Genomic DNA, 144179 nt, shown 5'->3' with positions numbered 1-144179 from the left:
TATAGGGTTGTATGGAAGGGCCCTCAGTTCAAAGCAGATATTGTGGATTATTATCTGCCTTGATATTCTGAGTTATATGGCTATGTGGAAGATCCCTTAAATGAAGACAGATGGTTCCCATCTTCCACATTTCTTATCATTATGTCAGTTGCAATGCTTTCAAATGAGTTTAGCGAGAGCTCTGCTAGAATTAAAACTCATTAGTGGAACATACAGGAAGGGGTTGCTTTTGTATGTAGCACATGGTTGTAAATGAAAGGAATGATTTTTTGCTCACAGGTGCTTCTTTCACATCTTGTAACTGAGGGTGGCACATTTTATTTAATGCACACTTTCATGAGTGGTTTGTATGACAACGGTGTAAACTGCCATACTCAACCTTTAAAGAACATGAGACTTTTGAAGCCTTTGCTAGTGTGAATGAGAGCCATGAACTACAGAGCAGTCCTCTGAACTATAGCAGAGCAGGTGTCTGTGAGACAGTATCCAAGTACTCCACCAGATTACACAACAAGATTCTGTGAAACGAAGCCATGGCAGTTAAAACTATATTAAACAAATCTGACTTGCAATCAGCAAGAAAAGACATTTACTAATACACTCCAAGAGCAGATCCAAGAGAGATAATGATGTTGAGGATCCTGAGTGGAGGTCCGTAGTAGGCTAGGACTGGGGCAGAAGCAACATAGAAGAGGTGACAACGCAATAGTCCTTCTTAATCTGGGCAATAACCCTGGATTGAGCATATAAATCCTTAATCCAGTGCTACACCAGAACAGATTTATGCCAGGCTAATCCGCCTGGTGTACATGCCCCAGGGCACCCTGAAATGTCTAAATTTTTGTCTCAATTTGTCTTCACTTTAGCCCAGTGGTTCTCCACCTGTGGGTCCCCAGGTGCTTTGGCCTACAACTCCCAGAAATCCCAGCCAGTTTAGTAGCTGCTAGGATTTCTGGGAGTTGAAGGCCAAAACATCTGGGGACCCACAGGATGAGAACCACTGTGATGTTTGGCTTGACTTCTACACTAAAATAGTAGAAAACTGAAGGTATGATTATGATGATGATGATAATAATAATAATAATAATACAACTTTATACCCCACCACTATCTCCCCAACGGGGACTGGGGGCGGCTTACATGAGGCCAAGCCCAACAACACAATACAATAAATAAAATCCGAACATAAACAACATAATCAATTACATAAAACACAAACTATAAGAATACTAGCTGTACCCGCCACGCGTTGCTGTGGCAAACCTTCCCTCCCTCTTTCTCCTCCTTCTTTTTCTCTCTCCTTCCTTCCCTCCCTCTTTCCTTCTTTTCCTCTTTTTCTTTCTCTTCTACTTTCTTCCTTCTCTACCTGTTTCTTTTCTCGCTTCCTTTGCTGTTTGGTTTCATCCTTCCTTGTCTCCTTCCTTCCTTCCCTCTTTCGTTCCTTCTCTCCTTCCTTCCTTCTTTCACTTTTTTATTTCCTCCTCTCTTTCCTTCCTTCTCTATCTTCCTTCCTTTCTTTCCTTCCCTCCTTCTTTCCCTCTTTCTCTCCCTCCTTTCTTCTCTATCTTTCTTTCTTTCCTTCTTTCTCTCCTTCCCTCCTTCTTTCCCTCTTTCTCTCCCTCCTGTTTTGTGTCATTTTAGTTGCCCTCAGCAGCCCCCCGCAGCTCCCATGTCCTCCCCGAGCATGAGTGCTTACATCGGTCTGGTGGGCTTTCTCAGGCTGGACTTGTGTAGAGGCAGATGGCAGTGCGCATGCGGAGGGAGATTTGAGCGCGGGGGAAGCTGGGAAATGAAGTCCTTCCTCATCGTTTTCCTCCCGAGGCCTCTGCGCATGCTCCGTGTTTTTCGGGTATTGTGCATTTGTGTTGTTGCGTATTGGTGTTTTAAGGGTTGTTGGTCATACCTTGGGGGAAGAGGTATTAGTAGGGCAAATGTGGTGAGATTTCGTCTAATGGTTTAGCCGTTTTTGACCGCCTAATTACGACCTTAAGGTTCTTATATATATAGATTACAACCAATTTTTAAAATTGCAATAAAATCATTCATAACACAAAACAGTGAGCGGGCTATATGTATAGAATAAAATACTAAAGGTAAAAACGGGGTGAGATAGCAGAGGAGCGGATTATTTGTGAGGGAGGAACTCTTCCGAAATGGGGTCAAAAAAGGGACCTTCATACAGGGAGGAGGTGTGCACTAAAAATAAATATTGAGGGTTACTGGCGATATGAGATTATATGGTTAATCTCCAAAAGCACAGCGGAAGAGCCAGGTTTTCAGATTCTTTTTAAAACTTTCTAAAGTGGGGGCTCGCCTAATCTCACAAGGCAATGTATTGCATAGATGGGGGGCCACTGCGGAAAAGGCTCTTTCCCTTGTTCCCACAAGGTGGGACTGAGATAATGATAGGGGTGAAAGGAGATCATTTGCACAGCCCTTCCACTTCAAACCTATTGCTTCAAATCATTTCTCACAAGAGACTGAAGACTAATACAAATAATTCAATCTCTAATCTTCTCTTAAGAAATAATATATCCCATCAGTGGGACTATAGAATGTTATACTGAATCAGCCTGGACAATGACAGTCTGTGCCAATTCAATATCTTGGTATTGACTGTAATAGAATAACATGTACTATTGTACTCTTGGTTACAATAGCACATGTTTTAAAATGTGATTTTAAATTGTCTTCTAATCTACTTTTAAATAACTGCTTCAATGAGGAATTGTCCTTCCCCTCCCAGGGCACTTGTGCCCCGTTTTCTGCTGGTCAGTGACCATAATAAAGTTTTGTACTTGTACTTGTAATAGAATAGACATCATACAACTCCTCTAGATGTACCTGGAGCTCTCAGCATTCTTTGACATTGGCTACAATATGTTGAGTTGTGAGGATCTGCAGTTCAACCCACTACCCACTGGCTTGCATTGGCTCCCAAATCTTGGCACTCTTGGGGACTTTTCCCACACCCACCTTGGAGATGCCAGGAACTTGGGTTACTAGATTGACAGTCCTGTCTCTTTAATAGGGATATAGACTTATAGACGGTATTGCTTGTCATGCAACAGGCAACACCAGCTGAAATTCTGACTTCCACACAACCATTAAAAGGCCATGAACATCTTTATTCTGGCAACCCTACCAGGGATTGAAGCCTGGTTTGTACTAGAGCCACGGCTTTTTCACATTAATATTTGATATATTAACTAGGATTGGTTAATATATACTCATATGATGTTAGCCATAATCTATATCAACAGTCTTTTCTGTCACCTTTGGAACAAGGTGTTGGGTTAATGGACAATGAGTAAAATACAAGCAGAGAATGAATTCTCTTATCACATGTCAAATAAACATGAATATATTCCATCCTTCAGGTCATAACCAATTATATTCATCATCTGGGATTCAGTTAGTCTTGTAACAAAGCAGTTGTGTTTCTTGCTAATCAGAGACAAAAAGACTGAGAGAATTTGCCTATAATTGGCTTTAAATAATCAGGATTTTGTGATGTTAATGCCAGTATCACAGGACATTAGCTTCACAGGGGGAGAAGTGCATTCTTCAGACACATTGCTTCTGCTTTGCGATTTAGCTTTGCAGGAATCCTATTATACTCACATGACTGTCTTTACTCAGTCCTATTACAATTAGTTAATAAATCTCCTTTTACTGGAAGCTAGGGCATGTTAACAAAGCTACTGCACGTCACCTTAAAAACAAAACAAAACAAAACAAAAAGCAAACAACTAAACAAGCACAATCAATATTCTTCATTAGCACTCACAGATTAAGCAATATTGGGGAGATGGTAGATGTAGTTTCCTTCTTACCTGTGAGGGACAGTTACGTGAGAAATTTGGCAAGGAGCGGATAGAAATAGACCAAGGGCCTTTCCAGACAGGCCCTATATTCCAGGATGCAGGCATGTAGCCGGGGGGGGGGGGGGGGGGGGGGGTTGAGCCCCCCCCCCAAATTCTCATGGTGGTTCACGAAAAGGCCTTACTGGTGCATTATTTAAACTGTTATGTTTATTAATATCATGATCTGATCACCATACTCAATATATCCCATATGCATGGGGGTATTGGGGTAACGATACAAAAGGTTTGCTAGGCTAGACCCTCTTTCACTCAGACTCAGCCCCCCCCCCCCCCCTGGAATCGAAATCCTGGCTACGGGCCTGCCAGGATGTGATCCTGGGTTTTCTGCTTTAAAAGTGGATTATATGAGTCTGCACTGCCAGATAATCTGGGATAAACAGAAAACCTGGGATCGGATCCTGGGACATAGGGCCTGTCTGGAAGGGCCACATGACCTTTGCATTGATGTCAAGATTATTCACTCCCCTCCACTGGGATTTTCCACAATTAGGAACATAGGCTCTTTCACACTACACAATTTTTGCGCTATGATTTTAGACTTACTTACTTAGGCAATCCCTTGTTGGCTGAGTAGGATAGTCTTCCAGGATCAGTATTCTTGTGGGTCCGTAGGTGACTGTGGAGCCCTATTCTTGATCTGCATCTTCTTCCACAGTGAGGGCACTGGTTTCCAGGTGGAAGGCAGTCTCGGTCGGGGTCGTTTTTCTCTTTCACCCTCCATTTGTGCCTCTTCAAATTGTGCAGCACTGCTGGTCACAGCTGACCTCCAGCTGGAGCGCTCAAGGGCCAGGGCTTCCCAGTTCTATGATTCTAGAACATCTACCTTAATCCCATTCTAATGAATCTTGGGATCTGTAGTGTAAGGAGAGGCATTTAAAATTCTCAGCCTTATGTATCAAGCTAGATGTCCAAAGCTTCCATAGTTAAAATGGAGACATACTGCTGCTACTGCGGCACAGTGTGAAAGAGTCCAGTGTCAATTACACTGGGTGAATGGACCTCTTCGCATGGGCTGAAATTTGGCGGGGGCAATGGGTTTTCTCCGATCACACACTGGAAAAGTACTTCTGTGGTGGCTCTGTGGCTGAACTGTTGCAAAAACCCTGTGATGAGGAAGGGGGAAGCCAGGACAGAGTGGGGCAACATGTCCCCATGCCCCTTAGGTGGACGCCACTGGAATTTCCATAAGCCATGGCGATACTCGGCAATTCTGGCGGCGTGTGTAAAGAGGTCCAGTGACAAGTTAGAAAGTCTTGCAGGCAGCTCTCCTCAAGGGATATGATGGTGTAATTTTCAACATGCAATTTTGGAAGTATTTATAAGTTAGATGTACGAAACAAAAAAAAAACGCAGACAAACTCTTTGACAGTTCACAAAATATTCAAGCATATGCCCTGCTTCATGGCAAGAAGTGGGAGGTGAGGTCAGCTGGCTCATGAGCAGAGAAAGTGATCTTTGCTCCCCTATTTACGGCTCACAAGGAAAGTTGCATTCATGTTCCTGAAGTGTTGTTCTCAGCATGCTCACCCCTGCCTCCCCAACCTGTCATACTATTCCTGGAGTCTCCATCCTACCCCCACTCCCACTTTTCTGTGTGCTACTAAGGAAAGTGCTTGTATTTTTGAGAGGAGGATCACCCAAGGTTTTCCAATAAAGGGACAGGACAGCAGGATCTGTGTAGGTGAGCAACCTTTGGATTCTGGTTACCTGGTTGCTCTAAGGGCCTTTCCACACAGCCCTATATCCCAAAACATCAAGGCAGAAAATCTCACATTATCTGAGTGTGGACTCAGATAACCCAGTTCAAAGCAGTAAATCCCACAATATTTGCTCTGAACTTGGTTATCTGAATACACACTCCAATAATGTGGGATTTTCTGCCTTGGTATTGTGGGATATAGGACTGTGTGGAAGGGGGCTGAGATAGGCATTTTGGGCCTCCAGTTTGTACAAGCCCTAGACATCTTGTCCAATTGTCAGGAGCCAAAGTCCAAAACACTTGGAGGGCCACATTGCAAGAGTCTGTGGCTTCTTCTATACTGCCATATAATCCAGATTTTCAAGACAGATAATCCATATTATCTGATTTAAACTGGATAATGTTTGATTAAAGATTTGCTCACTTGTGGTTTTATTGGGGGCGCAACTGGGTTTTTCCCCCCTATGTCAGGAGCAACTTGAGAAACTGCAAGTCGCTTCTGGTGTACGAGAATTCACCGTCTGCAAGGACATTGCTCAGGGGACACCTGGATGTTTTGATGTTTTACCATTCTTGTGGGAGGCTTCTCTCATGTCCCGCATGGGGAGCTGGAGCTGACAGAGGGAGCTCATCCATGCTATCCCCGGATTTGAACCTCCAATCTGTTGGTCTTCAGTCCTGCCGACATAAGGTTTAACCCATTGCTCCACAGGGCGAAACTGGTGAAGAAACAGGAAACATCCTACCTCACCCACCTTCCCAGCAGAAAACAACTGGCTAGAAGCATTGTGCTCATATACCTTCTGCTGCCTGGGTATTACATAATACTGGGTGGAGGGTGTTTGGACACTATAGGACTTCTAATTTCTGAGGTCTCGTTTATTATTTACTCATTTCGTTTATATCCCACCATTCTCCAAATATGAAACCCAAAGTCGCTTACAACATAAGCTGACACAATAAATGATTAAAATAATTTATTAAAAAAACTCCTATAAAACATTGTTAAAACAGTTAACAACATAGTGAAAGCTAGAACACACATTCTTCTGCCCCATCCAGTCAAAACCTAAATGCCTGTTTAAATAAAAAGTATTTGCAGGTTGGTGAAGAGAACAGAGAGGCCAACTAAGCCTCCCCTTAAAAAAGAAAATCTGTAGCCACCATAACGAAAGCTCTCTCCCATGTCTTTGCCAGACAAGCCTGTGAAAGTGGTGGGGCCAAGAGAAAGCCCTGCCCCGAATATTGTAAGACTCAGGCTGAGTCATAATTGGGAATGGCTTTTTAAAAAGACTATCAAAAAGTGTCTTTGCCTTGGAGACTACGCAGTGTAAAGTTTTGTTTAGATCCATTCTTGGCATTCTCACATGTAAGCATTTCTCTCTCCTTTGGGAGAAGCATTGGGGAATTGCAATCTTGGACAGAGCACTCACATCTCTTCCAGAAATGCAGTGATCTTGCCTGGTTGTGGAGGCATGCTCCTGGGGAAGGGCCGCACTTACAGAACATATTCTTGATCAAAACACATCAGGATGATGGAGAAGGAACCCTATGGGATGCCATGTCGGACTGATCACCAACAGGAAACTGAAGCATGCTCATGCTAGTCCTTAAAAAGAAACCACTCACCTTTAGAGAATGTGAGCCCCTTGACTGGGTAGAAGTATTGAAGACAATATAGTGCTGGCAGTGCAGGATATTTAACACTTTGTCACAGCACTGTCTACACTGCCATATAAAATTCAGATTATTGTATCTGCTTTGAAATGACAACCTTCTTCAAGCCTTCTCTAGTAATGTTTAACTATGATTCTGTTGCTGTTGCACCTCAGAGTAGCTTCACCATGCTGAAATCACTAGAACTGCACACAGACTAAAGTTTTTGTAGTTTATTAAAAAATAAAAGATGAAAAGTTTAAAAAGCAAGTAATGTTCCAAAGATCAATAAAACATAGCACTATAAAGCAGGATTCCAAGAGGCACCAATGAAACAAAGTCCCATGAGAACATGACAAAATCCCAAGACCATGGACACAAGAACAGTAAGATAATCCAGACAAGCGAGCACAAGCTGCTTGGTTGAGTGAGAAGTTGCTCTGACAAAGGTTTTGTTTTCAAACACACTGTTTAATACCCTGTTTCTTTGGCCTCTGATCTCCTTCTTGTTGGCTAGTCTCACACTCCTTCGAACTCTGAATTCCAAATGGTCAGCCCAATCTGTGACGGCACGAGTGGCGCCACCTATATGTAGAACTGTAAATTGCAGGATTTGAACTGTTGTATCACGCTTGATTTTGCCTTTTTACCCTGAAAATATATAGTTGGATTGATTGGTTTTTATAGCTGTCAATCAATGTTGTTTGCACCAGTTGAATTGTTCCCCCTGCTCAATTGTTTGACCCCATCTCTTCCTAAAGAGCAGGACAGTGTTTCCTTTTCCATTCCACCATCAAACTTTTTATCAGATGGATGTGTGAGAGAGACTTGGCTCTGAAGCCCTTGATTAAGTTACCTCTCAGCACCAATTCTGAGGTTCTTACCCTTGAGACTTATGCTTCATGTTCAGATCAACCTGGATGACGTTGAGAAGTCTCAAGCGCCTTCAAACCAGTCCTTTGGCACCAGAGGAAGGCTTTGCGCCTTCAAAATATAAGCCATTGGAATTGGGGTTGTGATTATTCCGATATTCACAGCCATTGAGAAAGAGGGACCTAGAAAAGCTTCTCAGCTGCAAAACTCCTTGGACCCAAGACAACCAGAGACTGTAATGTATATTGTCCTTTACCCTTTGAAATTTCCAGCTTATTGCCTAAAAGGGATAACTCTTTGTGAACAATAAAACCTATTTTGAGTTATCTACAGCGTTTTGGTCCTTGAGAGTTCAAATTTTCTAAAGGAGGGCAAGAAGCAATCCCCTGGGGAGAGATATCACGTACATGTGTCTTTCACTAAGAGTTATAGACCCCAGGCACAACGGCACACAATCTAAGATTCCCGTTTCATCAAGAACAGGTTGCTTGTTAGTGTCAGCCTGGTTGCCTTCCTGCCTACTATCAGGCTGAGAACTGTCCTCCTTTTCTGAGTCAATTTGCACCTGGCTAGTTTCAGTATCAAAAACATCATTCCCTGCTGTGGGAAACTGAACTTGTACACCGTGTTCCTCATTGTCTACAACAGGAACATTTTCAATCTAATTGTGAACCTGAATCTCATCATCCTCTTCAGAGTCACCCTGAAACCCCATCTGAGTCACAACACTATCAGTCTGTGTCTGTGGTTCCAGCTGAGTCACAACACTTGCTTACTGTTTCCTGTATGTATGTTCTGGTATGCAGCTTCCTTTACTCTATGGTTCCTGAGAAGTTATAAAAGGGGCTGCAGACAACAAATTTGCTCACACCAGAAGCGACTTGCAGTTTCTCAAGTCGCTCCTGACACGGAAAAAAATTGTGAACCCTTTCCAGATAAAATGTGGGGCAAGAAATAGTTGTGATTGGCCCGTGCCTATATTGACAACTGCCCAGTGTGCAAATATGACAAACATGATGATGTTCATTTGGTGCAAAATCAGAGAGGAATCAGGAATGGAACCAGTAAAATGGTTCTCTCTTTGAGGCATCTCTCCCTTTGCCTGGCTGGGGAAATAATAGAGAAAATTCTTTTCATCCCTTGAGCGAAGTAGCTTTGAGTGAGAGCATAATATTGGCAAATACGTGAGATGGCTGGCTGTGAGCATGTTCCGTTCTTAGAATGAATATCTACCAAGACACATTGTTCTTCCGCGAAGCTCTCTAGGGCTGGTCTGTTTTATTTTACAGACAAAGCCCTGGTGTTCTGCCTCATGACAGTCCTCGAGACACAGAGCATCTTCCAGTCTTAACAAGATAATTGCATCACATTAATGGAATTAAAATAGCACAAATAGGATGCTCCTGTACATTGAGCATAATGGTCTGGGTTTTTTTTCTGAGGGTTTCACTTCTGGAAACTTTTGAAAGGTTGTTCCATTATGACAGTTTTGTGGTGATGGGGATGACCTGGAAAAACCAGAAAACGGTTGTCAGTCACACTTTCACTAGAACTCTCTTACCTTTTCTTTCTTTCTTTCTTTTAGTGTGTGTAAGATCAACTTTTTAAAATCTGTGGGCAGCTCCTTTTTCCAACAGGTAATAAAGTAGATTAGAGATAGATAGAAAACTCTTTTAAACCAGGACAGGGAACTACCAACCTTCTGTCCCTCTTTCTCTCCTTTCTTTCTCTCCTTCCTTCCTTCCCTCCCTCTTTCCTTCCCTCCCTCTTTTTTTCCTTTCTTCATTCACTTCTTCTTCCTTCCTTCTCTACCTGTTTCTTTCCTTGCTTCCTTTGCTCTTTGGTTCCATCTTACCTAGTATCTTTCCTTCTTTTCTTCCCTCCTTCTTTCTCCCTTTTATTCCTTCTCTCCTCCCTTCCCTCTCTCTTTCCTTCCTTCTTTCACTTTTTTATTTCCTTCTTTCCTTCCTTCTCTACCTTTATCTGTTTCTTTCCTTCCTTCTCTCCTTCCCTCTTTGTCTCCCTCCTTCACTCCTTCTCTCCTTCCTTCCCCCTTTCTGTGTATATGTGTTTTGTGTGCATATATGTCTGTATATATTTGTGTATATGTGTATAATATATGTGTGCTTGTGTATATATGTGGTTTTGCTCATGAGTTGTGATGTATATTTTTGTTTTTTGCCTTTTTAAGTCTCTTCTGTGCTTTTCAGTGTTTTGTATGAGTGGTGGTCACTCATTGGCCTGAGAGGTGACTTGTGTTGACTTGTGTCCGAATTTGGTGTCAATTCATCCAGTGGTTTTTGAGTTATGTTAATCCTACATACGAACATTACATTTTTATTTATATAGATGGTTTAGAGACATTTTCACCCATCTATCCAAAAAAGAAAAGAAAAAAAAGGGGGAAACCCACAAGCCTGTGAACCATTTCAGCAGAAAAGAGGAAACCATGAAATGAACACAATCTGGTTAACAGTAAAAAACACCAGAATTAAGAGAGTAAATAAGAAAACTCCAGAAAGCAAACAATCAAATTGTCAGTTAACACCTCCCAAACAGATAATGCCTTCAGGTAGTCCATGCTCTGGTTACATCCCATATAGACTACTGCAACGCGCTCTACATGGGGCTGCCTTTGAAGACTGTTCGGAAGCTTCAAATGGTCCAATAGGCAGCAGCCAGGTTACTAACAGGAGTGGCTCTCAGGGAACACACAACTCCTCTGTTGTGCCAGCTCCACTGGTTGCCAATTTGCTACCAGGCACAATTCAAAGCCCTAAACCAGTGGTTCCCAAACTTATTTGGCCTACCCCCTGGAAATCAATTTTTTTTAATCTTCTCTTCTTTCTTTTATGCTTTCACCACCCCTTTACAGTTATTCATCACCCCCAAATACACCTGTGGCCATTACTACCCCCGCCCTGCATCGCTGCAGTGCCCACGGGGGGTGGGGGGGTGGGTGGGTAACGGCCACTTTGGGAATCACTGCCCTAAACAGTTCCGGCCCAGGTTATCTGTCCGAACATATCTATGAATCAGCTAGGAGCTTAAGATCGTCTGGGGAGGCCCTGCTCTCGGTTCAGCCTTCTTCGCAGATGCGATTGGTGGGAATGAGAGATAGGGCCTTCTCAGCGGTGGCCCCTCAGCTATGGAATGCCCTCCCTAGGGATATCAGATTGACACTCTCATCCTAACATTTCGAAAAAGAGTTAAAACCTTGCTCTTAGAGCAAGCATTTGCAAATGCAGTGTAACAGACTAATCTAGATCTATGGAATGATTGAACGATGCGACGGGAAAATGATTTTAGTAATGAGATGCTGAGGACTTGTGTTTTATGTTTTTTATTGTTTCTACTGCTTTCATATGGTCTATATTATATATTTTTATGTTGTTGGTGGCATTGATTGCTGATTGTAAACCGCCTCGAGTCGCTTTTGGGAGAGGCGGTATATAAATATGGTAAAATAATAATAATAAAATAATAAATAACAGCCAGGCTACCTCAATGCAGATACCTTCACTGACTGACTTTGCAGCTTCATGGTTACTCAATGGTATTCAAGCTTGCTAATTGCATCATTCACATTGCTTTAAACAGGAAATTCCACAGATAGATAGATAGATAGATAGATAGATAGATAGATAGATAGATAGATGCACACTACACTTGCATCACCTCCAACAAAACTCTGAAGATGCCAGTCACAGATGCAGGCAAAATGTCAGGAGAGAATGCTACTGGAACATGGCCATACAAACCAAAAAACTCACAGCAACCCAGTGATTCTGGCCATAAAATCCTTCGACAACACCTCCAAAAATTAGCACTATTTTCAAGCCACTCAACCTCTACCAATTGGAAATGAAGCAGATTCAATCTATAGATGCAGGTGAAATGTCAGGAGAGAATGCTTCTAGAACATGGCCATATAGCTCGAAAAACCTACAACAACTCAATCTAAACTGGTTCAGGTCTTTTATAATATAGATAAGACTTGGAGCAAAAAAAAAAGTCAAAGTTTGATGAATGGCTTGAGGAGGGGAGGAAACACTTTTTAAAAAATTCTGATTAATGAAGTCTAATAAGAATAGAGACACAAAGCTACCCTGACATTAAGTTGCCCAAGGGCCTTTCCATGTCACACTGCATAGCACAACAGTTATGCAATTCATTATTTTGTGGTACAAGGCAAAACTGCCCAGCTTCTCTCAGGGAAGTGCTTGCATTTCAAGAATGCTTCATTCTCTTAGCCCGCTGTGTTGCTTCCTGGTAAAATATGTTTATTTTCCCAGTCAGCAGGGATACCTTGTTTTGGAGATCTGCTTCAAATTGCACTGAATAGGAACACTCCCCTTCTATGGAGTGCTTGAGGCATGCCTGATGGCAAGTGTCAGAGCTCCCATCCTTCGGTGTCAATGTCACATTGTGATTCTAAAAAGAGTGCTGAGCCTGCTGGGAGCGAATAGGCATTGGATCAGAAATGCACACAGCTCAAGGCACCATGGGACCACATCACCAGGATATTTAACTGTGTACACATATTGCTCACGTACAGGCCATTTTTCCATGCTGAAACGGGGGCACATTGCACTTTTAGCCCCTGCCCCAGATAGTATGTCTCTTTCTACTTCTGCACTGTTGCATAAAAAGGTATCCTGATCATACACAGTTCCTACAGTTAGTTTTATTTAGCAACATCATACATTGTAGCTATGAAAAGAGATGGAACATAAGGATTTTGGAAAATGGCATTCATAACCTTTTGGAAAATGCCTTTTAGAGAAGAGCCAAGGCTCTTTAGAGGAGAATCTTCTCTTGTGTTATGCAACCAGATATAATTATGCAAAGGCAATGGTTTCAGTTGTTAGACTGAATAACCTTTTATCGCTGATCTGTTAGGAAAACAGAAATTTGCCAGTACATAAAAAAACAGCAGAGCTTTAGACGTGTTTTTCGGTTGCCCTATACACACACACACACACACATTCTCTCTTATAAAACAACTTGTTTTATATCATGTGCTCAAGAGACAAAAATTAAGTAGACTTTGGTTTTAAAATGACATATTTGGTTTACTCACAACCTTCATGTGCTCAGCATATACAGGTACAAAGCTTATTAGTCCAGTTTCAGATACGTTTGAGATAATAATATCTGCCATCTGGCCAGGGAATCTTTCTTATCAACAGGTCACACAATCAAAAGGAGAGAGAGGGGAGGGGGAAGCATGTGGTCTGCAGCCCCTCCTACAACTTTTCAGGAACCATAGAGTAAAGGAAGCTGCATACCAGAACATATATATAGGAAACAGTAAGTAACAGGATCATAGATAAACATTATTATTTATTATTATTTATTTAAAGCCGAGGGGCAATTACTGAGAAGGCCCTGTCTCTCATCCCTGCCAAACACGCCTGTGATGGTGGTGGGACCGATAGCAGGGCCTCCCCAGAATATCTTAATCTTCACAGTGGTTCATAGGGGGAGAAATTGGGCCGGGGCCGTTTAGGGCTATATAGGCCAAAGCCAGCACTTTGAATTGTGCCCGGTACCAAACTGGCACATTACTACAGAAGGCTTGAAGAAGGCTGTCATTTCCAACAGCCCTTCTCAAATATTCAAGCAGATCACTAGCACCATCTTGACACGTAGGTCTTCAAAAATATCTGTTGGTAGAGGCTTTGTCAGTATATATGATATCATGTTTTTGCTTGGTCAATAGGTCATCTTAATCATTTTCTCTTCCACTAGTTTGCGTATATTGTGGTATTTGATCCAGATGTGCTTTGTTCATAACATCATCCTTTTGCTTTCACTGAATTTCATACAGCTCTGATTATCTTCATAAACTTTAATTGGTTTTTATTCATCATTCAGTAGCTGGTCAATCCATATCAACTCTTTGTGTGTGTGTGATGCTGCAATATATTCTGCTTCTGCAGTAAATTGCGCCACTATTTCTTGGTTTCAAATTGCCCATAAAATAGATCCATTTACACATAAAAACAGGAAACCACTGACAGATTGGGAGTCACTTTCATCATTTGCCCAATCTGCATCAGTGTTACAAATCAACTTTGGATCACTATTTGCTGGTAGTCATAATTTTAAGCCTATGGTCTTCCTTGGATATCTGGCAATTCGTTTTAATGCAGTCCAATCCTTTTAGGCCAGGGCATCTCTCTTAAAACAGCTATCAAAAGGTCACATAGTCAAAGGGGGGAGAGAGAGAAAAAGAGCATGTGGTCTGCAGCCCCTTTTATAACTTCTCAGGAACCATAGAGTAAAGGAAGCTGCATTCCAGAACATGCATACAGGAAACAGTAAGCAACAGGATCATAGTTAAACATTACTAGAGAAGGCTTGAAGAAGGTTGTCATTTCCAACAAAGGGAAAGGCCAAAAATCATGGGCCAACTTCAGTGTACAAACATCCTACCAAGATATGGGTATCGGGCTTTTAATGTTTGATTAATGATTTTCTCACTTCTGGTTTTATTGGATGGCAAAACTGTTTTTTTCCCTCCATGTCAGGAGCGACTTGAGAAACTTCGTCACTTCTGGTGTGAAAGAATTGGCCGTCTGCAAGGACGTTTCCCAGAGAACGCCCAGATGTTTGATGTTTTGTCGTCCTGTGGGAGACTTCTCTCTTGTCTCCGCATGGGAAGCTAGAGCTAACAGACCGGAGCTCATCTCGCTCCTCAGATTTGAACTGCCAACCTTTCTCTCAGCAGTTCAGCCAGCACAAGGGTTTAACCCATTGCACCACCGGGGGCTCCTATCAACAATAAATAAAAGCAAGGCTATTTTTGCCTGTGAACTTGCAATCTAAAAGGAGTAACACTAAGGGGAAAAGGGATGGGGAGAGGGGAGGGAAAGCGAAAAAATCGGGCACAAGGCAAATGGAGAGGGCCCTTTTGCCAGGCTCTTGCCAGGATGGCCAAGAGTTCGTGACAGTAGATGGTGTGACAGTAGATGGTGAGGGTGATGGAGATGATTTCCATATAGGGAAAGAGAACTGCCTGACTTCCTGTATGTCCCTCGTACAGTTTGATGAGTTTGCTTTACATATAGACAGGAAGCTAACCCACAGCTCTGCTTCCTGCCTAGGTTTCCTCAAACCCGTGTCTGTTTGATTGAAAGAAAACACAGAGAGGCTGTGGGAGTGGAGAGCTCAGCTCCTGGCAACTTGGTCTGGTTCACAGGCAAATTAGCACTCAGTGTGCTGGTGGCTGTCATGTTTCCTAGGCAGTGCCCCGTGTTTACTAGAAATGCAAGAGGGCAGTATGGCTCCTCCACTATCAAATATATTGGACTAGTTTGCTGGACATACTCCTCTATACTGCATCTTATGAGGGGTGGATGACAATCTTGAACCTACTTGTGATATGGTCATCTGATAGTGATGAAAGTTCACGATCGTTCCTCCTCTTCGACACTTTTCCCACGTGTGCTCCAGGTTAGTCAACCCTTGGAAAAAATTGGTTGCTGTGAGTTTTTTGGGCTGCATGGCCGTGTTCTAGTAGCATTCTCTCCTGACATTATGGCAGGCATCCTCAGAGGTTTGTTCAGAGGTCTGTTGGAAAACTCACAGCAACCCAGTGATTCCAGCCATGACAAGACCTTGGAAAAAATGTTTTCTCCTGGTCATTCAAGGCATCCATGACACTGTCGTCTGATAGGAAATGCTTTCCTTTCAGCTTTTTTTGTCATGGATAGCAGCATGCACATGTTCATTTGAAATTTCCAGCTCATCAGTTTTGAATCACAGTGTAACTCGATGGTCCTGCATGACCATACTGTGCACACATACCACATTCCCACACAAGCTGCAACACAGTACTCACTACAGGGAATCACCATTTTCCTGATGTTTCTCCTGTCATTAGAGAGCAACGCTTTGCATGCAAGTGAAACTTAGTGGGAAGATAAAGAGTTGATCTTCCCTAGAAAATATTTTAGTCATGCATACAACCCCCCCCCATGTCAGCTCCACTGGCTGCCAGTCTGCTACCGAGCGCAATTCAGAGTGTTGGCTTAAGGCTATAAAACCCAAATGGTTCTGGCCTAGTTTACCTGCCCAAACATATCCTCCCCTATGAACCAGCTCAGAGGTTAAGGTCATCCGGGGAGGCCCTGCTTTCGGTCCCACCTCCTTCACAGGCACGACTGGTGGGAACGAGAGACAGGGCCTTCTCAGTGGTGGGCCCTTGGCTATGAAACCCCAGTGACATTAGATCAGCCTCTGCCTCCTATCCTTCAGAAGAAAGGTAAAAACTTGGCTGTTGGAGAATAGTGCAGTGCAATTAACAGATTTGGAATATATTGAATGACTATGGAATGGGTTGGACTACAACTATGGATGGCGTGATTTTAATATGGAATGGGATGTTTTTAAATGTTTAATATGTTTTACTTTTAATTTATTTTTATTTTTTTTTTGGAATTGTATGTGTTTTAAGGCATTGAATAATTGCCTCTAAGTAAGCTGCCTATTTAAGGCAGGGTATAAATAGAGTAAATAAATAAATAATAGTGGCTCCTTAACAGATAGGCTCAAGACTTTTGATCCATCCCTCATAACTTGCCTTACACATTACATTTTTGAGTTATGGTGACCATAAAATAAACCAATTATGAAGGTTTTTTGGGGGTGGGGAAGAACTGATCAGGGACAGAGGTGGTGGGAGATACCCTTGCCATCCTCTGAGGTTGTGCAAGTATGACTTATCCAAGTGGGTTTTCATGGCTGACTGGAGATTGAACTTCTAGTCTTCAGTGTGATAGCTCCAACCACTATACCATACTGGCTAGTTCCATTCAGGCATAATTTTCAATTTTACACAAAGAGAAGTAAATCAGGACCATTAACATATTTAGACCCGAGGAGTACTATGCATGTTTTTAGTTCTAACTACCAACAGAGTAGTGTAGATTACACTATAAATGGAGAAATATGTGGACACCAAATGTTTCTGCATTTTAGGGCCAACACTCTCATTGAACCCAAAAATGGTAAGTGTGGCTACGTTTCCTCTTTAGCATCTTGTACTACTTCCCTACAGCATTGCCCTGCATCACATAATTCACATTTTCCCATCCTTTGCCAGTTGAAGCCAATAATAAGATATGTGAGAGTGGGGGGATGCACATTGCGTTGTGAGGATGTATCACATGTATAAGCCATTATAAAAGGGAATTTAAAAGCATAGTTGTCATTGGGCTGACAGAACACAGATACATTACATTTAGTGGAGCTAACAAGGCTTTGAAACTTACAACTGTTAACATCGGCTTATAGAAGACATCAGGCATGTAGCCGGGGGGGGGGGGGGGGGGCTGAGGGGCTTCAGCGCCCCCTGAAATTCTGATGGTGGTTCGCGAAAAGGCCTTACTGGTGCATTATTTAAACTGTTATGTTTATTCATATCATGATCTGATCACCATACTCAATATATCCCATATGCATGGGGGTATTGGGATAACAATACAAAAGGTTTGCTAGGGTAGACCCTCTTTCACTCAGACTCAGCCCCCCCCAACCCCCCTGAAAAAAATTCAGCCCCCCCCCCCCGAAACAAAATCCTGGCTACGGGCCTGGAAGACATAATGCCTTGTTGCATCTCCTCTGAAAAAGAGCTGAGTAGGATTGGTTCGCATCTGTGTGCATGTGTTTTGGGAGGGACGATACATGGTCAACCTATCCTTTCAAGAAACTGCCCCGACTTCCCCGAAGGAAGTTTGTGACAAAGAAGCACAAGGTAATGTGACCGCAGGGGAAAAAAAGTACTAACCGCAAAATTAATTAAGATTTTTTTCCGCTTAGAAGAAAAAAAAGTTCTGTTCTGGGAGGAGAAATGAAAGTAACTGGAGGAAGCATCTTTAATTAAGTCACAGTGAGATTGGGGAATCGAAACTAAAAATGGACCAGCAGAGAATCAGTCTTGAAGAAAGAACAAGCGTGCCTCTTTAACAGGACTAAAGAAGTCGATGATGTTTCTAGAAAGGTCTAAAATTAAATGCTTTCCCCCAGTTATGGCTTCATATTACAACAATCTGAAGTTTCAGCATGTGATGTTCTCCTCTTCCCCTCTGCATGGGGCAGATGGTAAGGGATGAAGGGTAGCTATTTATTTATCATTGTTATTGCACCATGGCACCCCCCTCCCCAAAAGATTGAGAACAATGAGACTTCAAACAAAAAATATGATTTTTTTCTTTGTTTTTAAAACATTTTCCGCAGTTTCAAAGTTTCAAAATGTGGAAGCTGCTAGAGGCTCCAAAAGGACCTTGCAGGAGCTGTATCCTAAACTCTATCTGTTCTGGTACAGCTGTACCAGGAGCTCCAACTTCTTTTTCTTCTTTGAGTGTTTGTATTCCAAGGTTCCATGCATTTTGCAATAAGGTGGTTTCCCTTGATTTGCAATTATAGGGCCAATGACCCATCATTCATCATTAGGTTCTTTAGTTCTGCCCCTTTTTCTGGGTTTAGGAGGGAAACAGGGGACCTCTAGTTCAGTTCACACAGAGAAGCCTTTCGTACAGGACGTGAGTAAGTTCCATCTGTAGAAAGCTTCGTCTTTTACAGCTTTTGCTGGGGGAATTTAGTCCCACAGCTCTACAGAGAACTATAGCTCTTTTGCTGGGGCATTCAGTCCCACAGTTTTACAGCCAGCCTTCGCTGGGAATTGAAGACCTTCTTTCCTGGAAATCTACAAAAGGACTCTGTTTGGTAAGGACCACTTGCGGCAGCCATAATGCAATTTGGATCGGGTGTAGGGGCCCACGCCAGCAGAGCCTAAGACAGATTGCCCAGGTAGAGGTCAAGGATTTCCCTGATAGTAAAGAAACAGTTCATGAAGATAGTTGCCTGTCCCTTGTGGACAAGATTAAGAAAGCCACCACTTGATTCAAAGCCTTGAAGTATTTGTTTGATTTATTGAAGACCTAAGCACTAATAAAGAAACGACTTGAAAGCATACAACAACAACAACAACAACAACAATCCTATCTCATCAGCCAAAAGCAGGCCCACACTTCCAATTGAAATACTAATGTTTATATTGGTTAAAATTGTTCTTCGTTTTAATTATTGTATTGTTTGTAAGTGTTTGTTTTGCACTACAAATAAGATATGCACACACTGCCCATACTTTAGTTGTAATGCAAAAACTCATGAAAGGAGAATACAATATTAAGAAGAACAATTTTAACCAACATAAACTTACCAGTATTTCAATTGGAAGTGTGGGGCTGCTTTGAGCTGATGACATAGTCAAGTTAATTGTTGTTGTTGTGTGCTTTCAAGTCATTCAAGACTTTGGATGACTCTAAGTTTAAGTTTAAGCTGGTTGCCAGGTTAATAACTTTGGAGGGCCACATTCAGTGCACGGATCTTTGTTTGGGGACCCCTGGTCTAGATATTATTGGATGTATTGTAGAAGGCTTTCTTGGCTGGAATCACTGGGTTGCTGTGAGTTTTCTGGGCTGTATGTCCATGTTCCAGAAGCATTCTCTCCTGATGTTTCATCTGCATCTATGACAGGCATCATCAGAGGTTGTGAAATCTGTGATGTACAAATGTACAAGACAGTTGTGAAGATGGCCTCACCCAGAAAGGGTAAGTTATCTCCTGTGCCCAGGCCAAATAGGAGTCTTGCCTGCAAATGTGTTGTTCATAGTTAACAAGCATTGGTGGGCTATGCCGATAGGCAGAAAGGTCTTTCCTCAAGCCCATGGAGTGTGAGGTGGGAGGGAAGACACTGTCTCGTGAGTTTCTGTACATACCTGTTCCTCTCCTGGGCAGGGACATCCTGTGTAAGATCAGGGGCCAGGTGACCTTTGGGCCAGAGAAAATCATCTTAGCAGTCCCTGAGGAGGAAGGGTGGAGGGCACAAGCATTCCTGCTCTACCAACCTGATGAGGCAGCTGACCCGATTCCCTTGGCCATCCTGCAGAAGGTGGATTCCCCAGGTGTGGGCAGATGGGGTCCCGGGGAGGGCCAGGAATGTTGCCCCACTTTCCATCACACTCAAGACTGACAGGTCACAGGTTCGAATCCGGGGAGAGCATGGATGAGCTCCTTCTGTCAGCTCCAGCTCCTCATGCGGGGACATGAGAGAGGCCTCCCACAAGGATGGTAAAACATCAAAACATCCGGGCGTCCCCTGGGCAACGTCCTTGCAGACGAACAGTTCTCTCACACCAGAAGCAACTTGCAGTTTTTCAAGTTGCTCCTGACACAACAAAAAAACAGATTTCTATGGCATTCTGAGGCACAATTGAAAGGATGGGGTCAAAGGATGGGGTCAAAGTGAAAAAGTTGTTTATGAGTAGAATTTGGCAAAATTGCCATGAAATGTTTCGATTTATATGCTGAATTAAGAAAAACCTGAAAATGCTGTCAGTGTGTGTGAGTCTGTGCATAAGCAGCATGGCTTACAATAAATAGTATATTCTTATATGGCACACTAGCCGTACCCTGCCATGCGTTGCTGTGGCCCAGTCTGGTGATCTGGAAAATAAGGTACCATAATGAGAAAGTGTTGGTTTCTAATATACGTAATTTCTGTATGCTTGTGGGGAAACAGTATTTCTTGTTGTTTCTTTGTCAGCGTAATGTCTGGTTTGCCTACTTGTGGACATGCAACAAAACTATGATACTATATCTCTCTCTGTACGTGTATCTATATCTATGGCTGGATGGTTCTTTGTCAGGGGGGCTTTGATAACATTTTCTTGCCCTGGTGAATGTAGTTGGACTAGATGGCCTTAACTATTTTCTGTTGGTCATGGGGGTTCAGTATGGGAAGTTTGCCTCAATTCTATCGTTCGTGGGGTTCAGAATACTCTTTTATTGTAGGTGAACTATAAATCCCAGTAACTACAACTCCCAAATGTCAAGGTCTATTTCCCCCAAACTCCATCTGTGTTCATATTTGGACATATTGAGTATTCGTGTCAAGTTGGTCCAGACCCATCAGTGCTCTCTGGATGTAGGGGAACTACTACTCCCAAACTCAAGGTCAATGCCACCAAACCCTTCTAATGTTTTCTGTTGGTTATGGGAGTCCTGTGTGCCATATCTGGTTCAATTCCATCATTGGTGGCGTTTAGAATGCTCTTTGATTGTAGCTGAACTATAAATCCCAGCAACTACAACTCCCAAATGACTACATTAATTTTTTGAGTGATGGTCACTCCTTGGGTTAGTAGGTGTCTTGTGTCCCAATTTGGTGTCACTTCATCCAGTAGTTTTTGAGTTCTGTTAATCCCACAAACGAACATTACATTTTTATTTATATAGATTATTGAAAAACCAAACTGCTTTTACCAGACACGGCTGAAATTGGCAGTTTTCTCTCAATATCATGAGCCGTGCCGGAGCTTTGTGTTCAATGCCCATTATGTATCATCTTACATAACTATGGCCTCTCAGTCCCACTACTTAACAGTACTTTTGATTACGGAAGAAAAATGCTATCAACCTCAACAGAGGAAGGCAGTATTAGCAGGCTCTGAATCCTGAAGATTGATAAAAGCACATAATGTCTTTAGGTTTGAGGAAACCATGAAAAAGCAAAAGTGGAGGGCCAAATGTACTGCGTTTTCTTGGAATTTCTATTCATTTTGGCAGACAATAATTTGCTTAGCAAAAGTTAAGAAGCAAAAGGTGTACTGTTTTAATCTTTTGGTAATAGGCATGACACAGGATTTTCAAACCAGCTAACCTGTTCCTCCATAATTCCCATAGTTTCAGGGTCAAATGCAGAGAAGATACATTTATGACCCAGTAACTATTGCACTTAAGATTATGAGGAGCATTTCAAAGAAATGATACGTGGATCAGTCAGGGCCTGGAAAATGCGTATTAGAGTGGAGAAGCATTGTAAAGAGAAGAGTACGGGAATGAAACCATCAACATTTCCTTTTAAGTATTTCCCCACTGTTTTGTGATTAGCTCAGTTTTTCTTTCTTTCACAGTGTGCCAAAGAAAAGCTTTCCAGAAAACAGCAGTCCACCATTATGTAACTCAATTATATGATGTACTTGCTTTTGATTCAAGATAGGAGCAGCACGGACAATCAGCAATGATATCCGAGAGAGAAGTAGAAAAGGCTTTCCGGGGAGGCATTTAGCTCTAAGGGGCCAGGCTTTGTGAAGGAACTTAATGAGCCCCGGATGCTCCTAGTTCTCCCCAAGTTGCGGAGGTGAAGCTTTTAGCATTGCTGCTATTCTAAAATCTGATTAGAAAGGTGGTATTGTTTCACTAGCCATCCCCTGCCACATGTTGCTGTGGCCCAGTCTGGCGATCTGGAAAATAAAGTAATGAGAAAGTGTTGGTTTCTAATATGTGGAATTTCTTTCTGCTTGCGGGTAAACAGTATTTCTTGTTGTTTCTTTGTCAGTGTTGATGTGAAGATTGTCTAGTTTGCCTACTCTGGAACATGCAACATATAATTGTCCTTCTTTAGGGGTCCCTTTTAAATCTAGGGTACTATATCTCTCTCTCTGTGTGAATTATATATATCTGTCTATATCTATGACTGGATGGCTTTGTCAGGAGGGCTTTGATTACTTTTTCTTGCCCTGGTGAAGGGTGTTGGACTGGATGGCCTTAAGTATTTTCTGTTGGTCATGGGGGTTCTGTATGGGAAGTTTGCCCCAATTCTGTCATTGGTGGGGTTCAGAATGCTCTTTTATTGTAGGTGAACTGTAAATCCCAGTCAGGGACGGCCCCAGGTAATTTTCGGGGGTAAGCGAACAGAATTTTGGTGCCCCCCTCCCCAACCAATCATTGAAAAATTATTTACACACACACACACTCCTTTGAGGTATGAATAGGGCCTCAGCGGCGGCAGCTTCCCCCTCTACTGTTCCGTGCTCCTTCTTCACCAGGCTGGAAGGGAAACTTTAAGGCATGGAGCAACTGAGAGGCAAGGAGGACAGCGCTTCTGAAGAAGGCTTCAGCAGCTTCCCCCTTGCCCCTCCGCTGCTCTGTGCACTTTCCTCGCCAGGCTGGGTGCCAGGCTTGGGAGCCCAGCCTGGCAAGGAAGGCATGCTCCCTGCATGAGGCCTCTTTTCCTGAGCGCCCGGCAACACTGGTGCGTGTCCCTCTCCTGGTGTTAGGAAGTGCACATCCTGCATCACCCCTGCTTCCCTGCGCACTTACTAACGCAGATGCATGCCGCCCCCCGAGACGTGTGCTTTACGCAAAAGCATAATTTACGTACCGCCTTTAGCCGCCCCTGATCCCAGTAACTACAACTCCCAAATGTCAAGGTCTATTTCCCCCAAATTCCATCTGAGTTCATATTTGTGTCAAGTTTGGTCCAAATCCATCATTGTTTGAGTCCACAGTGATCTCTGGATGTAGGTGAACTACAACTCCAAAACTCAAGGTCATGCTCACTAAACCCTTCTAGTGTTTTCTGTTGGTCATGGGAGTCCTGTATGCCATGTTTGGTTCAATTCCATCGTTGGTGGAGTTCAGAATGCTCTTTGATTGTAGGTGAACTATAAATCCCAGTAACTACAACTTCCAAATGACAAAATCATTTTTTTGAGTGATGGTCACTCATTGGAGAACCAAATTGACAAAGAAAAAACATGGCTGTGGCTCACAAATGGAACTCTGAACTCTGAAAAAGGAGACGGAGGGCCTGATTCTGGCAGCCCAAGAACAAGCCATTTGAACCAATTCCATCAGAGCCAGAACTGCAAAACCGACGACAGATCCCAAATGTAGACTCGACAAGGAAGCAGATGAAACAATAGATCACATCCTCAGATGCTGCAAGAAGATTGCACGGACAGACTACAAGCAGAGGCACAACACCATTGCTTAGATAATTCATTGGAACTTGTGCCACAAATACCATCTATCTGTGACAAAGAACTGGTGGGATAACAAGCCGGAAAAAGGGACAGATAATGAACATGTCAAGCTACTCTGGGACATCCGAATTCAGACAAATAGAGCTTTGGAGCATAATACTCCTGACCCAGGCCCGTAGCCAGGATTTTGATTCGGGAGGGGGGGGGCTGAGTTTGGTTCGGGGGGGGGGGGGCTGAGTCTGAGTGAAAGAGGGTCTACCCTAGCAAACCTTTTGTATCATTACCCCAATACCCCTATGCATATGGGATATATTGAGCATGGTGATCAGATCATGATATGAATAAACGTAACAGTTTAAATAATGTACCAGTAAGGCCTTTTTGCAGACCACCATGAGAATTTCGGGGGGGGGGGGGGTTGGAGCCCCCCAAGCCCCCCCCCCCAGCTACATGCCTGTCCTGACCTCACGATCGTGTTAAAAAACCAAGTATGGATCATCGATGTTGCAATCCCAGGTGACAGCAGTATTGCAGAGAAACAACAGGAAACCTGACACGATATGTGGATTTAAAGATCGAACTGCAAAGACTCTGGTACAAGCCAGTAAAGGTGGTCCCAGTGGTGATCGGCATACTGGGTGCAGTGCCTAAAGAACTTGGCCAGCACTTAAACACAATAGGTGCTGACAAATTACCATCTGCCAGCTCCAGAAGGCCACCTTACTGGGATCTGCATGCATTATTTGCTGATACATCACACAGTCCTAGACACTTGGGAAGGGTCTGATGTGTGATCCAATTCAGCAATCAGCAGAGTGTCTGCTGTGGACTCATCTTGTTGTGTTTCAAATAATAATAATAATAATAATAATAATAATAATAATAATAATAATAGAATTTAAAGTGGAACAGCACTCTTTTGAACTGCTTTTGAACTGTGGTGTTGGAGGAAAGTTCTGAGAGTGCCTTGGACTGCGAGAAGATCCAACCAGTCCATCCTCCAGGAAATAAAGCCCGACTGCTCATTGGAGGGAAGGATACTAGAGACAAAGTTGAAGTACTTTGGCCACATCATGAGGAGACAGCAAAGCCTAGAGAAGACAATTATGCTGGGGAAAGTGGAAGGCAAAAGGAAGAGGGGCCGACCAAGGGCAAGATGGATGGATGGCATCCTTGAAGTGACTGGACTGACCTTGAAGGAGCTGGGGGTGGTGACGGCCGACAGGGAGCTCTGGCGTGGGCTGGTCCATGAGGTCACGAAGAGCCGGAGACGACTGAACGAATGAACAACAACAACAAGCACTCTTTAACAGTGTAGTGTGATAATCTCTTTAGGATTACTTTTGTATATTTCTCAAAAATCCTTTCCACATTGCGTTTTCAGGACCACCTTGAAACTTCCCTAGTAACGTTCTAATAGCAAGGTCTATTAGAATCGGTTCTATCCTCCAGCAGATTGCTGGGATATGAGTTATGGGGACTTGCTATTGGCATATAAAATCTCCTTAAAAGGCGCGCTCTATAAATGCCCATAACTCTCCTTAGCTAAACTAAGCTATCCTTGCTAAATATTTAAAACAGAGGGACTTATAAAAATGCTGGAAAGAAAAAGAAAGACATGTTCGGGAGAGAAGCATGTGGAAACTTGGGAAACTGTATTAGTATCATCTGTCAAAATGAAATACTTCCCACATTTCCTATTGGTAATCCAAGAGGCATTCAGATATCTTTGTTTTCACCAAGCAATTTTAAAAATAACCCAGTTTAAATCACTTATTCAAGTGCAATGGTGATAGCTGTGTTATTTAAAATACACTCTAATTACTCATAACTTTTTAATTACCATACCCTACTAGAAAAAAAATTATCCACAGAAAACTGAGAATGTATGTTTCATAAAATGAAAAAAAATGTGTGAGCTGTCGAAGGCTTTCATGACTGGAATCACAGGGTTGTTGTAGGTTTTTTCGGGCTGTATGGCCATGTTCTGGAGGCATTCTCTCCTGACATTTCACCTGCATCTATGGCAAGCATCCTCAGAGGTAGTGAGGTCTGTTGGAACTAGGAAAATGGGTTTATATATCTGTGGAAAGACCAGGGTGGGACAAAGGACTCCTGTCTGCTGGAGCTAGGTGTGAATGTTTCAACTGACCACCTTGAATAGCATTTGATAGCCTGGAAGTGCCTGGAGCAATCTTTTGTTGAGAAGTGATTAGATGTCCCTGATTGTTTTCCTCTGCTCTTTTGCTGTTTTAATTTTAGGGTTTTTTTTAATACTGGTAGCCAGATTTTGTTTATTTTCATGGTTTCCTCCTTTCTGTTGAATTGGCCACATGCTTGTGGATTTCAACAAAATATGGCTCCTAGGTCAGGGGTCTACAAACTTTTTATACAGAGGGCCAGGTCATAGTCCCTCAAACTGTTGGAGGGCCAGATTATAATTTGAAAAAAAATATGAATGATTTCCTATGCACAGTGTATGTATCTTATTTGTAGTGCAAAAACACTTTAGAACAACACAATAATTAAAATGAAGAACAATTTTAACAAATATAAGCTTACTAGTATCTCAATGGGAAGTGTGGGCCTGCTTTTTGCTGATGAGATAGGATTGTTGTTGTTGTTGTGTGCTTTCAAGTCATTTCAGACTTAGGTTGATCCTGAGCGAGGGCCGGGTAAACGACCTTGGAGGGCCGTATTCGGCCCCCGGGCCGTAGTTTGAGGACCCCTGCTCTAGGAGCTATTACTGCCTATTACAGGAAAAACTAGCTGATCCCTAATTCATCTAAAACACAGACATGTGCCTTTCACCTTAAGAACAGACAAACATCTCGAGCTCTGAGGATCACCTGGGAAGGAATCCCACTTGAGCATTGCAACACACCCAAATACCTGGGAGTCACTTTGGACCGTGCCCTGACCTACAAGAAGCATTGCCTGAACATCAAGCAAAATGTGGGTGCTAGAAACAATATCATATGAAAGCTGACTGGCACAACCTGGGGATCACAACCAGACACAGGGAAGACATCCGCCCTTGCGCTATGCTTCTCTGCTGCTGAGTACGCATGCCCAGTGTGGAACACATCTCACCACACTAAAACAGTGGATGTGGCTCTTAATGAGACATGCCGCATTATCACAGCGTGTCTGTGCCCTACACCACTGGAGAAATTACACTGTCTAGCCGGTATCGCACCATTTTCCTAGTTCCAACAGACCTCACTATCTTTGAGGATGCTCGCCATAGATGCAGGCGAAACGTCAGGAGAGAATGTCTCTAGAACAGTGGTTCTCAACCTGGGGTCCCCAGATGTTTTTGGCCTTCAACTCCCAGAAATCCTAACAGCTGGTAAACTGGCTGGGATTTCTGGGAGTTGTAGGCCAAAAACATCTGGGGACCCCAGGTTGAGAACCACTGCTCTAGAACATGGCCATATAGCCCGAAAAAACCTACAACAACCCAATGTATGAGCTAATTGCATAGGAAACAAAAATGTCTATCTTACAGAGAAAAAAAGAACCAAAACAGTAGGTAGTATTTCACTGCTTCACCACCATCTCTATTGTTATTAAGATTGTAGGCAAAGAAACCAAGCAATCACTGGAAAAATGATTTCTGTTTTATGCCTGCGAAATCCATAGAAGGATGGTGGACATGTCCATAGAGCCAAAATCACCACCTGAAATAAAGTTGTTCCAAGAGCATTTTTGTGGCGAATGTGTTAGGAACAAGAAGGGGTAAAGCAGCAGTCAGCTGGAAGCAATCCAGGGAGATATGCTTCAGTGAGTGGATGAATAAACCATGGGATGATTTTGGTCATGGAAAAGCTGACATGCTTTCGAAAGAACAAAGCTGAAGATTACAGGGAGGTTTTGGCTGCGATTTTTAAGCTTCAGACAAACAAATGGAAATAAAATTAAGCACACATCTCTCAGCACACAAGCTATGCAGCAAAAAGAGGTCGCTTTGACTTTTAAACTATTAGCTTTGACCCATATCTAGATAAATCAGAAGTAAATCAATGTATTTAATATATCCGCCATTGAAAATAGAGTTGTTGTTGATGTGCACCTTCTAGTCATTTCTGATTTATGGAGAGTATAAAGCAGGGGTGAGGAATGTCTGACATAGGCCATATAAAGTCCCTGGAATTATTTGGTCTCGCTCTGTGACATCTGTAGCATTTACTCAGTCTCTCTTTCTCTCTCTCTGCCCAGAGGAATCCTAAGTCCATCATCACAGCACTATAAGGGCCGGGGTTAGCACAGCGGGTTAAATTGCCAGCTGCAGAAAATCTTGCCAATTGAAGGTTGGCAGTCCAATCCTAGGTTGGGTTGAGCTCCCGCCATCAGCCCAGCTTCTGCTTACCTAGCAGTTTGAAAACAGCAATGTAAGTAGATAAATAGGTACCGCCCTGGCGGGGACAGGCATGTAGCTGGGGGGGGGGGGCTTGAGGGGCTTAACCCCCCCCCCCCCCCGAAATTCTCATGGTGGTTCGCGAGAAGGCCTTACTGGTACATTATGTTTATTCATATCATGATCTGATCACCATGCTTTATATATCCCATATGCATGGGGTATTAGGGCAACGATACAAAAGGTTTGCTAGGGTAGACCCTCTTTCACTCAGACTCAACCCCCCCCCCCCCAAAACAAACTCAGCCCCTCCCAAATCAAAATCCTGGCTACAGGCCTGGGCGGAGAGTTTTGCCCATTTCCTTTGTAGTCTCAATCAGCATGCAATGTACTGGTGGTGATTGGTATCACCACTATCATAATTGTATTGTAGAAGGCTTTCATTGGGTTCTTGTAGGTTTTTTCGGGCTATATGGCCATGGTCTAGAGGCATTTTCTCCTGACGTTTCGCCTGCATCTATGGCATGCATCCTCAGAGGTAGTGAGGTCCGTTGGAACTAGGAAAAGGGGTTTTTATATCTGTGGAATGACTAGGGTGAGACAAAGGACTCTTGTCTGCTGGAGCTAGGTGTGAATGTTTCAACTGACCACCTTGATTAGCATATAATGGCTTGACAGTGCCTAGAGCAAACTTTTGTTGAGAGGTGATTCCGGCCATGAAAGCCTTCGACAATACGTTATACAGAAAGTTCTTGCTAGAAGATGTGGAGCACTTAAATCTTGGATTTGTGCTCCACATCTTCTAGGAAGAACTCAAAACATTCCACAACAGTTGCAGGTGACTACTGAGCTCCTTCACCGCTCATTTTAGCATAATTAAGTGGAAATTAAGGAAAGAATGGAACGGAAATCTGGGACTCCCCCACCAAACACTGATGCAAGTACTCTTGTATGTCTCACCTGTGTGCGGAGCTCCAGTATGCTGAGCTGCTGTGTGCTGAGCCCCCAGGAATTGGTGGTGTGTATGTGATTTCGTGTATGTGTGTGTGTGTATAGAGAGATAGTGACAATTAGCCCCTTCCCAACCAGCCTTTGACCTACTTCCTCTGGCCTACTTCATCTATGCAGATGCCTCTCCCTCCTGAGAGTAGTTGCTTAGGCGGCTGACCTGAGGCTATTTACACCAGAACAGAACTCCCATAAGCAAGGAAGCAAGCCTCTACTCGACACACAAAGAAAGAGACTTACCCCAAACTTAGCTCAACAAACTCTCCCAATAAACACTATCTGTGAATGTAGAGGTTTGTCCCAAGAGACACAATCTCACTTTGTGCTGTCATCCACCATACCCACTCAAACAGCTTTGCTCCAAGAATGGGTGCTGTAGATGCATAGAGAGCCAGTGGCAATTAGCAGAATTCCCCCACCCTATCAAACGCTATCACTTCTTTAATCCCTAATCTTCGCAGTCTGCATCTCAGCTATTTGGTAGATTGTGGAATATGCAGTTGTCATTGGGAGAGTGCTGCATGGGAATAATCCACCCTGCATCATCATACTCCCACCAACCCCCAAAGGTGTTGATTGACATCATTTGTCTGCTTGCAGTCTAGTTGGCAGCCTCATTAGTAGTAATCCTGTAGTTTTGGAAAGGGGCAGATTCCCCACCTCTATTCTAAAGGCCCCTGATGTAATTTTATGTAGCACCAGAGCTATTAAAATACTCCCCAGCACTCAGTGTGCCACTGCCATCCCATGTTTGCTTCAGCAAGGTAAGACATTGTAATTCTATGCCTTGCCTAAAGGTATCCAGCTGCTCCTTGTTTCTTAGGCCACAGCAAATAGCATGCAAGCTATTTCCAAAATAATCAGGAACAGAATAGTATATGAGGACAGGAACACTTCCCCTCTTGGGCCTTGAGACAGCAAATGCAAAAGTGAAGCCAAACACTTGGCATGCCCTAGCTCAGTGTTTCTCAACCTGGGGGTCGGGACCTCTGGGCAGTGTCAGAGAGGTCACCAAAACCATTAGAAAACACAGTATTTTACATTGGTCATGGGGGTTCTGAGTGGGAAGTTTGGCCCAATTCGATCACTGGTGAGGTTGAGAATTGTAGGTGAACTCTAAATCCTTTCATTGTAGGTGAACTCTAAATCCAACCAACTACAACTCCCAAATGTCGAGGTCTATTTTCTCCAAACTCCACCAGTGTTCACATTTGGGCATATTGGGTATTTGTGCCAAGTTTGGTCCAGATCCATCACTGTTTAAGTCCACATTGCTCTCTGGATGTAGGTGAACCACAACTCCAAAACTCAAACTCAATGTTCACCAAACCCTTCCAGTATTTTCTGTTGGTCATGGGAGTTCTGTGTGCCAAATCTGGTTAAATTCCATCGTTGGTGGAGTTCAGAATATTCTTTGATTGTAGGTGAACTATAAATCCCATGAACTACAACTCCCAAATGACAAAATTAACACACACACACCCACCCCACTAGTTTTCAATTTTGGCCATATCAGGTATTTGTGTCAAATTTGGTACAGTGAATGAAAATACATCCTGCATATCAAATATTTGCATTATGATTCATAATAGGATAAAAAATACAGTATTTGTGCCAAGTTTGCTCCAGATCCATCATTGTTTGAGTCCACAGTGCTCTCTGGATGTAGATGAACTACAACTCCAAAACTCAAAGTCCATGCTCACCAAACTTTTCCATTATTTTCTGCGGATCATGGGAGTTCTGAGTGGCAACTTTGGTTCAATTCCATCGTTGATGAAGTTCAGAATGCTCTTTGATTGTAGGTGAACTATAAACCCCAGCAACTACAACTCCCAAATGACAAAAATCAAAACTACTACCACTACCACCACCTCCCCACCCCACTAGTTTTCAAATTTGGCCATATCAGGTATTTGTGCCAAATTTGGTCCAGTAAACGAAAATACATCCTGCATATCAGATATTTACATTATGATTCACAACAGTAGCAACATTACAGTTATGAAGTAGCAACGAAAATAATATTATGGTTCGAGGTCACCACCACATGAGGAAACGTATTAAGGGCTTGCTGCATTAGGAAGGTTGAGAAACACTGCTCTAGCTAAAATGTTTAAGATGCTCAAGGAAAAGGTGAGAAGAGGCAACCCAATTTTTTTAATTTAAAAAACCAGGAACAAATCCTGGTTCAGAAAGTAAGCAACAATACCACAATCATCAAGGATCTCTGGAGTTCATTTGCTTGCAACTTTTAAATTATTTTTTCACATACACCGTTTTCCCGAAAATAAGACATACCGATAAAATAAGCAGTAGCAGGAGGTTTAAGCATTTGAGCAAAATAAGCCATACCCCAAAAATAAGACTTGGTGATAGGCATGGCTATGCAGCATACAAGGTCGGCTCTCCGTCAGTTCCTGGGTCCTTCTGTGTGTGTGGCAAGGTGAGGCATAGAGCAGTGTTTCTCAACCTTCCTAATGCCGTGACCCCTTAATACAGTTCCTCATGTTGTGGTGACCCCACCAACCATAAAATTGTTTTAGTTGCTAACTGTAATTTTACTACTGTTATGCATCGTATTATAAATATGTGATATGCAGGATATATTTTCATTCACTGGACCAAATTTGGCACAAATACTCACTTCGCCCAAATTTGAATACTGTTGGGGTTTGGAGGGGATTTATTTTTGTCATTTGGGAGTTGTAGTTGCTGGTTTTAGAGTGCACCTACAATCAAATAGCATTCTGAACTCCACCAATGATGGAATTGACCCAAACTTGGCACACAGAACCAAGAGAAATTACTGGGAGGGTTTGGTGGGCACTAACCTTGAGTTTTGGAGTTGTAGTTCACCTATATCCAGAGAGCACTGTGGACTCAAACAATGATGGATATGGACCAAGCTTGGCACGAATCCTCAGTATACCCAAATGTGAACACTGGTGGAGTTTGGGGACAATAGATCATAACATTTGGGAGTTGTAATTTCTAGGATTCATAGTTCACCTACAATCAAAGAGCATTGTGAACCCCACCAATGATAGAATTGGGCCATACTTCCACACAGAACCCTCATGAACAACAGAAAATACTGTGTTTTCTGATGGTCTTTGGCAACCCCTTTGACAATCTCTCGCAACTCCCCCAGGGGTCTCGACCCCCCAGGTTGAGAAATGCTGGCATAGAAACATAAAAAGTGAAAGAAAAAGTCCCCTCAGTGAAGTAAGGAGCAAGAAGTAAGGAGCTTTAGGTATTGTGTGTCCTCAGGGGGAAGAAGTAAAGTTGTGGTTGCTGTTTTACTCAGCACTGTGGGTCTCTCTCCCCCAGCACCAACCAGCAACAGTCTGGAGGGCTCTCTCCCCACAAACACTAGTAAAGCCACTGCTCCCCAGCACTGACCATCAACAGTCTGTGGGTCTCTTTCACTCCACACAAACACCCCAGGGGATAGGGAAAAAGTTTCAGAAAGCTACTGAGCCCAGAGAGATCCTCCCATAAATGCAGATTGTTGTACCATACTTCATAAAAATAAGGTATCCCCTGAAAATAAGTCATAGTGCAGTGGTTCTCAACCTTCCTAATGCCGTGACCCCTTAATACAGTTCCTCATGTTGTGGTGACCCCCAACCATAACCCTAACATTATGAATCGCCATGTAAATAATGATCTGCAGGATGTATTTTCCTTCACTGGACCAAATTTGGCAGAAACAAATGTCCAAATTTGAATACTGGTGGGGTTGGCGGGGGAATTGATTTTGTCATTTGGGAGTTGTAGTTGCTGGGATTTATAGTTAACATGTAAACAAAGAGCATTCTGAACCCCGCCAACAATGGAATTGAATCAAAGTTGGCAAAGAGAACTCCCATGATCAACAGAAAATACTGGAAGGGTTTGGTGGGCACTGACCTTGAGTTTGGGAGTTGTAGTTCGCCTACATCCAGAGAGCACATTTGGGAGTTGTAGATACTGGGATTTATAGTTCACGTACAATCAAGGAGCGTTCTGAACCCCACCAATGATAGCATTGGGTCAAACTTCCCACACAGAACCCCCATGACCAACAGAAAATACTGTGTTTTCTGATGGTCTTTGGCGACCCCTCTGACATCCCTTAGCGACCCCCTCAGGGGTCCCGACCTCCAGGTTGAGAAACACTGCCATAGTGTATCTTCTTGAGGAAAAATAAATAGAAGACACTGTCTTATTTTCGGGGAAACACGGTACATATATTTTCTGTAAGACCTGCAATATCTAATTATTCTGAGATTGGAGTAGTTCATGATGAACATTCTGATGTTCCTTTGAACTTGATCTGAATTAAATCTATTAGTCTGGAGAATTATTTTTAGCGTGAAATTCTGAACAGTGCACATGAAGTGACAAAATACAGATGTTTTATTTCCCTGATTCTGCCTCGCTGTCTGACAAGAAAATCCCAAGAGTGGTGGATTCACAAAACACATTTATTTGGAATGTAAAAGGAAAGGGAAGAAGTTATGATGAGGTTCACTAACTTGAACCGACAAGTTATTTTTTTGTCTGCATTATCTGGATTTTGGCATAACAGAAAGAAGATACAAAATACTGTTGGAACAAATGTCAAAACAATCAATAGGTATGAACTTTTTCAATGTTATTCTGAGTGAGAAAGTAATTAATTAAAAAAAACTAGGATGCTTGAGTTAAAGATGTAATGCTGTCTTCGATTCTGGAAAGCTTCTTCATCATTTGATTCAACTTTGCTTCATCAAATTCTAGGGTCAAAAATTCAGATTCCTGAAATGAAAGGAGAAGGTGAGCTTTTAGAGGAGTTGTTCACAACATCAACAAAACTATCACTGCGATCCCTACTATGACCTTCATTATTTTATTTATTTATTTATTTCGGGTATCTCTACCCTGCCCTTTTCTACCCCCGGGAGGGGGGGGGGGAACTCAGGGCGGCTTCAGGCCGGCACATATTCTATGCTTACAAGCAACACAACAAAAGGAGCCCCCGGTAGCGCAGTGGGTTAAACCTCTGTGCCGGCAGGACTGAAGACCAATAGGTCGCAGGTTTGAATCCGGGGAGAGGCAGATGAGCTCCCTCTGTCAGCTCCAGCTCCCCAAGCGGGGACATGAGAGAAGCCTCCCACAAGGATGATAAAAAAAAACAACATCAAATCATCCGGGCATCCCCTGGGCAACGTCCTTGCAGACAGCCAATTCTCTCACACCAGAAGCGACTTGCAGTTTCTCAAGTCGCTCCTGACACGACAAAAAAAAATACAACAAAACACACATTAAAACCAATAATTATAAATAGTTAAAACATTAGGTTAATACAATAAAATCTGTTAAAAAGAAAGCCACTCTGGTGGCCATTGTTCCGTTGAGTTCTGTAATTGAAGGCCCCATTAAGCTTGTCCATAAACCGTTTCCATAGCCATTGTCGTCATCAAGTCTGCAAGATTACCCAAAGGCCTGGTCCCACATCCATGTTTTTAATTTCCTTCTAAAGGAGAGGAGGGATGACGATGACCTAATTTCCCCGGGGAGTGAATTCCACAGGTGGGGGGCCACCACCGAGAAGGTCCTGTCTCTCGTCCCCGCCAACTGTGTTCATTACAGGGAGACTGAGAATCATTGTTGAGATAATAATATTTTGAAGATTTGTTTCAGTTCTTTTTGGTTTAGAATAACGTCTTTGAAAGAATGATCAGAGTTGTTGTTTTTTTCCTCTGACAGTTTTCTACTTCTAATTTTTCTAAGTTATGTTAGCCCCTCACCATTTCCATTCCCAGAAAAAAGAAATAGCAATCTTGTAAGACTTTAACAGACAACCAAGTTTGTCAGTGGCTTATCATATGCTGGCACACTTTTCGTCTAGTTTTCTTGTCTTATCATAAATTCTGAGAAAGCTTCTTGCATATTTTGCAAGGCAACATTTCTATATAGCAAATGCATTTTTTAAACTGCTTACATTCTGATGATTGTTTTATACTTGTGTTTGCCTATTGAAGAATGCCTGGACATTTGCATTACATACTGCAGAAGGTATAGTGATCCATGGATCCTTAGGAAGTAGTTTAGTAAATGCACTATTGGCTTGGCCTCTTGAACGATCTTTTTGACTGAGATATTGGTGTTACACCCCAAACAATCTTAACATTTTCTTGTAAGGATTGTATATGAAAATGGACAAGCCATCAATCAGGGAGCTGTATCCACCTTTGTTGGAGCCCCCAATGGTGCAATGTACACTATCCTGAGATCTTTTGATACAGGACAGGATATAAATATTACGATAAATAAACAAACCAGAGCATATAAAGGCACACAGATAAAATATTTACGTAGAACTACAAGCATATGATTTTTTTTAATGGAAGCTTGCAATAAAAGCCTTGTTTCACAGCCCAGCCTCTAGGGCCGGAGACTAGAAAATGTGAAAGCTATTTTAGTCACTCCTGTCAACTCTGCTTTCCAAGATTGATAAGTGCAGTCTACTTTAGTACGGTGAAGTGTGTTTCTTATCAAACCCTTCAAAATGGATCTTCCCTTTTCTTGCCAAGTTTCCTAGCCTCCTGCATTTTCCCAGTGACATCTGACATTTCTTTGAAAGGACACAGACGTGCTTTGCAAAATAATATTTTAGGCACCTAGAACTCTACAAAGCCGTAGCTCTATACTCTTCACCTCATACTTAGAAGACCAAGAGATTCTCCATTGTAAAGGAGTGTCGGTGGTACTCACATTTTATTGTTGGTTAACAAACCAAACATGGACAATTATAATAAGTTAGAAGAATAAGGTGTCCTGAATTGGTTTGAGAGGCAACAGCTATATAATTGGAAAAAGGACTGGCTAAGTAAAAATCCCAGATGTAGACCGTTGAATAAATACAAAGAATGGCTAAGTAAACTTAAAAAACAAGAAATAACGGAGAAAGGATTAATTGGCAAATACTCCTGTAAAGGATCACTGCCTTGGCGAGGCACTGGAGCTTGAGCACCTCAATGATGCCATGAGCAAAACCGTGAAGGGACACCCAAGGTCATGGCAGAGAGGTCAGACCAAATGCAATCCCTGGGGAAGGTAATGGCAACCCACCCTAGTATTCTTGCCAAGAAAACTAAATAGATCAGTACAACCAGAGATATGTCGGTATGCCATTGGAAGATGGGACTTCCCAAGTTGGAAGATACTGGGGAGGAGCAGAGGATAAGTTCAACTAGCCCCAGATGTGATGACGCAGCTAGCTCAAAGCCGAAAGGAAGTCTAGCAGCCGATGGTGCTGGAGGTGAATGACGAAGATCTACATCATTAAAGCCCCGTAGTAACCTATGGATGTGAGAGCTGGACCATAAGCTCTCCTGAGCAAAGGAAGACTAAGCAAATGAAGGTAGATGATTTTGAACTGTGGTGTTGGAGAAAAATTCTGAGAGTGCCTTGGACCACCAAAAGATCCAACCAGTCCATACTTCAGGAAGTAAAGCCTGGCTGCTCATTGGAAGGATGGATACTAGAGGCAAAGATGAAGTACACAACAGCAAAACAACAGAGAGGAATCAATCAGGGACATCTAATCACCTTTCAACAAAAGATTGCCTCAGGCACTAACAAGCCACACCAAACAACTGGCAGGCCCCCAAATGCTAATCAAGGTGGTCAGTTGGAATGTTCACACCTAGCCCCAACAGACAAGAGTTCTTTGTCCCATCCTGGTCATTCCACAGATATATAAACTCATTTTCTTAGTTCCAACAGACCTCACTACCTATGAGGATGCTTGCCATAGATGCAGGCGAAATGTCAGGAGAAAATGCCTCTAGAACATGGCTATATAGCCCAAAAAAAACTACAACAACCCAGTGATTTCGGCCATGAAAGCCTTCGACAATACAAAGATAAAGTACTGAGAAGACAGGAAAGTTTAGAGAAGACAATGATGCTTGGGAAAATGGAAAGGAAAAGGAAGAGAGGCTGACCAAGTGCAAGATGGATGGATAGTATCCTTGAAATGACTGGCTTGACCTTAAAGGAGCTGGGGATGGTGACGGCCAACAGGGCTCTCTGGCGTGGGCTGGTCCATGAGGTCACGAAGAATCAGAAATGACTGGACGAATACACAACAACAAAAATTGGCGAAGAAATAGGGCTGAAGCTGTTAGAAAAGGTATGGGGACCTAGGGCCTCTGACAGATTTTGATTGGAAAAGGGTTCTGAAGTGGAGAGTGGTTAAGAATCTATTAACAAGAATAAAAGAAAATGTGTGCAAAGTTATATGGAGATGGTATACCACACCGGTTAAACAACATCAGATAGAGAGCAAGCAAAGCAACCTCTGCTGGAGATGTGGCATGCACAAAGGGACATATTTTCATTTATGGTGGGAATTCCCCCAACTGAAGAGTTTTTGGAATGATATATTTATCGAAATAGGTAATATTATAGGATTAATATTACTCCGGATGCCAGGTTAACATTACTAACGAATGTCACAAACTTGAATTTAGAAATGGAAAAGAAAGAATTGGTGATTATTTTACTCACAGTGGCAAGAATTAGAATTGGAAAATAGTGGGTTGTTGTAGATTTTTTTCGGGCTATATGGCCATGTTCTAGAGGCATTCTCTTCTGACATTTCGCCTGCATCTATGGCAAGCATCCTCAGAGGTAGTGAGGTAGACCTCACTACCTTTGAGGATGCTTACCATAGATTCAGGCGAAATGTCAGGAGAGAATGCCTCTAGAACATGGACATATAGCCCGAAAAAACCTACAACAATGCAGTGATTCTGGCCATGAAAGCCTTCGACATTAAATTGGAAAATAGTAACTAATCTTACACTGGAAGCATGGTACGGGGAGGTATGGAATGTAGCCTTAAATGATAAATTAACAATGGAAATGAGGGTATTCAGGGGGGAAACTAACAGATCAGATTTTGATGCATACTGGTCGGTTTTTATTAAATATGCTTTAGAGAGCAAAAATGGAAAACAGTATAACCTTGTTGGTTAGGAATTTTGGATTTGACATTTGATTAATGATTGATTTATAAATATGTGGCAAAGGAAAGGATACTTGTTCCGGCCTTGGTGGTGGGGTTATGTGTTTGGCAAATGTTCACTGTTTTGTGTTCTGCTTACACTGTAAGTTGTTAATGTATGTAAATAATAATAATAATACAAACCAAACATGTGAAAAATGTCCAGGGTGCATGTTTCTGTGTATAGTTTTTCCTTTTCAATTTTCCGAAAACTGCTAATGTTGAAAAATAACAATTACCTCAGCAAGCGTTATTTTTCCAAGCTTTGCTCCAAAGTTGCCTGATGCAGTCTATTTTGCTTCCGGCTTAATTTTAAAAGATATTTTAGTTCATTATTCACAGTGTAAAATTGCTTCAGTATGCCAATGTTTACAGCTATTGTGCCTGTGAAAAAACAACTGAATTTAAGAGCTCTGGGGCACAATTCCAGGCATTAAAATCCTTCCTAAACTGGGACTTTGGTCTGGAGTTTGCGTTTCTCCCAGGGAAGGCATGGGCACTCCAGAAAAGTACCACCATCTAATATTGGTGTGTGAGTCTTTTGGACTGTGTCGACTCTACTGAGTCCTTCTGAGGAGATAAGGCGGCATATAAATAAAGTTTCATTATTTTATTATTACTCATTAAATATAAAAGGTTTCACATTTGGATCACCTCTGAGATCAATAGTGTCCATGGGCCTTTGGCTTGTCAGGATGCTGAAACAACATACCTGGCATTTGGAAGAGAGAAAAACTGCCTGGAAGGCTCATTTCAGGATAATGATAAATGAATAGGGCTGGGTATTCAAGCCACCCATATTCCCAATGAAAATATTGTATATACTCGAGTATAAGCCTAGTTTTCAGCCTCTTTTTTTAGGCTGAAAAAGCTCCCCTCGGCGTATACCTGAGCCAAGGTTATAATAATAATAATAATAATAATAATAATAATAATAATAATAATGCTTTATTTGTGCTACCATCTCCCGAAGGACTTGGTGCGGCTTATAAGAAGCCGAGCCCAAATAACAATAAAAACAGCAGCAACAACAGCAACACAATAACTCAAAAAAACAAAGCAATGACAATTAACAACACCCAATGACGCAATTAAAAACAATGGTTATTTATTATTTTACTCTGTTATTAGTATTATTTTTATTATATTTATGTTATTACTCTATTATTATTTTTATTACATTTATTATTTACTCTATTATTATTGATATTATTACATTTACATTATTTTACTCTATTATTTTTATTACATTTATTATTTTCCTCTATTTATTATGGTTATTAAATGTATTATTTTGCTCTCTTTATTATTATTGGAAGTATATGTAAGCACATTTACACTGAAGGAGGCTAGAATAATGGTCTCATCAGAGCTGGACAGTCTTACATTACAGTTTTATGTAAATATTCAAAAACATTTAACCTACTGGTACCTCAATTAATGTAATTTTATGGGTATCTAGTTTTATTTTGAAATTGACCAGTAGCTGCTGCATTTCCCACTCTCGACTTATATTCAAGTCAATACATTTTCCCAGTTTTTGTAGTAAAATTAGGTGCCTCATCTTATATTCGGGTCGGCTTATACTCGAGTATATACAGTAAGATGTATTTTCAACCCCAGCAGGATTGAAAAAACCATAAATTCCTGTTTCTCTCCAAAAATTTATCTACAGCACAGATAGGATTGATTTTTTTTTTAAAAAAATGTAATCCCATATACAAAAAATTCGGTCTTGTGCCTTGAAATCCAAATCCCCCTAGTTCTAAAATTTAATAACATATAGCAATGACTGCTTTTAGAGGAATCAGAAGTGAGACTAAAAATCTCATCCCAAAAGGGGCTGGAAAGTGGGGAAAAGCAGAAGGAACTGTCCAGCCAGCTATCCCACATGTTTACCGGGTCCCCCCTCCCACTTTTTCCCACTTTCTGTCATTTGGAAGTTGGATAACATCTAACTCCTGAAGACAGCTGCTAGGCTTTGTTTCCATCTGCTTCAAAAATGTAGCCCTGCTGAGTCTCACTGGAAGTGCCCTTATGTGATGGTGTCCGTGGGTCTCCCGTGCAGCTCCATTTTCTCAGTGCATGGAAACAGAGCCTAGCAACTATCTGATGAAATGCTTTACAAAGTTTAGCTTTTGTCCTTTACCGGTGGCATATCTACAGCAGAATGATCATGTCTGAGTCAACAGTTTTTGAATCACATGGCCCTGGCCTTGCAACCTGTGAGTGCAGGCTATGATATGGTAGGATGACAGTGAATTGTCGAAGGCTTTCGTGGCCGGAATCACTGGGTTATTGTAGGTTTTTTCGGGCTGTATGGCCATGGTCTAGAGGCATTCTCTCCTGACGTTTCGTCTGCATCGATGGCAAGCATCCTCAGAGGTAGTGAGCTCCTCACTACCTCTGAATCCTCAGAGGTAGTGAACTCCTCACTACCTCTGAGGATGCTTGCCATAGATGCAGGGGAAACGTCAGGAGAGAATGCCTCTAGACCATGGCCATATAGCCCAAAAATCCCGACCCAGGATGACAGCGAACCAAATGGATGCTTGTAAGTGTGGATAACTGGAGGTGCACATCATTTTTTTGCCCTATCATGTGCTTCAGTTTGGAATGTTGTGCTCTTTCTATAAAAATTTCCTGCTTAAAGAAGTTGGTTTTGACTCAGTCTAATTGTACCATGTAGTAATAATATTAGTTATCTTGTTTGGGGAGTGAAAAGCCCCAGCCCTGAATATGTCTCTCCTTCCATGAACCTGCCCGATTTCTTCGATCTTTTGGGGGAGGCTCTCTTTTCGCCCCTGCCATTATCACAGGCTCATCTTTTGGGAACAAGGGAGAAAGCCTTCTCCTTTGTGGCCTCCCGACTCTGGAACTCATTGCTCAGTGAGATTAGGCAAGCCCTCACCTTAGCAACTTTCAAGAAGGATCTCAAAACCTGGCTTTTCCGTTGCGTTTTTGGAGAGTAACTCTACAATTATAATTTGCTGCTCCCCTTCAATGTTTTCCCCTATAGTACACTTTCCCCTGCCTGTTTGAAGGCCTATTTTTATGACCTCATTTTTATGAGCCTCTCCCTCACAAATAATCTGTTCCACTCCTATCTCACCCTGAGTTTTCAGCATTTTATCTTGTACATGTGGCCCGCTCATTGTCACTGTGATTGTGAATGATTTTTTCATTGTATTCTTATACTGTTTATTGTATTCTTATGTTTTATTAATCTTATTGTGTTGGTTGTTTTTTGCTTTGGTTTTTATTTTATTGTAATGCATTGTTGGGCTTGGCCTCATGTAAGCCGCCCCGAGTCCCCGTTGGGGAGATGGTAGTGGGGTATAAATAAAGATTATTATTATTATTATTATTATTATTATTATTATTATGTTCCCAAACCCCAGAAAACCGTATGGATTGTTGTTCAGTTAATATTCCCTCTACTACTTTTGAAGGATTCCCCAGATCTAGTTGCAGTTCCAATGGTACAATTATAAAGGGATGTCAAAACCTATAAGTAATGTAGTCTCTCAAAATTATATATGCATTACTACAATATAAAGTGTAAAGACACGGATCACTGCTACAGCATCTCTCTGAGAAAACTTTATTCTTGCTGTTTTAGCATTTTCTAAAGAAACTCAATTTAGCAAAATGGCGATAAATGAAATCAAGGACATGGATATATTAACTTTTTTATTAAGAAAGAATACAGGCAACCCGGTCAAACAAACAAACTGGTTATCAATTGAGGACTATTTAGAAAAGAAACATAAGGTGTTGTAATCGGACGTATTTGTTAATAGAGAAAATGTAAAAAAACATCAGGACATTTTTATAGGGAAGAGCATATATACAAAGGAGTCATTATGGACAGAATTAGAAGGAAAACCTTCTCCTTCCTTTTTTTAAAAACATTATATGGACTTGGATTTTTTTCTTTTTCTTTTTCTCTCTCGTGTGTGGTGATTTTTTTTCTTTTTTTCTTTTTTGATTATTATAATTTTTCCTGAATATACTCTTTCTATCTTACTTTCTGACTTTTCTATCTTCTTCAGTATATTCCCCCACTTTCCATGTAACTATATAAACCTTTAATAAAAATTGATTTCAAAAAAAAGAGAAAAATTTAGCAAAATGGCAGCAAGAGTGCCGCAGATTGCCCAAACTGCTCATTTCATACCAAATCTCAAAAGAGCCAGACGAATGCATTGCAAACTAGTATGAGCATGGTGTGCTGACTTCTCATCATCATGACATTGTAAGACTCAAAAATGATTGGATGTCTGATATTATCGTATGAGGCACAAAGCAATATGTGACCTCTAAAGAAAAGCTGTATAATATCAAACACAATGAGACCAATCATATGGGTCCTGTTGGTTTCATGAGCATTAGATTCTGAACAATAACAACAACCAAAAGGTGACTACTTTTTATGTAGTCACCTTCACAAATATTGTCACTTAACATCTCAAAAGTGGGAAAATGTCAATTATTTATTTCCAGCAGCAACAACAAAACCATGAAAGGAGAAAAGCATTTGTTGTGCGACATGTACTTTGGCTTTTCCTTGTTTGGATTTTACACGATTTGGAAGGGATGAACAACTTCTCTGTCATGTTGCTGAAAGGGGGGGAAATTGTTACCCATCCTTCAAGAGGAATTTTTCTTTAATTTTACTAATGAAGAACCAAGCCTAAACTACTGCAGATTAAATAGAAAGGATTGAAAGAACTGGAGCAGGTCCAAGTACAAAAGGAAAGCTTTCCATTTGGTACACTGTAGCAAATTTAATTTCACTGCTTTTATGATATTAAGTTCCTGAAATTTTTCAATCCATTATTTTATAGCTGCTAAATCAGAGGATTATTATTTACTAGAGCAGAATACATTTTAACCTTTTCAGATTGAGCTCGTTGCTCTGTGCAAAGCATTACATACAAAAAAATTAATAAAATAGAAATAAAATAGAAAAATAAAACAGAAAAAAATAGAAAATAAAATAGAAATGTGTCCAATTCAGTGGCTTTTGTCAAGACCCATTACAATAAATGATAAACTGAAGAGCATTTCTTTTCACAACTTGTATTTCACAATAACAAAATCTTCTGGGGAGGCCCTGCTCTCGATCCCGCCTGCATCACAAGCACGGCTGGCGGGGACAAGGGACAGGGCCTTCTCTGTGGTGGCCCCTTGGCTGTGGAACACCCTTCCCATGGACATTAGATCAGCTCCTTCGTTAATGGTGTTTCGAAGAAAACTAAAAACCCGGCTGTTTGAACAGGCGTTCGGGTAAACAGTGCAATGAATACGATGAATATAGGAACGGAATTATGGATGACGAATTGGATCACGATTCTAGTTACGAGACGTTAATGTGTTGTTATTGATGTGCCATTACTTTGTATACTATGCTGTTAATGGTTTTTAAATATTGTATGTTGTTAGGATTGACTTTTTGCTCTTGTTGTGAACCGCGTTGAGTCGCCTACGGGCTGAGAAACTGCGGTATACAAGCAAAGTAAATAAATAAATAAATAAATATGTTGGGTTGCTGTGAGTTTTCCGGGTGGTATGGCCATGTTCCAGAAGCACTCTCTCCTGATGTTTCACCCACATCCATATTAGTCCTTGTGAATGAGAAGACAGGAGGGCGTACACAATACCTTTACTTCAGCAGCTGGTCATGAAAAATCATCAATAGGATTTTACATAGGTGTCTTTCTCAACCAATAATATTTAGAACAAACCTAAATATTAGCATAAAAAACAGATGCTAAAATAATGAATTCACGGTTTCCAATGGTAAAGATACCAGGAGACTGATGCAAATGGTATTAAAATGTGGAGTAAGCGATCTCTCAATTCACAGTTCCCAAGTGGTCTTGGGCCCCATCATTGTCATTGTCTCACTCTTCCAGTTTTAACAGGATTTGCTGAATTGGACCAGCAAATGGGGAAACATTTATCCAGCACTGATACTCAAAGAGATCTGGTTGGATGAGATGCAAAGGTGCAATCTCTACTACCTTTGCCCACCTCAGATATCTGGTACGGCAGTATGGAAAGAAGAACTGCAGTGGTCTATCATGATCCCAACCCCCCACCATGTTCTGCCTCTGTTCCAGTCTTTCAGTTTTGAATGTCTTTTTCGACAGGTGAGTGCTTAGGGGAAACAAGAATTCTAATGGTGTATGTATGACTTATCTTTTCTAAGCTATGTGGCTGGTCGGGATCCTTGCTAAGACCACTCTGATAGGAGTGCTAGTCTGCATGGCAATCTGTGTTATGGTCCAGCACCCTTAATTTCCTAACTAGGTCAAATTTTAGATTCCCTGGAGGGTATGTGTGATGAATTGCCTACCTTTTAGGCCAGGGAAAAGCTCGGGAAGGAGGACCAAGTGTTTTGGCAGCCATTTTGTGAAATGGTGCAGGGAGGCAGCCGTCGTAGAGTACTCAATTCCTAGAGGAGGTGGAGCCCAGGAGCAGCCTGGAGGGAAATGTGGAGAGCCTTTGTGATTGGCTGGGAGAAAATGGGCAGAGCTTAGTTAGAGTGCAGAAAAAAAATTGCCTGAAAGGTGCATTTTAAAATCTGATAGTTTAGTCAGGGTCTGTGTGTTGAAGAAGAAAGTTAGGTTTTGGGAGAGTTAGGAGAAAAGAAGTTAGAGAAGCCAAAGTGGTTAGTTAGAGAAGATTGATAGCTATCAGGAAGAATAGCTGGTATATAGAATAGACAGGTCCAAGGGAAAGGACTGTCTGGAATAATTAGGAATGCTAATCAGAGGGAAGTCTGCTAGTTTCCTGAGGGTGTGAAGAGTTGTTTTTGGAACTAAGCCTTGAACTGTTTTCTAAGTAACCATAAGCTTCATCTCTCATTATTGCATCCGTTATGCTTAAGTGCCTGTATTGTTGAAGTTCACACAAATAAACAACTTTGTTCTTTGTTCATCAACAACTGTCTCAGTGTGCCTCTATATAAAGACATATTCTCAACAAGATAGGGAAACAGTGTTTCCAGATTGGTGGCAGCGACATTTTAAAAGAATCTCATTGTTATTTACCTCAGTGTTCTGAGCCCTGAGTACGCATCCCGCACATTCCAGCCTACTTAAAACCTCTTGCCAAACCAAAAGCTGAACATTCCTTTTAAGGGTGGTGGTAGCCAGTTTTCACAGTAAATTACCTCAGAATACAGTGTACTGGTGGCAAAGTCTCTGCAGCCTCCAAACACTTAAGTCGTTTTAAATAATAATCTATTACAATTGGTATGGAGCCCCCGGTGGCACAGTGGGTTAAATCCCTGTGCCGGCAGGACTGAAGACCGTCAGGTCGCAGGTTCGAATCTGGGGAGAGGTGGATGAGCTCCCTCTATCAGCTCCAGCTCTTCATGCGGAGACATGAGAGAAGCCTCTCAAGGATGATAAAAACATCAAATCATCCGAGCGTCCCCTGGGCAACGTCCTTGCAGACAGCCAATTCTCTCACACCAGAAGCGACTTGCAGTTTCTCAAGTCGCTCCTGACACAACAAAAAAATTACAATTGGTGACACAGAGGTGAGATCTCCAAACTAATGGTGATCCTCTCTACATAATAGATTCCTTCCCCCTGCTCTCTCGTTAGAGTACGCAAATTGGGACTGATGATAATTTACAACAAGGAAGCTATCAAGTCCTAAGCATTCCCAATTTGCTTCTTGCCCTACCCACTCCAGAGATAGTGAGCTTTCCTGGCAGAAGAAACAGACCTCCTATAAAACATGACAACACCCATCTGCCCTACAAAAATGATGACGAAACAGTAAATATCAAAATGGATAAGATCAACTTCATACAGTTAGGCCTTGCTAATAAAATATCCAGAATCTACTTTGGAAATCCTATCTGTGTAGCCACCAATGGAATTGGTCTGGCTGACCAGAATGCAAGAAAAGGCTATTTATTTTTGTAGAACTGTTTTTTTCAATTAACAAACATTAAGCCGCTTCCGTTCTAGAATCCAGGAAATCATTAATTCAAAAATTCCAATTAGTTCAAAACACGGCAGCCAGATTGGTTATAGCAACATCTAGGAGTGAGCACATCACATTCATACTGAAGTTAACTCCACTGGTTACCAATTAGTTTCCAGGCAAACTACAAAGTGTTTAGAGTCCTACATGGTTCAGGTTATCTACAAGATCATCTCCAATTGCACTATCCACCCCTTCAGACATTGAGGTCTTCTGGTGGACACCTAGTCCAGGCAACCAGAACCCAACTGGTGTGCATTACCTAGAGGACCTTTTCTTCAGCTGCTCCAAAGTTGTGAAATGACCTTCAGTTCCGTCTTTCAATTCTGACAGCTCAACAGGCGGTCAGAACTGAAAGATGCAACTGAAGACCTAGCTTTTCCAGGAAGCATGCCCCAGTCAACTTTGAATCATGAATGTTGGATTGCATTCTATTGCTGCTATATGTTGATCTTTGTAGACTTCATTGGGTGTATTTTGTTATATTGGGGTGTTTTGATACCCCAATATAATGTATTTTATTTTTGATGTATTTTATTGTATCTATTTCATGTTGACATGTTTTGACTTTGTTGTACCCTACTTAGGAGAGGCAAGTAACAAATAAAATGTATTGTTGTTGTTGTTTATTTGTTCAGTTGCTTCTGACTCTTTGTTACCTCATGGACCAGCCCACGCCAGAGCTCCCTGTCGGCTGTGGCTACCCCCAGCTCCTTCAAGGTCAAGCCAGTCACTTCAAGGATATTATTATTATTATTATTATTATTATTCACATTTTATTACTCTTTTCCTAAGTTAGTCTTTCCCTTCATTCATTTAGACGTGCTCATTTTATACTGATATGTTCTGCCTAATATTCTATTGCTTCTATTTTGTGTGTGTCTGTTTGTTGTTTGATGAGACATTGATGCTGAAAAGGAACTAATAAATAATTGGAATAAATAAATTGGTGATCTCATGTTTCTCTTCCTTATTGAACAAGAGTGTTTTGTCATATCACTATGAATAGCTCCTTGTTGCTAGGACACTCTTCATTCATAATTCATTTAGTTCTGCTAGTTTTTTTAAGGCTGGAGAAATAAAAACTGTTAAAATAGCCTCTTCGTGAGTTCACAGCACTGGCAATGACAACACCGAAAGACTATGAAGTGGACAGAAATATTTTGTGTTTGTGTATATGTGTGTACCTTCAAGTTGCATGTTGCCTTATGCTGGTTTCATGAATTTCCTACAGTTTTCTTAGACACAGATGTGGTCATACCAGTTCCTTCCTCTGATATTGAAATAAAGGAGAGTGCATTCTTCTAAGAAAAGCAAGAGGAAAGCACCCTTGGTGGCGTAAGGGGAGGTCTTGTTTACATCTGTGGTGTCTGGAGAGCAGCCAAGGTTGAAGTCCATAGTGGAAAGTGAGCCAGAACTTTCAGATAAAGGAATGCATTCATTCTTATTTGAGTGATTGCTGCTTATAGATACAGGTTGAGCATCCCTTATCCAGAATTCCAAAATTCCTAATGCTCCAAAACCATCTACATGGATGACTGAGAAAGCGAGACTTTTGGTTTCTGATGATTCAATGTGTAAATGTTTGTATTCTGATTTTTAATAGGGATGTTTTAATCTATTGTTTTAATTACTGTTTTTAATATTTTTAATGTATTGTTGAATGTTTTTATGATGTTGGCATCATATGGTGCTTTTGTGAGGCCATCCTGAGTCCCCCCTCGGGGCTTGAGGGGTTTCCTATAAATTTATTATTTATAGGAAATAAATACAAAATAAATAAACGTTTCATGCTGAAAACTTCTAAGAGGCTACATTCATAAGGTGTATATGAACATCAATGAGTTTTGGGTTTAGACTTGGGTCTCACCTCCAAGATATCTCATTATGTATATATAACAACAAAACTTTATTTATATACCGCTCTATCTCCCCAAGGGGACTCAGAGTGGTTTCCAAGTGACATATAATAAATACATACAAAGAGAACAGCATGAACATAAAATTAACAAGACAAAATAAGCATTAAAGCACATATATTTAAAATAATCCTGCCTGTTCAAGGCAGTTTAAAAGGCTGGGCCAGGCTAGTGTGATTTTAGAGGGCCCAGGAAATTAGGTAGTCTATGCCTGTACATTTCCAGGGCCTAATAGAAGAAAGTGACCTGGGTAATTGGTAGAAAAAGATATGGCCAATTTCTACAGTATCTGGGGCAGAGCTAGAACTAGTCATTCTCAAAGGTTTGTTTAAACCACCAGGTTTTCAGGCTCTTACGAAAAGAGGGGGGGGGATGGGGCCTATTTTTCCAGGAAGGGCGTTCCAGAGGTGGGGGGCCAATACCGAGAAGGCCCTCTCTCTCGTCCCCACCAACCTTGCTTGTGATGGTGATGGGAGCAAAAGGCGGGCCTCCCTGGAGGATCTTAAAGTTCGTGCCGGTTCATAGAGGGAGATGCAATCGCAAAGATAGGCGGGGCCTGAACCGTTTATATATAAGCAAACACAAGTATTCTGAAATCCAAAATATCATAAACTTCTGGTTTGGAAGAGCAGTGGCAGCCTTTGCAGTCCAGTTAGTAGGTGAAGATGGAGAAGATGCGGAGGCAGAAGTGGGCAATGCAATCCTTTCCCCTCCATACTGCTACCCAGAAAAGAAAAGAAAAACAAGGGAAGGACTGTTCAGGCAAAGGCAGGACCCCTTATGGGTATGGGCACACACAATAGCGAGCTCTGGGCTCAGAGAGTCGGTAAATGTATTGAATATGGAGGTTGGGGTGGCGTGGGGAAGCTAAAATAGCTGCAATTTTACCTTCATGGGGACCCTGCATCCCTAACAGTTTCAAAAGTAAAGGGCCAGCCACATACCGATATGAGACCATTTCAAATAATCAAAGCATAGGAAATGTGCCTTTCTGCTACAACGGCATTTCACTTCCTTGAAAGTGTATTGCGGAAGTAACAGGTAATTGTTTCTCATACATGCTGGTTCCTGTGAATGATGTTGTGTTATTGTTAATGTTTCCCTATTGCCTGTAGTATGCAAATCAGATCAGAACCAACAAGAACTTGGAAAACAGGACCAAATACTATCGACAACTGCCCTCCATGATCACATGGGGTTGAACACATCACAAAACTAGCTTAAAAACAATGGCTATGCAAGAATTCAGTGTCAATATTCACCCATGTTTAGACACAATACAACCTATCTGAACGTATCTCTCCTTATGAACCATCCAGGACATTAAGATCTTCTGGGGAGGTCCTGCTCTTGGTCCTGCCATCATTGCAGATGCGTCTGGCGGGGACAAGAGACAGGACAGGGCCTTCTCAGCGGTGTCCTCTCAACTGTGGAATGCCCTGCCTAGAGAGATAAGATTGGCCCCCTGCCTCCTGTTGTTTCGAAGAAGAGTGAAAACCTGGCTTTTTGAGCAGACCTTCCCAAATGCAGCATAGTTTTACGAATTCATGGAATTACCGGATGATGCAACTAAATGATGACTCGACATAGAGACGCTTATGATAATGTTTTATGGTTCTGTACAGATTTTGGATTGTATGTTAATGTTTTTAACAGTATTTTATGATAGTTTTATTTGTTATAATTGTGTGGCATTAAATTATTAAATTATTGCCACACAACGTTTTTTTGTTATTGGAGTACATTCCCCTCTATGGGAAAGCTTGGCTCCACGACCTCCACTATAATGAGCTCTCCTCCGCAAATAATCTGTCTTTGTTTTAACTCACCTGAGTTTTTAATCTGTTTTTAACCAGTTTTTCTTTTGTCCATTACATGTAGCCTGCCCATGTTATTGTGATTGTGCTTATTGTAATCTTATATTGCTATGTTGTCATTTGTTTTATGTCATTGCGTTATTATTGTTCACTAGCCGTCCCCTGCCACGTGTTGCTGTGGCCAACATGGGGGGTTCAGTGTGGGAGGTTTGGCCCAATTCTATCATTGGTGGTGTTCAGAATGCTCTGTGATTGTAGGTGAACTATAAATCCCAGCAACTACAACCCCCAAGTGTCAAGATTCTATTTTCCCCAAACTCCACCAGTGTTCACATTTGGGCATATTGAGTATTCGTGTAGAGTTTGGTCCAGATCCATCATTGTTTGAGTCCACAGTGATCTTTGGATGTAGGTGAACTACAACTCCAAAGGACACTGCCCACCAAACCCTTCCAGTATTTTCTGTTCATCATGGGAGAACTGTGTGCCAAGTTTGGTTCAATTCCATCATTGATGGGGTTCAGAATGTTCTTTGATTGTAGGTGAACTACAAATCCCAGCAACTACAACTCCCAAATGACAAAATCATTTTTTTTGAGTGGAGAACATACATTGGGTTGTTAGGTGTATTGTGTACAAATTTGGTGCCAATTGCCCCAGTGGTTTTTGAGTTCTGTGGATACCACAAACAAACATTACATTTTTATTTATATAGATTATTTGCGTTTTTGGTTTTATTTTATGTAATTGTTGTTTTGGGCTTGGCCTCATGTAAGCTGCACCGAGTCCCCATTGGGGAGATGGTGGCGGGGTACAAATAAAGATTATTATTATTATTATTATTATTATTATTATTATTATTATTAATTGTAAACCACTCTGAATCGCCCTTGGGCTGAGAGGTGCGGTATATAAATGTAGTAAATAAATAAATATTTAAGATGCAACTAATTCTTTATTTATTCTTTGAAAGATAACTAACACGATGAATAACATACGACTCCTGAAAAGGAACAGCTGAGTGAATATTTGTCCACTGCATTTTGGAGCAAATGAAGACTAATATGGCAATTACGCCCTCCTTAGTTTTGATGACATCCTTTGGCCTAGAACAGGAAAACTCAATTATGTTTTAGACTTAATTATGATAGCTTCCTTTTACCATTTTAAAATCACCACTCATCTATTACGATTGAGTACATTTCTCCTCTTATTACCATTGCATTTACACAATGACGTGCCCGTTTCCCCCCCTTTTTTTCTAAAATTCACTGTTTTGTACTAGAAGTTTCCTTTACTGCAGCAAAAATAGCCTCCTAGGAGACATTTAAACTCTTTACCAAAACAAACACAAAAGTCAAGGATGCTGCTCTCATTTATCCCATCTGTTAGTTATTTCTCTCACTAGTTGTCCAGGAGTAAAGGGTGTCTGTGTGCCTGTTTCAAATTATTTCTCAGCTCTTTGCTGTTCTCTTACTAGAACAACAAAAATACCTAGTGAGGGTAAAATGTGGCATCCTAATCAGAAGTCACAAGGGTGACGAATACCATTATGTCTCTGTTTAGTTAGATAAGCGATGTACGCGTAAGAGCATGCACTCATGGTTACTCTCTCCTAACACATTCTGCTCCACCCCCGAGGAACAAGAGGGCTGTTTGAAAAGGAAGAGTGCTTTCTATTCTTCCGAAGCAGGTAGGAGTCTCTGCTATTATTGCTAATTGCAGACACAAAACGGAAAGGTTGGAAGCCAGGCATTTGAAACAAGGAAAATAAAAATGTGGTTCTGTGGGTATATGAAATACTCATGCCATTAGGAAAGGGAGGGACCATCCTCTTTCCTTCATTAACACGTATGGAGAGAATAATAGCAATCTTGGGACCAAGAGTGCACATTTCCGTTCACTAGATCACTGCATGATTGTTGGGGCAAGGATTTTGCTGCAGAATTTATGAGAGTAAACTTGTGCAATGGGAAAACGTATTTTGCACCCAGTTTTCTGATTACAATGTGGCAACCACTCCTATTTATTAAAATTTTAATGAAAATAAAAGTTCAGATAGCTTCCAGAAAGAAAGAAAAAAAAACCTACACAATCTGCACCACTTTAAATTTAACACATTACCTTACAATGGTACATGATGTAAAAGTTGGAAAAAGAAGGACTAAAGGCAAACTTTCTATAAAGCAAAATTTATTTTTCATTTTGTGCCTTCAATGACTTATGGCAACCCCTTTCTTTGCAAGATTTGTCTTTGCCTTCTTCTAAGGGGGAAATAGGGCACTTAGGCCCCTTCTACACTGTCATATAATCCAGATTATCAAAGCAGATAATCCACATTATCTGCTTTGAACTGGATTATATGAGTCTACACTGCCATATAATCCAGTTTAATGCAGATAATCTGGACTTTATATGGTAGTGTAGAAAGGGGCCCCAGTAGGTTTCTGTGGCTGAACTGAGATTTGATCCCTGGTCTCCAAAGTGAAAATATACTATTTATACCTTTCTACCTTTCTTTCTATACCTTTCTTTCAATTTTAATTTTCACATTTGGCCTTCCCACAGTTTTAATTGTACGTTGTCTTATTGATAATGTTACATGTTTATTGTTTATGTTCTTTTTAATTGCACCCCTGACCTCATGGGCCATCCAGTCCAACCCCCTGCCAAGAAGCAGGAATATTGCATTCAAATCACCCCTGACAGATGGCCATCCAGCCTCTGTTTAAAAGCTTCCAAAGAAGGAGCCTCCACCACACTCCAGGGCAGAGAGTTCCACTACTGAACGGCTCTCACAGTCAGGAAGTTCTTCCTCATGTTCAGATGGAATCTCCTTTCTTGTAGTTTGAAGCCATTGTTCTGCGTCTCTAGGGCAGCAGAAAATCAGCTTCTCCCTCCTCCCTATGACTTCCTCTCATGTATTTATATATGGCTATCATGTCTCCTCTCAGTCTTCTCTTCTTCAGGATAAACATACCCAGCTCTTTAAGCCGCTCCTCATAGGCTTGTTCTCCAGACCCTTGATCATTTTAGTTGCCCTCCTCTGGATACATTCCAGCTTGTCAATATCTCTCTTCAATTGTGGTGCCCAGAATTGGACACAATATTTCAGGTGTGTTCTCACCAAGGCAGAATAGAGGGGTAGCATGACTTCCTTGGATTTAGACACTATACTCCTAATGACCCCTGGGGAAGGGGGGGGGGTGTCGCAAGACAGGTTCGAATCTGGGGAGCTGTGTGAGCTTCCGCTGCCAGCCCCAGTTTCTGCTAACCTAGCAGTTTGAAAGCATGCAAATGTAAGTAGATCAATAGGTACCGCTCCGGCGGGAAGGTAATGGCGCTCCATGCAGTCATGCTGGCCACATGACCTTGGAGGTGTCTACAGACAATGCTGGCTCTTCGGCTTAGAAATGGAGATGAGCACCACACTCCAGAGTCAGACACGACTGGACTTAATGTCAGGGGAAAATCTTTACCTTTACCTACCATGATGTCACTTAACTAAGCAAAATACCTTCCCATGGACAACATGGGAGTACTTAACATAATCTTTGGCATGCAGAAGTAACAAGAGAAACCATTCTGGTTTACAACAAGACAAGTCGATTGCCATATTCTTTACAAGATGGAAAACAATCATTCCAAAAATGACTGCTGCTTCCTGTGTTTAAGAGTGGTTACAGATAGGGATTCAATGAACAGATAGTTGCCTTTGTTTTTAAGCCAAAGCTCATGATTAAACAGTTTGGATATGAACAAAACTGTATTAAAATAAATATCAATACAAAAGGAGATATATACAAAATCCTGCTGGCAGAGCACGAAAGCTGTGCTTTCAAAGCTGAAATGAGCATTTGGAGAGCTACTCCCTTTTAGATCAACAAACATACTTTAGAGTTAAATTGATACACTGTTGCTTCTGGCAACATAGACAACACTTTTTAAAGAATTTATCCAGGTTGCCTTGACTTCCTTTATATTTTCAAGCTTTCAAACATGGCACACATGGGTCCTGCTGTGACAATGCTTAGATCAGTGGTGTCAGACTTGTGGATCTCTAGGTGTTTGGGACTTCACTTCCCAGAATTCCCGGCCATTGGACAAGCTGGCTAGGGCTTCTGGGAGTTGGAGGCCCAAATCTCTGGAGGGCCACATATTTGATGCCTCTGGGTTAGAGAGTCAATACTGTATGTAGGAATGGATGCACCCAAAGCCCATTCCTGGTGGGATATCATCCCTGCAAACAGATTACCCTATATACTCGAGTATAAGCTGACCCGAATATAAGCTGAGGCACCTAATTTTACCCAAAAAACTGGGAAAATGTATTGACTCGAGTATCAGTCGAGGGTGGGAAATGCAGCCACTACAGGTAAATTTCAAAATAAAAATAGATACCAATAAAATTACATTAATTAATTGAGACATCAGGAGGTGAAATGTTTTTTTAATATTTACATAAAAGTGTAATTTGAGATAAGACTGCCCAACTCTGATTAAATCATTGCATATCTTCAATGTAAATATACTTACGTATCCTTCCAACAATAATAAAGAGAGTAAAATAATAGATATAATAATAATAATAAAGTAAAATAATGGAAATGCAATAATAACAGTAATAATAGAGTAGAATAATAAATGTAATAGAGTAAAATAATAAATGCAATAATAATAAAGTAAAATAATAAATGTAATAATAATTATAAATAGTGTAAAATAATAAATATAATAATAATAGGGTAAAATACTGTAAATGTAATAATAATAAAGAGAGTAAAATAATACATGAAATAAAAATAATACTAATAACAGAGTAAAATAATAAATAACCTTGACTCGAGTATAAGTCGAGGGGAGCCTTTTCAGCCTAAAAAAGGGACTGAAAAACTAGGCTTATACTCGAGTATATACAGTATTTCTTTACGTGGAATTATAGGAGCAGCCTTTCATTATAGCAGCACTGGATCTAATCCTGGACAGTACAAACATATGATGGGTGGCGTAGGTGACGCGGAGGGGGGGGGGACGACCCATGTTTTCCTAATTGCAACTGGACAATAATAATAATAATAATACATTTTAGAGATATAGAAAGTTCTGAAGTGGTCTGCACGGATGCAGGCCAACCCCAATTCGTGTGAATTCACAGAGGCCACAAAGAAGAACCGAGATTTATCTAAGCATTGTTTTAACACGCATATTTTGTGCTACTTTATGGTATCTCTTTTTCTCTCTTGACATGACACTTTTGAGAACAAATCCACAATTTGAAGAAGCAAGAAAAGCAAAGTGTTCTAATTGATGTTTTACTTCAGAAAGACAATATGAGGTCAGGTAGATTCTATGTTTTTATGCTTAAGAGTGGAGACAGGATGCAATTTGCAAGTGCACTTGCTTTTCTCTACACATTTTTGCACCTATTGGAGATATCAAATGCATATAAAAAATGAAAGGCTATAATGTATATCTATAGAGAGGTAATAGTGCATGTGTGTAACAGGAGGGGGTAATGTTTTAAGCACTGTGGGATGAATCTACTCACTGGGAGTATTTTATATAACATAGTCAAATTATGTAGGAGCAGCCTTAAGAGTATTTTACATTGTGACATTGGGTTTTATTGCTAACTAGCCGTCCCCTGCCACGTGTTGCTGTGGCCCACTCTGGTGGTAATAGGGGTTCTGTGTGGGAGATTTGGCCCAATTCTATCATTGGTGGGGTTCAGAATGCTCTGTGATTAATGTATTGTCGAAGGCTTTCATGGCTGGAATCACTCAGTTCTTGTGGGTTTTTTCGGGCTATATAGCCATGTTCTAGAGGCATTTCTCCTGACGTTTCGCCTGCATCTATGGCAAGCATCCTCAGAGGTGAGGTCTGCTGGAACTCCTTCCTTCCCGCTCTGTGATTGTAGGTGAAGTATAAATCCCAACCACTACAACTCCCAAATGTCAAGATCCTATTTTCCCCAAACTCCACCAGTGTTCACATTTGGGAATATTGAGTATTCATGTAGAGTTTGGTCCAGATCCATCATTGTTTGTGTCCACAGTGATCTCTGGATGTAGGTGAACTACAACTCCAAAACCAAAGGACACTGCCCACCAAACCCTTCCAGTATTTTCTGTTGGTCATGGGAGAACTGTGTGCCAAGTTTGATTCAATTCCATCGTTGGTGGGGTTCAGATTGCTCTTTGATTGTAGGTGAACTATAAATCCCAGCAACTACAACTCCCAAATGACAAAATCAATTTTTTTGAGTGAAGGACATACATTGGGTTATTAGGTGTCTTGTGTCCAAAATTGGTGTCAATTCGTCCAGTGGTTTCTGAGTTCTGTTAATCCCACAAACAGTGTGAATAAATTGTCAATATTTGCCTGAGATAGTGTTTGCAGTTCTGGAGGGACTCTTAATTTTTTGCATCTCATAGACTTAGCATGGGGATTGGGTTAACCAGTTAAAATTCATGAGTAAACCAGGTTTTTTTAAAAAAATCTGAAACATTTCGGGGCGGGATTTGAACCCCTAAAACCACCCCCTCGCTACAGGCCTGGATGGCCCTGGGGGTCTTCTACTGAAATAGTGTTAAGTTTATGTTGGTTAAAATTGTTCTTCATTTTAAATATTGTAATTTTTTGCACTGTATGTTTTTGTTTAAACAAACACTCTCCATCCATCTGCCACTGGCCTGACACATGCCTGATGCATATACATTATATGTAATGTATGCCTTCACAAAAATGTGTGCACATTTTGCAACCCCCAGAGGGTATATGATGTCAGATGAACCACAGTGAGGAAGCAGATTAGCTTCCTCTTCGGAAGATCATGTTGTGTTCTTACAAATAACTTAGAGAAGTCCAGAAACAGTGAAATTAAAAGTGGCTTAATTTCATATCCAGATCATTCATTTGAGTGAGATCTTTCACATCCAGATCTTTCATTTGAGTGAGAAAAATTCAGCCAGCTTTCTACATTTGTATGATGGTCACTGTTCGGTGACAGAGCACATTCATGTCATGCAGAATCCCCCAGCTTCAAGCCTCAACACATAATTTGGAACTGGAACCAGCCAATCCTAGGACAGGTAATTAGTTCCTCAAGATTAGATTACTTTGCAAGAACAACAGTACCTATGAAAATAACCCCATCCTGAAGACTGATTTAGAGCTGGGACATTTCCTGATGACATGGCCTATGGTCTTGTTTATACTGAACACACAGCTGGAATAGTGAGAGGTCACTATTCCGCCAAAGTGCATTCTATATTGTCGAAGGCTTTCATGGCCGGAATCACTGGGTTGTTGTAGGTTTTTCCGGGCTATATGGCCATGTTCTGGAGGCAATTTTTCTCCTGACGTTTCGCCTGCATCTATGGCAAGCATCCTCAGAGGTAGTGAGGTCTGTTGGAAAGTAGGAAAAATGGGTTTATATATCTGTGGAATGACCGGGGTGAGACAAATGACTTTTGTCTGCTGGGGCTAGCTGTGAATGTTTCAGCTGATCACCTTGATTAGCATTCAATGGCTTGGAAGTGCCCGGGGCAAATCTTTTGTTTAGAGTGATTTTATGTGCCTGTTTGTTTCCCCTCTGTTGTTTTGCTGTTGTAATTTTTGAGTTTTTTAACACTGGTAGCCAGATTTTGTTCATTTTCATGGTTTCATGGTGATCAGCTGAAACATTCACAGCTAGCCCCAGCAGACAAAAGTCCTTTGTCTCACCCCGGTCATTCCACAGATATATAAACCCATTTTTCCTACTTTCCAACAGACCTCACTACCTCTGAGGATGCTTGCGAAATGTCAGGAGAAAAATTGCCTCCAGAACATGGCCATATAGCCCGGAAAAACCTACAACAACCCAAAGTGCATTCTCCTTTTTAATATTGCCAGTGCAGTTGTGTGACTGAATATTTCTGAGAAAGGCTTATTGTGAATCTGGCCAAACATATGCTGCAATTCAATATAGGTTCTACTCTAAGGGCAGACAGAAGGCTTTTCCAATTAGACCCCCAAGCAGAGGTATTCCTATATTCTAAAAGGCTCCAGCCCAGCTTACCTGTCCGAATGTATCTCCCTCTACATCCCACCTCAAAGTTTAAGATCTTCTGGAGAGGCCCTGCTCTCGGCCCCGCCTTTGGCGCAAACACACTTGGCAGGGATGAGGGACAGGGCCTTTTCAGTGGTGCCCCCCCCCCCCCCGGTCAGTGGAACTCGCTCCCCAGTGAAATCAGATCAACAACATCCCTCCTCACCTTCAGGAGGAAATTGAAAACGTGGTTATGGGACTAGGCCTTTGGGTAGCTGGCAGATAATTTGACAATAGTAATAATGATAATGTTATGGAAAATGGACTATGGACAGACTTCTGATTGTGTTGTGCTCGCTGAATTCGTATCTACACAAAAGTAGACAGTCAGTATTATTGCACTTTTTATTCATGCTCTTTTTATTTTAAAACTAATTTAAAAACTAATTTACTGTGTTTTATATGTAATTCTGTATGTATTATTTATATGTAATGGCATCAAATTGTGTCGGATGTAAGCCACCCTGAGCCCCCGCTCGGGGGTTGAGAAGGGTGGGGGACAAATGTTTGAAATAAATAAATATTCTGAACAAATTGCTAAATGCTCTGTAGATAACAAATGTTCATGTGTCCCCAAACTCTGATTGTTCAGGTTTTATACTGAAAACATCCACTGACATGTCCTATCTGATTTCAAAATTACCTTTCAGTTTGTTGATTCTAAGAATATGAATAGGGTTTTTAGAGAAGTGAAGCATAGTTTCGCTTTGTCTTGTCTAATTGATAAAACTAGAGACCATTGTCTTGTCTTGTCTTGTCTAATTGATAAAACTAGAGACCAACTGATAAAACTAGAGACCACTGGCCATTAGAAGAGGTTGCCCACTAAGAAAAGACATCATGCCGAAAGCTCTGATGAAGCCCCTATGGCAGACCATCTATATATATAAATCTGTTAGGTTGGTCCAACCGGACAGCAAAACTCCACAACCCCCCAACGAAACTGTACCAAAATTGCCATGCCCATAACACAACCCACAAGGTACAAACATATCTACTCAAAATGAAAAACAACACAACAACACACTCACAAAACGGCAAAACAACAAAACTCAAAAAAACCCAACGAAACTTAACCAAAATTGCCATGCCCATAACACAACCCACAAGGTACAAACATATCTACTCAAAATGAAAAACAACACAACAACACACTCACAAAACGGCAAAACAACAAAACTCAAAAAAACCCAACGAAACTTAACCAAAATTGCCATGCCCATAACACAACCCACAAGGTACAAACGTATCTACTCAAAATGAAAAACAACACAACAACACACTCACAAAACGGCAAAACAACAAAACTCAAAAAACCCCAACGAAACTTAACCAAAATTCCCATGCCCATAACACAACCCACAAGGTACAAACATATCTACTCAAAATGAAAAACAACACAACAACACACTCACAAAACGGCAAAACAACAAAACTCAAAAAAACCCAATGAAACTTAACCAAAATTGCCATGCCCATAACACAACCCACAAGGTACAAACATATCTACTCAAAATGAAAAACAACACAACAACACACTCACAAAACGGCAAAACAACAAAACTAAAAAAAACCCAATGAAACTTAACCAAAATTGCCATGCCCATAACACAACCCATAAGGTACAAACATATCTACTCAAAATGAAAAACAACACAACAATACACTCACAAAACGGCAAAACAACTGAGCATGCGCATTGGTGCCCAGCCGCAAGTTCCCTGGCGCGCGCACACAGTTCCCTCTGCGGAAGCCATGCCCACTCCAAGCCCCGCCACGCCGCTTCCTGCACACACACCCCCCCCGCCGCACGCACACACACAACCCCACGCTCCATCACTTCCCCCGCCGTGCACACACACGCAACCCCACGCTCCATCACTCCCCCCACCGCCACACACACATGCGCAACCCCACTCCCCCCCGCTGCCGCACACACACACACAACCCCACGCTCCATCACTCGCCTGCCCCAATCTTTTACCTCCTTTTACTTCACGCCACCTCCAAACCCCACCCCGCCCCTTCCCGCCCTGTCAAAATCCAGGAAAGACAGGAAGGAAGGAAAGAAGGAAGGAAGAGAAAGGGAGATAAAGAAAAGGGGGAAGGAAGGAAAGTTAGAGAAAGAAGGAAGAAGAAAAGGAAAGGAAAGGAAAGATGGAAGGAAAGAAAAGAGAGACAGCAGAAGAGAAAGAAAAAGGGGGAAGGAAGGAAAGAGGTAGAGAAGGAAGAAATGAGAGACGGAGGGAAAGAAAAAGGGGGAAGGAAGGAAGGAGAGAAGGAAAGAAAAAAGGGAATGAAGGAAGGAAAGAGGGAGTGAAGGAAGGGGGAAGATGTAGAGAAAGAGGGAGGGAAGGAAAGAAGGAAAGAGAGAAGGAAGAAAAGAGACCAGAAGAGAAAGAAAAGGGGGGAAGGAAGGAAAGAGATAGAGAAGGAAGAGGAGAAGGAAAGATGGGAGGGAAGGAAGGAAGGAGGGAAAGAAGGAGAGAAAGAGGGAAGGTTGGCCACAGCAACGCGTGGCGGGTAAAGGTTGTTATTTCTATGATTATTATGATGCTATTCTTCCTATGAGACCCTTTTAGGGGGAATGGGAGAGGTGTCAGGTCCCAGAGGCAATGCATTGCATTATTGTTATTGTTATGATGGTGGTGAAATAAAAGGAAATAAAAAGAGAAAGAAGGAAGCAAACAGGGAGGGAAGAAAGGCAAACGAAGAAAGGGGGAGGGAATGAAGGAAAGAGAGAAGGATGAAACCAAGTAGTGAAAGAAGGAAAGAAAGAAAGAGGTAGAGAAGGAAGAAAGGAGAGAAAGGGGGAGGAAAAGGGGGAAGGAATAGGTAGGGACCTCTCTTTCATAATAGTCCAGATATCTACCTCAACTTTGATAAGTTTTACTATAGGCCACAGCAACGCGTGGCAGGGCACAGCTAGTAGTATAATATAACATAATATTCCTCTGTTTTGAATAACTATTAGAACATTTCAACCAATCCACTTCTGGAAAAGTTATCTGATCCAGTTGACTTAGCCAGGTGCCATATGTTGGAGGGGGAAACTATTATTTTGGTCTATACTGGTTTGGTATGGTAGCCTTGTGAAGCAAAACAAAACCAAACAAACAAACAAAAACATTCTGAGACTAATTAAAGTGACTAACAGTTACAATTCATCGGGAAGCTCCACTACTGCCACACAAAGTCTGAATCAGGATAAAGATTTCATCAGATATAGTTGCATAAATGGTGCCTGGAAGTCTGTATATTGCAAAATTCTGTGCATGTCCAAAATAATGCTTCCCGTTTTTGAATTTTCTTTGTTACTTTTTTGGCAGAATTAATAGAATTCATGCAATATGACATGACTTTAACTGCCATGTCTCAACAACAACAACAATCAAAATAAACCTTATTTCTACCCCGCCACCATCTCCCTGATAGGGACTCGGAGCGGTTTACATGGGGCCAACCCCTGACAACATAATACAGCAATAAAATCAAAGCATACACATCAGACAATAACAACATTATCAAAATGACATTAAAATAATAATAATAATAATAATAATAATAATAATAATATAAAACAAAATAAAAATTCCAATAGACACAATCATGATAGAGATGACAATGGCCGGGCCACATATTCCAAATGAAAAACAATTAACAGACTATGATGAGATAAAATAGGAGCAGGAAATTTAAATGGAACTCATAAAACACACAGAGTTGTAGGGCAGAACATCCTATTTGGAGGGCACGAACTCCATTAGCCAAAAACGTTGAGGGGGTATAAAATATCATGCTGAGTACCTACTCACCAAAGGTGCAGCGGAAAAGCCAGGTTTTGAGGTTCTTTTTAAATGTTTCCAGTGAAGGGGCTTTCCTGATCTCCCCAGGTAAAGAGTTCCAAAGTTGGGGGGGGGGGCACAGAAGAGAAGGCTCCCTCCCTTGTGCCCACAAGACGAGCTTGTGAGATTGGTAGGGGCGAAAGGAGGACTTCCCCTGAGAAACGAAGGGCCCGGGTTGGTACGTGGAGCGAGATACGGTCATGAAGGCAGGCGTGGAATCCTGTGGATTTGTAGTTTGGCGAGGTACAACCACTCTTTGGTCAAAATTACAAGTCCCATGATTCTATAGTATCAATTCATGGCAGTTAAAGTGTTGTCAAACTATATTAATTCTACAGTGCAGAGATGCACCCCTACACTACTATATCAATCATGAATATTGTGAATGTTCCTGAAAATCTGTAAACTTGAAATACTTCATGTCTTCGTTCCCCATCTTCTGAATAGTAGCTTGAAAACTAATGGGCCAAAAAGTTTGAAAAGTTATTGGGTAGATGTATAGCCAGCTCTGCAGGCATAATTGTCAGACTGTATAGTTTGCTGTGCAGTATGATTAAAGCGACTGATGTCTACTAAAACTACTAGGAACTTCATACATGAGGGTTGAAATTGTTTGGTATCAAGACCAAAAGGAAACCTTTCTAGAATATGTTATCATTCAAATTGGGATTGTGGCGCAGCTGGCTGAGTGTCAGCTGCATTAAGATCACTCTGACCAAAAGGTCATGAGTTCGAAGCCAGCCCGGGTGGGAGTGGGTTTCCAACCAATTGTGTAGCCTGTTGTTGACCTTTGCAACCCAAAAGACAGTTGCATCTGTCAAGTAGGAATTATAAGTTGCTTACCTGTAACTGTAGTTTCCTGAGTAGTCACCTGTGAATTCGTACATTTGATATTTACACGCATGCGTGGAACAGCTTTCGGAACCTTCTAGAAAGTAAAAATAACCATTTAGACCCCGGCTAGACCCGCCCACCCTCCCCCGAGTATAAGTAGCCCGTGGGCGGGGCTAGCCAGCAGTTCTCTTCCGCCGCAAAGCAGCCAGAAGGCGTGGCATGTACTCGAGGGGAGGATGGGCGGGTATGTACGAATTCACAGGTGACTACTCAGGAAACTACAGTTACAGGTAAGCAACTTATAATTTCCTGTCGTAGTCACTGTGAATCGTACATTTGATAGATTAGCGAGCTACTAACCAGGACGGTGGGCGTCATGCCACAGCCGAAAACAACACTGCTCTGCCAAATTGGGCCTCACGCCTGGATACAACATCCAACTTATAGTGCGTCACAAAGGAAAGCGGTGAAGACCATATCGCTGCCCGGCAGATAGCATCTAGAGGAACTCCTTTCCAAAAAGCCGCCGATGTAGCGACTGATCTAGTTGAATGCCCTCTCACGGGCCGGGGCAATTCTTTGCCCGCCACCCGATAACATAGTTCGATCGTAGATACAATCCAGGAAGATAATCTTTGAGAAGAAACAGGCATGCCCAAGACATCGGAACGATACTTGACGAACAGTTTAGGGGTCTTCCTAAACGGGGCCGTTCTTTCTACGTAAAAGGCCAGGGCCCTACGAACGTCCAGCAAATGTAAGCTCTTTTCTAAGATGGTGGTCGGATTCTGGAAGAAAGAGGGCAATATCAGGTCTTGAGAAATGTGAAATTTCGTAGACACCTTGGGCAGGAACGCAATGTCCGTTCTCAAAACTGCCTTATCTTTGTGAAATTTGAGGTAAGGCGGGTCTGCCCTAAGAGCGCACAACTCGCTAGCCCTCCTGGCCGACGTTATCGCTACCAAGAAGGCCGTTTTCCATGACAAACAATATAAACTGGCTGAGGCCAGGGGCTCAAACGGGGCCTTCATCAATGAATTAAGAACCAATTCTAAGCTCCAGGAAGGGGCTACCGGAGCTACTGGGGGTCTAGTATTCATGATTCCTCTTAAAAAGGTCCTCACCAGGGGATCTATGAAACACGACGGGAGGCCCATTTTCCTACGGAACCACGAAATCGCGGCCAAGTAACATTTTAACGACGGATAGGATAGACCTGCATCCGACAATGACACTAGAAAGTCAAGAACTAGGGAGATGGGAGCCGTGTCTGGGTTCGCTCCCCGCCCCCTGGCATAGGAAGAAAATTTCGACCATTTATAAAGGTAAGATCGCTTGGTCGAAGGCCTATGGGCCGCTTCTATAATCCGGAGTACAGACTGGGATAAGTCAGAAAACGGAGTTACAGTCTGGGGAGAATCCGCCACGCTGTGAGTCTCAGTCTGTGTACCTCTGGGTACAACACCTGTCCGTCCTGCGACGTTAAGAGGTCTGCCCTGTCCCTCAGGCGGGTGAATACTCCCCTCGCCAAAAGGCGCAACGGCGCGAACCATGGTTGCCTTGGCCACCATGGGGTCACTAATATACAGTGTGCGTTGTCCGCCTGTATCTTCGCCACCACCCGCAACAGGAGTGGGAAGGGAGGAAACGCGTAGGTCCTGTAGTCTGTCCAACTGTGGATGAAGGCGTCCCCTAGACATCTCCCCTGAGGCGACGCATGCGCTCGTGCGCAGAAGAGATGGCACTTCGAGTTGGACTGGGTTGCGAAGAGGTCCAACTCCGGGGTCCCCCACGCTAGGAAGAGCCTGTGCACCTCTTCCTGGCTCAGGGACCACTCGTGATGTGTTAGCGGATTCCGACTCAGAGAATCCGCCAACAGGTTCAACTCTCCCGGCACGTGAGTCGCAAGTAGATGGATCCCCCTGTCTATACACCATTCCCATATCTGTATGGAGAGGGCCAGCAGGGTGCGAGAGTGTGTGCCTCCCTGCTTGTTCAGGTAGTACATCACCGTGGTGTTGTCGGTGAGGATGTGTACTACCTGACCTGCGACTACTCTTTCGAAGGCCTTTAGAGCCCTGTCCACGGCGAGCAGCTCTAGCACGTTTATGTGAAGAGTGCTTTCTTCTTCTCCCCACACGCCGTGCGCCAGCAGGCCTTCGGAATGGGCCCCCCAGCCCGTCAGGGAGGAGTCCGTAGTGACCGTCCTTGTGGCGCGAGGGGCGTAGAAGGGTAGCCCCGCACAAGCCCACTCCGGATCCATCCAACAGTGGAGTGAGGATCGGACCCACGATGGTGGAGACAGTCTCACGGCTGGGTTGTCCGTCAACGGATTGAACTTGGAGAGGAACCAGGATTGGAGTGGCCACATACGCAACCTGGAATAGCGGATAACCGACGTAGTCGACGCCATGTGCCCCAAGAGCACTTGGAAGTGTCTGGCTGGCATGTCGGGTGCTGTGATGGTCAGGCTGACCAGGTCGCGCAGATTGGTGAAGCGGTCCTCGGGTAGGAAGGCTCTCTCGGCGGTGGAGTCCAGAAGAGCCCCGATGAAGTGGATGCGTTGCGATGGCACCAACACCGACTTCTCCCGATTGAGTACGAGGCCCAGCGACTGGAGAAGAGACAAAACCATAGAAACATGATTTTGAAGCATGTAACGGGATCTGCCCACTATCAGCCAGTCGTCAATGTACGGGTAGACCGTAACGCCCATTGTTCTAAGGTGGGCGGCCACCACCGCCATGCATTTTGTGAATACCCTTGGGGCAGCTGAGAGGCTGAAAGGTAGGACGTTAAAACAATATGTTTGGCCATCTACCCTGAAGGAGAGAAATCTACGATGGTGTGGAGCAATAGCGATGTGGAAGTACGCATCTCTAAGGTCAACGGTCGCAAACCAAGCCCCCCTGGATAGGAGAGGGGTTATGGAAGCAAGAGTCACCATTCGAAATTTCTTTGGCCTGATGTGTTTATTCAAACTTCTCAAGTCAAGAATAGGGCGCATTCCACCACCACGTTTGATAATCAGGAAATATCTCGAGAAAAAACAGAATGGAACCGATAAAGGGTCCACTAAAGAGATAGCTCCCTTCTGTAACAACATGCCCACTTCTTCCATAAGTTGAGGCGAGGAAGCAGTGTCTCTCAACTGACCCACTCTAGGGGCATCACGGAACTCAATAACATAACCCTCAGAAACGATAGACAGTACCCAGGCATCTGTTGTGATGCGTGCCCATGCATGGTAGAAAGGGGCAAGCCTGTCTGTGAACATAGGGGTTGGTCCAACTGGGACCTCAGGGTTCAACATGGTAGAACAGTGTGGGACTGGAACCAAATGACAGGACTCTTCTAACGGTGTCCTTGCCAGTTCAGGCGGGTCCATCCCCGAGCTCGCAGTGGGAGCGTCAAAGGCGCTTCTTGGAGGCGCCGGGAAGCTTAGGCTTTCCCTGGAAGGGTGGAGCCCTGGCTTTTTGGAAATATGGGGTACGGCGGGCCCCTTGATATCTTGAAGTCCCCGAGTATCTATTTCTAAAAGGTCCTGTGGAGGAGCTATTGAATGGTTTACGATACGGGGTGGAAGACTGTTGCCATTTGGCCCTGGATTGGTTATACGGCTGCCATGTATATCCAAACTTAAAGGCAGACTGCCGGACATCCTGCTTCTGCTTCAAATTGTCATCTGTATTGGGATTAAACAGGCCCTCTTCGTGAAAGGGGAGGTCTTCAGCTAGGGCCTTCCCCTCCTCGGATAGGTTAGAGGCCCGCAACCAGGCATGCCTGCGCATGGAAGTAGCAATGGCAAACAAGTTGCCTGCCGTCTCTGCCATATGTTTGGCAAAGTCTTTCTGTAGTTTCGACAATACTATGGCCTCTCCTTGCAGCGCTCTGGGAAGACGTTGCTCCTCTGGTGGCATGGACTCAATATGCTGCAACATTCGGTTCCACAGAAACGATTGGTAACCGCTCATATATGTAGCATAATGAGCCATACGCGTAAATAAACTTGCTACAAAATAAGCTTTTTTACCCATCGTATCCAACTTCCTCCCCTCCCTGTCTGGAGGGGTTGTCGCTGAGCTCTTAGGTCGCTTAGACTTGGTGACTTCGGCCACCACAGTGTTAGCTTTTGGAGGCGTCAGTGCCCACCTGGCTGTGGACATGTCAATCTTATATAATGAATCCAACCGCCTTGGGACGGCGGGCACAGCCAAAGGGGCGACGTCTACAATCTTAGCTAACTTTAAAAGATAAGGTAACACTGGGAGGGCCGAAGAGGAGACCACATTCTGTTCATCCGACGGAAACATCGGATCTTCGACATGTTCCGGGGGTTTGGGGGCAGGGATCTCCAGGGCCCTTATCATTCTTTCCACCAGAGCTGCAAACTTATTAAAATCAGCAGGAAGAATTACAGAAGCATCCTCACCCCCCAAGTTTTGAGTCACATCAGGTGGTTCTGAACCAGAGTCACTGTCCCGAGGTTCATTATCTTCCTGGGCCACAGCCCCTGGCACCTCCCCGGGTGCAGCTATCACGGGGGTGGTCAAGGTAGTGTCCAGTTCCGCTGCACGGGCCACGCCCGCGGTGGCTGGGACCAATGTTGCAGGAGAGGTGCATAAAGGTAAAGCAGAAGCACTCAAGGCGCCCAGTGGCGCGTTAGAGGTTGCCAGCTGGGAGCCCGCAATGGGCAGCCTACAGGCAGTTTGTGAGGCCTCGGCCGAACCAGTCAAGAAAGGGCCCGCTGGAGAGGCCTGTGGAGGCTGGGGTCTAGCAGGCGACGGAGCTATCTGGAGGCCCATTCCTTCTCGCCCCGAGCCCGGCAAGGGCGGGGGCGGAGGGGCTGCTGCCGCCGAAAAAGGCACCGGGGCCGGGACGAAGATGAGTTGGCCCGACGGGGCCATTTGCCAGAAGCCCTGCGGGGCCGCAATTCTCGGCTCCTGTCCCCTCCGGGACCGATGGGAGCGTCTCCGGCGCCTCCGCGGGGGCGATGAGGAGGAGGAGGAGGAGGACGAGGTCGAAGAAGAGGAGGAGGAAGACGATCTGGAGCGCCTACTACCTCTCGGCGACGCTCGGTATCGACGGCGTCGGGAGCCCCTGCTCCTCCGTGAAGGGGATCTTGAGCGCCTGGGGCGCTTACTGGGCCGGCGAGAGCCCCGGCCCTCTCGCTGCCGCTCGTGCAGTTCAGCCGTCCCTGACGGCCCGATGGAGCTCGGCATAGTCGCCGAGCAATCAGTTGGCTCCTCTTCTCGGCCCCGGGGAAGCTCGGAGGTTGCCGGCCTCGGGGAGGCCAAAGCCAAGCCCACATCAGCTGGAAGAATGGGCGGGCCGTTGAACAGCCCTCCGAAGGCGCCGCTTCCGGAGGGAACAGGCTCCATGGGCGGTGTTATGGGCGGAGCTGCAGAGGGAGGTGCTTCCTGCCTTGGCCCCGCCTCTTGTCCTCCCTCGGGCCCGGGGGAGGACAGGACCGGCATGACTGGAGTCAACAGGGTCTCCGGAGGCAAGCTCTCCGGCCTCGAAGAGGAGGACCTGATCGGAGTCAGCACTAGAGGCTCGAGACCCAAGGTAGGTGCTTGTGCAGGCCGTCCCGGTTGGTCTCGCTGGTCCGCCATTACAAGAGGCGGAGCTTGGTTGGTTGGAGAAGAGGGAGCGTTTCCCGCCCTTTTTGAGGGCGCTTTTTTCACCACCGACGTGCCGCGGCCATCTTTGGAGGCCTTATCCTTAGGCTTCTTTGCCTTCTTCCCGGCTGGGTTTCCAGCCTTCTCCAGAAACGGCAAGGTATTTAGCACCGTGGGTGCCTGCTGCGCCGATGGCGTGGGCGGGAGGAGGGCCCTCTCGTACAAAGCCGCTTTGAGCCTGAGCTCGCGGCTTTTCCTAGTTTGTGGCGTGAAAGCCATGCAAATCGGGCAGGTCTGAGTAAGATGCCCTTCTCCCAGGCAGGCTAAGCACAGAGAATGCCCATCCGTATTAGGAAACAAATTAGGGCAACCGGAGCAACGTTTGAATGAGGTAGTCGCCATAACTTAGCGCCAAGATCAAAGTCGGGCAGTCCGTGTCAACCGAAGGCAAACAGGGTCCAAATCACAATCCAAACTCGTAGTCAGACAGTCCAATCGAAGGCAAACGGGGTCCAAATCACAATCCAAAGCTCTTAGTCAAACAGTCCAATAGTCAAAATTAAGCAGAGAAGCTCGCACGGAGAAGAAGGTTCTCAAGCTGCCAACAATAGCGCGGAAAAGAGAACTGCTGGCTAGCCCCGCCCACGGGCTACTTATACTCGGGGGAGGGTGGGCGGGTCTAGCCGGGGTCTAAATGGTTATTTTTACTTTCTAGAAGGTTCCGAAAGCTGTTCCACGCATGCGTGTAAATATCAAATGTACGATTCACAGTGACTACGACAGGAAAAATTAGGTACCACCTTAAAGTGTGGGGAGGCTGAATTAACTAATTGATGAGGCCATAAAAAAAAAAGACTCCAGCAAGCACTCCAGCAAAAAGCATGTGGGGAATGCGGAAGTACTTCATCAGTGTCGCAGATGGATGATGAAAGCGACAGCTCCCCTGGCGGCAAGAAAAAGTTAAATAGCCTCTGTCTATGTCTGTATATGTTATATGTCAAAATTGGCATTGAATGTTTGCCATATATGTGTACACTGTAATCCGCCCTGAGTCCCCTGCGGGGTGAGAAGGGCGGAATATAAAAGCTGTAAATAAATAAATAATATTTTATTTGATGTGATTCTGTGTAGCAAGCCATTACTTCCAGAGACTGTAATGTCATAGAGAGGAAAGTAATGGCCCTTCCACGCACCAACATAACCTAGAATATCAAGGGAGATAATCCACAATATTGGCTTTGAACTGGGTTTTCTGACTCCACACTGCCATATAATCCAGTTCAATGTGTATTTTATATAGCTGTGTGGAAGGGGCTGAAATGGAATCTATAGCACTGAGGTGCCACCTACACTACCATATAATGCAGATTGAACTGGATTCTATGGCAGTGTTCGCTTATATAATCCAGTTCAATGCAGTTCAGTTTGCAATATCTGAGTTGGCACTGACCATATAATACCCGAGTGTCACAAGTATGTAAAACAACAGCAGGCAAGCAGCTCCAAGCCCAGGGGGAGAGCCTCAAAAGTAATTAAAACCATGTCTGGAAAAAAAAACCATGTTACTTCCTTTCCCTTTTAGCTACTTGCCTTGGCCTTTGTGAAGTCATGAATTCAGTACACTAAACACATTTATTTTAAAGTGCTTTGTCATCCAAGTTACCTCAGCCACTTTCTACTATGACATACTGAGTAACTGTTTTGTACAGTTGGTCACTGATGTCCTTAACAACATCCATAGTTCCTCATCTCAAACATGCTGTACTCACTGAAGTCCCATCTACACTGCCATATAATTCAGTTTCTGAATCCTGATTATCTGCTTTGAACTAGATTATATGGAAGTGTAGAATCATAGAATCATAGAATCAAAGAGTTGGAAGAGACCTCATGGGCCATCCAGTCCAACCCCCTGCCAAGAAGCAGGAATATTGCATTCAAATCACCCCTGACAGATGGCCATCCAGCCTCTGCTTAAAAGCTTCCAAAGAAGGAGCCTCCACCACACTCCGGGGCAGAGAGTTCCACTGCTGAACGGCTCTCACAGTCAGGAAGTTCTTCCTAATGTTCAGATGGAATCTCCTCTCTTGTAGTTTGAAGCCATTGTTCCGCGTCCTAGTCTCCAAGGAAGCAGAAAACAAGCTTGCTCCCTCCTCCCTGTGGCTTCCTCTCACATATTTATACATGGCTATCATATCTCCTCTCAGCCTTCTCTTCTTCAGGCTAAATATGCCCAGTTCCCTAAGCCGCTCCTCATAGGGCTTGTTCTCCAGACCCTTGATCATTTTAGTCGCCCTCCTCTGGACACATTCCAGCTTGTCAATATCTCTCTTGAATTGTGGTGCCCAGAATTGGACACAATATTCCAGATGTGGTCTAACCAAAGCAGAATAGAGGGGTAGCATTACTTCCTTAGATCTAGACACTATGCTCCTCTTGATGCAGGCCAAAATCCCATTGGCTTTTTTTGCCGCCACATCACATTGTTGGCTTATGTTTAACTTGTTGTCCACAAGGACTCCAAGATCTTTTTCACACGTACTGCTCTCGAGCCAGGCGTCCCCCATTCTGTATCTTTGCATTTCATTTTTTCTGCCAAAGTGGAGTATCTTGCATTTGTCACTGTTGAACTTCATTTTGTTAGTTTTATTAGTGTAGAGCCAGCCTTGGTCAAAAGTCAATGAAGGATGTGAAAGTACAAGGTACGTGGTACATATGTAGTGTATAGTTTAAATTCCTCATTATATATTTAAAACCTTCTAAAGCAAGCATGCCTGTTCCTGATCTGTATCAGGTTCAGAACACATGGGAAGGCTGTTTTAAACCTTCCTCCACATCTGGTTTTCATTATAATTCTCCCTGTCATAGGTGTTACAGAAAACTCCACTGCATGCCAATGAAGTTTTCTTTAGTTTTTCAAGTTTTCATATTGGTGCAGTGTTTAAATAAAAAGACATGTGTGGGAGACATTTTAAAATGCTCTCCCCATGTCTGCTGATCCAGATGATAGCTGTGTCTACTTTAGATCAGGAGTGTGAATATACAGGCACACAGCTTGGAAAATATTTGGCAAAATCAGTCATTAAATCATTAACCTGGGACCAGGCCCGTAGCCAGGATTTTGATTCGAGGGGGGGGGGGGTGAGTTTGATTCGGGGGGGGGGGGGGGCTGAGTCTGAGTGAAAGAGGGTCTACCCTAGCAAACCTTTTGTATCGTTACCCCAATACCCCTATGCATATGGGATATATTGAGCATGGTGATCAGATCATGATATGAATAAACATAACAGTTTAAATAATGTACCAGTAAGGCCTTTTCGCAGACCACCATGAGAATTTCGGGGGGGGGGGGGGGAGCTGAAGCCCCCAAACCCCCCCCCCCCCCCCCAGGTACATGCCTGTCTGGGACCTTTCTTTCTGTATGCACTTTACAAATAGTTTGAGTTATAAGAGTTGGTAGATTTAGTAAAGTTGGGGGTGTAGTGCATCTTCATTTCAGGTTTTGATGAAGTCCCCAATATACTTGCATACAATCTGGGAAAATGTAGGTTATATCATTGCAACTTAAACTAATGCCTAATGTGGGGGACTGGCAGCCATTTTTCTCCAATATGCCAGCGGCCAGTATTATAATTGTACTTCCCGACTTATACTTATTTCCTTCCCCTCTGAAAACGTTTTTGTGACTGACAACTCATGGCTTGCCTATAAGTATTTGACTAAGACCCCTTCTACGCTGCCATATGAAATCCAGATTATCTGATCTGAACTGGATTATATGGCAGTACAGACTCATATAAGTCAATTCAAAGCAGATAATACAGATTATTTGCTTTCATAATCTGGGTTATATGGCAGTGTAAAAGGGGCCTAACACTTTGAATAGCAACAAGGATAGTAACAACTGAATGTTACTGGTTGGTGGATTTATGGTTTGCTGATAGAACAAAATCTCAAATTTGTATTGCTGAAGGCTTTCATGGCCGGAATCACTGGGTTATTGTAGGTTTTTCGGGTTGTATGGCCATGTTCTAGAAGCATTCTCTCCTGATGTTTCGCCTGCATCTGTGGCAAGCATCCTCAGAGGTTGCCACACAACCCGAAAAACCTACAACAATCCAAAATCTCAAATTACTTACTAGTTCTACACAGAGTGGTCTAGTTAATACTAGATCTTGGCAAAAGACAAAGTCCATCAAAATCAGGCCCGTAGCCAGGATTTCGATTCGGGGGGGGGGGGGAGCTGAGTTTGTTTAGGGGGGGGGCTGAGTCTGAGTGAAAGAGGGTCTACCCTAGCAAACCTTTTGTATCATTACCCCAATACTCCCATGCATATGGGATATATTGAGTATGGTGATCAGATCATGATATGAATAAACATAACAGTTTAAATAATGCACCAGTAAGGCCTTTTCGCGGACCACCATGAGAATTTCGGGGGGGGGGGGGCTGAAGCCCCCCAAGCCCCCCCCCCCGGCTACATGCCTGATCAAAATGATCAGCTATGACCAAATAAAGTGTAAGGAGATTGAAGAGGAACCACAAAATAAAAAGTACATTGACCAGTAGACATAAACAGGAAAGTAATGGTCTTGGGGTGTCCCGCAGAACTAGCAAAAAGGAGGGAACTATTATGCAGGTACCTGAAAAACATTCTAGAAAGTTTACAAGCTTCCTTTCTTGAGATCAAATATATTTGGACATCACTAGGTTGAACTAGGCTGCTTTGCAGCTTTCAGGAACACAAACAGGAGCAGCTATATAGTTTTGTCCCTGAATATAAGAAATGCCAAGAGATTGCTGCTGACATTTAAAGATTAAGACATAGTGAATAGTACCCAGATTGCAACAGAACAAAAGATGCAAATTATAACCTCTTCCCAAGCACAGTCGTGTTTCTAAAAGCTTTTTCTACTTCCGCTTGCGACCTGTTTTGTCTCTTTCTCAATTCAGGTAGCTCTTCAGTTCCACGAAACTTTCATGGACAACCTGGCTCACTAGGTGTGACAGATCCTTTTATCCTCTCAGGGCCCTTCCACACACCCTGTATCCCAGAACATCAAGACAGAAAATCCCACAATATCTGCTTTGAACTGGGTTATCTGAGTCCACACCCAGATAATGTGGGATTTTCTGCCTTGATATTCTGGTATACAGGGCTGTGTGGAAGGGCTCTCACTTTCCCCTTGTTCCTCCATTTATTCAACTGCTGGATTGAGTTAGGGCGCCTCAGGATAACATCTTAAATGTATTGTCGAAGGCTTTCATGGCTGGAATCACTAGGTTCTTGTGGGTTTTTTCGGGCTATAGAGCCATGTTCTAGAGGCATTTCTCCTGACGTTTCGCCTGCATCTATGGCAAGCATCCTCAGAGGTAGTGAGGTCTGTTGGAACTAGGACAATGGGTTTATATATCTGTGGAATGGCTGGGGTGGGGCAAAGAGCTCTTCTCTGCTGGAGCTAGGTGTGAATGTTTCAACTGACCACCTTCATTAGCATTTGAAGGCCTGGCTGAGCCTGGGAAAATCTTAAATGTAGACTGTGTGAGCTCTTCAATTTTAGTATGTGTGAACTAATTTAAGTATGTGTTCAGGCTTGATAGAGAGCGAGAGAAGAGTTTAAAACAACAAGTTATTGTACATAGTCAAAAATATAATTTCTCATATTCTATTGTTCTCCTTTCTTCCTCAAATTCAAAACCCTCGCTACTTCAGCTCCAATTCATGTCTCTATCAGCGCAAAAGCCCTCTCTATATTAATTTCAAACCCTGTCGCTGCCTATTCAACATCCTGCCTGTCTTTCCCAGAGTCACCGCTTTGCTTTTTAGTACACCCTGTTCCCTTGCAGTCCCTCATGAACTGCAAATGGCAGTCTTCAAGCCAAGTATGCCTAATGCATCCTTCAAATTGGGTTCTCAAGCTACAATGAGTACACCGGCAGGAGAAGAAACCTGGCAGGTGAGAAGGAAGAGATGAGAACACACAAGCAAGAACAGGATCTTGATGTCCTGCTCAGGTCTGCCAAATTCTAAGCTCTCCAAAATGAGTCCAAGAAAATCCTACTGCCACTCAAGTTTAGTAAATATAATAATAATAATAATAATAATAATAATAATAATAATTTATTTATATACTGCTCCATTTCCCCGAGGGGACTCAGAGTGGTTATTTATTTATTTATTTATTTATTTATTTAGAGCTTTTATAACCCGGTCTTCTCGGCCTCCGAAGAGGGACTCAGGCCGGCTAACAGCAGAAAATTCAACACAAATATAGTAAACATAATACCATCATGGGGCCCTCCTGGTGGCGCAGTGGGTTAAAGCACTGAGCTGCTGAGCTTGTTGACCAAAAAGGTCGCAGGTTTGATTCCAGGGAGCGGCGTGAGCTTCCGCTGTCAGCCCTAGCTTCTGCCAGCCTAGCAGTTCGAAAACATGCAAATGTGAGTAGATCAATAGGTACCGCTCCGGCGGGAAGGTAACGGTGCTCCATGCGGTCATGCCGGCCACATGACCTTGGAGGTGTCTATGGACAACACTGGCTCTTTGGCTTAGAAATGGAGATGAGCACCACCACCCCAGAGTCAGACATGACTGGACTTAATGTCAGGGGACAACCTTTACCTACCTTTAATACCATCATAATACATTAATAGAAAATACATTAAAATACAGATCATACAATATCATACAATTACAAAAGCCAGATCCTCGGAATAAAACCACAAATTCATCACCATCCGTCGATGTGGTCAGCCGTTATTGATTCGAGCATCATTCTGCAAATGCTATATTCCAAAGCCAGGTTTTTACCAGCTTTCTGAAAGTCAGGAGGGAAGAGGCAGATCTAATCTCCAACGGGAGAGAGTTCCAGAGCCGAGAGGCTACCATCGAGAAGGCCCTGTCCCTCGTCCCCACCAGACGCGATTGTGAAGGTGGTGGGACCGAGAGCAGGGCCCCTCCAGAAGATCTTAACAACCTTGATGGTTCATAGGGGAGAATCCGTTTGGACAGGTAAACTGGGCCGGAGTCGTTTAGGGATTTATAGGTCAACACCAGCACTTTGAATTGTGCTCGGAAGCTAATTGGCAGCCAGTGGAGTTGACGCAGCAGAGGAGTAGTATGCTCCCTGTACCCCGCTCCTGTTAGTAATCTGGCTGCCACTCGTTGGACTAGTTGAAGCTTCCGGGCAGTCTTCAGAGGCAACCCCATGTAGAGAGCATTGCAGTAATCTATATGGGATGTAACCAGAGTGTGGACCACCGTGGCCAAGTTCCCGGGTCCCCTAGAATTTTTGGGTTTGCACAACCCAAAAAACATACCGGTTCCCAGGTAACATCACAAAACATACAAAGTAAAAAATAACATAACCATAAGATTAACAAAACAAAATATAAACATAAAAATGGTCGCCATAACACACATATATTAAAAGAATCCTGCCTGTTCAAGGCAATTTAAAAATTTTAAAAGGCTGGGCCAAGATTTGTGCAAGCCCAAAAATTCTAGATTGCCCGGGAATTAAGTGCAATGCTATGGCAGGCAACAATAATATTAGGTACGGGTCTGTGGCTGTTCATTCCAGAGCTGATTAGAGGAAATGATCTGGGTAATTGGTAGGAAGAATAAGGCCGTATTCGACAATGTGTAGGGCTGAGTTAGAACTGGTCATTTTCAAAGGCTTGTTGAAACCACCAGGTCTTCAAGCTCTTACGAGAGGAGGGAAGGGATGGGGCCTGTCTTATTTCCCTTGGAAGGGCGTTCCAGGGGCGGGGGGCCACCACTGAGAAGGCCCTCTCTCTCGTTCTCACCAACTGCACTTGAGACGGTAGTGGGATATGCATCCCTGATAATAATGTCTTTAAATGGCACTGTATATTACCAAGATGGAGAACGTAATAATTAATAAGGAAGTTACTTCCAACTGTTGGCCAAGACTGACTACTTTTATAAGCCTAATATGCACACAGTTAAGAAGAGAGGATTTAAAAATATATATTATTTCACTATAGGTAAAAAGGCTAAATGTTGACCTGTTGGGGAGATGTCAGACAAGCACGAGTCCTTGCATAATTAACTGGGCCTTTATGAAAGGAGAATTTTGAGAAAATAAATTTCACTAAAAGGTGGATTAATCTTTTAATAACGATTAGCAGCCATGTGTTCATTCCAGCTGGCAAAAAAAAAAAATCTTCTTAATGTTCGGCTTGGACTGTGCTGTAATCTCTCCCATGCCAAAGAAGTACAGTGTATCCTTGATGAAAGCACACACGTTTGCCATTAACTGCAGACTGTTTTGTAAAAGGCACAACCTATTTTGGTCAAACCGTGGAAAGGTTTACTCCACTATACAACATTCTAATAATCATCTGATTTTTTTTTTACGGGAAAGCATAACAGACAGCATGTTTGACAATATATCAGAAGTTTGATGAAATTGTGCAAGTTGCTGCGAGTCTCCTTGTGGAGAGAAAAAGGTGGGGTACAAATAAACATAATAATAATAATGGCAACCCAATAAAACCTGTTCCCTCATACCCCAAACCTTTTCCATCACACAGCTGAGTTCTCTTGCTTCTGCTGGTTCAGCTCACACAGTGTTAAAGAACAATTCCCAGCAGTGTTGTAGCAGAGCAGGAGTACATAAATTCCCAGATCCTCGGCAACTTCCAAAGCCCTGTTGGTTTATTCGAGCCTAGACAAGAGTCTTTCTACCAGAGTAGGAACTACAAGTTCCTACCCAAAATTTTCCAATCCCACGCAAAGAACTCTTTGTTTCAGGATACAGCACCTGAGACAGATTTTTGGACTCAAAATGTTAGTTTGAGGAGTGGGGGAGAATCCCACATGTTTTGATAAGCATTTTTTGTGTCTCTTCAAGTCATTTCTGGCTTCTTAGGTGAACCTAGCACAGGGTTGTAATGCAAGAGTTGTTTGGAGGGGTCTTCCTCTGGGGTTGAAAAAGGGTGACTTGCCCAAGGTCACCCACTGGCTTTCCATGTGTGAGCAGAAATTCAAACTTGGGTCTCTCAAGAGTCCCTAGTCCAAGATTCAAACCACTATTCCATTCTGCTTCTCTTTTTCAGCATCACGGACCTTAAAAGGCAGATGTTATTACTGGACAATTAATCCAAACATGATATAACTTTGACATGAAAAACCACAAGCTCAAACGAGAAAATGGCACTGGGCTGACACTGTTATGAATGAATGAATGAATGAGATCTTCTGTAGGGACCATGGTGACACAGTGGGTTAAACCGCTAGCTGCAGAAAATCTGCTGACCAAAGGGTTGGTAGTTTGAAGCTGCGGGTCAGGGTGAGCTCCCACTGTCACCCCTAGCTTCTGCCAACTGAGCAGTTCGAAAGTATGCAATGCGAATAGATCAATAGGTACCATCTCAATGGGAAGGTAAAAGGGTGCCCCATGCAGACAAGCCAGTAACTGATCAGAGATGTCTACAGACAACAGGCTCCTCAGCATGGAGAAATGGAACCAAAGCACCTCCTCATGGCCGGAGTTGAGCATTGCTTCCAGATGCCGGAGATGAAAGGGAAAGGCCTTTACTTTTGTCTGTGTATTGTATGTTGTTCTGTTCACTATGCAAAAGGCATTGCATATTTGGCTTATATGTGTACTGTAATCCACTCTGAGTCCCTCCGGGAAGATAAAATGGAATATAAATAAAGTGTATTATTATTATTATTATTATTATTATTATTATTATTATTATTAGAAACACAACAAGATGAGTCCACAGCAAACAAGATCGCTCTACTGGCTGCTGTATTGGATCACACGTCGGACACTTCCCAAGTGTATAGGACTGTGTGATGTATTGGCGAATAATGCGTGCAGATCCCAGTAAGGTGGCCTTCTGCAACTGGCAGATGGTAATTTTGTCAGCGCTAATTGTGTTTAAGTGCAGGCCAAGGTCTTTAGGCACTGCACCCAGTGTGTCGATCACCACTGGGACCACCTTTACTGGTTTGTGCCAGAGTCTTCGCAGTTCGATCTTTAAATCCTCATATTGTGTCAGCTTTCCAGTTGTTTCTCTTCAATCCTGCTGTCACCTGGGATTGCAACATAAACGATCCATACTTTGATTTTAACACCATTGTGAGGTCAGGAGTATTGTGCTCCAAAACTCTGTCTGTCTGAATTTGGAAGTCCCAGAGTAGTTTGACATACTCCTTTTCTGTAATTTTTTCCGGCTTGTGATCCCATCACATCTTTGTCACAGGCAGATGATATTTGTGGCACAAATTCCAATGAATCATCTGAGCAACGGTGTTATACCTCTGCTTGTAGTCTTTATTATTATTATAATAATTATTAATAATAATATTCTGTTGTTGGTTCCTCCTGACACTTTCCAGATTTGCCACAATTCAATGGCAGATTGGAGATACAGTGGGACTTTTGGTTTGATATATCTAGAAAATTCCAGATTGGGAAAGGATCCTAAAAATATGGAAAATTAGCCATTTATCTGCTGCATCTCTTCTCTCCTTTCCAGCCCTCCACTTTGACGCAAATGTGCCTCAAGAGGGTTCTCAAATGAAACAGCATTTATTATTTCTAGGTTACTGCTACTCATTTGTACAAAAAAAAGTTCAAAATAATAAAAGAACCTGCCAGAAATGAATTCAAAATATTTTGTGGATAAGGAAAGCCAAAATTATATTTTCAATAAATCCATGAAGTACAGAAGGGTGAGTGCAGGGTCAGAACATGACTGTAAAGACTGTTCTCCATATCACTGGCAAAACCACCAGACCTACTGCTCTGTGAAAATAATTAATTTCCAGGTTCGAGTGAGGCCAACAGAACAGGGATTGAAAAGAAAAATGAAAGTTCACAAGTTAGGCCAATTATACAAAGTTGGCAGGTGACTCAAAAGACTTATTAGTTCAATGACATTGTATATTATTAGGCAAAACACTAAAAAGGCCCCTACACAGCTGTTATTAGGTGATGATAGATAAGACACTCACACACATTTTCTAATAGTCATCAGATTATTCAAACACAACACAGTTCTAGTTACCTATTCTATTCTCTCACACATTAAATACTATAGTCCCCTTTCCTGGATATACCCCATCTGGTCTACTTTACTTATCACATAAGCATGGCAGCATTGCTCAAAAAGCTCATGTTCTGATAATGAAGATGGGGACGGCTTGGAGGTGGAGAAAAACACATTCCATTCTGAAGTTTGCAATGTCTACTCTGCCACATTTAAACATTCTTTTCTCCTTCAATGAGTTGGACAAATATTTGATCTGGCATCTTGCAATGCATTTTTATTGCTATGGTGTTTCAGTGCCTACTTTCAAAGTTGTGTGTTACCAATGTTTTTCAAGCATATACACTTCATTATGTCAGCAGCACTTTAGAAAAAGTTACAGGAAAGAAGAACATTGAAGAGACAAATGACATTGAATACAATCATTTGGCGGATGTTTTTTTGAGCTGGGAAATGTGATGGAACAACTTTTTCTATTTGTTAGCCTGGGGTCGAGTCTGGAAGCAATCTAATAAATGTACTTGTATTTAAGAAGATAATACTGCAAAATATAGAACTTTTAGACAAATATAGAACATGCGCTCATTTTATGTCAACATTAATTCAGATATCTGCGGCTAAGAAGAATATGAGTAGACAATGAAGACAATGAGAACTGAGAAGACTTAGTTGAAGATGTTGGAAGAACATCAGTACTCATTTACTGTGTATGAGGTGTCTATATCATTAGCATACGAAGTGTTTATGTTCTGGAATGGCTGTTCCAGGGGCTCCAATTTTGTGTTTTGCACTGAGTGTTTGTTCATAGTCCTAAGTTTCAGGGACTTTGCAGATAGGTGGCTTCCCTTGGCTGCATTCATAGGGCAAGCCACCTGTCTATAATAGTTAGGATCCCTGGTCCCGCCCCTCTCTGGGTTTTTTGGAGGGAAGGAGCCATTTTTCAGTTAGTCTCAGGTTCAGTTAGTTAGGTTCACAGTAGACTGGGAGGAGCTAGAAAGGGGAATTTCCTTTGACCAAAGTTATTGAAGATAGTGCCTGTTCCCTGTGGACAAGTTTGAGAGAACTGGTTTCTTTACCAAGCAAACTTTACAATTCCTGTTTGTTCATCAATAAAAGACTGTTATATTTAAGCTCAAGCCTCCTAAAGACTGTGTAATGAGGGAAATTTCCCTAAAGGCTCCTTTTTGGGCCCTCTGGCTTCCCGCTGGATTTAAGCTGCACATCCTCTCTTAAAGGCGCTTCATTTCATTTCATGACAGAACAGTTTACTTGTTTACTGTGTAACTAATAAAATGACAAAATGAAAAATTCATTTTTCAACAAAGGAGCTATAAAATATCAGAAATAATGCTTTCTTGTTGTTAGAGGTATTTGGCAATATCAAAATGCCAAAGCCTACTGAACTTATTGTACTTGTAACCTGGGGACTGTCAGTCCATCCCCAAGTTACAAATATCTGACTTATTTATATACAAATCACAGTTACAAACAGAGAGACACACTGCTAGATGGGCTTGGCTATGGCTGCACATCAGCTATTTACGTGTATGGATAAAAAATATATGTTAAGACAAATATCTGTCAAAATTGCATTTAAAGTAAAATTCAATGCAATTTTTTTTTTGCTTTCGGTTAGTAAGGTGTAGGGTAGTTAGAGTCAGTGTGAGGTTTTTGTGTGTGTGTGATCTATATCCTTATTAGACAGATTTAATCTCACTTCTTGTCCCGGAAACAAAAGGAAGTCAGAGTCTACTCTTAGGAAGGGATAGATTAATTCCCGTAAGAGCTATCATGGGAAAAAGGTGTGTCCTCTAAAGCTTTATCACCAATCTTTGTTTCCACGATAAGCCAACATTTTCAAAATCCAGTTGTCACAGGGACAGAAAGTGAGATGAAAATCTAATCAGGGGCAAACAGCAAAACAAACTCTAGAGGGGTACTAAACCTTCCCTATGAAAAGCAAAATAATCCAATTTATATATAAATTCAACTGAAGAATAGACCTAATGAACCTATCTTGTTTATAACTCGGGGACTGCCTGTAGGGAGTAATGATGCTTATGGAGGTTGCATGTAACAGGGCTGTAATATGAATCCTTACTGCATGTAATGCTCTGTTTTACTACAAGTCGAGCACTCTTATCCTGAAACCTTTATTCATAATTAATAATGGGATGTATTTCAATCTGATGCCATGTTTTTGTGTTTGTGGGTCACCTTTTATCTGACAGACCCATAGTCACTATTTACTTGTAAAGTAATTGGATTACTATCTTGACAAGGAACTATGCTTTGGTTTGTGGAGCTGCATTTCAATCCAGCCTGAGCATGCCTTCTGCTTCCCAACACGAGCCCTCCATGCTTCAGAAACAACACTGATATTTACTGGTGTTAATATGTGTCTTGATTACAAGTCACTCGTTATGGTTTCGTTGGTCTTGAGTAACTCCACAAATACTCAGAATATTCAAGATTCATCATTATAGCCGGAGTCTCTTTGCCAAAGGGAAATATGAGCCAGATGGAAGGCTACCATAAGGAAAAACTGTACACGATGCCAAATTGTATATGGTGATATAAGACTACGTGCCTACCGCTACTGTTCCAGATATTTTCCTCCTGCTCCATATTTCATTACATCAGGTATTTTGTACACAGAACTCAGAGATGTGTTAAAATAATGAATTAAAGCATTTTCTCCCCCGCTATACAAGAATATGAGGGTTTATGCACATTTTTTTTAGAATAATGATACTGGGATACAAATATAATCTTAGGTTTTGTTTGCAGAAAACACACAGAAAATGTAGGACAAAAAATGTGTCTGTTTCACAAAAAAGCAAAATTGCTTTTTTGTACAGAAAACACATGTGGTAAATCAATGTATTTTTTTTCATACAAGAAGTAGCATATTTGTGCAAATTGCATAAACTGACACAATATGTATTGTTGAAGGCTTTCACGGCTGGAATCACTGGGTTGTTGTAGGTTTTTTTGGGCTATATGGCCATGTTCTAAAGGCATTCTCTCCTGACGTTTCACCTGCATCTATGGCAAGCATCCTCAGGGGTAGTGAGGTCTAGAGTGCCTCTAGACCATGGCCATATAGCCCGAAAAAACCTACAACAACCCACTGACACAATATGTATCAAATTACTGATTCTTTTTCTCTGTATATTTTGTGCAAAACCCGGTATTTTTGGCCCAAAACATTTTGCCTCCTGCAAAAGGACATTGTTTTTGTCCTGTAACCATATTTTCCAATGAAATCCTTGTGCAGTCATGTGCAAACAAATTTTTCCCAACAAAATTCCAAAGAATCTTATGGCTGTTCTTTTTCTTAACAGGATGCCTCAAATGTTGAGACCATCCACTACTTCCTTTTGGTCAAATAATGCGAATATTACCACATATTATTCACACCCCTACTCTATGCCAGTTATGGATACACTTGAAAGAACGAAATTAAAAGGTAACGAACTATAAATATTTAAATGCAGTAGATTCTCTGTTAACTGAACGCAAGCAACAAGAATGCTCAAGCCACCTGCAAAAAGGCAAAGAAATAATACTTCAAATAAAAATTAAAATACATATATAACACAACAAAATGTTTAAATTTTAAGTTTGTCTTCCTATTACTTAGTTTGCTTTTAATTATGATGTTTCAATATTAAAATCAAGGCAATACAGAGTATGGTACAGTGTGAGTTACAGTATTCATTATGCCTATTTTTCATAGCAACTCTCAAGCAACCAGAAACTTTTATTCAGCATCTACCAGTCCCCATGGGTGCCTGTTAACCAAGTATCAACTATATTTGAAAGGATGTCATGGGTGAAAGGATGAGAGAACAAACTTGTTTTCTCTGCTTCTCTTCTCTAGAGGCTAGGGCACACAGCAATGGATTCAAATTGTAGGAAAAAATTCCATCTAAAGGGAGAACAGATGGTTAGAGCTGGTTGGCAGTGGAATATATTGTTTGGGAGTCTCCTTTGAAGGATTTTAAGCAGTGGTTGGATGGCTATCTCTCAGGGGTGCTTTGATTCAGTGTTACTGCATGGCAGAAGGGAGTTGGATTAAATGGCTGTTGTGGTTTCTTCCAATGCTATGATTCTATAGATTTACGAGAAAGACCTCATGATAACTGTTTTCTATCTATACTAGGAATGGGCAAATTTTGGCTCTCCAAGTGTTTTGGACTTCAACTCTCACAATTCCTAACATCCGGCAAGATGGCTGGGATTTCTGGGAGTTGAATTCCAAAATATCTGGAGGACTGAAGTTTGTCTATGCCTGGTCTATACAGTATGCAAAAAGGAAGAATGATGGCTCAAAATAAAGTTAGTAGAGAACAAGACAAACATCTGAAGTTAAATGACTAGAAATCTACTCTGTGCAAAGGGCATTCAAGTCACTTAGGAAGGTACACAAACTTTGTCTCATGCACAAAATTAAATTAAATGTTTTTAAAAATGACCTTCAGACTATGTGTCAAGGAGTACTTGAAACAGCCAGAGTTCTCATTATGTATATATATGCAAATACAGGAATTCCAAAATCTGAATAATATCCAAAATCCAAAACACTAGTGGTACCAAACATTTCAGAGAGGGCTACTCAACCTGTAAAAAAGCCCTCCTCACTATCTCCAATAATAAGAAACCAAGGAGGCCTTGAATATGTGTTGTATCAAGATAAGATGAGATTTCTAGCACACATAGCATTCATGTCAATGGAATTTTATGACTAATTTGCTCAAACATCATTAAAATTTCAGGAACACCAACCTTTTTGCCACATGCTCCTTGAGCAGTTACTTGTTCTCAAGTGTGCCGCTGGCTAGATGTTTGAGATGTTTGATGTTGGGAAGTCAAGGCACTGCATTTTGTCAGCCATGTTCATATTTTAAAGTATTTTCTGTTTACTTGTACTCAGGGGCGGCTCAACCCATTATGCAAAGTAAGCATTTGCAGTTAAGTTGATTTTGCCCAGGGGCGCTCTTGAGGCGCTCTTGGGGGAAAATAGACCTTGACATATGCGAGTTGTAGTTACTGGGATGTATAGTTCACCTACAATCAAAGAGCATTTTGAACTCCACCAATGATGGACTTGAACCAAATATGGCACACAGAACTCCCACAACAAACAGAAAATATATTTCAGTGATTGGTTGGAGGGGGTGTGTGCCAAAATACTGTTTGTTTACCGTTGAAAATTACCTAGGGCCGCCTCTGCTTGTACTACATTCAAAAGGTAACACAAATTACAAACAAAAACAAAACAAATGTATAGTTAGAAGTGAAATATTACTTAATCTATTGGAAGGTTCACAATCTGTAAAATTCCATGTGTGCTCGTAATACTTTTATACACAAATGTATGAACAGCCAGATATCTAAATTCACAACTATGCTAAGTTAGCCAAACTGGCAGAAGCTGAAAAGATAGGACAATGACAGCATCGACCTCAAGCAAGGGATTTCAATTAGATATAATTGCTCAGTATATTTGTAAATCCTGAGTATCACCTTACCATACATTGGACTTCTTATACATTCTGCTAGAGCAAATTGTCAAATGTAAGGCCTGTGGACCCAATTCAGCCCACCACGGCAATTTATGTGGCCTGCAAGGCTGTCAACTCAGGGCAACATAGTTACATAGTTTGAAGGCAACCATTAGGCTGATATGGCCCTTGGTGAAAATGAGTTTGACGCCCTTGCACTAGAGCTTCCTTCAACAGTGTCAGATTGACGTTGTTGAAGAAAGATTTGGAAAGGGTAAGGAGTAAGCTGATGGCACATTCACCAATACACATACAATAAAATGGATTAAGAAAAAAAAGAAAAAATATGGATGATAACAAAGCTACGTTGATATGACAGTACCCTTGCATTTGTAATTTGAGCTTTTACTAACCACTTTCAGTCCTAGTTTGGAGAAACAAAATATTACTAATAATTATAATAGTGGGTTGTTGTAGGTTTGTTGTAGATGCAGGCAAAACGTCAGGAGAGAATGCCTCTAGAACATGGCCATATAGCCCGAAAAAACCTACAACAACCCAATGAAAGCCTTCTACAATACAATTATGATAGTCGTGATACCAGTCACCACCAGTACATTGCATGCTGATTGTGACTACAAAGGAAATGGGCAAAACTCCACAGAAATGTTATGAATTCCATTGAGTTGTAGCATGTAATTTTTATTGCTTAGTCGATGTATTCATTAAAATATGTTTTTCATTGTCTTGCTAAGGGCGGAAATATGTTTCTTTTTATAAACCTGGGAAGTTCTCACAATAGTCACACATACACAGTTTCCAGGAATTCTGGCTGAAAGTGAAGTTAAAATCATAAAATACTGAAAAACGGACACCGGACATTTTAACACCTCACTTCCAGCATAGCGTTAAAAATGAAAAGAATTAAATTCTTATAAAATGAAAATCACACATGAAATTTGCAATCGGAATTAATCGGAATTTTAACTAATCTTATTAGAATATCAGCAATTAACATGTACTGTACAGAATGCTATTTAACAAGTACATACTAGTTCTACCACTGTGGTATTTCATTGGAATGTATTTGTTTTAAGACAGGAATAAGCAGGAATTTTAAGTATAGCTTGCACAGTAAGAAAAACTGGAAGGAAAAAGGGGGTCATGTAAATGTCTCTGGAGAGCAAGCTACACATTTTATTATTGGAATGACAAACAGCTCTGGGGACCAAATTACAGGTTCTGTTTAATGTGCTTTTGCATATCATCAAAACAGCAGGTATGTACTGGATAGGTTGATCGGATTCAGGACTCTTAACAGGAACCCAAGGTAAGGTAAGTATTTTCTTCTCTGTCCCAACAAAAATCTTCCCCACGCATCACTTAAAGCTCTTTTTAAATTAGGACAAAAACTCCCATGGTGTTAATTGGGACTTGTCTCTCAACGTCAATAGCAGCTGGCACACAATAACCCCCCCCCCCCAAAAACCCCCTATACACTGTTTTAGAGGAAAAGACATTTCCTAAACCATTGTGTAATAGGCAGATTTTTATCCAGAAAGGGTAAAAAGTACTTAGCTGGATTTTTTTTTGTTAATTCCATAATTATGTGTATTTTTTTTTGTTCCATAATCCACCAATTAAAAAAGTAAAAATCAACTTAAGCCTGGGTTTTTGGCTACTTCCACTTTTGTTTAACACTAGTAGTGGGTCCCATTATAGAACATATGATTCTTTGATTTTAGCCAGAAATCCAAGCTTGAGTTTATATTTTTACTTTTTAAATGGTGGGTTATGGAACAACTGGATCCTTGGAGCTTGCACATATGAAGTACATAGATAGCAAGTGGAAGATGTTCTTAAATTTTCATACAACAGTTAAGCAGCTTTATCTCAAGCAACATAGCATCTAGTTTGGTTTCCCAGAGAAACAAACATGTAATTACATAATAATTAGTGCTAGCACATGTGCAAATGTGAAGAAAATTCTCATTTCGAAGCTTTGGGAAACATAAGACATACTGTGTTTCTTATGTGAGAACACACATTATTTGGAGCAAGTAACAGACAGTGAACACCCGTATTACACTGCATTATAATTTTGTTTATCGTATCATGGGCAGACCAAACAGTTGCGTTGCATTTTTTAACAAACAAACAAACAAACAAACAAACAAACAAACAAACCACAAAGCTTGCAAGTTTGGTAGTTGATTAAATGTCCTTTGACCAGCAGCTGGCCACTTGGAGTGCCTCAGCATTATAATACAACAGAATGACATCCTTATAGAGTACCATGCTGTTAAATGACATTGTTTCACTCCCCCCATAACGTTTGTCCAGATTTTGCACTGCTTCCTGCCATTATGGAGGCCCGTCTACACTACTCCATCGTTTATGAGTTTCTCCCTTACAAATATACCTGTTTTTATTTCTATCTCATCCTGAATTTTATTATTACCTGTACATGTGGTTCGCTCACTGTGATTGTGATTTTTCTCTGTATTATTTTGCATTTTTTCTTTTAATTTTCTTTTTGCTTTATTTATCTTTTTGCAATATTTATTTCATGCTTTTGTGTTACATTGTTGTTATGTTATGTTGGCGCAGTGGGTTAAACCCCTGTGCCGGCAGGACTGAAGACCAACAGGTTGCAGGTTCGAATCCGAGGAGAGGCGGATGAGTCCCTCTATCAGCTCGAGCTCCTCGTGTGGGGACATGAGAGAAGCCTCCCACAAGGATGATAAAACATCAATTCATCCGGGTGTCCCCTGGACAACGTCCTTGCAGACAGTCAATTCTCTCACACCAGAAGTGACTTGCAGTTTCTCAGGTCGCTCCTAACACGACAAAATAAATAAATAAAATCGCACTACCGGGCTTGGCCTCATGTAAGCCACCCCAAGTCCCCTTTGGGGAGATGGTGGAGGGGTATAATTCAAGTTTTTTATTATTATAATTATAATTATAATTATAATTATAATTATTATTATGTGTAACAGTCCTTGCCCTCCTTTAATGCAAGACATTGACAGAAGTGCAGAGCAGAAGCAAGGACAAGCACATTAACTCTGCCTCATCCTACTACAAGTTGGAATGTGACTGTATTCAGCAGGATATGGACTCCCCTCTTCTTAGAGCCATTCCCCAAATCATTGAGGGCAACTGGAGTAAAATTAATCTGTGTCTTTGAGTAAGTTCAGACGTATGACAATCCTAAGGGAAATGCATCATGGGGCTTTCTTGGTAATGTCTGTTCAGAGATGGTTTGCCATTGCCATATGCTGGGGCTAAGAATGTGTGACTTTCCTAAGGTCTACTAGTGAGTATCTATATTTGAGCAGTGTTTCAGACCCTGGGCTCTATAGTCCTAGTTCAACATTCAAACCGCTATACAATGCTGGCTTTCTGATATTTAAATAGGACAATGGAAATAAGCTCAACTTGTGAAATGATGTAATTGCTACTGAAGCCACAAATGTAGTAATAGTTTCCTGAAGCAGAGGGAACTAACATTTCTCTCCAGCATCTCTCAGTTTTTGTTCCTCAATCAAAGTTTCTTTCCTTTCTCTTCTCATTTTTTAACAGAATTTTACCTGCTATGACCGAATGGTGCAAGATGTATAAGACATTATGACAAGATTATTTTATATGGAAACATGAATACTGTGTATGATGCCAAATCCAGCCAAAGATTTAGCAAACTGTATGAATTTGTTTTGTTGCTTTGTTTTTTGAGTTATTTTGCTGTTTGTTGCTGCTGTTGTTTTTACTATTGTATTTGGGCTCGGCCTCTTGTAAGCCGCACCGAGTCCTTCGGGAGATGGTAGCGGGGCACAAATAAAGGTATTATTATTATTATTATTATTATTATTATTATTATTATTATTGATGAAATGGACTAAAATTATTATCGGTTATTGCTAGTGGGAAACTGTAGAAAACAATCTGTCGTGGGGTAGGGTGGGGGGTCACATACTGGTTCTGAGAGGGGATCAAGCGAATGGTGGACTGGTCAGAGTAAACCTCTTTTATTTGTTTCTGTCATCCATTTCTCCTTCTCCCTCTACTTCTAGCAAACTACTGGAGAAAAAACAAACCACTCTTGCACAGGCTTCAATTTCTCATTTGCAGAGGACTTCTGAAATTAGACCAGGCATGGGCAAACTTTGGCCCTCCAGGTGCTTTGGACTTCAACTCCCAGAAATCCTAGCCAGCTTACCAGCTGTTAGGAATTGTGGGAGTTGAAGTCCAGAACACCTGGAAGGCCTAAGTTTGCCCATCCCTGAATGAGACTGAGGGCTGCAAGTTTCCTATTCTGGTATCATATATTTGTCTCTTTTGTAAGGTACCAATGAACTGGCACTATTCTGCAAGTCTCAGTAGATGTCAGGGCCTTTCTACACATGTATTATAACCCAGGTTAAATTGGGTTAAAATGGGAAGGGCTAGCTTAATGACGTTTAGTCAAAATACAGGAGGAATCAGATTAAAGGCTGGAAAACACGTGTTTAAAAGGTGACCTTTAAACCCGATTCCTCCTGAAAAAAGCACACCTTTCCATGCTTGTGTATCCCCGCAGGGATGGAAAACACAAGCTTTCCTTCTCTCTCCCCTGTCTGGACTCCTCCAGAGCACGTGTGTGTGTGTGTGTGTGTGTGTGTGTGTGTGTGTGAAGCCTGAAACAGCTGGTCAGCTGTTAAATGCAGACATACATGGTTCAGGGAAACAGAAAGGAAAAGGAAATACAAATTCTGTATTTACACTTTGTAATCTTAAAGAGAGCTTGACTTAAGAATTGGGGGAAGACAGAGATGTGAGGAAAGGTTTGTTTTTTAATCTGCTCCATTATGCTCTGGATTGCATATGTATGTCTCCAGAGTGCATAATAATAATAATAATAATAATAATAATAATAATCTTCCACCGGGTGTCCCCTGCCCACCCTCCATCTTAATCTGGATCAAAAGATAGTTGTGAGGACAGCAGGGGATGATGTACTGGGATTCGGCTCTTCATGACTGGGTTGCCTCTCAGGTACCGCGTTTTTTAAACTCAGTTCCCTGTCCTGCATTTTAGGACTGTCTGGAAGCACCCTTAGACAATACTTCTTGCTAATTACTTTTCAGATTTCTATCTTAAAACACATCTGAAATATTGTGTATTTCATATCTCAAAGTCAGATAGGCATACTCTGCTAAGTTACTGACAAGCAACTGGTACAGTTTAAGTAGAGCATGGAAAAATGTCTGCATATGTGACATTTGCTTAGCTTAAGGCAGCAACATTATCTGCTCATTTGTTATGAAAGGAACAAAAAAAAAAAACTATACGCTGTTCCCGAGACAAAGATCTACTCTTCAAGGAAAGACACAGAGATATATTTTGCCTGTGACTATGTGTTTGTGATTTTTCTGTGTTAGGGGCTATATTACAGCATACTGTTTTGCCTTTTGTGTGTGCCTGGAAAGCAACTGAGCTGGCTAGGTGAAATTATAACCTGAGCCAGTCGGCCTAAAACAAGTGAAACCTGATCGGGAGGTTTGGTATAGGTGGATGAGGAATAGGTAAAAGAGAGTCTCCTCCTACAGACAATGGAAGGAGCAAAAAGGCGTTGCTGGGAACGAAACAAAGAAGCAGGAAAAGAATCAACCTCAGCCGGGAAACAAAAGCAGCTGCCTTCACCTGGGAATTTACTACTATTTTGTTCTGTCCTTAGCTTTTGAACTTTTATGTCTGTGCTTTTCACATGAATTAAGTGTGTCACTTGATAAAAAAAGCCAGACCAAAGAATAACACACCTGCTTTTTCCATAGAAGTATTCCCATGTACTACAAAGATCAGTTGCTTGCTCTCTACACCCCCCACACCCTTGGGGTTGTTGATGGACCTGTACTATCAAACCATAGGGGTCAGGCCCGTAGCCAGGGTTTTGATTCGGGGGGGGGGGGGCTGAGTCTGAGTGAAAGAGGATCTACCCTAGCAAACCTTTTGTATCGTTACCCCAATACCCCCATGCATATGGGATATATTGAGCATGGTGATCAGATCATGATATGAATAAAAATAACAGTTTAAATAATGCACCAGTAAGGACTTCTCGCGGACCACCATGAGAATTTCGGGGGGGGGGGAGGGGGGCTGAAGCCCCTCAAGCCCCCCCCCCCCCCGCTACATGCCTGATAGGGGTGGTAGGGTTTTCCACACTACTCCACTTTGGCATGCCTGGCTTGAGAGCAGTACGTGTGAAAAAGATCTTGGAGTCCTCGTGGACAACAAGTTAAACATGAGCCAACAATGTGATGTGGCGGCAAAAAAAGCCAATGGGATTTTGGCCTGCATTAATAGGAGCATAGTGTCTAGGTCCAGGGAAGAAATGCTACCCCTCTATTCTGCTCTGGTTAGACCACATCTGGAATATTGTGTCCAATTCTGGGCACCACAATTCAAGAGAGATATTGACAAGCTGGAATGTGTCCAGAGGAGGGCGACTAAAATGATCAAGGGTCTGGAGAACAAGCCCTATGAGGAATGGCTTAAGGAACTGGGCATGTTTAGCCTGAAGAAGAGAAGGCTGAGAGGAGATATGAGAGCCATGTATAAATATGTGAGAGGAAGCCACAGGGAGGAGGGAGCAAGCTTGTTCTCTGCTTCCTTGGAGACTAGGACACGGAACAATGGCTTCAAACTACGAGAGGAGATTCCATCTGAACATGAGGAAGAACTTCCTGACTGTGAGAGCCGTTCAGCAGTGGAACTCTCTGCCCCGGAGTGTGGTGGAGGCTCCTTCTTTGGAGGCTTTTAAACAGAGGCTGAATGGCCATCTGTCAGGGGTGATTTGAATGCAATATTCCTGCTTCTTGGCAGGGGGTTGGACTGGATGGCCCATGAGGTCTCTTCCAACTCTTTGATTCTATGATTCTATGACTATGTGCCTAATGGATAGGCCTGGAAAGAGCATGCCCTTGAAGATTCTGCAAGATTTCCATGGGTGAAGTACTATTAGCATTCTGTGAACTTACATTCATTCTTTCTGTAACTGTCTCACCCCAGATAATGGTACGCCAATAAAATAATAAAATGACAATCAAGAAATCACTATTATTGGTCAATATGGGTAAAATAATCCTGCAGGTGGGGAAAACTACCAGGTAAAAGACAAACATAAATGGTTCATCAGCAGTTCGTAACACCGCTTTAAAATGTAAAGGAGAAGAATATCTTACTTATGAAATATAATACATGCACTTCTACACTGACACTATAATGCTCCTTGGAACTGGTTTCACTGTGCAAATGATTAGATTCACAGGTCAGCAACACATTTGAGCCTTAAACTGCTTTGTAGCCCCATTCCCCATTTTTGGGAGAGATGGGCACCTCCTATGTGCTCAAGAGGCATAGGAGATGTGGGGCAGGGAAGGGAAGAGTGACAGTTAAAAATGCAGGTAATTAGTTATCCCTTCCAGGGAGTGAATTGACCAACCCTCTTCTAGCCAGCCATGCCCTTGGGGCGTTTTTCAGCAGCCTCCTCAGCACCTTGTTCCAAATCCTTCAGCAAGGGCAGGCATCTAAAGACACTCTGCATTCTGCAGAACTGATTTTGCCCTGGGAAATATTGGGATCTGCTGCAGCGCATGACAAAACTTAACTCGGACTTTCCTGCGATTGTCTGTAATGCGCTGTATATGTTATGAATCCATGCTGCAGCACTCATTGGTGGTGTGTGTTCTGTGGTTGCTGCAGTTTCAAAACAGTATGGAGCAGCATTAAATAGTCAGTCTAAATGGCATTGAAGTTAGGCAATGAACTATTCAACCTAGCACGGTATGTATGTGCTCTTCCAGGGGTCTTCAAACTAAGGCCCGAGGGCCAGATATGGCCCTCCAAGGTCATTTACCCGGCACTTGCTCAAAGTCAACTTAAGTTTGAAACGGCTTGAAAGCACACATCATCATCATCATCAACAACCCTATCTCATCAGCCAAAAGCAGGCCCACACTTCCCATTGAAATACTTGTTAAAAACAAATATATTTGTTAAAATTGTTCTCCATTTTAATTGTTGTATTGTTTTTGCACTACAAATAAGACATGTGCAGTGTGCATAGGGATTCATTCATGTTTTTTTCAAATGTTTTTTTCAAATTATAATCCGCCCCCACCAACAGTCTGAGGGATTGTGACCTGGCCCTTGGTTTAAAAAGTTTGAGGACCCCTGTGCTATTCTAATAATATAATGTAATGTAATGTATTGTAATGTAATATAATATATTGTATATACATATAATATTTATAATATTATAATGTAATGCAATATACTACTACTACTACTACTACTACTAATAATAATAATAATAATAATTTGATACTATAATTACATATGCATATTACATGTAATATTACTAATAATATTATAATATAATGGTATAGTACAATATAGTAATATTTAATAATGATATTGTACTATGCTAATAATATAATATATTGTGTGTGTATGTCTCTCTCTCTCTCTCTCTCTCTCTCTCTCTCTCTCTCTATATATATATATATATATATATCTTGTAAGCCGCTCTGAGTCCCCTTCGAGGTGAGAAGGGTGGCATATAAATGTCGTAAATAAATAACTAAGTATGTAATGAGATGGGAATTTGTTACTTCCTTATGCTTTTCCTTTGGGAACTAATGGATTGCTATTTTATCCCACATGGGATCTTGCAGGAGCTGGATCTGAATACAACAACTTCTTTTGTTTAATTGGCTGAACCAACAGGAAGAACTATTGCTCTCAGAAAGACATACTTTGGCTTCCTCCTTAGGGCCAAGAATGGACACACAGCATCTAGGGAACATTGATGGCCTTATGGGGATTTGGCAGCTGTCATGGCAGATGGAAGAGAAGCTTTCTCCTGCTATGAACCCTCTGCTGCATTTTTCATATATACTAAAACCTTCTTTTATACCAGTTACTCATGCTAGCTTTGATAATGGAAATCCTTTGGGAGGCCTGCGAATCCAGCCCAAGTTCAGAAAAGAGGTTTCCATAGAAACCAAAGGATGGTGCATCTTGCAAGTAATACGCTTATTTGGAAAGAGGTGGCCACTTCTCCCACTTGCTTCTTGGTTTACTGAAGAGTAAAGAGAGCTCCTCTCATGGTCTTGATTCAAGATAAGGTTCAGGCTTCTGACTGATTTACAATATTCCCTGTACTTTGGAAAGCACGGATTTTGGTCTTGCATCCTACTGTCCACACTGGAATAAGGTATTCTCCTCATCATTACAGTTCAGATCAATTCAAGTTGGATGATGGTGTAGGGAGGAGGAAAAGGAGTGGGAAAAGAAGTTGAGAGGATACTGCTCCTCAACCGAACAATGGAGCATGGAGAAGAAGCTACAAAATAGATGTCATAACTAGGGAGGCAAGAAGGGGTGGGAAGCCTTAGAGGAGCTGGTATCATGTAGGGTTAATGGCATTATTGTCTTTAAAGGAAAATAACTTCTGGTGTGTATTGAACAACAGAATCCAAGAAACAGAAGATAATGTCATATCAAAGGTTACTGATTGTTGTTCAGCAGATATAATGTCTCTTGTAGAAACTGTTACCCACAAAACTTTAATAGACAAGAAATACACACCTAGTTATTCTGCTGGATACATTTAGAGTTTCGATGTTCTGAAAATGGTTAGCTTAGAGAAGACAATTATGCTGGGGAAAATGGAAGAAAAAAGGAAGAGGGGCCGACCAAGGGCAAGATGGATGGATGGGATCCTTGAAGTGACTGGATTGACCTTGAAGGAGCTGGGGGTGGTGACTGCAGACAGGGAGCTCTGGCGTGGGCTGGTCCATGAAGTCATGAAGAATCAAAAGTGACTGAACGAATGAACAACAACAATATTTTCTGGACTAAAGAAAAGAACTGCAAATGGATTCATAAAAAGATAATTTAAAACCATGACTGATAATCTTACCAATTGCAAATCGATTCATGAAATGATGAACTTTGAAATTACACTGACTAGCAATTAGTCTTACCAAATGGCTAATTTTGCACTGAGAACCATAGGTTCAGACCACAAGGCATAATAGGTATGGAGAACCAGCTGAAAAATATGTATCACTTATATCACAATTGTAAAGCATTTCTTAATATACTTTCAAGCAATTCTACGTGTGTACATATGCTCACATATCCACTGTAAGGTTAATAACTAAGCTTTTTCATTGATTAATAATTCATATGTAGGATCAATAAATAAAATAGCAAAGCACGTTCGACTTAAGCTAGTATTAAGGAAATGTCTTCAAATATGGTACTCTGGCCTAGGGCTTCTCGTTAGTTATAACTTTTTGGTGGAGACATTTAGAATAAAGTTATACCTTTTCACAGGATATTCAAAGTTCAATAACAACATACAAAAAATATAGAATAAACTCTTTGGAGAGAAGATCAGATCTCTTCAAAATGCTGAAGGAAGAGATCCCACAAGGGAATATTTAAACAGTTAGGAAAAATAATAACAATATAATAAGATATCTTAATAAGGAATCCGAAAATTATTTCACAAGTGTAAATTGATTTAATTTGTCCCAGGAAAAGAAAAAAGAGCATTTTTTTTAAAAAAATCACAAATATTCCCTTTAATGTTTTGAAGAGATCTGTTCCTTCTCTTCAAAAAAGTATATTGTATTTTTTTCATATGTGGTTATTGAACTTTGAGTACAGAAGGATTTGTCTTCAAGAGACTCGCACGAGTAGATGCGGACTGTGTCTAAAAATATTGGTTGCCAGGAGACAAAGGGAGTCCACCCATAGTTATAAGGCTATAATTTGATTTTTATGAGAAATGGTAAAGACCCGAGCCTTCATAACATTTGCATTGCCTTCACATAATCCGGGTTAGAATTATTTTTTCAGAATTATTTGTTCTATTTTTAAATATAAAATATCATCAAAATGATTCTATTAAAATAGTAGTACAATGTAAAACTTTATTGTAGTTGTATACGGTTATAATAATGATTATTTATTTATTTATTTACTGTATTAACATACTGGCTTTCTCACCCCTGGGGGGACTTAAAGAAGTTTACAAAATACTAATGGACAAAAATTCAATGCCAACATACAGTACACAAAGATATCATAACTAATTACTACATATAAGTATAAACTTAAAACCAATTACAACCATTAAACATAAAACATACATAAAATTTAAATATTCAGACAAGCATAAAATCATCCTAGTATAAACATTAAAATCTCATGATCCAGAAATCGTATACCATAGCAATTCTGAATTGTCATTGCACATGTTCCTTAATTCTTTGTACTGCATTATTTATTAGCCAAAGGCTTGATCCCACAACTACGTCTTTGTTCCCTTTTTAAAGGCCAGGAGGGAGGACACTGATGTAATCTTGCTGGGGAGGGAGTTCCAGAGCCAAGGAACTACCACTAAGAAGGCCCTGTCTCTTGTCCCCGCCAACTGCACTTGCGATGGAGGTGGGACCAATATCAGGGCATCCCTAGATAATCTTAACCTCCATGATGGTTCATAGAAGAATATATGTTCAGACAGGTAAGCTGAGCCGGAACTGTTTAAGAGCTTTATAGGCTAAAGCCAGCACTTTGAATTGTGCTCGGCAGCAGACTAGCAGCCAGTGGAGCTGGTGTAACAGGGGGGTTGTATGCTTACTGTACCCCTCTCCAGTGAGTAACCTGGCGGCTGCCCATTGGACCAACTGAAGCTTCCAAGCATTCTTCAAGGGTAACCCTACATAGAGCACATTGCAGTAGTCTAAACAGGGTGTAACCAGAGTGTGGACTACCGTGGCCATATCTGACTTCCCAAGGTACGGGTGCAATGGCCACACAAGTTTTAGTTGTGCAAAAGCTTCCCTTGTCACCACCAAAACCTGGGATTCCAAGGTCAGCGATTAGTCCAGGAGAACTCCCAAGCTGTGAATATTGGAATTTCTATTATATTTTCAAGCTACTAAAAGTTCATTAACAATTTTAACATGTCTAATGTTTAAGGGGGCCAATTTGCCATCGGGTAAGCTGACGCCCTGGTCAATCCGCCAGTACATACAAGGAAAAGAGATTGTAAACTTTTGTGTAATAGAAGTATGAACCTAAAGATTGTGTCTGCAAACAAAAGAAATGGAGTAGTCTTTTACAAAATGAAATAATACGGATCTACACTGATTTTTGACTAAGAACAAGGCAGATGTATAATTGTGAAAGTCAATTGGAATGGCAAGATAATGCTGTTAATAGGGATTTATGGTCCAATAATGAGAAATGAATGTTTTATGAAAATTTAAGAAAGACATCTGAACTAGACCTACAAACCCTGATTTGCATGGATGATTTGTAAGAGATTGTTCATCCTAATAGATAAATGTTCTAGTAAAGGTATTAAGGAAGATAAATGTAGTCTACCTAGAATCTTCTTCAAGTACTCTGGATCCAACTAAGAATTCAAGCATCAATGCTACTAACATACCAAATGGGGGAAAAAAGAAATATGGCAAATAAAAACATTTTGAATTTGCCAATAAACCTGGCAAATGGTTAGCAATTAAGATAAAAAAGGAAAAACAAAGAAAGTAAAAAGAAAGGGGGCCAAGAGAAAAAGCAAGCAAACAAATTTATACAAGGATTTCAAACCTTTTTATATACAAAAGGAGCCACTACACAGGAAATTAATTTTTTTTATATAGAGCCAAAAATTAACAGAGTTGACAAAAGAAAATTGAGATACTTTGAATAGTATAATTACAATGTATGAAGTTACCATGGCAATAAAGAGTTTAAATGACAATAAAGTTCCAGGACCAAATGGATACACAGCAGTATATTATAAAACATTTGAAGAGGAACTAGATCCATATTTGCAAAGAATAATGCTCAATCTCTACAATGAATATGATTTGTATTTCAAACAATATAGTTAATTGAATAAAGAGTAAGGACCTTTTACCCAAAATGGTTTGAGATCATAATCTGGCCGTGATATCCCTGAAAAGACAGCACATGTATTTTAGATGGAGACTAAATGGGTATGAATTTCTGAAGGTGGAAATATTACAACATTGTAAAAAAAGAAATGAGGAAACAGCATTATAATTGCTAATATTTATTATCCCACTGATTTTTTTCAGTACTTCCTTCGTTGATCTGCTAGTCCAAACTGTTTGTGCCTTGAGTATGAGATAGCTCTTTTAATCTAGAGATGCATGTGATGTCACATATGTTTGGTGAAAATGTTGCTTAATGTACTGCATATTGCTGTGATTTGCTTAGAACAGGGGTCCTCAAACTAAGGCCCGGGGGCCGGATATGGCCCTCCAAAGTCATTTACCCGCCCTCACTCAGGGTCAACCTAAGTCTGAAATGACTTGAAAGCACACAACAACAACAACAACAACAATCCTATCCCATCAGTCAAAAACAGGTCCACACTTCCCATTGAAATACTAATAAGTTTATATTTGTTAAAATTGTTCTTCATTTTAATTATTGTATTGTTTTTAAATGACTTTTGCACTACAAATAAGATATGTGCAGTGTGCATAGGAATTCTTTCGTGTTTTTTTCAAATTAAAATCAGGCCCTCCAATAGTTTGAGGGACTGTGACCTGGCCCTCTGTTTAAAAGGTTTGAGGACCCCTGGCTCAGTATATACTGTGTATAGATAAGGAGCTGTCAACAGGGGATATGAGAATAGAACACTAAGAGTGGTGGCTGGTGAGATGTCTGAGGCAGGGAAAGAGCTGACAATTACAGTTGCTTTAGGTTGGATTTACACTGCCATTTTCAGAGTGCAGTTCAATTACATTGAATTGGATTATATGGCAGTATAATTCATATCATCCAATTCAATGCAGTTAAACTGCATTCTGAAACTGCATAATAATAATAATAATAATAATAATAATAATAATAATACTTTATTTGTACCCCGCTACTATCTCCCCAAGGGACTCGGTGCGGCTTACATGATCACAACAATACAAACAATTAAAATAAAGAACATAGACAATAACATACAACATTATCAATAAGGCAACATACAATTAAAACTATGGGAAGGCCAAATGTAAAATTAAAATTGGAAATAGTGCTGAAGCATGGGCGAAAAGGTGATAGTGGCGTTTGTGGAAGGACAGTGCAGATCCAGTGTTAGTCAGGGTACTTTCTGTCAGCATCAAAATGCAGGTTAGAACTTGGGTTTAATAATCCCGGGACCTGACAGCAAGTTCGCATACAGACCTGTCAGTCCTGGGAATTGGCCATCCTGACACTTTCATTTGAAGCAGATTTTACAGAACTGCAAGATGAATTGGGGGGGGGGGGGGGGGGGGAGGCACAGAACATCTGGTGGAAGTTTTTTTAAAAATTTTCTTTGAGATATGCGGGACCTCATATGCACTCATGCAGAGATCCCAATGTACACAGAAGCAGATTTCTTATTCTCTCTCTTCATCCAACTGTAAATTCAAGCTCTGTTTAATATTATAAAGATCAAAAAAGGAATGGTTGCAGAGAGTTCTCATTGCTTTCCAATTGTGCTTAGATTGAGCCACCTGTGTGTCTGTGGCTCCATTTTTGACAGCCAAATCAGCTGTTTTGTGCTTTTAAAATGTGCACATGTGCTGGAGCACTCCACACAGGGGACTCAAAAGGAAATAATGTGTTTTCCATGATGGCAGGGATATGCAGTCATGCGAAGATGCACATTTTTGGCAGGAATCGGGTTTTAAGCGCATCTTTAAAACGTGCTTTTTGGCGATAAACATTTTCCCTAAATGTCATTTAGCCTCCCCCCCCCTTTTTTTTTAACCTAGCTTCATCTGGGTTTTTAGGCATGGTAGAAGAGCCCTCAGTCCAGTTAGGAAAGATAGGAAAAAAAGGAGTGAGCAGAGTATTACCATACTTTATTAATTCGTTTTGCTATGTTCAACTTCTGTTAATAATGAGTTGATTTTGTATTTATAATTTTTTGGCCTCTGGGAATGCAACGTATTAGGAAACCTGGATTCAGGCACATTTTCTCTGTAGTAGTGGAGATGGATGGTTATGATGGGGATGGCATAATATCTCACAGACACCTTGAGGACATTTAGAAATTACATAATATCTCTAAAAAATACTTTGAGGGCATCTAGAAATCCATCACAGTTGGTCCAAAACTCTTGGCAGTGCAAATATCCACAGTTTAATCATTCCAACAAAGCAGTCCACCACCCAGGGAAGCACTGCCTTCCACTGCTGAACAGTGCCTACCATCACAACATTCCTCCTAATGTATAGTATGAAACTCTGCTATTGTAATTTAAATTAATCAATTCATGTTCTGTCCTTAGGAACATTACAAACATACTCACGCCCTACTTCATCTGACAGACTGTTACATATTTAAGGACGACTCCCTTCATCCAAGCCAAACAGACCTAACTCCCTTACTATTCCTCATAAGGCTCAGTGTACAGGTCTTGCATCTTTATTTCGTACATTTCAAAACTCTGCCATATATTTGTCCAAATCAAATAAAAAACAGGATTTCTTGTCTGGATGTGTGAAGAAAGCTCCACTGCCACCCATGATAAATTTATATGTCAATTAATTTAGATTTAAAGAGAGATCTAACTGCCACCCCAAGTCCACACATGTTTGTTTTGCTTGGTATTTCAAAATCATTTGCCATCTTACAGAGAGGTTGCTAAGTGATATCCTATTTAAAATACTGAACAGCCAAGACAATTCAGTTAGGAACGTACAGGCTGTGTATCCGTAAATCAAAATGCCTGGTATTAGAAGTTTCGGATTCCAGATTATTTTTTATTTTAGAATACAGGTGAGTATGTTGTGAACCAGAAGCCTTAAAGGAGCCAAACACAAGTAAAAGGGTGCAAACAAGGTTTATTAACAAACAAAAATAGCTTAGAAACACTTGAATTCAGTGAGTCTAGCAATAAAATAAAGTCTGTAGCAACTTCTAAGCAAAAAACGCAACTTGGAGAATAATCCGGATTCCGGTATAACAAAAACTTTAAGCAAACTGCTTCAAAAATTCAGAGTTCACAAAGCACAAAAGAACAAGGTGGGAGCAAGCAAAAACGTAGTCTGGAAACAGTCCAAGGCAGAGGCACGTCCAAAAACAGAAGTTAAGTCCATAACATGATGTCATCGTCCAAAAAAAATCCGAAGTCAGCAAGGGGAAGAAGTCAGCACTTACAGGATTCCAGTCGGTAGAAGCACGGAAGCACAACGATCTGCAGTCCCAGGCAACAGTAAAGGCAGCAACAAGTCCCAAGCCCAATACAACACTTTGCCTACTGCAAAGTTCCAATAGTTTGATACCTTTCTTTTATCCTATAACTCCTCATCAAAGGTAGAGCTGGACTTCACCCTGTCATCATCGCTCTCAGGTGCTTTTGCTTCCACAGCTGCTCGCCACCGCCCATCCTTCCAGCTCTTCCAGCGTCTATCAAGACTTAGATCACCCCAAGTATTTCCAGGTTGCCAGTCTCCCAAGAACCCCTCAAACTCCTCACTTGAGGTGGGTTGAGTACATATGTCCCTGATCTCTTGCACACGGGTCCAGTTCAGCCCATACTCCTCCCCATTATCACTCTCAGTCCCATCACTCCACGTGAACCCCATAAAGTCTTCTTCCTCAGTAGGAGCATTAAGTATTTCATGGATCCACTTCCTTTCCCTCTCCTCATCTGACTCTTGCTCCCGAGTAAACCGTTTTAAGCGACTACTCCCATCTCCCTCCTCCTCCATCTCAGAGTTTGTAAAACCTTTGAATGACTCAGTATCTGTAGGTGTCATGAATATCTCCCTAATTCGCTTCCTTTGCAGCTCTTGATCCAGCACCTGAGCAGCCCTCTTTCCCCTTCTACTACTAGTAGTAGCTTGATCAGCACACTGTACTACAATAGATTATATACACATATGATGACATCTGTTGGAGATACGACCCAAATCAAAATTCCGTATCCACTTTATACACATAACCTGAAAGCATGCCATACAATATTTTAAATAATTTTGGGGATGAAACAAAGCTTCTGTACATTGAAACATCAGAAAGTAAAAATGTCACTATTTTAGCCATCCATGTGGAGTTTTGGGTTCTTTTAGAATTCCCAATGCACAAGTTTAAACATCTGTAAAGTTTAAAGCATAAAACAACTTTGAGGAACTCTTTCCACACTTGAAGATGATTCAGGATCCGGCTATTTATTGTCAACATCAATGACTTCAATAACCTGGAGGAAAATGACAACTATGGGATAGTGCCATAGTGCTGTTCTAGTTTGTAAAACATGGGAAATTTCCCTTTGGAATTATCTTACCTTACACTATTTAGTCTTAAACAGAACCTATATGTTAGGGGTGAGTAATAAGAAACCCAAAGGCTTCATATGCTCCCCACATGTAAACATCAAACATGGGGCTGCAATGAAGTAGATATGAGCAATGCAGTGGTGAAAAAAGTTACAACTGCACTTTACAACAAGGTACATAGCTAATACATGCTTTGATTTAAAGCTATACTAGGCTTTCAGAAGTGTGGTTCATTTTACTATTTTGTTTTGTTTTAGGGATCGAGACTTAACAGTGATATCCAGAAAATGATACATATTTTGGGGACAATAATTCACCACATAGACTACAAACTGCAAGTTGGAAACATATTTAGCCCTGTGCTGAGTTATGTGATATGAGGAAGTAATCTAAATTGCAAAATTATCAAAATATGGAATCTAATCAAGAATATTATAATTGTTGATTGTGAATGGATGAAACGTTCAGTTTCCAGTATGTGTCATGGATTCCAGTCTGTGGCATGTACTCAGTCATAATTGTTTTTCATCCTAATTGTGAACTAATCTGCATTTTTAAAAAATGTACATATATTTGTATTTAAAAATATGATGGGCTACCAAAATATGCATTTCGATTTACTTGCATATTTAGCAGAGATGTGCATCAATGTGTTCAAGAAGTAAAACGGGCAATTCATACATTTTCTGGATCAGACCAGGTTGTATCAATATTCATAAATATTGAATTCCTCAAACATGACAAAATTTCAATTAGTCTTTGACTATCATTAATCTTATACTTGAAAATTTTAAGCTGCCTATAATTACTTTTTATCAACTGGTAAATATTTGGAGGGAGTATCATATCTGGAAATGCCCAATTGCATCAAGAATTTATGACTGGTACTCAGTTCAGCAAAATGGAGAAACTGGGTGATGTACACATAGGAAGAACATTCACTACATACTTGGGGAGTCACCTGGAATACCAAAGGAATTTGCGTTGTGGACAAATTACAGAGGCGTTTAAGTTTGTAATACCACTTTACTGTAGTTTTGACTATAAAAGTAACCATTAAAAATTACATATTGTTTCATCGTTATGTTGTCTATCCCATATGCCCCAAATATATAACTTATACAGAAAAAATAAGGCACCTTTCAACAATGAAACAGATCATAATGAAAACAAAGGATGCCCAACTCTGTGTTTCCAGAAGGAAAAAAAATCTCCAGAACTAGAAAAGAACATACGGCCAGCATGGATCAACTCTTGAGTACCATCATGACTTCAATTTAGGAAAGTAGAGAAGGAAATCGATGGAAGAAATCATATGAATTCATTTTAACTGAATAGAAACAACATTCATTCACATTATACAAATAACAAACTGTCTAATTTAGGAAAGTATTCGGGGATAGAAATGTTCACGTACAGTTGGAATAATTAAATTGAACAGAATTTTGCTATTTCATATTACTACGGTATTGTAAATAATGAGACTTCAGGGTTTGTTATCTGGGGTGGGGAGAGGATCCTGGAACCAAGCTCAAGCTCTTGAGACCAAGAGCCCATCATATACTGATAACAGTTTTTCATAATATATTGGTTTTCAGTAGCAGTTTTGCTTATTTCTGATTGAACTTGTTATATTGTGAGTTCTCCTTCTACAGTTGTATTTCTCCATTTGTCAGTTAAATCTTCACAGATTTGATTATTCAGAGATTATTGCTGCTACCATTTTAAATAGGGACTTATAAACCTCGACTCGTGTTTTCAATTTCTGAAGGCCTAATGGACTGAGAGAGACTGCAGATATAGGGCAAGCTGTGTAATTCTCTATTAAACATGGTGAAGGGCTCAGAGGATGATCAGTTTTCCCCGCTACTCACTTCTGCCTGATGAAGAAACAATGCTGCCTAAATGTAGGTGGCTGGCATTTTCCCACTGCAAATTCAAATATATTGTATATTGTACGTTTGAAGCCATGGTGGATTGCACCTGTGGGTTATATTTATTTAAATATTGGTGGGGCTAGAGAGAGAGAGAAATCGGTGGTTTTCCCACTTTTGCAGAGGTCCTGCACCCCAAGTTTTTGCGGATATGGAGTTGCTAAATTGGAGTCAGCAGAAATATATCAAATCTAGCTGCAAAATAAACACAATACGTTGTTGAAGGCTTTCATGGCCAGAATCACTGGGTTGCTGTGAGTTTTCCGGGCAGCATGACCACGTTCCAGAAGCATTCTCTCCTGGTGTATAGTACAAACACAATTTGTTGTTGTTTTTTCATTAAGTCACTTCTGACTCTTTGGGACCTCATGGTCCAGCCCACGCCAGAGCTCCCTGTCGGACGTCACCACCCCCAACTCCTTTAAGGTCAAGCCAGTCACTTCAAGGATGCCATCCATACATCTTGCCCTTGGTCGGCGCCTCTTCCTTTTTCCTTCAATTTTCTCCAGCATCATTGTCTTCTCTAAGCTTTCCTGTCTTCTCATTATGTGGCCAAAGTACTTCATCTTTGCCTCTAATATCCTTCCCTCCAGTGAGCAGCCAGGCATTGTTTTCTGGACTGTTTGCTCTTCTTGTAGTCCAAGGCACTCTCAGAATTTTCCTCCAACACCACAGTTCAAAAGCATCTATCTTCCTTCGCTCAGCCTTCCTTATGGTCCAGTTCTCACATCCATAGGTTAGTATGGAGAATACCATTGTTCTAACTTTGTGGATCTTCATTGCCAGTGTGATGTCTCTACTCTTCACTATTTTATCAAGATTGGCCATTGCTCTCCTCCCAAGAAGCGTCTTCTGATTTCCTGGCTGCAGTCTGCGTCTGCAGTAATCTTTGCGCCTAGAAATACAAAGTCTTTCACTGCCTCCACATTTTCTCCCTCTATTAGCTTATCAATCATTCTGGTTGCCATAACCTTGGTTTTTTTTAAATGTTTAATAGATCTACGCATAGTAAATCTATTCCTTTATAGTTAAATGCTATACTTACATATTTTTAATATTCTGTCCATCTAAGTCACTTTATGATTCAAGTTGTGGTGATGAAATGTCTTTTGCTATCATTTTACTACATGTTGCTATCATTTTACTACTTGCTATCATTTTACTACAATAAATATTTATGAATTTACCATTTATGAAGGAGTTGGATGGTAGGAAAACAGAAGAGCTGGAGTTGGAGCCAGAGTCAAATGTTTGGTGTAACAACTCTACAGCTGGGTGGTTAACTTTTGTCAAAATGTTTCCTTGGACCATTCTGAATTACAGTCCAAACTCAAACTCCAAAATTAATGATGTAAAAATAATCCCAATAAACCTGCTGCAGGGCATTGACCATGCATTTATCACAAAGAGTTGCACTGCCCTTTCCATCATGAGATACATTGTCTCTTCCCTACATATACCTGATAACTTCTAGGTTAGAAACATGTTTGTTAAAATAATGTCATTCCATCCAAATCTTGGTCTTTTAATTAGCTTTCTTGCAAGACGAAGAGGAAATCGATAAAAACACTAACTAATGCAACAATTTATTTTGGAAACATTGGCAAATATTGAACAGTAATATTTCGACTCTCTCTTTTTAATTGCTAAAAAGATAGTTGAACCACATCTTCTATGAGAAATTTATTAATATTCTTTCTTGTTAAAGAGACAGCTATAAATTGTATTCTTAAATATAAATATTTGGGAAACTAATTGAACTAAATCTATTAGAAGAATGCATCTAAAACAGAGCTGGAGAAAGAGTGGTCTTCCAAATGTTGGTGGACTGCAACTTTGATCAGTCACAGGGATCATGTTCAAAGGTTGTGAATAGTGAGACTTCTCAGTCTGCGACATTCAGAAGGCCAAAGGTTTTCTATTCTTGGTCTAATATTAACTTCAGAAGAAGATAATAATGAAACAATAGTTAAGCACCAGTAACTAATAGCAACTGGTTAATAATTAATAGCTTTTTCATCAGATAGTACCACTATTAATATTTTCAAGGGACAGCTCCCATTTAAAAGATTAATCAACATAATAAATGAAGATAAGAACCAACTGTTCTATAGAACACTGAAGATATAGGCAAAAGGGGCTCAAATCCTTCATAGAGGGAACAATGTTAAAAGTATTCTTCATATTAGTGCAAATTCTGTTATGTGACAGCAAACCTCTCACTAATTAAATGTAATATATTCCCATATGAGACAGAAAAGTAGGAATCAATCACAAACGCTCCAAGATAGGAGTTATATTTGAAAAGACGTGCTACTGGATTTGAACATTTGCATCCGTCTTGTTTTGTTCTTTCACCTAAAGTCAGAAATGTCAGTTGATCACGGCTTGCTCCTAAACATAAGGTAATAAATTTTGTTTGTTTGGAATCTTTTATGACACTGCTATTTATAGAGTTATTCAATCTCCCTCTTTAGTTCAATCAACATAGTATGTTTGCAGGCTGAGCTAACCTTTCATCTTTTCATTCTTTTTAGACATCACATGGAAGTTTTCCTCCATTTCTACACACTTCAAAAACAGACTTCCATGGAACCCATCAAAAGATGTAGGACTTCTTCCGGTGGTTGCTCATGGAAGTTAGTCTCTGCAGCATGTACCTGCTACCTGGTGAGATTAGGCATGCCCCATACCCTAGCAGTTTTTAAGAAAGACCTAAAAACTTGGGTTTTCTAATGTGCCTTTGGAGAGTGACCATATAACCCCATTTGTTTGTTTCCATCTACAGCTGTCCTCATGATGCACCCTCCCCTGTCCTTAATAAAGGCCTGACCCCATTGCTCCTCCTTCTTGGGCCCCTCCCTTACAAATATAAATATACTTTTTTTATTTCTATCTCACCCAGGGTTTTGACGTTTTGACATTTTCTCTCATGCATCTGGCCCACCCTTTGTGTTTGATTTTTATTATGTTATTTTGCACTGTTCATTTTGTTTTGTTTATTTTATATATTTTGTTGTGATGTATTTTGTTGCTTTGTGACTAATTATGCTGTATTATTTTTGGGCTTGGCCTCATATTAGTCGCCCTGAGTCCCCTTTGGGGAGATGGTGGTGGGTTATAAATAAAGATGATGCTGTATTGTCGAAGGCTTTCATGGCTGGAATCACTAGGTTCTTGTGGGTTTTTTCGGGCTATAGGGCCATGTTCTAGAGGCATTTCTCCTGACATTTCACCTGCATCTATGGCAAGCATCCTCAGAGGTAGAATGGACAGTTGGATGACTTACCTCTGAGGATGCTTGCCATAGATGCAGGTGAAATGTCAGGAGAAATGCCTCTAGAACATGGTCCTATAGCCCGAAAAAACCCACAAGAACCTAAAGATGATGATGATGATGATGATTATTATTATTCTGATGTAGAAATGGAAGGATGTCAAAGACATGCAGAAATAGCTTCCAATCCTTTTGTTGTGCATAGAAACACATAAAAACTGGTAATTTTTTGCCTTATGATGGGAAGTGGTGCATTTGTCTGGCTACTTTGTGACATTTCAGTGTGAGTGTTCATGTGGGTGGTCTGCTAATGCTCCTTCTCTTCCATTAGTAGTTTAAAGATGATGTGTGACCCATTGGAAGAAGTGTTTTAAAAATGGTGCCTTTTTTTTTTTTAGAGTAGGCATTTAAGGGGACACGATCCCATTGAAAGTGGTATCTCAAAAGGAAAGGATTCCTGTCTCCTTTAGTGTAAGGGGCTTAAGGGTAGACGATTCCATGGAAGTGTGCTCGTATCCTTGCAAAGGTTGAGCTAGAAAGGGGAGGAGGCGATTCTGTGTGATGAGGGAGATAAATTTCTCTGTCTTCTTTAAAGATGGAACCCTATGAAATTCCACACAAAGGAGATGATTCCACCTGCTTTACCCCCCACCCCTTTTTGTGGGACAGAAATACAAAACGTCAAGAAAATGACTGGTAAACTGTCCACTCTTACTCAGTTCTTGTGGGTTTTTTCGGGCTATATGGCCATGTTCTAGAGCCATTTCTCCTGACGTTTCGCCTGCATCTATGGCAAGCATCCTCAGAGGTGAGGTCTGCTGGAACTGGGGAAAAAAGGGGGTTTATATATCTGTGAGTTTTTCCAATTTCTGTGTGTCTTGGAACACAGATATATAAACCCCTTTTTTCCCCAGTTCCAGCAGACCTCACCTCTGAGGATGCTTGCCATAGATGCAGGCGAAACGTCAGGAGAAATGTCTCTAGAACATGACCATATAGCCCGAAAAAACCCACAAGAACTGAGTGATTCCAGCCATGAAAGCCTTCGACAATATATTGTCCACTCTTATTCTGGAGATGAGGTGGGGATCACCAGTTTGTGTATTCCTCCCTTCATAGAAATTCTGGGTCTACAGCCGGAATTCTGAATCTTTCTGCTAGTAAGGCAAATGTAACGGAATGGGCCTACCTTGCCAGGCAAGTGTGTAGGAAATTTTCTATACCCTGGGAGAAAAGGCCTGATCCAAGCTAAAGAAGTCAGAGTTTCCCTCCATTTTTGAGTGGCTCTATGAACTGACTCTGGTGGTCAGTGGGCCAGAGAAGAGTGAATGGTGTGGTCATAGACCAATACATTTAGATTGGTGGAAGCAAATTTATATCATTATGTAATTGGAGGTCGGCGGGTGAGTTCAACCGTTGTAGCAAACATAAAATAGATAACATTAAATTCTGCCATGCTAGGATCTGATTATCTGTTTTAAAGGTACAGAACAGAACCTTGGGGAAAATACACAGCCCTTTTAGTTTCAGAATACTGCTGAAATCTTTGGGAAGGAGGATGACACTGATAAAATATGAAAAAGGAGAAATCCTGAAGGATGGAAGGGACAAATTGAACAGAACTGGGATGTTGGATAAGGAAAAGACGACACCTGACTGGATCTACACTGCCATATAATCCAGTTTCAGAATGCAGATTAACTGCATTGAACTGGATTCTATGAGTCTACAGTCCCATATAATCCAGTTCAATGCAGTTAATCAAGAAACTGGATTATATGGCAATGCAGATCCAGCGTAAGAAAGAAAAATGATATCATAGAGAAGGAGAAAATGGTACCCATTGACTTTCACAACTTTGACTTGCAATTCATTCCTGTGCCTAAATCATGTATAAAATAGGTTCTTGTAGGTTTTTTCGGGCTATAGGGCCATGTTCTAGAGGTATTTCTCCTGACGTTTCGCCTGCATCTATGGCAAGCATCCTCAGAGGTAGTGAGGTCGAACCACGGTTCCCAGGCTTCCACAGCACTGAGCTAGGGCAGCTCAAGCGGGGTCAAGAGTGAGTGAACTAGTTATAACTGCATAATGCGGCACTTGACTACGTTGGGGAGTTCACTCACTCTTGACCCCGCTTGAGCTGCCCTAGCTCAGTGCTGTGGAAGCCTGGGAACCGTGGTTCGACCTCACTACCTCTGAGGATGCTTGCCATAGATGCAGGCGAAACGTCAGGAGAAATACCTCTAGAACATGGCCTATAGCCCGAAAAAACCTACAAGAACCTAGTGATTCCAGCCATGAAAGCCTTTGACAATACATGTATAAAATAATACAAGTATACTAGTTAGTTAAAAGGTAGATGTGTTCCTAGGGGTTATTGCTTTAACAGAACATTTTGTACCAGTGTCATGAATACTTTTAAAACAAAGGTTCTTTTTATTGCATTTTCAGTGAGAAAGTATATCAGAACAACTTTTACACAGAGAAAGAAGGTAAGCACAGATTATCTAAACTATATTGGTTAACAAACAAACAAACAAAGGAAAGTCCACATCTACTCAGCATTCACAATACACATACACATTCACCCTTCACATGAATACATCACCATTCCTCCTCTGTCTCCTGGAGAAGAACACCTGTACTGGCTTCCCTGCAAATCTGCCACTTTTCTAATACCTCCAATACTTTCCCAAAATGTATTCCTTCCTTTCCAACCTGAGGAGCCAGACGATCAGACTTCTGCTTCCCAAGAGGATCTATTGCCCTGCAGTACCTCACTCCTGTCCTTCCCATGGAGCAGAGCATGGCTGGTGACTAGACCAGCTATCTGGCACAATTTTGAAATATTAGAGTGTTTCTTATATAGCAACTTTCTTACTGATGCTGTTCCAAAATGTTGAAAAAGCTGTAAATGAGTGACACGTTGTTTTCCAGCCTGAAACATCCTGGTAGGTCCTGACTTTTCTTCCTAACAGATAATTGGTTTCCTTAACTGAAATGAGCATTGTCTATGTAAACATGTTGTTTTCCACCAAAAGTTAATCAAGTCAGCAATGTTTAACAGTGTAATTGTTTTCCAGGCCTCAATATTTTAGAACTGTATCTTTAGCCCAATCAGGCCCCATTTATAATCCTTTCATACAATTTCATTCATACCAAACATCATATTTATCCATGACACCAGAGGCAGAAATAACACGGCAAGGGTAAGGATAGGTCCACAAAACGAAAGACAAGTTCAACATTGTATTGTCGAAGGCTTTCATGGCTGGAATCACTAGGTTCTTGTGGGTTTTTTCGGGCTATAGAGCCATGTTCTAGAGGCATTTCTCCTGACGTTTCGCCTGCATCTATGGCAAGCATCCTCAGAGGTTGTGAGGTCACAATCCTCACAACCTCTGAGGATGCTTGCCATAGATGCAGGCGAAACGTCAGGAGAAATGCCTCTAGAACATGGCTCCATAGCCCGAAAAAACCCACAAGAACCAAGTTCAACATTATTCAAAACTAATAATCTGCACACATGAAATGAAACAACTAGTTCAAGTAAGTCTTACACATGTAAACAAAAACATTTTTAATTTCCAGAGACCATCTGATGGCTTCTTGAAAATTAAATCTAGAACTGCCATTTTTTTTCATCAGCTTCGACTTTTATTTTGGTGTCAAAATCTTTGTGATTTTTTATTGTACTGGGGATAGCTGGTGAGGCATCTGCTCTCACTTTTTCTGTTTATGCAAGGTTAGTGAGGGATTATAGAAGCAGTTGCTGATTATTTTGGCTGTTGTACACAAGGACATACAGCAATAGTAGGATCAACTTCAGCAGAATACTATTTTTTTCATGCTCAAGGTTTTTTTGAATAATTTGTCCTAGCTATCCTGTTGCAGCCCACACTGAAAATCTGTTCCTCCAGCCTTCCCTTACCAGTCCATCCAATGCTGGTTCTGTTAAAAAACTTTCTACTTAAAGGAGACAAATGGGGTTGGGAGGATGTGAACATCATATGCAGAAAAGGAGTTTCACTATCAAAGGCTTTGTTAACTGAGGCATGCATTTTGCATCTTATCTATCTCCAACATTCAGCACTTCTCAGCTCCACTGGATATAGATGGTCTTATCTAGTTAATGGGAAGTGTCCCAAAAAGAAGCTCCATAAAGGTAAAAGGTAATAGAAAGCTATGCTGTTACAATATATTTTCATTTTTCAGTGTTGAAACATATGGGAGAAAAACCAAGTTCTGATATAGTATTTAAATAACATTAGCTAGAGTAAAGCAATTTCGTTCCACTTCTTTCTGAGCTCCTGTGAACTTTGCTCTCTTTTTGGTTGTTGTTGTTCACATTTAGTGTTATCCGGTTACATAACTGTTCCCCTTAATACATTTATTTCCAAGGTGAACAAAGCTCAAGTGATTACATTTATCCTAATCACTAGGGTGATCAGTTTCTAATAATATTTAGAAAAGAGGCTGTGTAGTTTTAATTAGTGTAGCTTTTTCTACCAATTGACTAGACTGTATGTGAGAAACTCTTTTTACGAATGTGAGATTCTAACAGACAAGGGTTAAAGTTGCAGGAAATGAGAAAACATGACTACTCTTTTTTAAAAAAAGGATTATTGTCTTCCAAGGGTAGAATCTTGAGGTGGGCCCGTAAGTGATTGCGGAGACCTATTCTGGATCCACGTGGTCTTTCTCGGTGTATCACTGACAACGTGGTCCCGACAAGGGGTTGGCTTGAGGTATTTTCTTCCTCTTGGCACATTTTATCCTTTCACCCTCTATTTGTGTCTCTTTAAAATCCACAGCACTGTTGGTAACAGCTGACCTCCAGTAAGTGATTGTGGAGACCTATTCTGGATCCACGTGATCTTTCTCAGTGTATCACTGACAATGTGCTCCCGACAAGCGTTGGCTTGAGGTATCTTCTTCCTCTTGGCACATTTTCTCCTTTCACCCTCTATTTGTGTCTCTTTAAAATCCACAGCACTGTTGGTAACAGCTGACCTCCAGTAAGTGATTGTGGAGACCTATTCTGGATCCACGTGATCTTTCTCAGTGTATCACTGACAACGTGCTCCCGACAAGGGTTGGCTTGAGGTATCTTCTTCCTCTTGGCACATTTTCTTTCACCCTCTATTTGTGTCTCTTTAAAGTCCACAGTACTGTTGGTAACAGCTGACCGCCAGTAAGTGATTGTGGAGACCTATTCTGGATCCACGTGGTCTTTCTCAGTGTATCACTGACAACGTGATCCCGACAAGGGTTGGCTTGAGGTATCTTCTTCCTCTCGCCACACTTTCTCCTTTCACCCTCTATTTGTGTCTCTTTAAAATCCATAGCACTGTTGGTAACAGCTGACCTCCACTTAGGCCAGAGCTTCCCAGTTCTTGGTATTTATTCTACATTTTTTAGATTACCCTTAAGCCTATCTTTAAATTTCTTTTGCTGTCAATCAACATTCCATTTTCCGTTCCTAGGCTTAGTAACTGCTTTGGGAAACAGCAATCCGGCATTTGGATAACGTGGTTAGTCCAGCGGAGGATCACTGCTTCAATGCTGATGGTCTTGGCTTCTTCCAGAATGCTGACATTTGTCTGTCTGTCTTGCCAAGAGATTTGCAGGATTTTTCAAAGGCAACACTGATAGAATTATTTCAGAAGTCAAGTGTGATATTTGTAGATGGCCCATGTTTTACAGTTAGAAGAGTTAGAAGGATGATAACTTTATAAACGTGCATCTTGGTATCTCTACAAATGTCCTGATTCTCAAACACTCTCTGCTTCATTTGACAAAATGCTGTGCTTGCAGAGCTCAGGTGGTGTTGCATTTCAGTGCTGATGTTGCCTTTTGTGCAGCAGCCTACAAACAATACATTACTGATGTACCTGATTTGCCAAAAAGTTTAATCAAATAAAGTCTTCAAGACTACAACACAATTTCACAAAAGTTCAAACCAATAAGGAAAATGAGAATTGTTTTATAGTCAAGCCCTTTAGGAAGTTTCTTGAGACAGCCGGCACTGGCAAAACTCTTTTTTGAAGTATTCAAACAAGATGATGATAGATTGCATACTTCTTACAACATTCAGTTGGTACAATACACAGATTGGTAATTCAGATAACTGGAAATTATTTGGGAAGAACGAATTCAACTGGCTATAACTGAGGTAATACACACTATACTATGCATGCCAGTAGACATTACCAAGAAAATTTCTTTGAGCAACAGTACAATGCCAAGAAGAATTGATGAAATGGCTCAAGATGTTGAAGACTCATTATGTGAGTATTTAAAAACAGCCCAGTTCTCTTTGTAGCTTGATGAGTCAACTTTACCAGGAAATGAAGCCATATTTTAGCATGCAATTCATAAAAGAAGAAAAGTTGCCAAGAATTATTATTTGCTAAAAATGTGCAAACTGATACTATTTTATGCACTAGAATAGTTTTTTTAAAGCAAAAAGAAATCCCTCAGGGTAATATCTTGTTAGTTTCCACTGATGGTTCTCAAGTGATGACAGGCTGCTACAGCGGTATTTCTGCATATATATATATATATATATATATATATATATATATATATATATAGTACTGTATGTGTACATTGTACATGTATACTGTGTCATAGCCAACATTCAGTTGCCAAAAATCTGAGTGAATGTCTATATAGATTACTAGCTGTCCTCTGCCACACGTTGCTGCGGCCCACATAGGGGTTCTGTGGCCCAATTCTATTATTGGTGGGGTTCAGAATGCTCTGTGATTGTAAGTGAACTATAAATCCCAGCAACTACAACTCCCAAATGTCAAGATTCTATTTTCCCCAAACTCCATCAGTGTTCATATTTGGGCATATTGAGTATCCGTGTAGAGTTTGGTCAAGATCCATCATTGTTTGAGTCCACAGTGATCTCTGGATGTAGGTGAACTACAACTCCAAAACCAAGGACACTGCCCACCAAACCCTTCCAGTATTTTCTGTTGGTCATGGGAGAACTGTGTGCCTAGTTTGGTTCAATTCCATCGTTGGTGGGGTTCAGAATGTTCTTTGATTGTAGGTGAACTATAAATCCCAGCAACTACAACTCCCAAAAGACCAAAGCAATTTTTTTGAGTGAAGGACATACATTGGGTTGTTAGGTGTCTTGTGTCCAAATTTGGTGTCCACTCGTCCAGTGGTTTTTGAGTTCTGTTAATACCACAAACGAACATTACATTTTAATTTATATAGATTACATTTTGTCGTTAAAGCAACCAACCATATCAGAAGCAATTCACTGAATGACATTGTTTTGATAGTTTTGTCTAGAAAACAATGAAGAATTAAGTCATTTGGTGCTTCATACAGAATTTTGTTGGCTATCCAAAGGTGCCTGTTTGGATATGTTTTATAAATTCTTTGACCCAATTCTAGATTCCTAGAAAACAAATATAACGCTTTACAAGACAACTTGATTGATTAAAAAAGTAGCTTGTTTGAGGGACTTGTTTACTAAATTTAATGAAACAAATCCGCAGCTCCAGTGTGATGAGTGGAATTTAATCAAAACAATAACTGTTATTTATTGTTTAATACAAACAATAACTTCTTCCATACAAACTAAATTTAGAATGAGGGGAACTCAGCCAGTTTTCAAAGTTATCAACAGTAGAAAAAACATGATGAAGATTTGTTTACTTTTTGTCAGCACTTGGAATTATAGAATCATACAGTTGGTGCAAAGATTACTGCAGATGCAGACTGTGGCCAGGAAATCAGAAGACGCTTACTTCTTGGGAGGAGAGCAATGTCCAGTCTCGATAAAATAGTAAAGAGTAGAGACATCAGACTGGCAACAAAGATCCGGCTAGTCAAAGCCATGGTATTCCCTGTAGTAACCTACGGATGTGAGAGCTGGACCTTAGGGAAGGCTGAGCGAAGGAAGATCGATGCTTTTGAGCTGTGGTGCTGGAGGAAAGTTCTGAGAGTGCCTTGGACTGCGAGAAGATCCAACCAGTCCATCCTCCAGGAAATAAAGCCCGACTGCTCACTGGAGGGAAGGATACTAGAGACAAAGTTGAAGTACTTTGGCCACATCATGAGGAGACAGGAAAGCCTGGAGAAGACAATTATGCTGGGGAAAGTGGAAGGCAAAAGGAAGAGGGGCCGACCAAGGGCAAGATGGATGGATAGCATCCTTGAAGTGACTGGACTGACCTTGAGGGAGCTGGGGGTGGTAACGGCCGACAGGGAGCTCTGGCGTGGGCTGGTCCATGAGGTCACGAAGAGTCGGAGACGACTGAACGAATGAACAACAACAAACAGTTGGAAAAGACCACATCCAGTTCAAACCCATCTCACAGGAAAACACATTGAAAGCAAGCCCAACAGATGACCATCCAGCCTCTGCTTAAAAACTTCAAGAGAAGAAGGCACACTCCAAGGTGGCATATTCCATTGCCCAACCACTCTAACCATCAAGACGTTCTTTCCTAAAATTTAGGTGGAATCTCTTTTTTTTTGCAATTTGAATCCATTGCTCTGCCTCTTGGTATCTCCAGAGAAGCGGAAAACAATCCTGGTCCCTTCTCAATGCGACATCCTTTCAAACATTTAAACATGATTATCAGGCCACCTCTCAGCCTTCTTTTCTCCAAGCTAAACAGACCCGACTCCCTCCACCATTCCTCATAAGGTATGGCTTGTTATGTCTTCTCTTGCTGGTTGTAGAGCATCTCCACACTTTCTATTTTTAACACAATTCACCAATTTACCTGAGACATACATCCATCTAACTGGCCTTGGGTGTTACACTGGCTGCTCTTCAGTGCTCCAGTAAAGAGGCTTATTTTGGCTATATGTGACATATTTTAGTAGGACTGAACAACATGAAGACACACTACAACAAAAAAATGGGTAGTTCACCTGTATTTTCAGCAGATGCAAAGTATTCATTCAACTTATCCACAATCTCCTTTTCCTCCTTTAGATCTCTTTTAATTTTATTATGAACGAATGATCTAGCCATCTCTATGGACGGCTTCCCACACCTGATACACTCAAATAATAATGTATTGTTTCTCTTTATGCTATTTGCTCTACACTCCTTTGTTTGCATTGATCATGTTCTCCTTGCAATTCATTTGTTCACTGAAATTTATCTCAATTGAGCAAGACTTTCATTTTCTGGAGGAAATCTATATACCTCCTAAAGCTTCCTTTACATTAATTGATAGCCATGCTGCTAACCTTTTGGGTTTACTACTTTCCTGACCTGTAGCATGTTTTCATTTTAAGCTTTAAGAATGCTAGTATTAAATATTGAATCCAGACAAGACAGAGGTCCTACTGGTCAGTCATAAGGCTGAACAGGGCATAGGGTTACAGCCTGTGTTAGATGGGGTTACACCCCCCCACCCCCGTGAAGATGCAGGTTCGCAGCTTGGGAGTGATCCTGGACTCATCACTGAGCCTGGCATCCCAGGTCTCGGTGGTGGACGAGAGAGCTTTTGCACAATTAAAACTTGTGTGCCAGCTGCGCCCGTACCTTGAGAAGTCGGATCTGGCCACGGTGGTCCACGCTCTTGTTACATCCCGATTAGAGTGCAACGCACTCTACGTGGGGTTGCCTTTGAAGACTGTTCGGAAACTCCAACTAGTCCAGTGGGAGGCAGCCAGAGTACTTACAGGAGCGTCATACAGGGAGCATACCATCCCCCTGTTACGTCAGCTCCACTGGCTGCTGATCCAATTCCGAGCACAATTCAAAGTGCTGGTTTTGACCTACAAAACCCTATACGGTTCTGGCCCAGTGTATCTGTCCGAATGGATCTCCCTTTACGTCCCACCTCGGAGTCTAAGATTTTCTGGGGAGGCCCTGCTCTCGGCCCCGCCTCTATCACAAGTGAGATTGGCGGGGACGAGGAGCAGGGCCTTCTCGGTGGTGGCCCCTCACCTATGGAATTCACTCCCCGAGGAAACTAGATCAGCGACATCCCTCCTTTCCTTTAGGAGAAAACTGAAAACATGGATTTGGGACCAGGCATTGGGACAATCTGGCAGATAAATAAAGGACTTTGACGATTGACAAGAAAAGATAAAGTGGAATGAAATTATGGAACTCTGAATGACCAACGCTGAGCATGAGATTAGTTTTATTGATTGTGTTATATATTGATGGTTTTAACTGTTATAATTGTTTTAATTGCTGTTTTATACGTATGTGTATTACTGTGTAGGCATCGAATTGTGCCTTTTGTAAGCCGCCCTGAGTCCCCCCTCGGGGGTTGAGAAGGGCGGGGTAGAAGTGCTAGAAATAAATAAATAAATAAATAAATAAATATCTTCTTGCTTTGAGTTGCATTCAAGCTTTGAGATATGGACAAGGCATAGCAATATTTTACCACCTGAGGTTAGGAAAGTGGTTTGGAATGCTAACCACTCCATTGATGAGAAGGACAGGTTTGTTGAGCGTTGGCTATGACTTAAACAGATTACTGAATCATGGCAAATCATTTGACATAATGAAGGAGAATTAATATTGGATTCATTGTCCTTTGGGTCTTGTATCTGCTCTGCATTTGAGACACAGCCCTTGAATTGTTCAATGCTTTCCACCTGGACAATCAACAAGGAAACATTGACAACAAACCAGACCTTCTTAACTGGGGAGCAGATTTTGTAGATATCATAAGACTGAAGTTTCATCATATCCAGCCAGGCTGACCAATTAGGTGATTAGGAAACATGAATTATAGTTTAGCACCTGGGAGAAGGCTAAAATTCACAGTTTTTTTAATACCAGAGTTTCTCAAACTGTGCTCTTCCAGATGTTCTGGACTTCCGCTCCCACAGTTCCTAACAGTTAGTAAACTGGGAGCTGAAGTCCAAAACACCTGGAGTACAGTTTGAGAAACACTAGTTATATTAATAACCTGCTACTTATAGCATGGCGGAATGATACAATGCTCTGCATTTTCTTTTGTGTTTTCAATTCAGTCATATCTGCTAGGTTGGACAATGGTCAACATGTTCTACAAGCCCCACCTTTAAGTAACATTTTCCAAACCGATAAAGCAAAATAAACATCACTCACCAGTCCACTTTTTCCAAGTTCCATTTCGACTATCACTACAGGACTGCTTAATTGGTCAATATTTCTTGACTGAGACTTGAAGTCTACTCTCCAGCTTAAGTTTCTGAGTGTATTTTCCCATTTACTTTGATTTATCAAGTTGTCTCGGATTTTCATTCTGTGGTTCCTCCAAAATTTTGCAATAGCTGCAGCTTGATCACTCGTGATGCCTCCTGGTTTCTTTTTCTGTGCCGTCAAAAATGCCTCTAGTTGATTTGAATCCATGTCAGCAGATGCTATCGACTGCAACAAAATGAAAAATTGTACAGATTAAAATTCTCTATCATCTCATGTCATATTAGCCACAAAATTCACTTTTGCATCAGAAGGAAACCTTTTATTATTGTCATTGGGAGTTATAGTTTCACAAGGTCTTTAAGTGTTCGCTGCCAGAGTATTTTATCATATTATCATTTTATCTTGTCCATCTGGCCTGCCCTTCCAGTTTGACTTTTATATTGTGTTAATTTGCTTTATTCTTTTGTGTTGCTACTGTAATTATTTTCTGGTGTAAGTTTTGTTTTTGCATTCTGTATTGTATTGTGTTGTACTGTATTTTTTGGGCTTGGCCTCATGTTAGCCGCCCCGAGTCCCCTTTGGAGAGATGGTGGCGGGGTATAAATAATAATAATAATAACAATAACAATAACAACAACAACAACAACAATTATTATTATTATAGTTTCTTGCCAAACTACAACTTCCAGGATTCAGTTTAACACCCAGGGCCCTTCCACACAGCCCTATATCCCAGAATATCAAGGCAGACAATCCCATAATATCTGCTTTGAACTGGGTTATCTGAGTCCACACTGCCTTGATATTCTGGGATATAGGGCTGTGTGGCAGTGCCCCAGTTAACTGCTATGGCCCAATACTATGGAATCCTAGGAGTTGTAGTTTGGGAAGGTAACAGAAGTCTTTGCCAGAGAAACCCAAAAACTCTGTAAAAACAATTAATCCATCTACACTGTAGAATGAATACAGTTTGACGTCACTTGAACAGCTATAGATTAATGCTATGCAATCCTAGGAGTTGTAGTTTATATGGTCTTTAGTTTTCTCTTTCAAAGAGTGCTGGTGCCTCACCAAACACTTTGCAGCTAAAGAAAGAGATTCTACAAGGAGAAGGTTAATTTTTGTTTGTTTCTTCCAACCTCCCCATCCCCTGCCCCTTCCCTTGCATGTGATAATATCCTTTGTTTGCATTTTTTTAAAAGCAGAGTTGTGTCAATTATTTTAGCAGTTAAAACTGTGTGGGAAATATTGTCTCATCAATTGCAATTTGATCTATATGCTGATGCCACATTGACGTAAAGGGACGATCCAGATTTGACAACTGGGAAAGAACCATTTTGATGGAAAGTATCAGTCTACAATGGGATTGTTTCCTGAAATAAGTGCTTGGTGTTGATGGTAAGTGTTTTTCCATCTCACTTTTTACAAGAGTACTTCAAACTACATCTACAGAGGAAATGCTGTTTCTTATATAAAATCATGAACAACTTAAGGAAACATTGGTGAGAGTCTGTGGATCTGTAAAACATAATTGTACACTTCTTGACACACAGCAAAATAAAGGTTTGTTTTTTGTATTTGTTTTCCCCAAATATTTTCAAGCTGTGGTTGGTTGATTCTGTGGATGAAGATCCCATGAATATAGAGGGCTTATTTTTATCTACAGCTAAAACATTGGGTTGTTGTAGGTTTTTTCGGGCTATATGGCCATGGTCTAGAGGCATTCTCTCATGACGTTTCACCTGCATCTATGGCAAGCATCCTCAGAGATAGTGAGGTCTGTTGGAACTAGGAAAAAGGGTTTATATATCTGTGGAATGACCAGGGTGGGACAAAGGACTCTTGTCTGCTGGAGCTAGGTGTGAATGTTTCAACTGACCACCTTGATTAGCATATAATGGCCTGACATTGCCTAGAGCAAACTTTTGTTGAGAGGTGATTAGATGTCCTTGTTTGTTTCCTCTCTGTTGTTGTGCTGTTGTTATTTAAGTTTTTTAATACTGGTAGCCATATTTTGTTCATTTTCATGGTTTCCTCCTTTCTGTTGAAATTTTCCACATGCTTGTGTATTTCAATGGCTTCTCTGTGTAGTCTGACATGGTGGTTGTGAGAGTGGTCCAGCATTTCTGTGTTCTCAAATAATATGCTGTGTCCAGGCTGGTTCATCAGGTGCTCTGCTATGGCTGATTTCTCTGGTTGAAGTATTCTGCAGTGCCTTTCATGTTCCTTGATTTGTGTTTGGGCGCTGCGTTTGATGGTCCCTATGTAGACTTGTCCACAGCTGCATGGTATGCGGTAGACTCCTGCAGAAGTGAGAGGATCCATCTTGTCCTTTGCTGAATGTAGCATTTTTGGGATTTTCTTGGTGGGTCTGTAGATAGTTTGTATGTTGTGTTTCCTCATCAGCTTCTCTATGCGGTCAGTGGTTCCCTTGATGTATGGCAAGAACACTTGCCATACATCAAGGACAGCTAATCACCTCTCAACAAAAGTTTGCTCTAGGCACTGTCAGGCCTTTATATGCTAATCAAGGTGGTCAGTTGAAACATTCACACCTAGCTCCAGCAGACAAGAGCCCTTTCTCACCCTGGTCATTCCACAGATATATAAACCCCTTTTCCTAGTTCCAACAGACCTCACTACCTCTGAGGATGCTTGTCATAGATGCAGGCGAAACGTCAGGAGAGAATGCCTCTAGACCATGGCCATATAGCCCGAAAAAAACCTACAACAACCCAGTGATTCCGGCCATGAAAGCCTTCGATAATACAGCTAAAACATTTGTTACAATCCAGATTTGACCCCAGAGCTTTTACGAGCATTGGACATTTCTTTACTATTGGAGACATTAATTCAAACCAACCAAGTATTGAAACTATATATATATATATATATATATATATGTATGTGTGTGTGTGTGTGTATGAGTTTTACAGTAAGAAATGGAATTGAGAATTGAAATATCCCATTTTCACTCATCATTGACTATCGTTTTTAACACCTATAACTTAGCATGACTATAGATCTCCAAGTACATCTTATATAGTAGAAACTGCTCTTGTAGGAGTCAGGGCTTCTTAAATCAGCAAATTATTGGAGATGTAAGAATGCTAATACTTCCTTAATTAATGTGTTTGGGATTTGTTCCAGAGTAGCTACATTTTGAGAACACAATAAGCACACAAATGAATTGGGTTTTGTACAATTCCGTGATATTCAGGGATAATTTGTCTATTTCTTGGAAATTAATGAATGGCCAATGAAAATTGATTTTTCCTGTCCCTTTGACTGCTAAAAGATGAATAGTTCATTCCAAAAAAGATCATTCTTCTGCATCTGTAATCCAATTGAGAAGATATCTGACAATGCTTGCAACATTTGAAAGAATGGTGCACTGAAGATAAGGAGAAATGGGCACATTTGGTTGGCTTTTATAAGAATTTACAACTAATGTGGTTATCTTTCCAGCTTTTGTGGTTTTGTTTTCCTGCTTTTGTTATACTATAATGTTATTATATGTAACTGAGATGTCTTTAAAATATAAAGTACCAAAGAAGGCTGTAGAGGTGCTAACAAGATTTGGTAGAAGTTGACATAGTAGTATTACTGCTAATCACCCCTGAGGGCAGCTTGGGGAGAGTCTCAATACATCTGTTACAGCAGAATACAGATATTTAGACCTAAAGAAAAATATGGCAAAATTGAGAAAAAAATACTTTTCCACAGTTTTGTCTTGTTTGAATTTATGCTCACAATAAACCTACACCAACATTTTCATTTGCTACAGATTTTGGTTCCCAAAGTCATGCCATTTGTGGACACAGCATTTCAGAAAAACAAGGCCATTATGTTTTATGGTCATTCTAGCCAAACCCATTATGTTATAGCTACAGTCCTGTCACAGGGACTGAGAACATGGTGGAGAAAAAGGTCATATTGCCTAGTGCTGCATTAGCATTTATCTGATATGCCCTTTCTTATTTAAAGAGAAGTTTTCTTCCTAGAAAAAGGGGGAAATGGTAAGTCAAGGGAAATAATGGAACTCAGAATATTTCATATTTAACTCATAGTGAAATGGGAAAAGGATTATAAAAACCTTGAGTGAGAAAAGTCTTGCTTACTATTCTGCCAAGAGAATTTTTAAATATATTTTGCTTTTACCCTCATAAATCAGCCAATAAAATAATAATTATTTCAAATGCCACTTCCATAATGGAACAATAATGGATCGACAATATGTTTTTATGTCAGAATTTAGATTAGGTTCAAAGGAGAGAGGCTCTAGTAGGAAATACTGATATAAATTCATGACGGACTCTGAGAAATAGAGTTTGACAAGCATGTAATGCTAGTGAGAAAGGACAATTGGTAAAATCCAGGGGGAAAACACCCTTAGCTTCCAGAAACAGAACTTTACTTGTCAGCTGTGGCTGCGACCCAGGAATTTGCCATGCCAAGCCATGTAGGCATTTTCATTAACAAACCCTCTACATTGCAGATAGCTGCCAATCTGCAATACAATGAAATCAGAGGCTCAGAGAAACAAAACCAATTCATTTTCATGTACCATATCATCTGCTTGCTTCTTTGGCTCCCTCACAGAGAGGGGGAGAAATTCAAGGGAGGGGAGGAATCAAGATCAAATTCATTAAGTTTCGACTATGTTTAATGACTTTTCTGGAAGGAGAAATAAACATAGTCCAGGTTAATGAAGGAGGAAGAACAGAAACACAAACAAAAGTTTCTTTTAAAAAATGATCCCGAGTAACTTGATCTCTAGAGTGAAGCACCCATAGCTTTTGCTCAATTGGTTCAACAGATCACTTTACTTATTTGAACAACTTTACTTATTTGAACTAACAGTTCTTAATCTTGTAGCTGCCCCGAATCCCCTATTTATTTATTTAGTACATTTCTATACTCCCCCCCCCCCCCCCCAGCCTTCCGGCGACTCGAGACAGTTTACAAGGCAAGAATTCAATGCCACCAAGGACACAATTACAATATACAATATAAAAAACATCAGCAACAATAAAATCAAACATTATAATGAAACATACTTCCATCGATAGTCATTAAAACAATGTCCTGTTCTGCCATATAGTTATTCCATCATTATATCCGTTACTCGGTATTTTCAAATGCCCGCTCAAATAGCCATGTCTTAAGATTCTTAAGATTTTTCCAGAATGATAGGAGCGAGGAAGCCAATCTAATCTCCCTAGGAAGGGCATTCCATAGCCGAGGGGCCACCACTGAGAAGGCCCTGTCTCTCGTTCCCACCAAACTGTACTTGTGATGATGGCAGGACCAAGAGCAGGGCCTCTCCAGATGATCTTGAAGTCTTTGCAGGTTCATAAGTGGAGATTCGTTCGGACAGGTAAGTTGGGTCAGAACCGTTTAGGGCTTTATACGCTAAAGCCAGCACTTTGAATTGTGCCCGGTAGCGAACTGTCAGCCAGTGGTGCTGGCGCAACAAGGGAGTTGTATGCTCCCTGAGAGCCGCTGCAGTTAGCAATCTGGCTGCTGTCCGTTGGACCAGTTGAAGCTTCCGGACAGTCTTCAAAGGCAACCCCACGTAGGGGAGATGGTTGGGTTAAAAATAAAGTTATTATTATTATTATTATTATTGTAAAACTGATGGGTTTACAAATTTATTTTATTAACTAAAACATTTAAATCCCACCATTCCATTCCTCAAATAGGTCTTCCAGGATGGCTGAATTAAGATAAAGATAAATATTTTTCTCAATATTTTTCTCCAGTTGTGCAATGGTGGTAAGTGTGGGTGTTGCCAGCAGTGAAATTAGTGGGGTGTATAGAGTTTGGCTGCATTACATATGCTGAAGCTTATTGTTAATTTTTTTATAAACACCTGTTAAAAATGTTGACGAGCAAAATGGGTAAGAAGTAAAAGTATAAAGGTGAAAATAAAACGTTTAAACCAGAGTGAGAGGAAGATTAGGAATGCATGGTTAAAGGAGGCAAACCTTTGTGCCTTCTCTGCATGAGTCACCCAGCGTATGCCAGAGCTCCCTGTCAGCCGTCACCACCCCCAGCTCTAGATTGTGATAAAATAGCATTTGAGTTAACCAGTACTCTTTTTCTATGGATAATGTGTGGTTCTTGTAAAGCTATCTATTATACTTGCAAGAGGTTGGATTGCAGCTAGAATTTGTTTGGGAGGAGAGTTTAGGATGCTGTCAATATCCAATAAAATTCACGTAGACAGAACGAATGAATGGCACCAGACAGGCCATGTTCTTCATGGTGGATTATATTAGACGTGGCAAAAACATCAGTGAGTGGTGCTTATTTGATTACATGCTTGAAAGGCAGTTTTTTCAAAGGATTCAAAAGAGGCAGGAAAGAAAATGTATGGAAAATGAGAAAAGAGGATGTGATAGCTTCCGAATGATCTTGGTTGCCCTGGATAGGTCATGTGAATGACTCTCTTTCCTTCTTATTTCTAAAGAAACCAAGAATACCTATTTATTACACTGCAGGAAGCATTCTGGGAAAACTGCTGGCTCCGTTGGTCTACTACTCAATGTCTCATTTTGTTTCACTTAGAAAGCTAAAAATAGAAGATGGGTCAGCTCATGTTTGGAAGACACAAGGGACAGAAACTTGCAGTTCTTGCTGGCTAAATTTAGCATAGCAATGATTCCACAAAGTTTATATAGTTAATTGCTGCATTTTTTACTGCACAGTAACAAAAAACAATATGCATTCAGTTCTGTGAGAGAGTGGAAATACTGTGCTATTTCAGAGAAAGGTAAGGATTTCCTTAATAATTTCCAATTATCCTGCTTCCCGCTATTAAATTTACCTAAAACTAGAATGTATCTCAAAGGTTATGTACGTAGTACTGTTAAGAAAGAAAATGTTATAGTGTGTGGATACAGTGTTTATTATTGCATACACACCACAGCCATTATGATGGCCAACATAGAGTGATGTGGTAATCTATGGCTCTTTAGAAAAAAACGATCTAGAAATCTAACTTGCCACTGAAACTTTATTGGGCTTCCTTTTGAGTAGACATGATACAGCTAAATTCAAATACTTACTATACTACGAAGTTGGATGAGACTGAGTCAGCCAGTGACTATGGGCCATTTCTATCCTACAAATCTTTAGCTATGACTATATGGGAACTGTTCTGACTAAATACATCATCCTGTATTGACTGTTATAATGCTATCACAAAAAACATAATAATAATTTATTATAAATTGAAGCCGATTTGATTGTTTTATAATAATTTGCATTTACTCAATGCAGAAACACTTGGAACAAGCATCCTTCCTCTCAGAAGGTTCTCTAGTATGCAAAGTATGCAGGCAGCCACACTTTCCCAGCCTGGAAGATGCGATGGGTGGTTATCAGATCTTCTTAAAATGCCTTGATCTCACAAGTGCTAGGTCGCCACACATGGGGACTCTAGGTAAGGTGGGCCAGGGGTTATACAATACTCACTCATGCTTTATATTACAGACACCAACTTCAAGAAACTATATTCCATCATCTCATAGGCAGGAAGATCACCTGTAGCAAAGTGGGCAGGAGATAGCTCTCCAAGGATTCTGAGCTTCTGTTCTGACAAGCTACTGCCAATTGTGAGGGATCATAGAAGTTAATGCCCAAAATATCTTAGATAGAAACATAGAGTTGAAAGCAACCATAAGGGCCATCTAGTCCAAACTGCTGCCTTATAGGAAATGCATAACTAATTCTGAAAGACGCCCATCCAACCTCTGTTTAAACATCTCCAAAGATGAAGAGTCCACTACACTCTGAAGCAATCTATCCTACTATCAAACAGCTCTTATAGTCAAAAAGTTCTTCCTAATAATCAGATGGAATATTCTTGTAACATGATCCATTGGGTCACATTAAAATCTCTGGAGCAGCAGAAAACAATCCATCTTCTATGACATCCATTCAGATGTTTAAAGATAACTATCATGTCATCAATCAGTTTTCTCTGATCATTTAGATTATCTTTCTCTGAACACATTGCAGTTTGTTGATATCTTTCTTGAACTGCGGTGCCCAGAACCAGACACAATATTCTAGGCAAGGTCTGGCCAAAGAAGAATAGATTGGTGCTACTATTTCCCTCGATCTGGACTACTATTGATGCAACTAAGAATTCTATTGGCTTTTTTGACATGAGAAAACATGTGTAGCTTGTGGTCTTCTAAAACTCCTAGATCTTTTTCACATATACTGCTTTCAAGTCAAGTATTCCCATCCTATATGTGTACATTTTATTTTTTCCGCTAAGCTGTAGTTCTCTACATTTATCCCTATTGCAATTCATTTGGTTAGTTTGGCCCAGCTCTCCAATCTGTTAAGATAATTTTGAATTTGTTCCTGTTCTCTGGAAACCTCCCCCCCCCCCCAAATTTTTTTTCCAGTATTAACTGCAATTTTTGACAAACATGCCTTCTATCCTTATCTATGCCATTTATAAAGATTTTAATCAATACTGGGCTGAGATACCATTTAGTCATTCCTCTCTAAGATAAAAATCTTCTGACCTTAGCAGAAGGCACTATAATCTTTCTTTCTCCGATTCTTTCCTTCCTTTTACATTTCATGTTTGTGCCCAACATTTGTGCCCAGATTTATTAATCCAAGATAGAAAAAGGTCATGTGTTGCCTCTAGTTCTGACACTTACAGATCATCTGAAATATCTTAATCTAAATAACATGCTGACTTTTCTCAGAGCATCCTCAATGAAATTTGTCTACAGTACATCAAATTAATTTGGAGAACCTCAAGTGAAGACTGGACATTTCTTATCAACTCTGCCAGTCAGTTTTTTTCATTTCAAATGGTTCCTTGCTCTCATGTTTCTGAGTTTCTTCTCTGTAGTTGTAAGTTTGCACCTTTAATGGCTAAAATGATCCACCGAAGCATTACCCTTTAATTGGCATCCTTTGTTATATAACTAATGAGACCTATCTCTGATGCCTCTTTAAAAAGGCAGCAAATCTTGATTTTGACAGACAATGGAACATTATACTGTGTAGGCATATCCTGCTGTAGCCTCCCATCATTGCACAGATCCTCAAGCTCTCTAAGACACTGTAGTAGTAATTTTATTGATTAGCCCTTAGACCATATCATAATAAGAAACAGAACAACAAGGCCTGACAAGACCTGATCACACTCCACGTAGTAAGTTAAAATAAGACACTTATAACAATACAGTAAATAAATATGATAAGACATGATAAAACTGATAAACTTATCAAGCTGAGTATATACATCATATTTCATTATCACCCCTACAATTTATCCCAATCAGCCCAAATATGTGGTTCTCAGACGTATTGTTTTGCTTAAGTACAGAGCTGTTTTATATGTAATTTTGGGTCTTGTTCACACATAAAATATGTTGTTCTGATGTGAGATTCCCAATACATTGTCCGTTTGATATATGGACCAAGGTGGAAGTCTCTCACCTTTTGATACAATTTGCAATCAAATAATATGTGTGCTATATCCTCAATTTCAGGTGCCCCGCAGATAAAACTCCGTTCATTATAAGGGATGCTGTTAAATCTCCTGTATCTAACCATTGTCTCGAGCTGATCAAATCTGGCTCAAGTGAATACCTCCCTGAGATGTTTTGGTATTTGCATTTTTAGGTAGTTAGTAGTTTGAAAGGTACGTTTATATTGACTCAGCCATTTTAGGTTAGCAGTCTCTCTAAGACACTGGTTTGAGCTTATTAGCTTATGTGTGTCCAGTAATCTTCTTTCCTGAATCTACAATTTGGTGATGGATCTGGCCATTGTATGTTTTTACCCTGTTTCCCCTTCTGCTCCCTCACCCATATTGTGTTTTTAGTAGTTTTTATTTATATTTTTAATGTACCAATCATGCCAGGTTTGTATGGAAATGTGACACTATTACCTGTGCTGGTCAATGACCAAAATAAATGTTTTGATTTGATTTGAGCTTATTAGCAGGGAAGGAAGGAAAGAGGGAACAATTCAGGTGGTGTAACTCCAAGGGGAATGGATAGGAGGGTGCAATCCACCTGGAAGTGTACTCCTATTTAGTGAAGAGATAGAGATAAATGAACGGACTTCTAACTTGCATCCTGCCTCCTCTCTTCCTTAATAGTATACAATGAAGAAGAATTTGCTGATGATAAGAATTGTTTGGCAGTGAAATGGTCTGCATTTGAACAAATGGCCATTTGTTAACATTACTTTAGCTGTAATTCCTGCATGGAATGGGCTGGACTAAATGGTCCTTCCAGTCCCCCCAAGTTCTATGATTCTCTGAAGCGCAGTTTTCTGAATGTTCTTTAAATCTGTTTTTGTACTTTTTGATTTTTTTTTTCAGAATAATAACAAGTATTTTCTGTTTTCTACTAGTAGGATGAAGTTATCTGCATATCTTAAGTTGCTGGTCTTTCTTTGTCCAATTTTCATGCCTTCTTCCTTCAAATCTAATTTTGCTTTACATATTATATGTTCAGCATACATGTTAAACAAGTAGGGTGATAAAAGGAAGCCATGCTTTACTCCAGAGCATTCCAAACTCTGTGTTGCAACGTATTAGTATGTTAGCTGCAGTCTGTAGGTGTGTTATGCAAATATACTGAGTCTGTGTGAAATAAGCAATAAATCATATATTTTTAATACAAATGAGAAGTTTTTATGAGCTATGTTGTGTCTCCACACATTTCGTTATTAAAATGTATGTATGTGCCCCTATCTCTTATAAAGGGATGGTTTAATCTCTGGTTTGCTAGTAAAACTAAGTTATGTGTGTTGCAAAATGAGACATGTCTAAGAAATGTGTCACCAACATGAAATGTTTGGAAAGCTCTGACTTACTCTGCTGCCAACTGGAAACTATTCAATTTCTCTCAATTTTGCCCTGAGTACAGGTTAAACATCAGGACAATTGAATACAAATTTCCTTTTGATTTCTTGGCTCTTGTTCTTCCCTTTTTGTTGGGGCTGCTATCTACTATTTTTCTGAATAAATCACAGGAGTTTCCCCTTTTCCTGAGCACAGAATATTGAACATTCAGGGTCCTGACTCCTAAGTTGCTTGAAGTGTTTCACCTGTTATCCATTGAGGTTTCTTTCTTTTCGGTTGCAGATAGCATCTGCTGCATTCCTTCCTGACAATGTCCCTGGAACAGCTTCAAAGTTCTCCTGGTTTCTGGTACACCAGGCTTAATAGAGCATACCGTGCCTATTTTTCATTCTCTTTAAATTCTTTTGGGGGTGTTCTTCAGGTTGTATGTTGGCACGAGCATTGATTAAGTGTCCTTTTAAAGCTTTAAATTATTTTTTGAAATCAGCAGTTTACTGTCTGGGCTAAAATCTGCTCCAGATCTTATCTTTGCAGAGAGAATGCCTCCATATTCTGCTTTCAAGTCAAGGTGATGTCCATGTATACAGCTGCTTCTTGGATTGCCCAAGGAACACTTTTTTTAATGAAGCAACTGTAGGCCTTGCAAAATTCAGCTAGTCAGTCTTCAACTTCATTTCTTGATCCAAAGGCAGATTTTCCTAAAATCTTTAATTCTGGTGTATTTCCTATTTTTCATTCCAATTGCCTATGATTAACAATTGATTCTGAACTAGGTTGTTGTAGGATTTTTCGGGCTATACGGCCACTCCCTCCTGACGTTTTGCCTGCATCTATGGTAGGCATCCTCAGAGGTAGTGAGGTCTGTTGGAACTAGGAAAAAGGGTTTATATATCTGTGGAATGACCAGGGTGAGACAAAGGACTCTTGTCTGCTGGAGCTAGGTGTGAATGTTTCAACTGGGCACCTTGATTAGCATTTGATGGCCTGGCTGTTGTTTGGTGTGGCTTGTTAGTGCCTGGGGCAATCTTTTGTTGAGAGGTGATTAGATGTCCCTGATTGTTTCCTCTCTGTTGTTTTGCTGTTGTAATTTTAGAGTTTTTTTTAATACTGGTAGCCAGATTTTGTCCTTTTTCATGGTTTCCTCCTTTCTGTTGAAATTGTCCATATGCTTGTGGATTTCAGTGGCTTCTCTGTGTAGTCTGACATGGGGGTTGTTAGAGTGGTCCAGCATTTCTGTGTTCTTGGAAGACCGTGCAAAAAGAATCTGTGAACCCCACCCCTTTCAAGATGAACTGAACCACCTAAACTGGGCTCTACAGGCCAATGGATACTCCACCTCAGAAATCAGAAGAGCTGCAAGACCGAGAACAAGCCACGAGAGTCAAGACAAAGATCCACCCAGAGGAAAAGTGCTCTTGACACACATCAAGGGAAACACTGACTGCATAGGGAAGCTGATGAGGAAACACAACATACAATCTACAGACCCACCAAGAAAATCCAACAAATGCTACGTTCAGCAAAGGACAAGAGGGATCCTCTCACTTCTGCAGGAGTCTACCATATACCATGCAGCTGTGGACAAGTCTACATAGGGACCACCAAACGCAGCATTGCCCAAACACGAATCAAGGCACTGCAGGCTACTTCAACCAGAAAAGTCAGCCATAGCAGAGAACCTGATGAACCAACCTGGACACAGCATATAATTTGAGAACACAGAAATGCTGGACCACTCTCACAACCACCATGTCAGACTATACAGAGAAGTCACTGAAATCCACAAGCATGTGGACAATTTCAACAGAAAGGAAGAAACCATGAAAATGAACAAAATCTGGCTACCAGTATTAAAAACCTCTAAAATTACAACAGCAAAACAACAGAGAGGAAACAATCAGGGACATCTAATCACCTCTCAACAAAAGATTGCCCCAGGCACTAACAAGCCACACCAAACAACAGCCAGGCCATCAAATTTATTTATTTATTTATTTACTTTATTTCTATACCGCTTTTCTCAGCCCTCAGGTGACTCAAATGCTAATCAAGGTGGCCAGTTGAAACATTCACACCTAGCTCCAGTAGACAAGAGTCCTTTGTCCCACCTTGGTCATTCCACAGATATATAAACCCCTTTTCCTAGTTCCAACAGACCTCACTACCTCTGAGGATGCTTGCCATAGATGAAGGCGAAACGTCAGGAGAGAATGCCTCTAGAACAAGGCCATATAGCCTGAAAAAACCTACAACAACCCAGTGATTCTGGCCATGAAAGCCTTTGACAATACATTGATTCTGAACTCTTAGAAAAAGTACTGGGAAGACCATTAAGTTGTGCTAAAAAGCGATGTTGTGTTGCCACCTAGTGAGTGACAGTGAAATTGCCTGAAATGGTAAACACGAGGGAAATTAAGGGTGATTCTACTGACTGGCATCTTTAGGACCTCATGTGGGACTCACCGAAGTGCTACCCTGGAGTCCATGATTCAGCATCACTGGGCAGTCACCTTACTGTACCAAACTCCTCCCATTTGCTGTATTGCAGCTGTTGCCGGCTGTAAAACGTCAACTTACCTTGCTGTTCACTAAAGTGGTCGAGAGGGGGGAAGAGAGAATGCCCCTCCCTTCTCTCCCACTCAGGTTTCTTAGCAAGTTCATACTTTGGCTGATGGCAACCAGAGCACCCACCCCCCCCCCCCCCCCAAAAAAAAGGATAAAAGGCCACAGACCATTACCACTTCCCTTTGGTCCATGTGGGAGTAGACTTCAGGCTATTACACAGGATTTCAAAACTATGAGCAGGAAGCTGAAGGTTCTGGATGCCTGGATTATTATTTTGCTTCTCCTCCCAGTTCAAGGACATGGCCAAGTAAGTGAGGTTTAATGAAGCTGGACTTCTGGCATGGGATGGTTGGCACCTCACTGACCTTGGATGGAATATTTTTTATTAAAAGTCTCACAAACTTGATCAGGAGGGCTTTAAACCTAGTTATCTGGGAGTGGGAGACAGCATTTGACACATGGGAGTTTAACAGGAAAGACCACCCCAACTGTAATAGAGAGAACTGAGCAAGAAGTACAAGAAAGACAAGGACAAATATCTAAATAAGCAGCTAGGGGGCATGGCTCATGATTTTGGTATCTCTATAAAAAAACTAAAACACAGAATGAGTTGCTAAAGACATGAAAAACAATAAAAACAGCTAATTTGGTTATGTCTGTAGCAAAAGAAGGAAATAGTAGGGCTGCTGTATATGCATGCTGATGAAATGTTAACAGGGAACAGAGAAAAGACAGCTGTTCAATACCTTTGCCTGAGCTTACTCTCAAAAAATCAAAAGTGCTCAACTTGGGGATGATGGAGCAGATGATGCAGAAAGGAAAATGCATTGCAGAATATGTAAGGAGGCAGTAAAGGAATAAATGAATTCAAGTCTTCAGAGCCAGATGGACTATATGCAAGGGTAAGAAAAGAACTGGCATAAATAATTTCAAAACCACTGGCAATAATATTATAAAACTTTATTTATATTTGTCTCTCTCCCCCCAAGGGGACTCAGGGTGCGCCAGCTGCGCCCGTACCTTCAGAAGTCAAACTTGGTCATTGTAGTCCACATTCTGGTTACATCCCGTATAGACTACTGCAACGTGCTCAACGTGGGGTTGCCTTTAAAGACTGTTTGGAAGCTTGAAAGGGTCTAAGGGGCGGCAGCCAGATCGCTCACTGGTGCGGCATTCAGGGAGCATACAACTCCCCTGTTATGCCAGCTCCACTGGCTTCCAGTTTGCTAATGAAGACAATCCAAAATGCTGGCTTTAGCCTATAAAGCCCTAAACGGTTCCGATCAGCTTACCTGTCTGAATGTATCTCTCTTTATGAACCACCTAGGAGCTTATCAGCTGGGGAGGCTCTGCTCTCAGTCGCGCCTTCTTCGTAGGTGCGACTGGCAGGGACGAGAGACAGGGTCTTCTCAGTGGTGGCCCCTCGGCTGTGGAATTCCCTCCCTAGGGATATTAGATTGGTCCCTTCCTCCTGACCTTCCAAAAAAAGAGTGGAAATGTGACTATATGAACAAGCCTTTGAAATCTAATGCAATAGACAAACACGGAATTATGTGAAATTGAATACTAGAACTGCTCAGATGATGATTTTGGACAATGAAGCTAATAGTGAAGGTATTGGTTTTATAAATTGGTTTAATATGTTTTTAAAGGTCTTACTGTATGTACTTTTAAATTGTGTTTTAAATGTGGTTTTAAGTGTATATTGTTAAGGCATCAAATGGCTGCCTGATTGTTAAGACGCCATGAGCCACCTTTCTGATTGAGAAAAGCAGGATAGAAATATCATAAATAAATATAAATAAACAAATAAATCCGCCCTAGGGAATTTCTTGAAAACAGGAAGAGTCTCAACAGAATGGAGGAAGACAAATGTCCCCATCTTCAAAAAGAGGAAGAAAGAGGAGTCAAACACAGACCTCCAAGTCAGCCTGACATTATCCGTAATCACTTAGAAATGAATGTCATACAAAAAGTCATAATGGGCTTCTCAAAATCTAGTCAGATAGCAGAGATACAAGCTTGGTTAGATGAAAGGAGTGATGCTGAGGCACCATATCTCAATTTCCTTGAGGCCTTTGACAAGATTTCCCATGACATTCTCATAAAGAAGCTAACAAAATGTGATCTAAACCAGGACTTAGCATCAAAGAGCTGGAATAGACCACAGGGGTTATCCAGTCCAACTTCCTGCCAGGCAGGAAAAGCACAATCAAAGTACCCCTGACAGATGGCCACCCAGCTTTTGTTTAAAGGCTTCCTAAAGGTTTCCCACTTGCAATTGTTTTCAGCCTGAAAAATGTTTAGCCACTTTATCACATTGAGAAATTTCCCAGTCGTAGGACACTTCAGCCTCTATTCAAACATGGAGAGCCACTGAGCTCATCACATGAGTTGAACTACTTCTGGCTGTCATACATAGTCGTCCATGGCTGAAAAGAGGCTGAAGTGTCCTGAAAGGTGGGAACTCTGGAAATCACACTCCCGACTCTGGAACTCACTACCTGGAGAAATTAAGACAGCCCCTACCCTAGAAACCTTTAAAAAGAACCTTAAAACCTGGCTCTTCCACTGCGCATTTGATGAATAGATTTACATCCTCACACTAGTGTTCAGCCTCAACGTTTTTGTCATTAGAGTACATCCCATTCCCCACCGCCCTTGTGGGAAAGCTTGATTCCACAACCTCCACTATAATGAGCCCTCCTCCGCAAATAATCTGTTTCTTTCTTATCTCGCCTGAGTTTTTAACCAGTTTTTAATCAGTCTTTCTTTTATCCATTACATGTAGCTCGCCCATTGTCATTGTGATTCTGCCTATTGTAATTTTATATTGCCATGCTTCTATATGTTTCATGCAATTACGTTGTTGTTATTTATTGTTTGCATTTTCGGTTTTATTTTATGTAATTGTTGTCTGGGCTTGGCCTCATGTAAGCCGCTCCGAGTCCCCATTCGGGAGATGGTGGCGGGGTATAAATAAAGATGATGATGATGATGATTATTATTCTCCTCGTAGGACACCTCAGCCTCTTTTCAAGCAGGTAGAGGCATGGAGATCATCACATCTTCCAAGGTTGAAAAGAGGCAGAAATGTCCTGAAATGTCTGAGCATGGGCCAGCAATTGTGTTCAGAGCTCCAACCTCTTATCACACTTTACTCCCATGTTTATAACTGAAAAACAGGTGGGATGGAAACCATCAAAAGTTTCCCATCCTGTTTTATTGCCCAACTCTCAGCAGTCTCTTGTATCCCATGGAATTTGGGGCAGAATAGGATTCTATGGAAAGCAATGGTTTTAATCTGGAGCATTATTATTATTATTATTATTATTATTATTATTAACTTTATTTGTACCCCGCTAGCATCTCCCGGAGGACTCGATGCGGCTTACACAGGCCGAAGCCTCAAAACACAATACAATAAAACATAACACGACAGTAAAAAACACAGCAAATCAAAAGTTAAGCAAGCAACAACGACAATAACAATACATCATGACACTTTAAAACTGGGCCGGCCAGCGCAATGGGGTACAGGGTTAAAAGTGCTAGAGTGGCAGGAGGAGCATAGGAATAAAAATAGTACGGTGTGCAGTAATGTTAATTGTACTAAAGTGCTTCTAGGACTTGGGTGGGGGATTCCTAATCTGAGAAGGCACATCGGAACAGCCAAGTTTTTAGGTTCTTTCTGAAAGCTGCTAAAGTAGGGGCCTGCCGAAGATCTTTTGGAAGGGCATTCCAAAGTCGGGGGGCCGCCACAGAAAAGGCCCTGTCTCGTGTCCCCACCAAGCGCGCTTGCGACGTGGGTGGGATCACGAGCAGGGCCTCCCCAGATGACCGGAGTGAGCGTGTGGGTTCGTAGATGGAGATGCGGTCACGCAGGTAGGGTGGTCCCAAACCGTTCAGGGCTTTGTAGGTGAGCACATGCACCTTGAATTGGGCTCGGAAAATAAATGGCAGCCAGTGGAGCTCCTTAAACAGAGGGGTAGACCTCTCTTGATAATGAGCCCCAGTTAGCATCCTGGCTGCTGCCCGCTGGACCAGTTGGAGTTTCCGAGCCGTCTTCAAGGGCAGCCCCACGTAGAGCGCATTGCAGTAATCCATTCTAGAGGTGACCAAGGCATGGACCACCCCGGCCAGATCAGCCTTCGCGAGGTACGGTCGCAGCTGGCGCACAAGTCTCAATTGTGCAAAGGCCCTCCCGGATACCGCCGACACCTGAGCCTCACCAGGAGGACACCCAAACTGCGGACCTGTGGCTTCAGGGGGAGTGTAACCCCGTCCAGCACAGGTAGCCACCCTATACCCCGATCCGGTTTACGATCGACCAGGAGGACCTCTGTCTTGTCAGGATTGATTTTCAGCCTGTTCTTCCTCATCCAGATCGACACAGCGGCCAGGCACTCGTCCAGCACCCGGGAGGCCTCCTTGGCATTAGGTGGAAAGGAGTAGTAGTAGAGTTGTGTGTCATCCGCATAGAGATGGCACCCAACTCCAAAACTCCGGATGACCTCTCCCAGCGGTTTCATATAGATGTTAAAAAGCATGGGCGACAAAATAGAGCCTTGCGGGACCCCACAGGTCAGAGGCCAGGGGTCCGAGCAGGCGTCTCCCAGCTTCACCATCTGGGTTCGACCCTCCAGGAAGGACCGGAGCCACGATAGAACCGCGCCTCCGAGGCCCATCCCAGAGAGACGACCCAGAAGGACACCATGGTCGATGGTATCGAAAGCCGCTGAGATGTCCACACTCCCCCTGTCCAGTTCTCTGCGGAGGTCATCCACCAAGGCGACCAAGGCCGTCTCGGTGCCATGACCAGGCCTGAAACCAGACTGTGACTGATCTAGGTAATTGGTATCATCTAAGAAGCTCTGGAGCTGGGATGCGACCACCCGCTCCAGCACCTTACCCAAAAAAGGGAGGTTGGAAATTGGCCTGTAGTTGCTCAGCACCGTGGAGTCAAGGGAAGCCTTTTTGAGGAGTGGACGAACCACAGCCTGTTTCAAGTTAGATGGAAAAATCCCTTGCTCCAACGATGCGTTGATAATCAATACAAACCAATCAACCAGCCCCTCCCTGGCTGATTTAATGAGCCAATATGGGCACGGGTCTAGAGATGAGGTGGTCGCTCTCACAGCCCCAAGAATCTCCTCCACGGTTTCAGCATTGCCTCTTGTTGTATCCTCTCACCCAACCTATTCAACTTGTATGCAGAACACGTCATGCGATTTGCGGGGCTTGATGAATGCAAGGCTGGGGTGAAAATTGCTGGAAGAAACATTAACAACCTTAGATATGCAGATGATACCACCTTGATGGACGAGAGCGAGGAGGAGCCGAGGAGCCTTCTAATCAAGGTGAAAGAAGGAAGCGCAAAATCTGAGTTGCAGCTAAACATTAAAAAAAAAAAAGATTATGACAACAAGAATAATTGACAGCTGGGAAATAGAGGGAGAAAACTTGGAGGCAGTGACAGACTTTGTATTTCTAGGTGCAAAGACTACTGCAGACGCAGACTGCAGCCAGGAAATCAAGAGACACTTACTTCTTGGGAGGAGAGCAATGACAATCTTGATAAAATAGTGAAGAGTAGAGACATCACACTGGCAACCAAGATCCGCATAGTCAAAGCAATGGTATTCCCCATAGTCACCTACGGATGTGAGAGCTGGACCATAGGGAAGGCTGAGCGAAGAAAGATAGGTGCTTTTGAACTGTGGTGCTGAAGGAAAGTTCTGAGAGTGCCTTGGACTGCGAGAAGATCCAACCAGTCCATACTTCAGGAAATAAAGCCTGACTGCTAATTGGAGGGAGGGATAGTAGAGGCAAAGATGAAGTACTTTGGCCACATCATGAGAAGAAAGAAAAGCTTAGAGAAGACAATGATGCTGGGGAAAATGGAAGGATAAAGGAAGAGGGGGTGACCAAGGGCAAGATGGATGCATGGTATCCTTGAAGTGACTGGGTTGACCTTGAAGAAGCTGGAGGTGGTGACGGCCGACAGGGAGCTCTGGCGTGGACTGGTCCATGAAGTCATGAAGAGTTGGAAACGACTGAACGAATGAACATCAAAAACAATTGTACCTTGTATCCACGTCTGAGTGTGATGGGGAGGCAGAACTGGAAAGGAGACCTACCTCTGATGCCTCTTTAAAAAGGCAGCAAATCTTGATTTTGACAGACACTGAACATTACACTGTGTAGGCATATCCTGCTGTAGCCTCCCATCATTGCACAGATCCTTAAGCTCTCTAAGACACTGGTTTGAGCTTATTGGCAGGGAAGGAAGGAAAAGGGGAACAATTCAGGTGGTGTAGCTCCAAGGGGAATGGATAGGAGGGTGAAATTCATCTGGAAGTGTACTCTTATTTAGTGAAGAGGTAAAGAGACTTTAAATAATCTAACTTGCATCCTGCCTCCTCTCTTCCTTAATAGTATACAATGAAGAAGAATTGGCGGTGAAATTGCCTGCATTTGAACAAATGGCCATGTGTTAACATTGCTTTAGCTGTGATTCCTGCATGGAATGGGCTGGACTAAATGGTCCTTCCAGTCCTTCCAAGTTCTATGATTCCCTTAAGTGCAGTTTTCTGAATGTTCTTTAAACCTGTTTTTGTACTTTTCCCCCAGAATAGTAACAAGTATTTGCTGTTTTCTGTTAGTAGGATGAAGTTATCTGCATATCTTAAGTTGCTGGTGTTTTTGTCCAATTTTCATGCCGCCTTCCTTCAAATCTAATCTTGCTTTACATATTATATTATTAGTACTTGGATGGAAGACCACTGATGAATACCAGGTGCTGTAGACTGTATTTCTGAGGAAGGAAATGGTGAAACCACAACTCAGTATTTCTTGTACTTTTTGCTGAGGATACAAGAGGGGCGATTATCTACCTCAAAGGGAGGGTCACCCGTGCTTTCCCCTCTCAATGTGATGAGGTCGTAGGTGAACTGGAATAAAAACCAAACATTTACTCCCAATGAATGAGCAGTTGCCAAGCTTGCTAAACAGGGGGCTTTTCCTTTGCATGAAGTACAGCTGAAGCATTTCCTGTAAACTCTACATCTTGTTGAGCAAATTTGTGCAAAAGGGTGGTGCCTAAAAACCTTGGGCTGTTGCCATATTTTGGGTGACCCCTACACTGAGCTGAAGGTTCAAGGAGCCGTGGTTCCCGGTCTTTCCTCCTCCATGAAAAGGCCGTTGCCAGGACAACCTGCAGCCCCGCCCATCTTTACCTTGACGATGCCCGTCATCTTGGCCAGCAGCACTCCGAATTCCTGCGGCGCCATGTCCGGGAAGAGCTGCTCCCTCAGGAGCGCCTCCGTGATCTCCGCATTGCCGTAGAAGGTGGCCTGAGCGACGCCATTGAGGAGCCCCAGGAGAGACTTGGCCGCCTCGGCCTGAGTGGGCTCCGCGGGGGCCGCCATGACAGTTAGGACATTTGCAGCGTCTCCTTTAAGAACGGGAACCCAGCGCGGACAAACTTTGAAAGGGATCCGCGAGCCAACCTGCTCGGCGAGCTGCGCCTCTGGCGACCCCTGCTGGCGTCGCTGAGACAAAACAACGAGAAAAAGAGGAAGCCAGACGTGCAGGACTGGGGACGTGTGGATCCCCTTTTTGGTCTCAGTTTTGCAATGCTCGTACAACTTTGAAACATTTTGTTTTACTCTTTACATTACATAATTAAGAGATATCCCTAATACTAAAAGCATACCACAGTTCTAGTTATACTTTAAAACAAGGATCCACATTATCCGTTTTAAACTGGATTATCTGAGTCTCTCTCTCTCTCTCTCTCTCTCTCTCTCTATCTATCTATCTATCTGGGTTGTTGTAGGTTTTTTGGGCTATATGGCCATAGTCTAGAGGCATTCTCTCCTGACGTTTCACCTGAATCTATGGCAAGCATCCTCAGAGGTAGTGAGGTCTGTTGGAACTAGGAAAAAGGGTCTATCTAAATAATAATAATAATAATAATAATTCTATATATTAATAAAAATGTAATGTTCGTTTGTGGGATTAAGAGAACTCAAAAACCACTAGACGAATTGACACCAAATTTGGACACAAGACACCCAACAATCCAGTGTATGTCCTTCATTCAAAAAAATTGACTTTGTCATTTGGGAGTTGTAGTTGCTGGGATTTATAGTTCACCCTACAATCAAAGAGCATTCTGGACCCTACCAATGATGGAATTGAACCAAACTTGGCGCACAGTTCTCCCATGACCAACAGAAAATACTGGAAGGGTTTGGTGGGCAGTGTCCTTTGGTTTTGGAGTTGTAGTTCACCTACATCCAAGGATCACTGTGGACTCAAACAATGATGGATCTGGACCAAACTCTACACGAATACTCAATATGCCCAAATGTGAACACTGGTGGAGTTTGGGGAAAATAAAATCTTGACATTTGGGAGTTGTAGTTGCTGGAATTTGTAGTTCACCTACAATCAAAGACCATTCTGAACCCCACCAACGATGGAATTGAACCAAACCTCCCAAACAGAATCCCCATGTGGGCCATATCAACATGTGGCAGGGGACAGCTAGTCTATATAAATAAAAATATAATGTTCTTTCTGAGATTAACATAACTCAAAAACCACTGGATGAATTGCCACCAAATTTGGCCACAAGACACCTACTAACCCAAGGAGTGACCATCACTCAAAAAAATTATTTTGTCATTTGGGAGTTGTAGTTGCTGGGATTTATAGTTAACCTACAATCGAAGAGAATTCTAAACTCCACCAATGATGGAATTGGGCCAAACTTAGCACACAGGACACCCATGACCAACAGAAAACACTAGAAGGGTTTGGTGGGCATTGACCTTGAGTTTGGGAGTTGTAGTTCACCTACGTCCAGAGATCACTGTGGACTCAAACAATGATGGATCTGGATCAAACTTGGCACGAATACTTCATATGCCCAAATATGAACACAGATGGAGTTTGAGGGAAATACACCTTGGCATTTGGGAGTTGTAGTTACTGGGATTTTGGGGAATGGAAGGAAAAAGGAAGAGGGGCCAACCAAGAGCAAGATGGAAGGATGGCATCCTTGAAGTGACTGGCTTGATCTTGAAGGAGCTGGGGGTGGTGACGGTCAAAGGGAGCTCTGGTGTGGGCTGGTTCATGAGGTCACGAAGAGTCGGAAGCGACTGAGCGAATGAACAACTACTACTATTACAATCAAAGAGCATTCTGAACCTCACCAGTGACAGAACCAACCGAAAATACTTAAGGCCATCCAGTCCAACTCCCTTCACCGGGGCAAGAAAACGTAATCAAAGCCCTCCTGACAAAGAGCCATCCAGCCATAGATATAGAGAGATAGATATGATTTACACATGAAGTTGATAAGGAACTTTAGGAGGGTCTGCAGACCCACCAATGAGGGAACGCTACCTTGCCGAGCCAAGAGAAGCCTGATTTTTAAGCAACCCAGCCTGGCATCCTGGAACTGTGGAACTCCCTGCAGCAGGTCAGATTAACTTGAAAGCAGGGCCCTGGGACGCGCTCGTCATCAAATACAGAGAGATATAGTATCATAGATTTGAAAGGGAACTTAAATAAACATAATATATTTAATTACCAACATAATAAAAAACTAAGGGCCCTTCGAAATAGCCCTATATCCTAGAATATCAAGGCAGAAAACCAACAATATCTGCTTTGAACTGGGTTATCCGAGTCCAAATGCAGATAATGTGGGATTTTCTGCCTTGATGTTCTGGGATACAGGGCTGTGTGAAAGGGCCCTCAGATAATCCAGTTCAAAGCAGATATTGTGGGATATTCTGCCTTGATGTTCTGGGATATAGGGCTGTGTGGAAGGGCCCTAAACAGCTATTTTTTATTTATTTATTTATATTTATTGTGTCAGGCAACAAAACAGTTGTATTACATTTTTGACAAAACAAACAAACAAACATACAAAAGACACAGAGTTTGCAAGCTTGGTAGTTGATTAGATGTCCTTTGACCAGTATCAGGCCACTTGGAGTGCCTCTGGTGTTGCTGCAAGAAGGTCCTCCATTGTGCATGTAGCAGGGCTCAGGTTGCATTGCAGCAGGTGGTCTGTGGTTTGCTCTTCTCCACGCTCACATGTCGTGGATTCCACTTTGTAGCCCCATTTCTTAAGGTTGGCTCTGCATCTCGTGGTGCCAGAGCGCAGTCTGTTCAGCGCCTTCCAAGTCGCCCAGTTTTCTGTGTGCCCAGGGGGGAGTCTCTCATTTGGTATCAGCCATTGATTGAGGCTCTGGGTTTGAGCCTGCCACTTTTGGACCCTCGCTTGCTGAGGTGGTTCCAGCGAGTGTCTCTGTAGATCTTAGAAAACTATTTCTTGATTTAAGTGGTTGACGTGCTGGCTGATGCCCAAACAAGGGATGAGCTGGAGATGTCACTGCCTTGGTTCTTTCACTATTGGCTGCTACTTCCTGGTGGATGTCAGGTGGTGCAATACCGGATAGACAGTGTAGTTTCTCCAGTGGTGTAGGACGGAGACACCCTGTGATAACGCGGCATGTCTCATTAAGAGCCACATCCACTGTTTTAGTGTGGTGAGATGTGTTCCAAACCGGGCATGCATACTCAGCAGCAGAGTAGCATAGCGCAAGGGCAGATGTCTTCACTGTATCTGGTTGTGATCCCCAGGTTGTGCCAGTCAGCTTTCGTATATGTTGTTTCTAGCGCCCACTTTTTGCTTGATGTTCAGGCAGTGCTTCTTGTAGGTCAGAGCACGGTCCAAAGTGACTCCCAGGTATTTGGCTGTGTTGCAATGCTCCAGTGGGATTCCTTCTCAGGTAATCCTCAGAGCTCGGGATGCTTGTATGTTCTTAAGGTGAAAGGTGCATGTTTCTGCCTTGATATTCTGGGATATAGGGCTGTGTGGAAGGGCCCTCGGATAATCCAGTTCAAAGCAGATATTGTGGGATTTTCTGCCTTGATATTCTGGGATATAGGGCTGTGTGGAAGGGCCCTCAGATAATCCAGTTCAAAGCAGATATTGTGGGATTTTCTGCCTTGATATTCTAGGATATAGGGCTATTTGGAAGGGTTAGGTAAAGGTAGTCCCGACATTAAGTCCAGTCATGTCTGACTCGGGTGTGGTGCTCATCTCCATTTCTAAGCCGAAGAGCCAGCGTTGTCCGTAGACACCTCCAAGGTCATGTGGCCGGCATGACTGCATGGAGCGCTGTAAGGGTTATCTGAAGGGTAACCCTTGGAAGGGTTATCTGAGTCCAAATGCAGATAATGTGGGATTTTCTGCCTTTATGTTCTGGGACATAGGACTGTGTGGAAAGACCCTCAGATAATCCAGTTCAAAGCAGATATTGTGGGATTTTCTGCCTTGATATTCTGGGATATAGGGCTGTGTGGAAGGGTCCTAAACAGCTAAAATGCATTAAAAGATGGAGTGGTTTATGTGGCAGTGTAGAAAGGGGCCACAGAGTCCTTAATAATGAAGTTCTCTGGGGCCCCTTTAAAAATTTGTTTAAAAAATCCAGATTATCTGCTTTGAACTGGATTATCTGGCAGTATAGACTCAGATAATGTAGTTCAAAGCAGATAATGTGCATTATCTGTCTTGATATTCTGCCTTTTATGGCAGTGTAGAAGAGCCCTGGGTTTAGGAGGCTACTGCACTGCCTGTTCTCACTCACATTCCCCCGCGAGCCCCTCCTGCAAGCGCCGTTCTCCCTCCTCCCCGCGCATGATTGGAAACATTCTTGACTCTGGAGGAAAGGCAGCTGCGGAAGACAGCCCTTCTGGGTGACGTCACGTCCGGCGGTACAGCGAGCGCCTGTAGAAGGGTCCTTCGCTCTCTGTCTAAGGCTCGGCGCTTTCTGGAAGCTTCGTGAGGGCGCCGGGGGGAGAAGGCAATCCGTCTCCATCGGGGGCTGCAGAGGGGAGGCCGGGCGCCGTCATGCCGGAGAACTTGAGTGCTAAGGGGAGCCTCATGAACGCCGCCCCGGGGAA

General features: G+C 41.5%; 2 protein-coding genes across 2 annotated transcripts in view; one reads left to right on the top strand and one right to left on the bottom strand.

Moving 5' to 3' along the window:
- Positions 1 to 33776: 33776 nt before the first annotated feature.
- COMMD1 (copper metabolism domain containing 1) lies at positions 33777 to 139688 on the bottom strand. Its single transcript, XM_067469497.1, has 3 exons — positions 139427 to 139688; positions 118709 to 118990; positions 33777 to 34107 (listed from the first exon to the last, which is right to left on the bottom strand). Exons 1-3 carry the CDS (start codon positions 139616 to 139618, stop codon positions 34000 to 34002), a joined length of 582 nt encoding a protein of 193 aa, XP_067325598.1. The 5' UTR covers positions 139619 to 139688; the 3' UTR covers positions 33777 to 33999.
- A 4275-nt stretch (positions 139689 to 143963) lies between these two features.
- CCT4 (chaperonin containing TCP1 subunit 4) overlaps positions 143964 to 144179 on the top strand; it is an 18856-nt gene continuing 18640 nt past the window's right edge. Inside the window, exon 1 of the mRNA XM_060784641.2 lies at positions 143964 to 144179. This exon is cut by the window's right edge and continues 89 nt beyond it. Coding sequence (XP_060640624.1) covers positions 144127 to 144179 — 53 coding nt within the window. The 5' untranslated portion in view covers positions 143964 to 144126.

The sequence above is a fragment of the Anolis sagrei genome, chromosome 1, assembly GCF_037176765.1.
Source record: "Anolis sagrei isolate rAnoSag1 chromosome 1, rAnoSag1.mat, whole genome shotgun sequence".
Taxonomy (NCBI): Eukaryota; Metazoa; Chordata; class Lepidosauria; order Squamata; family Dactyloidae; genus Anolis; species Anolis sagrei.
Note: the sequence above shows the minus strand (reverse complement) of the source record. Positions and strands in the feature narration are given on the sequence as shown.

Coding starts and splice junctions, on each gene's coding strand:
- COMMD1 (XM_067469497.1), bottom strand. CDS start 139,618: ATGGCGGCCCCCGCGGAGCCCACTCAGGCCGAGGCGGCCAAGTCTCTC. Junction 118,991..139,426: donor AGATGACGGGCATCGTCAAG/GTAAAGATGGGC, acceptor ATTTTGTTGCAG/TCGATAGCATCTGCTGACAT. Junction 34,108..118,708: donor AACTTGGAAAAAGTGGACTG/GTGAGTGATGTT, acceptor CTTTCATTTCAG/GAATCTGAATTTTTGACCCT.